The following is a 138,865-nucleotide window of genomic DNA, read 5'->3' as shown; positions in this document are numbered from 1 at the left end:
GAATGCTGGTCTCAGGGAGAGGAGGAAAAGAAGCAGTCCAAGGAATGCTGGCAAAAGCTGCCAAGCATGCAGCAGGGAAGGCCTGTGGCCAGGAGTGCCTGTCTCTCCTAGCCAAAGATCTGGAGTAGCTGCACTGAGGGGACTTTCCACTTAGCGCTTTGTGAGCTTTGTAGAGCTAAGGGGAAGCATGAATGTTGCAAGGCTCATTATACTGCTGCTTTGTGCTTCGGAGTTGACACGGCTATTAAGGCAATGCTTAGTGCTTTGAATTCTGGAAGCCACAGCACTTGTTTCAGATCTCAAAAAGAGGTTAGCATTTAAAACATGCCATGTCCTTATTTAATCAAAGTTTTACAGAGAGGCTCTAGAAGAGTAGAATGGTTCAACATAACACGTGCATCAAAATTTAACATGGGAAGTGAGACAGGTGTTCTTAACCCAGCAGAGACCAACCTCTGCTGGCATGTAAAAGCCTTGTATTACAAAGCTTACAGCTTCATTGTACAGACATTCTGTCCACATCTTTTATAGGAAGTTGTAATGAACAAGGTTTTCTGAGACTCTGCTAGTCTGGAATCAGTCAGGGTCACACTGCACCGCAAACCAATGGGCAGAGCCTCACCTGAAGCCAGTGAAACCTCCCCACCTTATGTTAGCAGGGCATGGAGACTTTAGCAGTATTTTTTCTTCTTCAGATACTGTTGGATGGTAGAAGCCTGTAGTAGCTGTAATAAACACAAAGCGTTGTGCAAACCCTTAATGTTCTAATGTAAGCCCTGTGCAGGGTTGCAACTGTGATAATCATGACTAATAACTGGCTTTTGGATGCTGTTACTCAGCTGTCTGAAAGTGCTAACTGCTACTGAAATATAGATGAAAAAGTGACTCTGAAAGATTCAGTATATTTATTTCAATCTTATTAAAAAAAAAAGCTGGACACTTCAGGAGAAAAATCTTCAAGTCTCTCATGTATAAAACCTTCAGATATGAGTGCTTTGTGGTTTTAGCTGGATTGACACACTGTCAGCATTTTCTGACATTGTAATGAATAAAAATAAATATATATTTAAGCTTAGTGTATTGTTTCCTGTTCTGAATCAACATTCAGTTCGGTACAAAAATGGAAATACTAATTAGAAAAAGCTGTGTAACGAACAAACTTCTCTGGAGATTAAACGCTGCTGATTGAATAATGCATCAAACTGTCACAGCAACAGTTTTTTTGGTGACTCAAGATTTATGAATATTTACCAGAGTTGTCCTGGATGAAAGAAATTCAAAACATTATTTTCCAGGGAACTGCTGGAGTGTTGGGTCTCCTTTATTAGGAACAAATGTTTGCTTTGTTAGCAAAGCACTTGTTGAGCAAGGGGAAACCGATGGGACTATTTTGCTTTACATGTGCAGAAGAGCATCAGCGCTGGTGGTATGGATATGCAACAGACACCACTTGAATAATCTTCTATTGAGGAGCAATGCAAGGCCATCAAGCCACGCTTCTGTATGTTTAAACCTCATCTAGGGGAGAAGGATATACACCTGATAAATGCCATTTACGCCTTCCCCTAGAGAAGCTGTTAACCAGCCATCCTTTCTATCATTGCCATTGTAAAAGGGTGCTGCAATCCTGGGCAGCAATGCTGAGGCTCAGGATATGGAGCTTGGGCTTGCTGTCTTCTCCTTCCTTTGGAAAACAGCTCCTCCATCTGCAGGCTCTTTCTTGACCACCCTCTGAACTGAATTGCTACAGGGCTGCCCCATTTGGCATTAATACAGGCACCAGTATTTATCTCGGGAAGGGCGTGCATCCAGCTAGCAGAGTGTAACAGCCCTCCTGTGCCAGCACAGGCTAGATGTATCCATTGTAACATCTCCTAAATGCTGAAGAGCTCAGATGTTGTGGGCCAAGGATTTCATAGAAGCTGAAGTCAAAGTGAAGGCCTACCTTAGATGTTTTGTTTTTACTAGGGCAGAAGTTTCTCTGTTATGTATCATACATATTTCTTGCTGATGTGCTTTCAGTTCACGTGTACAAACAAAATACACCAAAGTATGCCAATTGTTGAAGAATAAAATCACTTTCTAGTAGTGCAGACATAGAATCGATTGACAGCTGGAAGTTTGCTATCATTGAAACCTGTTATCTGGAAACTTCTGCTAAAGTGCCGGCAATAACACTTCTGTCTGAAGTACAGACTTCATTCAAATTTGCTCAGTTCATTTTTTTCATTTTGAAGAATTCTTTCTGTAGTCTAGGAAAAGTCTTAAGAAAGAAGATTATTTCTAGAATTTCACTGCAGTTAAATCTGCCTGTGTAACATTGCCTCAGAGCAGGGATGCAGCTGGCTAGCTCACTGTTTCAGTGCTACTGCCAGGCTCTTTTGTCTGTAGAAATCTGCAAACAGTCAAGCTTTTTGATTACTAAGTCAATGGATGAAAATATTTCTTTGATGTCTCACTTCTGTCCTAAATCTCTACGTTCCACACTATGTTAATGCAACAAAATGCAGCTGAGTTCTGTTGAAAAGCTCTATTGAGTGTTATTAAATTAACTGTCTGCATTCTAGTGTATTGGATCTCTATTTCCTAGAAACAGTAGCTTTGGGTAAAGAACATAAGGTAATTTGGACTGGATTCTCAGAAAGCACCGACTACATAACCTCTGCTGTCTGACTTTCTAAAACCGCTTCCTTTTTCATACAGTATTTTCAAGTCATTTAGGTGGTCAGACTAGAGAAGAAATTGTTTAAGTCCTTTATTACAAAGATCAAAAGTCATTGTTACCATTTACATACACAATTTACAAATTATACACAAAGGAAATACCAGATACGCAAGAACTGACAGCTTGCTTCAGCCCAAGTTGGGGGTGGGACAGTGTAGTTGTTTCCCTGCTTTATTTACTGGAAGAAAATATATGTTTGTTTTTTGTCATCCGTACGTGTTAAACACTATCTAGTGTTTATGTAGCACCTTTATCTTAACCATGCAAATGCTTACATGCTTATCTTTATTTGAAAGAGTGCAATGCACATATAAACATGTGCTGGGATCTGCACTCTTCACGCTTCTGAGTGTTTGTTGGTCAGAAATCCTGTTGGTTTTGGTATAATACAGCGGTCAGGCTTGAGAAAGTTGATTTGTAGGATTTAGCAGATTTGAGCAATGTGTCATTAAAACAAATGTGTAGATTACTACCAGAACGCTAAGAACTAAATTAAGTATGGCTGCTGTATCTTTCAAGAATACTATGTGATCTTAAGATAGATATTAGCCGTGTTGTTAGATGTCTTCGATACCACAACTGATTTATTGCTTTTCCTTCATTCAGGTTAGCACGTTTTATACAGTTTCCTAAAGCTATTTCAGAGACTGGGAAACTTAACAACAAAGAATCCTATTTTGAGAGATTTGGTAAATTAGTAAACTTCACAGAATGTCTTACAGCACTTAACAAAAGGGAGAATGATTTTCCAAACCCCCGGTATGAGAGCACAATATCAACAGTGCAGTAGCTGCCATTTAGCTAAACCTACACATACCCATAATCTGCACTTTTTGCTGTCCACTGGGATGACATGTAACACAAAATGCTTAAAGTGCACACCGATTTAGGAGCAAACACAACTGTAAGTACAGAAATCACTGATGTGATGTGGCATCCAAATTCTAAGCAATAAAGCAAAACACTTCACAAAAGTTGTTACATCTAGTGGGAATAATCCAAATACTTACAACAGTATTATGACAGTATGACTTTCTACCCAGCTATCAAATATTCTTTACCATGAACTTTTCAGTATTCTCAGGGTGATAGATAAAGAGCGTTGCAGATGTCATGGTAAATTAAAATACAGTAATAGGCAAAGATTTCAATGGCACCAGCTGTATATACAGCGTAGTCATCAGAACCTTATGGAACACAGCAATGTTACGGTATGCCTTTGTTAAGGCTTCTTGCTGGTTTAAAAAGGTAGATTTTTTCCTTAGGGAGATTGTCCAGCAGTATTGGTTTCACTCTCTTCAGTGGAAGGTCTCTTTATTGATCCACATAAGACTGCGCGTTTCGTTTGGTTTGCATTCGTACTCAATACTGCCAAAACTGTTTCCCCACTGGCAGTGATCCCGTTTGTGGTAGTTGTAGAATTTGACTTGCCAGACTGTTTCAAAAACGCCAATGTCGTTAAACTGCAAGGAAGAGGGAATAGCAGGGTTAGTGAGCTGATTATTTTGTTGATTTCTCTCCTTTAATGAGAAACAACACTCTTATGAAACCGTGGAACGTAAAGCAGCTGACAGGAGGATTATTGTTCCTCAAGTCAATAAATCAAAGACCCATAAAGCCTGCTTTAGCAGTCACAAAGTCTTTTATGTTTAGGCATACGTAAAACATAAAGGATCAGATTCTCCACGTATTGTCCTCTTTCACTGATATCTGGGAAAGGCAAGGGAGTAAAAATGTTCAAGTTCTCATCTGGATAAATGTTACTGACAGCAAGAATCAAAGCTGCAATCCTTCTTAAGATGACACAGCAGTAGCTGGCCTGATGATCTTGGCTTGCATATGCTGTAGGTCAATCAGCACTGATCTGTAATGACACGGGTCATCACCTCACCTTCATACCCTACCTAGAGGCTGCAGTTAGCATTGGTAAGTTTCCTTCTTTTGCTTAATTGTATTTTTTTTTCTCTGCTGTATTTTATTTGCTCTGTTATATTTTGTAGGCTTGCGTTGGCAGAGTCTTGATTGAGACACGCTGCTATGAGACCACTCACTTCTTCCCTGGAATTCTCTTCTGCAAGTTACATGAAACTTACGCAAAAGAAGTTCTTTGTGCATTTCTTTAATTGCTAGTTGTACTACGATACTGCAGCTTTTCAAACTTAGATAGGAGTAACAGAAGCCAGGAAGGAGATAATCAGTGTGTTTAGCCGGTAACTGTCTAATACAGTGAAGGAGTAGACATTAACGGTAAGTTATCTGATTGTGCTTGCAACTTTGAAGTGAATGAGACTATGGTTACATTAAGTTCTGTAGAATAAAATCTCCTTTCTGTTTTTTTAAGCACTGCTGGACACCCTTAGAATATCAGAAAAACCCTACGAGTGAGGCTTTCAAGGATAGATTTCAGTTATAATGGTGATGTAAAATGTGGGTTTCTGTGCCTTGAGACCTTGCAGAGATTCTGAAGTGTGGGTGTGAAGCCTGTACATATTGCTGTTGGTCCCAGTAGTATGGCTTGTTGATTGTGTTATGTTGTTAGAAGATACTACACAGTGGATTCAGCGCTACTGAAGAGCACTGTTCTTCAACATTTTTTCCTTTTGAATATTTCCATCACTCACTTTAATGACAGCTTCTTCACTTGACTGTTTTCCATTCCCATCACGTGTCTGGGAGCTGACCTTTGATCATCTGCCCATTTTAATCACACTTGCAATGTCAGTATGAAAGCCCTTTTACAAAGTGACTCTTCCCGAGTTGCAAGCAGAGCCTTCTGTATCCAGTTTTCTCAGAAGGACATCTTTTTAATTATTTTTTTTAAGTCAAGATGTGGTTTGTAAGCTGCTGCTGCATAATGGACCTTGCTTTAAACCTTCCCCCAGACCACTGTGGTAAGTTAAATTTAGCCATGACAACAGCAGGAGTTGCTGTGTGCTGTTAGTGGAAGGTTTTTATTCATCTCCAGTTCCAAGTGTTACCTTAAAGGAGCAGCTGAAATATTTCTACCGCTTCCTTTGACTAAAAGAGGATGAGATGTACAGGCTATTTTATCTCTCCCTAAATCTAAAAGCTTAATTAAGGATATATTTTTTAATTAAACATCTCTGTTAGTAACCCTGATACACTCATAATGCAAGATAGTAAAGCTTAAGCACATCGGGTATTACGGTGCGCAATCCACAAAGAGCAATTGTCAGAGGAGCATCAGCCACCCTCAGTGTGCAAACTGAGGAAGAAAAAGCTTTTCTAACAGCATTTGTAGAAGGTGATATGGTACAAGAGCAGCATTTCATCAATGTATGGAGGATCTGAATTTCAACAGGATAGAGGAAGAAAACAAATTCTGTCTACCCGCAATGACCCAGTCTGCTGAGCTACCCTGAGCAGTTTGACTGCTGTGGATTTCCAGGAGAAGGAAAGAATTAATTGCAGAGCTTTTCTGGTACCCTGTGCCCCCCCCCCCCCACCCCACCCCAGCCCAGTACTTAGCAGATACAGCAGCTCTGTGGCATAATGAGCATCCTGCATGCTTAGAGCTCCCCTGAATTCCTATGGCTCTGCCACTGAATCCTGGCTTCTCCACTAGGACTGTGTACGGGGTTCCCCAGGGAGGGGGCATGGCCCTTGGAAGCCTATTTCCCTGTCTGCTGTCCTCTGTCATCCAGTGCTATAGGTGTGAATAGTTATTTAATCACTCCCTCTGAATTTGCATGCTAGGATGATTTGGTGTCTGGTTATTACTGGGAGTAGAAGTCTTTATTCAATCTTACTTTAGACTGACCAAGAATAACATGAGACCCAAAGAGAGGTTTCTAACTTAGTATTTGTTAGACAATTCAGCAGTTTCTGGAGAACACGCATAATTGAGCATTCAGGTAACAGAAATGCATCCTCTGATTCTGAATTCACAAACAGGATTGTTGTTTTATGTGTATAAACTATGCTGTAATAGGTCAGATATCTACTAGTCAGTTAAAGTAGGACCACAAATAATTATTTGTCTAAAGTTTTGAAGTGGATGGGAAATAAATTATTATGGACTTCTATGGACCTTCTGTCTTTCAAGCATTAGACAGGCTGTATCAGTTTGGTTTTTAACTGCAAGACTGGCCTCACAATCTATTTCTAATGTGAGTTCAGATCTTAGGCCTTCAATAGTGTCCTTATTTCCCTGGGATGCATCGGGATCCTGCCTCTTCCAGAAAAGGAACTGGAGGCAGAAGTTCCTCATAGCTGAAGGAAATAGGAAAATTTAAAGCTGTATGCGATAAGCCCAGTTTTGAAGATTCAGGACGTAGGTATTAGAAGCAGTTTTTAGACTGGGGTATCTGAGGCTGGTCCCCTAAATCTGTTACGGCTCTGTCTGGCTAAGCAGCTAAATGATGAGTTAAACATGTTAAATCCCTATCGAGTTTCCTATACTTAATACTTAGAAGTATCAATTGTGGATGTACAAGTCTGTACTGAAGAACCTCTCTATCAAGACGAGATCCTAAAAGGGGTTGAGGACCTGCTTAATGCTTGAAAATCCTATTAGCTTCATGGTTAGTACCGCAGGATTCCATTTGTAACAACATCTCTTTGGGCAAATATTGTGGCTACCCCTCCTGATGCCACAACAAACCACGGCAGAGCTTGTAGCTGAAAATCAGACCCTCCAGGCGTTTCTTGGAATTACTGTATTTCTGACTGACTTGGTTTCTCCATAAGAAAAGTCAAACTTCCAGATTTTCAGAGTTCACATCAGTGCTACACTTACGGGTAAAGGTGGCTATCAAAACAGGGATGCCTTTAGTCAAAGCAGCTGGTTTTTTTTGGAAGCACGGCCCTTTCACCTCCTGGTGTAAGGACATAGTGAAATATAACTGTAATACTAAACAACGGCACCCAGCAGCCCTGTTCTGCTGGTTGAGAAGTCATACTGGGGGTTTGGGTTTCCTGGGTGTTAAGAGGAGATGACCATATAGAAAAGTGATTAACGTGAACAAATACTTCAGGGCAGTCTTATTAACGTAAGATTATAAAGCGGTAAGTGTTAATGAGATGTAGGTCTCCAAAACAAAGTTAGGCATGCTGTAATTACTAGAAACACCAAATGGAGATATTACAGTTCTTATTCAGAAGGGTATTGCCATGCTAAATGATGATTCCAGAAAAAAATAGTGAAGATAAAGATCAAGATAAAGTCTTGTGTGCAGTGGAGCAAAAGTGAGAAAGCTGAAATCTGGTGGGCTTGGCAAGGTTCTAAACTTGTGTAAGTTGGAACAGACCCTTAAGAGAGCTTCAGGTGAAGATGGCTTACTGCCCTCTTTCCCCTTTTGGCACAGGAGGCGTAGAACATACAGCAGGAATCCCTCACAACAGTAATAGGAGAGGGGGAAAAAACCCGCAAACAACCAAACCAAAGCCAAAGCAAAACAAATCTCCCTCTGCACCCCGAGCCTACCACCCAAAGAGTGCTGTGGAAATCTTACTGCTGGTTCTCCCTGTCTTCCATCTCAGCTCTGTTGCCTTTCAGGTTGAAGCTTTTGCCATCTCACTGTGGGGCCATGGCACATACTGATTCTGGCCCTTGGAACTTCTCTTTAAGCTTGGGGTGAGGAACCACTTGAATAAGAACTTAGGTTTGTGGATGCAGAGATCATGTGGTAATGGAAGCATATGGGGAAAGGGAGAAGACAGCCTTTGGGGTGGGGTGGTGCGTGTTCTCATGGCTGCTTTCGGCCTCTGGCATCCTGCAGATGACAGGTGGAAGGGGAGAGTAATCAGCCCTTGTGCTTGGGGCATGCTCTGCTCCAAAAATCCTGGTGGTGCTGTACACCAAGGGCTTGGGTTTGGGCTTGCCTGGTTCCTAGCCAGGGACCTTGGTGGGGGTGGCCTGAAGTCTGTAAGAAGCCCTGCAGAAGAGGTGAGAGGTTCAGCTCACATTTCTTTCTGCTGCAGCACCCCAAAGGTGCTTTGCACGTCTCTAGAAATCCCCCTACTGCATCCTGGCCCTTGCTGCTCTCTTGGCTTCCCCTTGGGAAGCAGAGCTTGTGTTTTCCAGCTAGGTTATAACCAGTGGTGTTACTGACAGAAAGCAAAGAGGAGGGCAGCAGCTCCGCCCTGGAATATTTCACCTCCACACCTCTCTCTGTCAGACAAGCCCCTAATGCCCTCCCTCATCTTCCCATGCCAGGCTGGGAGAACCACATACCTGCATGTTGACCTGGATGGGCTGTCTCTCCCCGCTTTTGGTGTGGGGCACTCCTTCTGTGTCGTAGATCCCGATGTAAGAGGCCACCTGTGCATCCCTCGATTTCTCTTCCAGCGGGACATTGACACCCCCGATGCCCATTGTCCTGCAAAGAGACGGATGGGATCCAGCCTTCAGCAGCCCAGCACGGCACCTCCCCTGGCAGCTTGGAACCGGCGTGGGCTTGCAGCCTGGCAGCCTCTGTGCGGGGGGATGCCTCAGGGATTTTAGCAGACCTGCAGGTGCTGCTGACTCACTGGGGCTCCTGAAAAATGTCAGGGCTCTGCAGTCACCCGGGGGAGGTGTAGAAAGAAAAGGCAGGAGGGATCTGATCTCCAGCAGCTGGGGAGAGGCGAGTTGAATCTCCTCTCCAGGGCTGCCTCTCCACCCAGCACCGGTTCTCCATCTGCATCCTCACTGGTCCCAGGCCCTGCTTTGCCGTGGTGCAGTGAGGCTTGGGCTCGGTGCATCCCTGGCACGCAGGGCCAGAGGCGCCCCTTCCCCTGTCTGCAGGGCAAACCGCAGGGAAGGAGGGAGAAAAGGAGCTGGGCTTGGAAGAGCTTCGGGAGAAGGTGGGGAGGGAGAGGGAAGGAAGCGGTTCCCAAAGCGCAGCCTCTCCCCCGAGCCAGCCGGGCAGAGAGCACCGGGAACAGCTGGCCAGGGACCCAGAAACGGGGCCACCAAAGCACAACACGGGGCGGGGAGGGAGAAATGACAGAAACGCCGCGTTGTCAGCCTGCCAGGAAAAAATATTAAACCTCTAAAAATAAAGCGCCGGGGAAGGGAGGGCCGGGGGGGCTGCACTTACGTGGCCTGGACGGTGCCGGGCCGCAGGGCCACCTCGATCTTGTACTTGGCCCCGGTCAGCAGCTTGATGGTGCGGTTCTGCCCGAAGCGTTGCCCGTCCACCTTGAAATAGACCGCCCCGTCGTTGGGCTGGATCTTGAGGGAGACGCTGATTTTCACGAGGCCGGGGATGTCGTCCATGGCTTGTCAGCGGGGGAGGGGGAGGGGAGGCTGCGCTCCTGCGTCCCCCTCCGCGGGAGGCGGCTGGCCGGGACGGAGCGAGGCTGCGAGGGAGAGGAAGAGGAGGAGGGAGGAGGAAGAGGAGGGGCTGCGGGTCCTCGCCAGCCCAGCCCTTCCCAAAGGCCGCGGATGATGGATATTTGGGTTTCTCCCTCCCCCTAATCGCGGCGCAGCATCTGGGCGGCGGCTGCCCACCCCCCTCCCGCCCCCCGCGCCGCCCCGCAGCCCGGCCTGGGGGGCGCTCACAGCTGCTCAGGCTGCGCCCGGTTTCCAGGGAGTTAATCCGGCCCCGATTACGGCAGCCTTAATCTCGCCATCGGGCCCGGAGGGAGCACGGGGGGCCCGAGCCGAGCCGTGCCGAGCGGTGCTGTGCCGTGCCGTGCCGAGCCGTGCCGTGCCTTGCGGTGCTGTGCCGTGCCGAGCCGTGCCGTGCCGAGCGGTGCCGTGCCGTGCCGAGCGGTGCCGTGCCGTGCCGAGCCGTGCCGTGCCGTGCCAAGCGGTGCTGCGCCGAGCCGAGCCGCGCCGAGCCGAGCGGTGCTGTGCCGAGCCGTGCCGTGCCGAGCGGTGCTGTGCCGAGCCGTGCCGAGCCGTGCCGTGCCGAGCGGTGCTGTGCCGAGCCGTGCCGAGCGGTGCTGTGCCGAGCCGTGCCGAGCCGAGCCGTGCCGTACCACCGTGCGCCGCCGCCGTTCAGCACCACGGGCGCGGACAGCGGCCCGGGCCGGCAGCGCCCCGCGGGGGCAGCCCCCCCCCGCTGGCCCCTCTCCTGGCCGGGCCCTGCGCCGGGCCGGGGCAGCGGCGCCGCTGCACGCAGGGGCCAGAGCTCCCCGAGGCGGGTGGGAGGCAAAGGTGCGGGTTTGTGGCTCTTCGCTCCCCCCCTGTACGGCAGCAGGTTTTTGTGGGACACCGCGAGGGTCGGCTCCCTGAGGTCCACGTCAATATTTGGTTCGGGGTTTCTGTTGCGATTGTTTAGAAGCACTTTATTGCAATCTTCTTATTTTCATAGGCAAAAATCCTTTTGTCATTGCAGTATCAGATCAGAATCTCATTTCTTTAAGTCTAATACTACTTTTTACCTGTAGCTGGTACCGTTTCTTCAAGGAGAAAGATCTTTGACGTGAGATCATCTCATAATTCAACTCTCCTGTCCAACAGATTGCTTTTAACCCAGGAGCAGGTTGGTGTGTCCTTTCCATTCTTTTCTATTTATTATTCTTTGCTGTTAAAGCTGCAATGTTCTTATGGCTGACACGGGACTTGGGCCACAAACATTATCTTTTTTTAATGGACATCATGGCAGGGTTAATGATTTTGTAAGGAGAATTTCACAGCTACATGTTGTGCTGGACCTGATCTTTTCTTTGTTTTTCTAAAGCTTGGATGCACATGTGGGTGAATGTATATAAGCCAAATACAGGATCATTCAGCTGCATTTCTTTGTGCGTGCAAGTTAGCGAATTTTGTTGTGGACATTAAGCAAAAGAATACATTCTGCTGAAAAATTAACCTCTGGAAAAAAATAATAGTAATCCTACTGTATTTGCCTTGATTAGGTATCCAGCTAAGAACAGCCTTCATAATGTGTCCAGCCGGCCAGGTTTGCACAAAGGTAAGAGCAGGCCATGATCCCTGTCTCTTCAAACTGCGTGTGTGATGAGGTTTGTAAGGAACATCCTACCTTCAACAGCAGTCACCGGCAGCAGGGACTCCCCTGTAGGGAAGTTTTACACAGTGCAGTCATCACTTCTCCCACAGAACAGCAAGAATGAAACAAATGCTATTTAACCCCCCCACATTTCCCTGTGTATGATGAGGTACCAGCATTATCAATGTTAATGTATGAGACGAATCCTTTGGGTTTGGTGACTCACCTAAGACTCTTGTTTTGTCAAAAGACACCTAATCAAAGAATAGTTGCATGTAATCAAGTATGAAGTTGCAGGAGCAACTCATCCCACAGTGGGGAACAACATTTGATCCCGAATCATACACTGAACTCCATTGATTTGTTGCCAAGATCTTTGCTAACTTCAAAGGTCCTCAAAAGCAGTCACAGAAAGTTCGGTAAAATGAATCCCTCCACCCACTGTCAAGGTCAGCAATGAATGGTCTTGAAAATATCTTGGAAATTATCAGATAATCGAGTGGTATGCACAGGTTTTCGCATGAGGAAGCAGCTGCTATGTATAGTCAGGTATCTAATAACAGTACAGCTCCACGTGTGCATTTCTCCCAGTCTTTTTTACTCATTGCAAGAGACTTCTCATTTTTCATTATATTTTGCTGAAACTGCTGCATGTTGTAGCTTGCCATTTCGCTTGCAGCGATTCCTAGTTCTGTAAGTTTAAATGTAATTCAGTATGAAATCACAGAGGCCTTACACATGGGGAATCTGATAATATCGCTTAAAGTGGTGCGTGAAAAATAATGGCCATTGCCAGGGATCACTTTTACTCGCCTCATGGGCGAGGCATATTATGCTGTAGTAAATTGTGTGTAGCTGAAAACATTGACTGCAATTAGTTTCCCAAGTACATGAGAGGTCAGATCTATAACGAGTCTTTTTTTCTCTTATTATTTCTGCCTGAATGATCATCTTTCTCTGGACACAGCCCAGGCTGTGACTTTATTCCAGACCAGTATGGCAGAAAGTGGCAAACATGAAGCAGGACTAAAAAGCATCATGTTATGGATTATGTATGCATAGGCTGAGTAACTGTTTTACCATGTGAAAGTGAAATGTGGTGAGAACAGAACATTTACGAAGAAGGAATTTTAACTGTAGGCATTGCCTTTTGTTTTATCAATCTGATAACTTTGCATGTGTTAATGCATTTACTCATCTGATCCTGCCATATGCTCTTCATCAGTGTAGATCAAGAGGAAGGGTTGTCTTTGCTAAGTCTTTCTGGGAGGTTAGCTTTGCTGCTGCCCACCTTAATGGCCCTGAGCAGTCTCACCTGAGGCCTCTACCCACACCTCTGCCCATGGGCCCTGTTCCACCTCAGCCCTGGCCCTTCAGTCTCTGCTGCAGACGTATTAGCCATGCGTGCTATTGATCTCGTCGTGCAGGCTGACTGCATGGCTTGACCCCAGCCCATCCCCATGGAGGTGCCCGATGCTGAGGGAGGTGGGGTGGGCCCTGGCTAGGGAAACCCATGCCCTTTCAGTCCCCACAGGGATTTTCTATGGGTCCCAGCCCCCAGGCTGTGGCATGGTTACCTGATATTAATTGCTTGCTGTTCTGTAGGGAGCAAAATGCCTGGAGGAAGAAGGAACCAGCGTGTTTTTTGCTGGGAGCACAGAGCAAATGTGCTGATGTTTACAAGATCCAAAGCTAAAGAGAACATCATAGACTTGGGACAAGGTCCCATTTCTCCTAAGCCACAGCAGTATTTTACTCCCAGGAACAAAGAGATAAATTTGTGTCTATTCCTTCATTCTCTACACCTAGGTTTGAGGGGTGGGGTTTGGAACCTTTTTGCACTTTGTAAAGTGCAAAACTGCTTTTGGGTTTTTTGGGGGGGTTGCTTTGTTGTTTTTTTGTTGGCTTTTTTTTTTTTTAAGTTCTTCAAATTTACCTTTTGTTCCCCTGGTACCTGAGACTTTCCAACCTGTTGCCTGGAGTCAGCAAAGTACATTGACCTAATTCTGTTCCCTTGGGGCAGGAGCACTGCAGCCCTCCCCTGTGCCCTGGCCAACCCCCTAGTGCTTTTGAGGGGAGTTGTGAGCTCCCTCAAGTGAGCTGCAGCCAGCGTGCTCGCCTGTTCTCGTCCCTTTTTTTCTTCCCAGAACTAGGAAAGTCTTCTCAGACTGCAGCTTCATCCTCCGAGACCTCTCTCTCATGCCTAGGCCTTTCCTGCTGTGGCTGCATTGCCTGCGTATATCACCGATGGGAACTACTGTGGGGGAGGTGAGTACGTTACAAGCGATCCATCCAATGAGAAGTCAGAGCTAATACGCACATAAGCCATGGCCTGTGCTTTGTGCTGGTCCAATTTACGTAGAAAACATTCTGGAGAAATGGATTTGCATCCACTAAATGTGATCTCTCCCAGCATGATAATATGTCGACCGCGGCAGCTTTTCAGCATTACCATTTATGCCGGCCTTCCCACTTACAAGTTAATGCGCTAATCCTGCTGCACAGCTCCACAATAGCTACAAGTATAAAATGTGCCTTGAGGTCAGAACGAGAGGGTTCGTTTACGACAGCCAACCCAGAGCATTTCAATTCCAAGGTGACGTGGACAATACCTGCAATAGCCTTTGCACGCTTGCCCCTCTTTGATTCCTTCTTAACGCAGTGCTAAATGTGGAAATGTTCTGGGTTTTCGGTTTCTTTTTGAGAAGTGGATGCAAAGCTACAATCTCTCATTTGCTAAAAATAGCCACATGCGTGATTCCATATGGAGTGAATTGTGCTGAGACTTGCGCCTGCCAGCTCTATTTAATACTGTAATTCTTTTGAGACCTCTGCCTCTGTGCAGAAGTGAGAAAGGGTTTGGCTGAACTATGAGATGGACTGAGTCTTTATCACCTTTGCAAATCACTTGTGTATATAATTTTTCCCCTGTGGACAATAATTTTGAATATATAGCATTTGGTTTACTTTCCCCTGGAAATGCAGCTTGATTTGCTGGAAAGATGCATGTTTACAGAGAGCTCATGTGTTCTGTTGCAGATGGAGTGGGCTTATGGCATTTACAGTGCAGAAAACACATTTGAGGAACAGCTACGCAAGGGCTAGTAGAGCGCGCAGTGAAGCTGATGTAACAAGCTGAGAAACTGTCTTCCTCGCAGCTGACATGTTTATTTGCAAAGATATGGTTCCAATTTTTGGTATAAACGCCCATCGGTCTCTCAGCTAGATCCCTTGCTGAGACAGATGCGGTTGATTTTTATTTATTTTTTTTTAATGCTTGCAGGAGTGGACCCTGAAGTAGCAGAAAAACCCCAGAATTTTCTGAGGAATTAGAGCAGCAAGATCTCCCGTACAAGAATACATGTCACCAGTAAAATGAGCTAAGACGCTCAGCTGTGTGGCAGCTTGTGCTGTTGTGACAGATGCTACTCCAGCATCACACCCCTTTACCTCCTTCAGGCAGAAATGGGGTGAACAGGGTAAGTGGTAGCAGGTTTCCACTTTCTGCCAAACAAAGCTTTATCCTCCCCTCTGTGGAGAGCTGGAAGAAACACAGCTCTTCCTTTCTCTTATGCCCAGTGCTGCTCCTTCGGAATGGCTGCACACAGATGATGTGCATCAGCAGTCCAGGCTGTCCCTCACGCCTGCCATGGCCACCGCGTGGTTAAGGACCATTTGGGAATGATTTAGCTGATCAGCACATTTCTGCCTGGGGGAAGATGAAGTGCTGATTCTCCTGTGGTGATGTGTGATAAACGAAACCAACCTTCAGTGTTAAAAGAATTGTTCCAGACACGTAAGGTAGAAGGGCAAAAGGAATAGCAGAGCTCTGAGGATGAAATAGAAACAATATGGAGAAAAGAAGTGTGATAAAAGTAGTTGCTGCCAGGTAATATTAGAACCTAGAATTAGAACCTAAACAATTCTATGATCATAGATATTAGGAAGAAATTCTTTACTGTGGGGTTGCTGAGGCGCTGGCACAGGCTGCCCAGAGCAGCTGTGGATGCCCCATCCCTGGCAGTGTCCAAGGCCAGGCTGGACGGGGCTGGGAGCAGCCTGGGCTGGTGGGAGGTGGCCCTGCCCAGGGCAGGGGGTTGGAACTGGGTGACCTTTAAGACCCTTTCCAACCCAAACCATTCAATGAATCTATGATTGGATGGAGGCGATTTTATGCTTTGACACTGAGTTGCTAAAGTTAAGCTTAAGGTAAATTCTGGAGTCGTTGGCTTGGTGCCACTGTGTCTAGAATTGCATTTCACACCTCCAGGGGCTTTTCACGCAGGTAAATGAGAAACTAAGCTTTTGTAAAATTGTTGAGTCAGCATCCTTTTCTGTTCCCATTAAACGACTTCTTAGTATAAGGTCATCTAGATGTTCTGTTGAAGAGGATCTGTCCCTGGACATTTCATATCATCAACTTCTCGTACAGGGCCCTGTCATCCTGACTCAGCACAAACACGGAACTAGCAGGAGCAGGCGAGTGGAAAGGCTGCCTGCAGGGAGGAAGATGCTGGCAGATTCTTTTGTCTTTGTTCCCCATAAGCCCTTCCAGCTGGGAAAAGAGTTTCATTTTCTCAGGTCAGAGGGGCAGCAAGGTAGAGAGGAACAGGAGCTAACTGTAAGCCCGTTCTTGGTCTCTAATGCCCACCCCAGGCTCTGTAGCGTTATGGCCTCAAGGCACTTAATAAAGGGATAGTTTGGCTTCCAGCCATACATTGAAAGATATTTAATTGGAGTTGTTATCCTCTATGACCTGAACTTTTGGGTTATCCATTCAGAGAGGAAAAAAAAATCTGTACCTTTTCCCAAAGATGGAAGCACTGGAATGAAAGGGAAGAGAAGGAAATAATTCACTTTCTTAAATCAAAAGCAATTACTGACCAAAAAAGACAGTATACAGCAGGAGTCTACGAGATGCTGAGTCCACCAAGCATCATTTTAAAGCTTATGGGAAGCGAAGGGAGACTTCACAGAAATGTAACTCAGAAATTCAGTTAGGTTTTCTCAGCTCTGCACTGCATCTTTAACTCATTCCGGTCCTTGTGACTGGTAGGCAGATTTTAACTATTAATGTGGCACAAAGCTTTTTGATCACTTTTCAGTGATCAATTTTTACTTTTAGCTCAGTTTCCAAAGAGTGTGAAGCTTTTATTAGCCATGTGTGAGTTCCTGTCTCGATTAATTTTAGAATCCGTTGGCTGATGTCAAGCACACTTGGCAGCCAGAGAACTGGAAAGCCTATATTGACTCTTGGATTTGCAAACTGCCAGTGGATGCTTGGCTTGGTCAGCAGCTGGAGCCTTTAACAGCAACCAGATCCTCGCAACAGCATGATTTACATGAGCAAAGGAACAATGTACTGAGACTGTAAGTTCTAGAAACAAAACCTAAAGAACCTTATGATACATAAAGTCATCACAGAAAGGTATGCTCTGGGCAGAATGCGCTGCAAAGTGTGCACCCTGAGACTGCTGGTACAGGCCAGTGCTCTGCTTGAAGGTGAGACTGGAGGGGTCATTTAAGCAGCAGCTAGTTTAGAAAGTTCTGGAAAGGAAAATCTCAATTCAGACAGTGAGGAGAAACATTCAGCAGTTGGGATGGTTGGAAAGACTAATACAGATAACCAAGGAAGGAGTGAGGTCTCATCTGTGGGAGAGCCGCTAAATAGGCATCAGTGAGGAGTGACTCTCTGAGGGCTCTTCTAACCCTCTGATCCTCTACCACGGACCTCATCGGGCTCCTGGATCCTCCTGAGTAAAGGCTGGGAGAGAGTCAAACGGAGAGCAGGAATTTCTGTCTGTGGAAAAGGTCCCTGTTTGGGGATCTTTATCAGTGGCAGAGGTGACAGGTGGAGTAATTCTGGGCTCAGCCCTTATCTGAGTGGGCTTAGCTGTAGAAGTGATTTGGGGTCTTGTGCATGGGAGAATACTCTGCTCTTGGTGATGCAGCAGCGTCCTTATTGCCTCCCATACACCGCCACCCTTCCTTCTGTATGGCGAAGAGGGATTGTGACTCTGGTATATATCAACTTTTGGAAAATTGTGGGTTTGCCTTATCTTTTACCAAATATAGCCAAATGAGCTCTGCACCAAGTAAAAGATACTCGTAGGAAGTGACGTTCTGCGGTGCTTTATGTGATGCGCTGGTTTAATCCTTTTGTGCTTATTTGACAACTAACCTCTTTGGGGTGCCTCAGCCTCAAACTCTGAAATCTGATGAAGTCTAATAAACAAACCTCTTCTATCAGGAGAGGGTGCATTGCCATTACCCAAGTGAGAGCTCTCCAGCTCGCTGCCAGACCTCATGTGCTCACCCACCGGGAGACAGGCTTCAAAGGTGGGACGAAGTGACTGGACCAGTGAGTTGGAAACCTGCTGCTAAGATCCTTTTGGCATGCACCAAGCAGCAACACAGCACGCCACCTCTTTGTGGTTTTGCTAGAGTTTGTGTATTTGCAGTGGGCCTGATTTCTTTGGATCGGGCACTAAAATGCTTATTTAATTTCCCAGGGCTCTGTCATCAAGGCTGGCTGCGTTTGATACAGTTGAGTGTTTTGTCAGGCTGTTGGCTGTTCTGTCAAAGGCAAACTATAAATACACACGTGTTTCCGCGTTTCCCTATCTCTCGCTCTGTAAGAGGAAACGGGCTTGTTTTCATGTGATTAGCAGGCAGGGGAACTTCTGAGAGTGACACAGCTGTGCTGTAAAGAACGCCAGCCCACGGACTGCGCTGCAGAAGAACTTTCCTGCCAGTGCTGATAGACCCGAGAGCTGGATTGCCTGAGCCATGGAGCGAGAACCCATGCGCATCAGGGAGGGCTACTTGGTTAAGAAGGTAAGTGAGCAGGTTTGGACTGAGCCGGGGAGGAACTAACTCTGAACAGGCTGAGGAGGTGTAGGAAAACACACTTGGGTTTCAGTTATTAACAAAATGATTTTTTTTCAAAGAAGAAAATGCAAATGAACAGAATTCCTTGAGCAGTAAAACGAGGTGGTGTTAGTGATTATAGAGGTACTTGCTAGCAGTTATAAAGCATTTTGCATGTATCTCAGATGTACCCTTGGATCAAAAGATTTGTGTTTTTATGAAGTAACCTAATGCCTTTAGTGGAAGCTTGGCAAAACAGGTAACAGCTTGAAATGGCCGCAGCCTACTTGATTGAGCTTAATCGCTGAGTTAAACGTCAGGGAAGCCTAGTGAGATTAAAGAGGTCAGATCACCTTGGCCTAGAGACAGCATGTGGGGCCACAGACACTTCCCTCTTTTGCGAAGGTAGTTGCTTTTAATTTTATTTTTTTTTTGCCCCACAGTAACTTCTGCTCTGGAGTCTTTTGCGGTGGAGCCCATAGGGTAAAGCCTTGACTTTCATTTAAGTCCTTAGTGAGATCAGTCTGGCTGAAAGCAGCCACACTAAACAGCGTCAGTCCTGGAGCAAGAGACGAGCTCTCTCCTGTGATGTCTCTGCTCATCCAAATGAGAATTTCACTCATTAGAACAGCTGGCTGGAGGGATCTCTTAATACGGGACTGAGGCCACTCCTCAGTCTTATTTCCACTGATACTGAAAGGAAGTATGTTCATAAAGTAATCACAAAGCTCCAGTGGTGCTGTCATGAGGAAGGAGACAAATTTGTGCTGTGCAGGTTGCACATCTCTAGTTCCTGATAGATAGAGCAAGCGGCTCACGAGATGTATATTCCTCCACGATAGGGCAGTGGCTGGAAACCTGGACACTGGGACAATCCCAGACTGTGTGCCTGCTGGGTGTGCTGGGGAAAAGATGCATACAGATGTGCCAGCATCAGTCCCTCATATTCCTTGGGGTGCTGGGTCCCCAAAAAGTGTTTCTGTGCGGTACTAATGCAGTTGCTGCTGGGTGCCATTGCAGTGGTGACAGGGAAGTGGGAATTGTGGCCATTTCCCGGAACAGCCTCACAGGTGGCTCTGTCCTTCACGGGTGAGCTGATGCTGGTGGTGCTGAGCAGCAGCATGCTGGAGGGAGGGCTAGAGGGCAAAAGGAGCAGAAGGTACAGATCAGACGGGTACCAGCTGTTTGATACATCAGTGAGGCTGCTGTGCATCCCACAACCAGAGCTTCCAGCAAGGATGAGCATGCTCCTGATTAACCTTACCTGTTAATTATGTACTCTCCTCACCTTTATGCCTGTAAAGTGAAGCCAAGGATTGGACCTCTCAAAGGAGTTATCCATGCGGCCTCAGCTCTCTTTGCAGGGAGTGAAAACCATTTGTCACTGACTTTGTCCTGGTATTTACATTAGACTGGGGACCAGTGCTGTCCCTGGGGGTCAGTGCTTTAGCTGGGACAATGTGACCTCCAGTAAATGTGGGTTCAGACTTCAGTGTTGATTTAGGTCAGCTTAAACCTCCATCTGTATCTTTTGTGGACCATGTGTCATCTTCTGAGCACAAGAAACAGTTAATTTTCAAATCTTGTAGTGCCACAGATGCTATAAAAAGAAGTCGTTCTATCAAAGGGAAGTTGCATGTGTTTTTAGGGTGGCTGGTGATTTCGGAGGGTAATTCCAGCAACACCCATCTGTATGTGCCATCTTTGGAGGGGATGTGACAATTTGTTTTTCAGTCCAGGAAAATCAAATCCAGCACCCTGCTTGCTAGGGTTTCGTGAGATGTTTTAGATGGGAACAGTGTGACCCTGTTTGGGTTTGTTTGCCGGTGGTGTGGATCTGAGACTGCCCGTCTGACGCTGCTCTGTGGTGGCTTCCATTGGCAAAGCGTGTCGGAGTCTGGTCTTCAGGAAGTGTTGGACTTGCCTCTTTATGAGCAGAAGTTTTCTAACCTGTGGTAACCCCACACGAGGAAATTGCAACAGTTCTTGTCTTGGCTCATCATTTTAATTGAGTTCTTAGCAGAAAATCAACCAGTGGGTAGTCTGAGCTCTGAGAAAATGGTAAATTTTTACGGCTTATTAAGAAAAAAAAAAGTGAGAGAGAAAAGAAAACAGCAGTAAACCCATATGTGGTACTGAGAGGAGGCGTTTTTTTAGTAGTTCCCTGTTTAACTGGGTGTCCAGAGAACCCCCCGGGGCAGTGACTTTCCTTTGGAAGATAACATTCTTTTATGGGGCACCTCTGAGGGCCGCAGAGGCTGGAAGCGGGTCCTGCTCTTAATGAGAACTTGGCTGGAGGTTTTCCCTCCCCACCCTGTAGTTGAACATAAGGTCTGAGTCAGAGTGCAAAAAGCCTTTCTTGGAAGGTAGGGCAGCCAAAAAGGCTGTGACAAAGGGTTCATTTGGAGAATAATAACAATAATAAAAAAAGACTCAGCAGGTTTGTGCCCTGGTCACTTCTGCAGGAAAAAACATAATGCAAATGTCGCCTACCCCTGCTCAGCTCTCAGGTTTAACCAGCCGAAGGCAGGCAGTGGCACAGCACCGCGGGCTGCCTTGCTGCTGCTGCCTGCAGCTTCAGTGGTGCTCAGCTGCCACACTGGGAGAGGACAGGGATGCTGTGCACGGAGCTGTAGGGGGCGGGGGAATAAATTTAGGTCTCTCTTTGTAACAGAAGGAGCAAGGCAAGCCAGTATTTGTGATGAATAGCCTCTGATTTGGGGCCCACAAGTGTTGGTTGTGTTTTGGTAACTCTTCAGAGGAACTGTTGGTATTGAGCATGTCTAAATGTTCATTTTCCCCCTGCGCTGGGCACCGGTGAGGCCGCCCCTGGACCCCTGTGTTCAGCTTTGGGCCCCTCACTGCAGGGGGACGTGGAGGGGCTGGAGCGTGTCCAGAGCCGGGCAGGGGGCTGGGGCAGGGGCTGGGGCACCAGCCTTGTGAGGGGCGGCTGAGGGACCTGGGGGGGTTGGCCTGGAGAGGAGGGGGCTCAGGGGGGGCCTGATCGCTCTCCGCAGCCGCCTGACAGGGGCCGTAGGCAGGGGGGGTCGGTCTCTTCTCCTGGATAACGAGCGACAGGACAAGAGGAAACGGCCTCAAATTGTGCCAGGGGAGGTTTAGGTTGGATATTAGGAAAAATTTCTTCACTGAAAGGGTGGTGAAGCATTGGAGCAGGCTGCCCATGGAGGTGGTGGAGTCACCATCCCCGGGGGTGTTTAAAAAAACCCACATAGATGCAGCGCTTAGGGACAGGGTTTAGTGGTGGGCTTGGCAGTGCTGGGCTAACAGTTGGACTTGATGATCTCAAATGTCTTTTTCAACCTAAATAATTCTGTGATTCTATGATTGGGCTGAGCAGTAAGTCACCTGGGTGTCGGGAACTGTGACTACTTTTGAAGCTGGTTGCAGGCAGGTCCGGAGAGGTCACCTAGCTGGAGTGCAACGGTCTCAGTAATTCTAGCGGTTAATTGTGCCTGACACAGAGAAACAGGTCGTTCCTCTCGGAGTCCCTGAAAGTTTTGCTGTGTGTTGTACTATATGTAGGATCCATCCCTGTCTTTATCTCCGTATTTCTCACATCTAACAGCTGTGTTTCAGGAATAGGAAGTAAAAGCTTTAAAATAGGAAATGAAGCATTTCTATTCCTCACCACAGCAGCTGGAGATCTGTGGCCTCAGGCCCTTAAACTATTCATTACTCTTACAGTTTGTTCTTATATGTCTAGAAATCCTCCAAGATGTGTGCTTTCTTACCAGCCAGCCAAGCCTCAACAACGCACTGTACTGTAGCATCAAGCCTCAAATATAGCACAGGATGCCCAAGTTAATGAGACAGTCCTAATGTGCTAATTCACACCCTGAAATGTTGAGGATCATTCATGATATTGCCACTATGTCATCTTGAAGACAGCGGTTGGGACTACCTGACACTGGAGAACCACCTGCTCAGGCAGGCAATGCTATTTTGGGAAAACTCATGGCTGGGGTGACCGCAAGGGGAAATTAATGGTGGTCAAAAGAATAGCGACAATATTTTTTTTCCCCCTCCATCGTAAGGTGGGTGGGGTTGTGGTATGTTCCCCTTGAAACACTAACTATAGAGTTCCAGGCACTCCCTGGAAGGTTGTATCTTAAGTGCATATCATGTGAGGAGTGATTTATTGACCATAATATACACGGTGATTTATTGATGCAGGGCAGCATGTTTAATACCTGGAAGCCAATGTGGGTCGTGCTCTTAGAAGATGGAATTGAATTCTACAAGCGGAAGGCTGACAACAGCCCCAAAGGGATGATACCACTAAAAGGAAGCTCTATTAACAGCCCATGCCAAGATTTTGGCAAAAGAATGGTAAGTACTTCTTTTGTAACAAAAATTGATGGTATACTTAGGCTCCTGGAAGCACTGAAGGGGCAAAAGGCTTGGGGTTACAAATTCCTTACACTCATCATAGTGGCAATTCTCACTTGTCTTAGAAGATCACAAGCAGGCTTGGACCTGTGTAGTATTTGAAAAGTGTGACTGCTCAGGAAAAATTCAGGATACTTCCAGAGGAGCAAATCAGAAAATGATTTTTAATTTTTTTTTTTTTTTTTAATCTCTGAGTCTGTCAAAGAGCAAAGCTAAATTATGTTGCTGTGAGGACGCTTAGCAGCTGAATGGTGCAACTCTTGCATTAAATATAAATCTAGCTGCCACAGAATAAAGGTGTGAGAAACTATTTCATACTCGGTGGAAGCATTTATTTATTGTCCAAGAGCAAGGACTGACTTGCTCACACAGGAAGGAAATAAATGCTGTGACAAAAATGGCCAAGTAAAGCTGTATTCTAAACCTTTTTGTTACCATTTCGTAACTACCCGATGCCACACGCTTCAGATTCATGTGGTCTGTGTTAATGACCCACTGCGTTGTTACTTGTAGGGCTTTTGCAAGTGACTAAGAGTCTAAGTCACTAAGTGACTTGCAAGCAAAAAGCAAAACTGATTTAGAGAAAGTACTTCAAATGCTGCCTAGACATTTGGGATCTCTAATGTCAAGGGTAGCAAACAGACAGGCTGAGGTCCTGGTGCCCAGTGAAACACACAGGTCACTGTGTGCACAAATTCTGAGTCTTATTTGACAGAAAATAAGATGCAGGAAGATAACTGTACAAGCCAAGGTATTTTGTTACAGGGTTCCTGAAAAACATTTGCTGGTAAAACAGGGTTTCTGGTATGAGCAAAGAATCATATCTTTAGTCAGTCATTTATGTCAGCAACTCAGTTTCATCAAATAGGCATTAAAGCCCCAGGAATTCCTGCGACAAAGGGGTCCCCCACAATCGGGAAGATTATCCAGTTACGGTTTAAAGCAATTTACTGCAAGGATGCCTGACTAAAGATAGTCTTTGAGAGCATTAGAAAAATACAAAGAAAGTAGGAGAGAGCAAGCTGCAATTTCTCATATGAGTAAACTGAGGAGAATTATCCTTGCCCTTAGGTTTTGTGGTAAGCAGAGTCAGGGTCCCTGGTGTCAAGTTTGAGCCTGCTGGCTTTCCTTTTCCATTCCTTTCTGCTTTTCTTTCTTCTGCTCCTTTCTTTCTTTTTTTTTTTTTTTTTTTTTTGTTGGTTGTTTTTCTGCAGACCCCACATTTATATGGAAAAAAAATAAGTTGATTCTTAGGGAGTCTTTTTAGACTTACATCTGTTAAGAAAAAGAGTCTCTTAGAGTAAAAGCTGTCTTTAAGGCAGTACAATAAAAGGATGGGGTAGAGAATAAAGTTTGTTGTTAATCCTGTGCTGAGTCAAAGAAGTTGTAGATGGCTGCTTCTCCTGGGAACAAAATGCTTTAGAGGGCCATTACCTTGGAAATCCCACCTGGAGCAGGATCAAGAGCTACCTGCTCTTCCTGGCTCTCTCTAGGTACTGGGAGTTGTCCACAGGAGGAGACTGTTACCATGCCTGGAAGGAGAACTGCACGATCATGCATTCCCACCCCATGCCCATCATAGGTTTTTGCTCTCTGAGCTGGCAAGGGAGATTGTCCAACTGATCCTGAAGGGTTTGACTGACTGCTGGTCAAGCCCATTTACTCTTCCTTATTGCTGGCAGCTCCTGCCTGAGCCGCTGGTAGGCATGCCTGGGAAAACCTTACTGTTTAACCCCTGCAGCTTTGGATCGGACCTCCTGCTTCAGCCAGCGTGGCTGTGTGGCACTGCACTGCCTGGGCACCAGCTGGGAGCTCTTTGTTACAGCACTTGGCTTCACATCTATTGCAAACCATTAATAATAAAGGTGAATGAATAATTGCATCTAGGGACTAGAGCACAGGGCAGGAGCATTAAACAGCCAAAAAAAGGAACAGAAATTAAGTGTATCTGCAGACATTTACTTCTAATTCTGCCGATTATAAGCCATGTTCCTACCTTATCTAATTAATATGCCTCAGCACAACTCTCCTTACTCTATACATGAGGTATAATGCATGGGGAGAAGGGTACTATGTTCAAGAGTATCACAGATCTGACATTATAATGGTAGAAATGAAATTTTTCTCACAAAGCCTTCCCTTCCAAACAATTTGGGGCAAGGCGAGGGCATTTGGTTTTGTTGTCATTTGTTTTTTAACTCCCACAGAGGCACTGACATCAGTATTGGTCTATGGTAGCTGCCTGGAAACGTCGGTAACAGTAATGCATTTAACAATCGTGAAAAGGTAATTCACCAGCGTATGTGCATTCATATTCTACAAAATAGGCAGAGAGGTCTGAAGGATCTGGTGCCTCCTGAAGAGAGATTCTCACCTGTTGAGGATGTGGCAGTTTGCAGAAGCGGCATTGTCTCTGCATCGAAGGGTGATGAAGTCTTTGAGGATCGTTCCTTCGACTGCATTGAGTTTTATGTCATGCTTTGTTTTACATTATGAGTTTACATCTGGAGTTTTGCATTATGTTTCATTGTAGTTGGTGGGGCCTTTTCTGAGGGAGAGTAGAGTAAAAAGGAAGGAGCTCAGACCTGGGGGCTGAGGCACCCAAAACACCTTTTCATAAATGAGACCTGACGCAGTTTGCTGAAGTCAGTGGAAGCAATCCAAACTATTCGGCAGGTGCTGGAGCAGATTCTCCTTACTGAGTCGGTGAGGTCATTCTGCAGGTCCATGGACTTATAGCCCTGGCTATGTATTTTCGCTAAAAATTTGAACTGTTCCATAGTCAAAACTGCAACACACCATCACTGGGGTTGTTCTTACACATAGTTACTGCCCGATATGATTAAACCTAAATTTCTACATGTATTCCTTGGAAATGTAGTATATAAAGTATATAAAAAATGACTTTTGTATCTTAGGTTTTACAGCTTTGCTATACTGCTGAATCCAATGCCTCTGCATTCCGTCCTGCTTTCTCGTTGGTCACATGTCAAAACATACAGTTGTTCTGTTCCCGTTCTTATGGGAATTACTGTGGTTCTTAGTGGTTTGAATTCATTTACTTCATATGGCTAGAAATGCGAGTATAATTTTTAGGACAGAATTTCTGTAGGGTGAGAAGTGGGATAATTCTCATTAGGTCAGTTTTAAGTGCAGTCTCACTCACCTGACCAGTGTGGAGCAGGGACTATTGAGGACTGCTCGGAATTATTTAGCACTGTTTGGAGCAGGGACTGTGGAGCCATGAGCAGGTTTTTATATTCATCTGGTTAGATTTCAGCTTTTTGAATCGGCTTGTGTATCTGCATCAGGACCTAGCTGAAAACCTCAGGGCACATCACCAGCACCCTTTGCTTACTAAATCATTTCCAAAAAGTAGGTGCTGAGGGGAAAGGGAGCAATCCTGGATTTGTTAAACAAAAATAGCCTGTTCAGAAGAGGCTGCGACTGCGTATTTTGAGATTTTACTTCAAAATGCATTCACTGCTCTTTGCTGTTCTTGATCTGAAGTTTGATCATGGCTTAATGTGATGTTAATTCTGCTATACTTGTGCTTTCTCTGTTTCCCCACGGCTTTTCTGTGGATAGCATTATCATGTGTGCTTGCTTATAGTCAGATTAATTTGTCCTAACTTAAGCTATTTAAAATCGTGGTGTTTAGTTTGGTCTAATGGTCTAACTTTCTCAAAAGCACAAACAGATACACATCATCAGAGGGAGACTTGGTCACTTCTAGCATTGGAAACTCAACCTCTTCCCCAGTTTCAGAGGAAGCCTGGATGTCCAGCTTAGTGACCTAGCTTTCTAAAAGCTACATTTAAGAGAATTTTCCCAGTCTCCTCTGTACTGGGAACAAAAACACTTCTTTAGTATTTATCTATATGTTGCTTCTCAGCTCTTCAGCTTGAAGAATGCTGATCTTCCCTTTGCTAAAAACTTGCTTTAATGCTTTGATATTTTGTTCTGTTAATCTGGTGTGTTAGCGTCACCCTTGGATATTGGGATTTGGAGAGATCTGTCTGTTTTCTTTGCACATGCACCATACATTGATTTTCAGGATGTAGCTCTTTACTGCATAATAGAAAAGGTGGATATTGCTGGAAATGCAAACAGTGTCGGATAAGAAATGGTCACATTCTGTCTGAAATGGAGTTTTGAGGACTCGCTGCTTTGTACATTTGAAATCTGTCTTCCATGAAAGCCAGCGGGACTTTGCACCATTTGAAGGTGTCAGATTTTTTTTCCATTGGCAACAATCTGGAAGATGCGTATTAGGGATGTTCAGAAATGTGCCATTTACAAACAGAAGCTTCAGGAGACTCATTCAGTGTTCTGATCTAATTGCTATAGGTTCACTGTGCGCTGCTCTCTGACGATAGTCTCTGCTTTACTTGCCCTCATATTGCTGTGCTGTTTGCTTACTGATTAGCCCCTCGTTTTTAGATGCCTGCTGAGTCAGAACCTGTTTTATTTATTCTAATAAAACTACTTATGTGGAACTATATTTTAGAAGAAGTGGAAACCGTCTTGACTGAGCAATTACATCCAGATTTTCCATCAAAAAGATCACTGAATGAAAACGAGATCAAACTGTGAACTTTGTGGTTTGGTTTGTTGTTGGTTGGGTTTTTTTTCCAGGCTGGTGTTATTTTTTTCTGCTTAGAACTACCTTTAAAAGATCTTTTCTCATTTTTGGGAAATACAGACTTTCCATTGTTTCTAGTGCGTTTAGGTAGGTAGTGATCACAAGGTTGTGACAGCCAAGCATTGGATACATCATCTCCCTACCAAGCCCCTGAGGCTTTGCTAGGGTGCAGATGTGTTCAGCTACTCTCCAGTGTGACTGTGACCTTTTTTTCCCTTATGAATCAGCAGCTAAGCAACACGATGTGGGTTTTTTCCCTCCTTCAGACTGACCACATTGCTATAAACATCAAGATGAATTTACACCCACCCTAAACCTGCAGGGGCTGGGCACTTCAGCCTTTCAGCTGCGTTGAACTTCCCAGTCAAAGTTAAAATCAGCAGCTATATCAGTGCTACTCACCTTGGCTGTACTGACATCACCAGGATTGCTCATAGGGAAATAACAAAAGGAGCACTGACCTGCACTGCCGCCTTTAGGTTTTTCTTCAGAGTGTTTTTTTTTTTAATTTAACTGTGCTTCTAAGGCACTTTCCATAGTCCCTTAGGCACGGGTAGGCTGTATGTTGTGGTGGTGCTAGGTTAATTGTGCCCAACTGGCTACACCAAAGTAACTTTTAAAAACCCATCATTTATCATTCCAGTTTGTCTTCAAGCTCACTGCAGCCAAGCAGCAGGACCACTTTTTTCAAGCTGCCTACCTGGAGGAGAGAGATGCCTGGGTACGGGATATCAAGAAAGCAATTCATTGCATAGATGGAGGCCAAAGGTTTGCCAGAAAATCCACGAGAAGGTCTATCAGACTGCCTGAAACAATCAACCTGAGGTTTGTTCTCCTAGCTCTGCTCCTCCGTTTCCTTCCATCCACAAACAGTGTGCCAGGTCTGTAACCTTGGTCTGGGAGAGCTGTGAGCATGCCTGCCCATGCTGCCTCTCTGGTTTCACTGGGTCCTTTCTGCATGACTAACAGTTCCAGAGCGTACAATGTGGCAGAAATGAGCTAGTGATCAGAACTGGGAAAAGCATTTTTAATACATCATCTTTTACCAAAACATGCTGATTTATCTAAGGATTTTGCTGATGAGATTTCTGAGTATGCTGCAGTGCCAAAGGAGACTCCAGCCAAAGTGTGATTGTTCCGGGAGAGGCATTTTTATACAATATATAATTTATTGTAAAAGTATTTTAAACCTTTTGTTTGCTCTCCAGAGAAACGCTGATGTTAGCCTGGTGGTGCCTGCCAGAGGATTTGGAGCTGGCAAAGGAAGGAGAGGAGATACAGGGCACACACAGGAAGCCATCTGTTGGTCAATGCTTTAAAAAATTAGGGACAACTTATTTTTTGCCTCTGAGCGAGCCTGCAATGCTCCTTATAGGACAGTAAAACAGCCCAGGGCCAAGATGCAACTAAATCTGACTTCACAGGCTTCGGCAGAGGGTCACCCTGACTGACAAGCCAAAGGACTTAACCTCTGACATTTAATATTTGTCCTTCTTGTTATTCCAGAGCTCCAAGGAATTAGAATTCTGAGCAAGTGAGAAGTGGGTGGGAGGAACAAAGTCACACCAGGGTTCGCTGAGGTTACTTAGGGCCTCTGAGAGCGTGTGGGCTTTGGGGATGTTAGTGACAGGTTTTCTGCTCGGCCAAGGACCTTTAGGGGAACACAGGGGCCCTGTGAAGGTGCCCCAGCGGTGGGCGCTCCTCCGTTCGTACGGCAGGCCCCACACGTTGTTCCAGTCTCAGAATACGGGGGTGTGCAGGGCCGTTTGCACACTCTCCCCTCTGCTCCTGCAGCCGTGACAGCCACGTAGTGAGGCCTCCAGGCCCGGCAACGTCAATTTTTCAGCAGATTAAAGTTAAGCTATAGTACTGCAGAGAGCAATGTGCCAGCAAAATGTGAAGATCCCCTGAATGACAATGATATTATTGTACGAACTGGCTAAAGCTTTTTATTTGCTAACAGCTTTTGTGGTTCTTTTTATGCATAGCGCTTTATACCTCTCAATGAAAGATCCTGAAAAGGGAATAAAGGAGTTGAAGCTGGAAAAAGATAAAAAGGTGTTCAATCACTGCTTTACAGGTAAGGAGCTCTTGTCTCTCTTTTCCATACAATGAAGGGAGCAAAGGGCCAAGAGGCTAAAGATAGATAAAACAGCGCTAAGCTCTGTAAAGCACAGAGAAGTTTGAAAGGAAAACCTGGGAGATGTTTTCTTGATCAACACAGGAGGTGCTCAAAGGATGAGGCTTGGAAAAGTGTTCAGTTATGGCCATGGAAAGCAAGAGGGGAGGAGGAAATCTAACCAGTGCCAGAAAGTTTGAAGTAGATCTTTGTAGAAAGTCGCATGAAACACTTAACTACAAAAGAGTTATTCCTTTCTGAACTTTTCATCAACAAACTGTGTCACATTGTAATTCCTGTCCTGCTCCAAGTCAAGTCTGTGAGGGCACGAGTCGAAAGTCACCCTGTGATGACAGCACTGTGTCAGTAACACAGCAGCCTGGAAGACTGGCTTCTCCAGGCTTGGCTGTCCTTCATACCTCCCCTGTCCCCGAGGCTTCCCAGCTCAGCCCTGCCTGCCCTCCCAGCTCTCCGCTCCTCTACAGTGTCCAGGAGTTGTGCTGGCCCCTGCCATCAGCTGGATCAGCTGTACCTCACTGGATGACCCCAGCATCCTTCCCGATCAGCTCTGCGTTGTCACTAAGAACATCTTTCAGGAGGTTGATGAATGGATGGAATAGGCTTGTTGCCTGTGTGTTTTCAGGCTTCGTCGTGTCTGTCTTGGGTTGTGGCTGATACTGTTTGTTCCTTTGTAACCAGGCACCTCTGTGATTGACTGGCTGGTGTCCAGCAAATCCATCCGAAATCGCAAAGAAGGTCTCATGCTTGCCTCGTCCCTCTTGAGTGAAGGCTACCTACAGCCTGCAGGGGACACGTCCAAGGCTGCTGCCGAGGGACTCTCAGACACCCCCTTCTTAGATCTCAGCGATGCCTACTATTACTTCGTGAGTGTTATATTCTGGGGTTTTTATTGTCTCACACTTACTGATGCTCTGCTTTTCTCATGCTTCTTATTGGGTTTCTTAAGTGTACCGGAGGAAAGATTGTACAGAAACGGAGAGATCCACGTTAATTGTCTTTCCCTGTGTGATTCTCAGAACAAAATGGCTCACTTGAATATTTGTAAGCAAGATTTTTTTTTTTTTTTCTGGCAGACTTCTAAGTGTGAACTGAGTTCTGAGCTCAAGCTGGGTTTTTTAACTTAGACTTTGTTCCTGGTAATTTTACCAGTAACCAGAATTTAGTAATCAGTTCCCCTGATGATTCAGTGGAAGGGAAGAGAGTAATTCATTATCATGGGGCTTCTCAGGGTGGCACAAGCTATAAAACCCATTTTGGTGCTGAGCCATCAAACCTGACTTAGTGTGTATGTACACGCACGCACTCACACACACACACACACAGAGCTGTACAGAGGGAAGAAGCAACAATTTGTAATACCCCCCAATAATGCCTGTCCTGGGTAGCTTACCCAGCCTTTTCAATTTATTGCTTCGCATTCTGTGGATTGACTTGAAGAACTTGCAATATCACAATGATAGTCAAATTTTTTTTTTTTGAAAGATATTTGGCTTATGAACTCAAGTTAACAAAAAAGTGCGCCTTCTGTCAAGTAAAACGCTTGAATATTAGAATTCTGTTTATATTTACCACATAGATCACTTGACTTCAGTAAAATGACTTTACCATTACTTCATTTGTTTTCCTAGAATGTGTCTGTGCTAGGGAGACTTGCCCTGTGCAGCAATGGAAGCAGAGACATTGCTGGTGAAGGTAGCCCTGTGGCCACCGCAGTTCCTGGCTACCTGGGACACTTCTCGCAGCCCACGTGCACTCTGCTTGCTTCCAGCTTCTTTCTAGTTTGATTCCACACCAATGTGGCATGAGGAGGCCACAGCAGGCCAATGTCTGACTTGCTGTCATGCAAGTAGGCAGCACAGATGTTTGCTCTAAACCGTACAAAGGGTCCCCTGCATTTACATCATTTGAACAGTGTAAAGTTTCAGTAAGTAACGTCACAGTTTATCTGGTGTGGAATGGACACGACGCGTAGGTCCTGAGACAGCCAGTGCTCAGTGCACACAGCGCAACATCACAGCTATAGGAAACTGCAGATTTCCAAAATTAGGGGTAGTTCTTGTTGGAGAAGACAGCCTAGCTGAAGAGCATTTCTTCTTCCCAAATTCTAGATGGTCGTAATGGGCGGAGGAAGAGAAAGGGTGTGTTGGGTGCAGGGATGGCCAGCCTGGAGGGTATTGGCTGTGCTGGCATTGCTTCATGTGAACTGCTGTCTGTGCATTTGAAAACCTGCAACATCATGGGATTGAGGCAGTCTGTCACGGAGGGAATGTGACACCAAGAATCACGGAGAACGGAGACACTGGCATAAACACAGATGCGCCAGCTCACTTCAGATGCCCTGAGACCCATTGGTGTAGTCCTACCTCACTCTGAAATGCTTCCGTGGTGACTTGGAGAGCTCCTCAACCTCACCGGGAGATTTTTCCAGTAAAAGGATTGGTTTTCTGGGGGGCAGAAAACAGGGTGGAGGGAGGCCAAAGGGAAGGCAGATTTGTACATGTACATTAACACGCAGCACCTGTGTAACTTCTGAATTTTCTCTTGTGGTCCTGCAGCCTGACAGTGGGTTTTTCTGCGAGGGAAATTCTAGTGATGATGATGTAGTCCTGAAAGAAGAATTCAGAGGCATAGTAGTCAAACAAGGATGTTTGCTGAAACAGGTTAGTATTGAACGTGTTCTATCCTTACACTGAGATGATGTTGCATGGGTACAAGATTAGTCTTTTATACCTCAAAGCTTTAGAGAAGAGAGAAACTAGCCTATGCCACCTCCCCATGTGACAGGTTTCATCTCTGTCCCTCTTGCTTTTGCACAAAGAACACTTGCTGTAGCATGGCATCAGGGCTTTTGTCCAATGTTACAAGATTTATGGCTCTTATTAGAAAATAAGATGGTTTATAGTTTTAACCAAGAAAGAGTGCTAGAGCAAGAGATGTGACAAGTCAGTGATACGATGCAGAACTGAACTTAGGTAAAAAAGGCTGCCAATCCGCTGTCCCTCTGACACACAACCGGATTCAGCTGCCAGTTTTCACAGGCTTTTTCAGCGCACCTGAGCAAAGGAGTCCCTTCAGTCACCAAAGTTTCATCCTGTCCCCTTTGTAAGATGGAAGATAACTGTGTACCTTCATTTCCAGCAAAAGTGTAAGCAATACAGCGAATGCCATGGTAAAATCCTTACTTTCTGAGGCCATTGCAAGCAGATATTAGTAAACTGAAGGCAAGACCAGAGTTCTTCAATGAATAGAATAGGTCAGTAGGAAGGGACCTGCAGTGACCATCCAGTCCAACTGCTTGCCCACTTCAGGGCAGACCAAAGGCTAAAGCATGTTATTAAGGGCGTTGTCCAAGTGCCTTTCAAACAGTGACAGACACGGGGCACCGACCACCTCTCTTGAAGCCTGTTCTGGTGTTTGACCACCCTGTCTGTAAAGAAACGTTTCCTAACAGCAAGTCTAAACCGCCACTGTTAAAATATTCCTTGGGAGCCTAAGGACGTTTTGGTGGTGCTCACTTGTGTTACTCTTGCTCAGGCGGATTACTCAGAAGCGATGGAACAAATCAGATGCACGTCTTTCTGCCAACTTTTACCCTGTCACATTCATGCCTGCCTAGTTAGTACAAGCTTCCTTGCTAACAGTGTAGCTAATTGAGAAACCGGTATTTTGAAACACTGAGAGGAAGTGTTTGGTCACCCTCAGTGACTTGTGGATCATTACTTGGAAGTGTCGCTGCTTCTGCTGAGAATGCTTTCAGCAGATCTAGATTTCCCCCACCCATCACTTCAGCCTCAAAAACAGGCAATAAGGCATCTGCGTCCACATCGGAAGGTGGGGGTATTTCTGCTTGAGCTTCTTGGCCATGAACCCTCTCCTGGGTGCCTAGGCCAGATAACCCTTTGGTGGTGGTGGTGGTTGTTGTTGTCTTTGCAGGGAGAGAAGGACCTTTGGCTCGTTCTTGCCAATAGTCCAAGGTACTTTCCTTGCAAGGTGTTTTGCAGCCATTTTCTGGCAAGCATTTAAACCCAGTTCTCCCTGACCTCATGTGAATGTCATAACTACCAGACTATGAGATGTGTTTAGAGGAATCTCCCATGTTGAGGCTGTTCTGCTTTGTACAGAAAACAAAACAAAAAAAAACAAAAACAAAAAAAAAGAGAGAGTGAAACCAGTATGATAGCCCAGTTCTTGCGCAAATCAGTGGGATGCAGAAAGGCCAGGTTCAAGTCCTAATCTGGTGAATATTTCCTGTCCAAAATATTCAGCTTTTTCCCTTTTGTATTTGCCTGTTCTCCCATGTGTGGGTAAGGTGACTGCAAGTGCTTGCAGGCAAGGCAGTCCATGACATTCCTGGTTTTGAATTTTCCTAGGGACATCGCAGGAAGAACTGGAAAGTGAGAAAGTTTGTTTTAAGAGAAGACCCTGCATACCTTCACTACTATGATCCTGCTGGAGTAAGAGACATTTGGTTTATTTCCCTGTTTGTTTTAAAGCCAATGCCTTGTGGAAGTATCTGAGTGGAGGATTTTCACGGGCATGCGTGATAGGGGAGCCCCAGCAGGACGGTAGGGCTGTTTGTGCTCACACGGCGTAGCCATCCTCAGGAAAAGCAAAGTGAAGGATGGTTGCTGGGGCTGCCAAGTCAGGGTGGCAATTGCCACCCAGACCTGGGAACAGGTAACACTGAACTGTGCTCTTATCTCTTACCTGTGATTAATTAGAATTAATGTATGCTCTCACCTGATTGAAATGAACTCGGTCATAAGTGCAGATGGACACAACAGGGACGTTTTGCAGTTTATAACCGAGGTATTTTCTGTGTCAGGCTGAGACACGGCATTTCATTTCTTGTCTAAGTCCAACAGGTCAGACCCCACCCTAAGAAAGGAAGGAGCATTGCCATGGGCAAAACCTGCCCCCCAAAAGCTGGCAGTCGGGTAGATTCAGCCCACAGGTTTTATCTCATCCTGCGTTGCTGCGGGAGCGGTGCCGTTGCAGGTTACAGGTGTTTCATGCCACACTGTCCCCCTCGGCAGCCTAGACACGTGGAGAATCAACACCGTGGAGTTTCTGACCCCCCTGCTCCCAGCCTGCTGTTCCCTCTCCTGGCAGCCCCTCTCGAAGGGCTGAGCTGTCAGTTTATAGGGGTTGCTTCTTTGAAACTTCCGCTGACAAAAATGCATCTTTGCCTGTTCTTTAACTATCACTGTCCTGAAGTGCCCACGAGGCCAGATTGTAAATAAGGGTGTAGCTGCTCTTGCTGCTTGGTTACAATACTTCTAAGATCTACTCTTTTTCTAACTAACGTCCTTTTTCTATTCACTGTGACAGCAAAAGAAACATTACAGTTGGCACAAGGCTTATCTTCCTCTTGTACCTTTGTTCAAGACATGCTTAACACTCTGCAGATCCTGAATTCCAAATCCCCAAACAGATTTCCTAATTATTTGTACATCTTCCCCTTATTGCACCCCCCGCTCCGTGTCACGTACAGACCGAGGGTCCCCTGGTTTCCCAGGTGACATACCCAGTCGGCAAACGTTTTTGTATCCATCTGGGAGCCGTAGCCAGATATTCACAACTGAGCAGTTCCAGAAGTGTTGCATTTCATTTTGATTTCGTGTCCTCACTAGGGAGAAGAACCACTAGGAGCAATTCACTTGAGAGGCTGCGTGGTGACAGCAGTGGAAGACATGCCAGACAGTAAGGAACCATGTTGAATGAGCTGTGTAATACGTTTTTTGTACATTCTTTCAATCTGCCTGAAATCACAAGTGGCTTTTTACTCAGAAGCAATCCACGTGCAATGATTCCGTAATTTCTCTAGTAACTAGTCTCTCTGTTGCTGTCTTAATTACTGGAGAAGGACACTGTAAGGACAACAGGGTTTTGTCAGTTGTTTAGACAAGACTTGTCAAAAGGATGACACCATCCCTGTGTTAGGATAACTGGCCTTAGACAGAGTAAGCAGAGTTTTCTTTTTTTAGTTGATGAATTCGTGATGAAAGCTTTACATTAGAAGTGGTTATGCCAACAAATTATTACTGCCCACGCTCTGTTCCCTCCCCAAATGAGAAGTTGTGGGAACAGCAATGGTTAAGCATTGCTGCAGGGAACAAGAAACACGTTCCACGTGTTCTTCTCTCCAGGGGAGAGGCCATCACACCCAGCAGAAAAGTCTGCTGGCATCTCAACACCTGCGTAGGCTTTGCCAGCAGGTATGAAAAGAACCAGGGATTCTGGATGTGGCATGACCTTGAACATCTTGGGTTTGGAGCTGACAAGGCATGGGAGGGTTTGGGGAATATGACCTGTCTGCAGGATTCCAGATCCTTCCGTGCTTGGAGATTGGTTAACCAGAGACTCCTGAAGGTGAAATGTGCAGAATTCACGGGTTGTTTCTCCAAGAGGGAGACCTGTCTCATGGGCTCCATCATGCAACCTGTCTGTGAAGGCCCAACCAGGCGCTGCTGTAGAAAGGAAAGGAATCCCCTTACAGCCTGTAAAGGGAGAAACGTTGTAAATGCAAGACTTTATTCTGTCATAGCTGACTTCCTTATTTCTTCCCCATAGCCAAGAAGTATGATGTTGACAACATCCTCTTTGAAATCATCACAGCAAATGAAATCCACTATTACTTGCAAGCAGCCTCATCTGCAGAGCGTACAGAGTGGATCAAAGCGATTCAGGCAGTTTCTAGGACTGGGAAATGAAGATGACCTGCCAGCGAGAAGACAGACAACTGAAATTAGTTGCTTAAAACAGGGACTTTAACATTTCACTGAGAGAAATCACTATCATCCAGAAAGGCATCCTAAGGCTCGTAGGATGCGGGTGAGGGCGGGTAGTAAGTTTTAATTCTATAGTGGGCACAAACAAACTAACATTTTTCCACTGGTGTGATGGTAATATTTTACTCAATGATAGCATAATCATATCTTTCCATGCTGCCACAGCTGATAGAATTTCACCATTAACAGGGGACAGAGTCATTGTCACTGACTATAAGCGAGAAACTCCAGTAGTCACCTACCATTCAGCCTGTCTCAGTATCTTCAGATATTTCAAAGTCTTCCCAAGACAAACTTGACACTTTCTTCTTTACCCAATCTTTTTACTGCTTGTTCACCTATACAAGTAATGCCATAGATGTAAGGAAAGAAATCCATTCACTTGGAAACTTGGTTCACTCCTTTATAATCCTTCAGTGTTAAGGAAGGGAAGACGGCAGGCTGCTATGGAAGGACCATGTGGAAAGCAAGTACAACTCAATGACAGTGGTATGAGGAAAAGTCCCTTCCCCCAGCATTTCAAACTCAAAGTGATCTCAGTTCAACATTTTTTCACCTGATTTTGACCTTTGCTAAATTTATCCACAAGAATCTGCCCTAGTGCCATTGTTTCCCTTCATTAAGGGCTCCAACGCAGTTGTTAGGGTGTCACGTACTGCTGATTTGACTTGTATGTGAGTTAAGAACCTTACAGGAGGAGGGAAAGAATCCATGGGTTGGTTACTTGATCTACTGGTTGAAGTGGTTTTGTTTAGCTTTTTCTTTTTTTTTTTTTTTTTTTTTTTTTTTTAACCTCTAGCAACATATTCAGTCCTTGGTTCTGTGCCTTAGTAATATGAGAGAAACCTTATGCTTGCTGTAACTGAAATAAACATTATTATTTGACAGGGTCAGTTTATCTGATCAATCCTTATATTTTTGTCTGACTGTATCAAAGTCTTAACCTTTAAGCAGGACTTGAAAGTCCAGTTAATGTCAGATTCCGCACATAGGCTGTTCCTGATGCAGACTGAGTGCAAGTAAACTTCAAAACTTGTAAAACTATTTGTAGATCTAATAAGGTACCTTATTATCCTTATCCTTAAAAATTCTTATTTAGATTTCTTCCGTCTAAAAACAAATCTAAACGCAGCTAAAGCATCTCTTTGATTCTGCTTAATTATACCTGTATCTGAGCTAGTGAGCCTGCAGGTCTTTTGCCTTAGTATTGCTTATCACAAAGCAAACACAGCCTTGCAGGGGCAGTGGGCTGGCAGGCACCGCGTCATCGTCATCGTGTCCATTTAAGACACCGGAGGCAATCAGCTCCTGGCAGGCATTTTCTGTATCTCATGCAAGCTGACAGAATCACGGAAGCCTGGTCTGTCCTTCTAAGGAAGGAAGACTCATGGCAAAAAGATACCCAGTTTGCTTAGCCTGCTTTCTTGATAATTGCTTTGTGGTTGCTGCTTTCAGAGCTCCCCAACTCAAAAATACCCTATGACACAGGAAAATAGAAAAAAAAAAAAACCCACCACACAACCAAACAGAAATTTACCCAGCTTTGCAGAGGGATGCAACTACCAATTTTTAATAAAATGAAAAAGTTTTAGCAGTCTTTGACCTTGTCATTTCTCCCCGTGCCCAGCCAGGGTTACAGCTGCCCGCCTATGAACAGTATGTCCTCTGGCAGATGGTGCTGGTCAGTGTATTTGTGGAAGAGCTCTGATGTTTGTACCAGACTGTGTCAACAGGGTCTCTGACACAGGTAGTTACTTTGAAGCTAGATCACAAGGGTTTGTAGGTGTCTTATTCTTGGTGGAAACAAGAAGATTGGAAATTTACGTCTGATGCCTACCTACATTTCCACCTATCAATGCTTTCATTTGTCTGAGACTGGTACTGGGAGTGACTCCAACTGTTCTTCCTTTCAGTCAGGTTCTCATGTACTCCTTGACGTCAATAACGAGCTCTACATCCCAGGGTGAATGTGCTCTAGCCCATTTCCAGACAAGGCCTGACAAGAAAACGAATACGTTTCATGGACCTCTCTTTCTCTCTGATAAGCTCTTCACAAGGGATGCGCTGGGGACCAGGGTTATTTTGGGGCTAGTTTTCACAGGCATTTAGTTTCCTAACACATGCCAGTGCTTTTGAAAATCAGAGTAGGTACCTGAATTGCCACCAGCAGCCTGACCTTAGAAACTGTGCAAGGGATGATGACAATCATCACAACCCTTGAACTGAGTCAGAAAAGTCGCTCGGGAGGGAGCTACCAGAGCTGAGACAAGGGGGTGTGGGCTACTGTCATAGATGTCTGTGTACAAGGGAAAAAAAATTAGTTTTACATCACTACCATTTCTAGAGGTACTAAATAGATCTTGTCCGAGGCAATTTAGTATTAAAAAGCAACTACGAGTCTGTCACAGATTATGAGGCCAGCCTAGTACTCAGAAGACATGGAAGGGAGGTGGCATGTACCCTGGGTACTAGCCCAAGAGAAGAGAAAGCAGGCCTGGTGCAAGGAACTACCCATCGAAAGAGGAAAAACAGAAGAGCAGACCTTCATATGCCCTGCTTCCTCCATTTGTTTTCACCCTTTAACTATTTAAATCACGCTGCTTCTACGTACTCAGCACTTACTACATCAACATCAGTTCCTTTTTTACTTGTAACATGAATTAGTCTTTCTTCATAGAATAAAGGACAACAAAATAAACCATTGTGGATAAGGACTATATTTATAATATCCAATTACTGTAAGACTTGTATGATCTACTATAAAAATCCTCTTAGGTTCGTGTTTGACTTACCACATCTTACAGTGAGGACTTTTCCCTCCCCTGGAACGTTCACTCCGTGCTTATTACAGTCAGGTTTTCAGGAATGTTTATTAACCATCCACCCATAAAAACACCCATGTAGACATGGAGCTCCTTTTGCCGTGGTTTAAAAGAAAACAGGACAAAGCAAACCACACACAGCAAAAAAATAACGTCCAGGAGAACTGCAACCACCCAACGAGCTTCCAGGTGTTAATTCTTGGTATAATGCTGTAAACACCACATCTGGAGGGAGCTCTGTCTTAGCCTGTCTCTAGCAGTGGTTTCCAAGAGCTGTTTACTTTCCCTGCTAAATGTTTTCAGAATTAAAAAACATTAGTATTATTTTGTTGCTAAATGTAGTTATTTTGGTGTGTTCTTTGCAGTGTGCCGTACTTGCTTTTTATTTGAAGGAATCGTTAACATAAAGTGTTAAAGGTTTACTGAAAATGTGGTTTTGGTAATAGAGCAGTTAATTAAGAAATCTTTAATCAAAGTTTGTTCATGAAGAGGAAAAAATAGTTAAGGTCTCTGAGGTATGATCTAGTGTATACTGTAAAATCTCTCTTTTAGACCAAGTTTTTTTTTGCATTCTTTCTTGCGATATTGCAGCTAATTCTTCAGTGCAGTAATACTGCTGCTGCCTTTGTCTTAGAGCTCACTTTGTTACAAACATTAAACACCAATTCTTTTTTTTTTTTTTCTTTCCTAATTTGTTCTCAAATACTTCAGAAGTTATTCTAGGTTTAAACTTTCTTCACAGAGTCCTGGATAAGAGCTTTTTATCTTTTTGTGATGCATCCCCATTTGTTCTGAGTTCAGGCTTGGGCAGCAGCAAAACTAAGAACCCCGAGAACTTCCCTGAACTAACCTGTCTGGTGAGGCCAGAAGTGCTGTGCCAGGGTGGGGGAGGTTGAATTGGCTTTTTTTGTGGGGAGCTTTTTTTGAGTGTGTACCATTTAAAACCGTAGGAGACTATAGGAGGAACTTTAAAAAGCAAAACAAGTAGGTAACAGTCCCCTGCTGGTTGTTGGTAGTCGGTATTTCTGGGGGTGCCTTCAGTTGGGGTTTTGGAAGTTGCATGTATTTTCCTTTGTGGACTGCGGTCTTCCCGTTGATGTGTAGATATTTTACTGTGCTCAGCGTGAACTTTTGTGTGCAGCAGAAGACTTGGGGTTGGGCTTCAAATTCCTGTCTCTTGTTTGGGGTTTCCTGCTGGGTAACTTGTGTGCTCGAAGTATTTTCTTCTTACCAGCCACGTTTCTTGGAGGAGTTTTGGGGTTCGACGGCTTTGGCAGCCTGAGAAAACTGCATGTGCCATGCAATAAACAGTGCCAAGTTCTTTAGCCCACCCACCTGAATTATTTTGAAGTAAATATATTACCTTGAGTTTGTCCTAAAGCAAATCGAAGTGGAACATATGTGCTCTCATGGGTTAATAATATGCCACAATATGCAAGAGGTTCTTTTCACAAGCTAGGGTAACGTCAAATGCTGCACTGTTCGCACAGCCGCTGCTTTGAAGGCCTGTTTCAAGATCATACAGTTAATTACACAGCTGTATTATTTATCCCATAAGATGAGCGGTTCTCAGTGTGCAGTGTCAGATGTTAGCCCTGTTAACACCCAGAGGCAGGGTGGAAATCTCGGTCCTGCTCCTTGTGACCCGTGTCCACAGTGAGCCAAGGGGTCTTTCTTACCCTTTCTCCGCCGCTCAGGAGCAAGGTTCCCGAGTCTCTCTCTCCTACCTTTCTGTGTTACTTGGGTGACACCAGGGAACACCAAGAGGACTCAAAAAGCAAACGGCTGAGGCGGTGTCGGCGTTGTGGCCGGTGCTGTGCCAGATGACCTGGCCTGCCCACCGCACGTGGCTCGGCTGCTCGAGGGGGACTCGTTGCAATGCGGAGCCTTTGCAATGCTCACACCTGGCTTCAGCAGTCGCTGGATTGCAGCCTGGAAGAGGAGAGTGTCTTTTGCCAGCTCTGTGGAAGCAGCTTCAGTATTCGAATGAGACTTCATTCTGGCCGATCTGAAAAATGACCGTGGCAGGGAGCCGCCGCCTGTACCTATGCATTGTGTTTGTGGTGTGAGATGATGATATAATTGAATCTGGTGCATGAAGAATAATTTGAACGTGTTGACTTCATTACCTTTTGAAGGTATTTTAGGAATTGCTTTACTTCTTAAAATGGGTTGGTGTTCTGCAAGCCAAGCAAACAGAAAAATGCCCTTCAAAAATCTCTGACTGAAAACAAGGTTCTTCTTTTGTTGTTACACAGGAGGCTTGAAACAGAGCTTCTCATTTGGTTTCAAATTAAGTTTGTTTCTTTGTTTCCTGGATTAGAACATAGGACTTCCTGCTTTGCATTTAGAACCAAAACTGTGGCTCTCCATGCCTTGTTTCTGTTTCTTGTAGATTGGTATTTTTTTTTTCCTTTCAGTTTGGTTGAAGGGAAAGTAAATCTGTGTATGAAAGCTGAGGAAAATGCTGCTTTTCATACTTAGTTGGACTCCCATTGTAAGTGTAACAGGGTACAGTAACATCCTCCACCTTCCCTGCATAGACTCTGAAGATAGCAATATATTCTCCATCCCACTAAAAGATGACCGAGAAGGAGGGAGGAAAGGCATCGAAGGCAAATGCTGATGACACTGGTGGATTTTTTTGCTTTCAGCAGTTGAAAGGAAGGGAAATTATGTTAGTCAGTTTTAAAATTTTGCCTTCAGTATGTCTTTCATCAAAATCTTGAATATTAATAAACCAGAGTGATCGAGGGAGAGGAGGAGAAACTGGGGATCAACTAGTTTAATTAAAAAAAAGGCAACAAATCCCAAACTAAGACACCCCAATCTTCCCCCATCCTAATCCCCAGATATTTAAAAAAACACAGAACTTTCTTCCTAGTCTATTGCCATTAGCCCCTTCCTCTTTATCACATACACTAGAACAATCTACTGCATATTGACAATTATATAAATCAATGTATAATCAGTCTTTTCATGCACCTGCTTCCACATCATAAGAAAAAGTCTGAAAATCCTTTTTTAAGCACCATATCAAAAGAAAAACAAGACACAATCTCTTCTGTCCTTCATTGCTTCTGCTGTGTGTGTATGTAGGTGTCCTGCTCTGGAAGGCTTAAGTTGCTGTGTGTCTCCCTATAGCATGTGATGGTCAAAGGACAGTAACAAAAACAACACACATGCGTGAGATATTTTTGAATAATAGGAAGAGTTACTTATATCAGATTTTTAACACCTCTATATAGTGTTCTATTTAATAAAAGGAAATACTGCATCATTCTGGTAGATAAGTGGCAAAATAGATTTGGTTCTTTTTTTTTTTAACTTAATATTTTTACTTAAAGGAAGTAAACTTTTTGCCCCAAAGTTGCATCTTAAATTTCCCCTTTCTCCTCTTCCCCCCACCCCACCTCCTTCTTCCTCAAGCTATTTTGAGGTGAACTTCCAAATCTCAAAAGAGAGCTTCTGACTCTGCTTTATAGGCATCATCAACTGAAACTCTGATACAGAAACTTAAATGCCCAGTGGCAATTCAGATGTTCCACAACACCCCATGTGGTCTTTAGTCACCCCTCCAGAACAGCAAGAACTTCCTCTCCACTCCTCGTACCTATTGCTGTGTATTGATGTTTGGTTACTGTATGGGTATCGGATGCCGTTAACAGTCTCTATTTAAGCATTTGACGAGCCCCAAGTGTTATTATCTCTAAGTACGTGTGTTGATACAAATTGCATGTTAGAATGACTTTAAAGAGCAGTGTAATTTAGTGATAAAATTGTCTACAGACTAGTGATATTCAAAAAGAAAGGAGCATTAGAAAAGCTGATTGCTTTGGTCAGCCACATGAGATGAAACACGAGGCACCTTTCTGTTACCTGCTGTACTGTCAAATGGCTATATACTGCGTCTTGTGGAACCTAGGTGTTAGGATCTCCCAGCTAAATTAGTAGGAGATCTTGTTCTTTAGCATTGTGATAGAAAAATAGTGGAAGCTATTGAAAATGTTCCCTCAGTTGAACAGATGAGTAAAGTTATTCTGGGGCATTGTCATATTTTGTTTATTAGCTGTAAGATACTGCTGCTGCAAAAGATATTTTGTCTTTCTCAACTTTTCTTTTCTCCCCCTTTAGGATTAAAGGCTTAAGGTGGTTTGTTTGCCTGACATTTTCCTTCTGCTCCCAACTTGCTCAACCTATACGTTCAGTTCTGCCTTGGGCTCTGCAACAGGTAGCTGGTAGCATCTTGTGGTCTTTTGTATTTGGTGTTCTGGTATCACTGGGATGTTTAAAAGCAATATTTAGTGCTATGGCTGATCCATTATCAGGCATTACCATGATACATTACCAGTGGTGTCCTGTGGCATCTGGAGAAGTCTTTGTGTTCAGCTTTAAGCGTCTGGCATCTCAGCAACAGAACAGCCGGTGCAGCTGACACCCCTGTATGGGCCAAGGAGCTGCTGCTTGCCTGTTAAGATTTTCAAGGACTGTGCATTAAAACCAGCACGTGCTTTTCTAAAAATATTTTAAAATGTGGATCAAAATAAGGTAATGTGGTGCCTAATTTGCATGCTCTAGCAGGCTGATATTCCCACCCTGGCTTTGTAAATCCGTGGTTGCTGGACATGGGTGGCAGTGTCGGACAGGACAATTCTGAGGAGTTTGTGGGGGCTGCAGGCAGCTGTGCTGGTACACAGAACTGTCCTCTTGGGTTTCATCTTGGTAGGTCCCCCAGGACCTCTGAGTTTCCTGTCCATCACCTCCCTCCTTCTCATCCTTCTAACCACAGTCATAGTTTGGGGTTTTTTTTGATTTACCAGAATAGCAGAAGTGGGTCTAACCCTTAGCACTGAAGCTTGAAAACCAACAAAAACCACCCCCACCCCCCAATTCTTAGTGTTGCTGTGCTGACCAGAAGCTTAAATGTTAAATGCAGCAGGTCATTTCTTCCATGGTTTTGGGGACAGTCTTTTCTGAACAAGCTATATGCTGAAAACCAACCACCAATGCTGCTCAGTCAGGATGCTCTTGGGGGTCTGATGTGCCTCTACCCAAGTTAATTTGGACAGAAAATAAAAAAAAAAATAACACTACTACCTCCCATCTGCACATCTTTATTACCTTTCTGTCAGCTCTGGTGGGCTGAAGCAGCTGATCCCAGTCCTGAGCCTAACTGCTCTGGCTAAAGCTGGGATAGCTTGGTACCTTCCAGAGATGACCTGGACAGAGACCTGAAATGTCAGTGCCAGCCTATCAGAAGAAACACTTCTCTCAACAAAATTAGCTTTGAAATTTGGGTGGTCTAATGAAGAAAAGCCTGTGGTGATTAAACTTCTCGTGCATTCTGTTGCATTTAGTCTGACTGTTAATGGCAATGGCCCAAAGCCACATCCTGCACCATGATGAAATAAAGCCACACTATCAGCTCCTCCCTTCGAGAATGGAGCACTGCAGCGCTGGGTAGTTGCAAGTAAGGTTCTAACACCGCAAGCGGTTTGGGAAATACAGAAATAAAATACCGACCTCAGGGGACCTCAGGTTGAGCCTCAGTGCTGGGTATTTGGATGTCCAGCTGTGTGCAGCACCTCGGGACATTTTGTGCAGCAGGGGAACAGAAGCCTGGCTGGTTTAAACCCATGTTGCGTAGTTGGGGTGTGTGGGTGGGGGACATCCTATTTACTCCGCACCGCACGGGCTCCACAGGCTCTGTCCAAAGACCTCTCTGCCTTAGGAGAGCTGGGCGGGCAGGACAGCCATGGGTCTGTTGGGGTGTCTGGGCGATGGGTGCCTCGGACACCTTTCTGCAGCTGACACCTCCTGAGTGGGAGGGTAAAAGCGGTGTGTGAATGCAGTGGGAAGGTTGTGGGGTTTGCTAAAGTAGAACTTTCCACTTCCTCAGAAACTTACGGGTAAGAGAGCAGAGCACTAGGGCAGAACGAGGGTTTCACCAGCCACCTAGGTGTGAGGATAGCTGGCGCGTGTCCTGGGCTTACACGTGGCCTTAGCTGCCAAAGATCCTCTTGGAAAGGATACCTATGTATTAGTGCTAATATAGGCACCAGTGTGATCTCTCTGTTGCTGGCATTTCAGGAGGTTTTGTTCACAGGTAGGGGGGGAAAGAGATGAGCCCAAACCAGCCAGTGCCACTGTTTGGGGGGATGGATGGTGCTGGGGTACCTTTAAAGGGAAGGGAGCACATCCAGCCTGCAGCAGAGCTGAGACACTGAGTAGGTGGTGCAGGGGCAGAGTGGGGTAGGACAGAAGACTAGAATTGATGTAGTGGAATCTCCAGGGGGAATTAAAACCCTTAAAGGAGGGGGTCAGAGTGGGGAGGGGAAGCAACTTTGTGAGAACTTGGGTTTTTTCTTTCAGTAATAGATTTTTAATGAGAAACTTACACGACGGCTACTTCACATTTAAAGATCCAGGCCTTGGCTAATTGCATAGCTGAGTGTTTAATTCCGTATGTGTTCGGAGAGGCACAGCCACCTGATCTGGACAGAGGCAGAGGCGTGACAGACAGCGATGACTCCTACACTCACACGAGAATGGGGAAAAGCTACAGCTTAAACGCAGAGTGAAACAACTCTGTGTTTAGATTTATACCAGAATAATTCTTCTATTTAAAAATTGTAGCCTGAGTCAAATATATGTGAACTGACAGCTGAGGGGCAGGAAAGGAGCAGGAAGAGGGGATAAATGTCTGGGAGTTACAGGAGGTAACGGAGGAGGCTGGGTGAGAAGGTTGAGAGACTAGATCCATTATTGTGCACTTTTTCTGTCTTATGATTAATAAATTGGGCATTCCCTAGAATGTATTGAATATTCCCTAGAATAAATGAGAATGTATTGCTAGCATTATTTTCTTCTTTATTAATATATATGCACTTTCAGCGCTCTTAAAGTCAGGGTAAAAGATACTGTGAGCAGGGAGTGAGGCAGCAGCACCTGCAGTGTAAAAACTGTTGTGCTTGGGTGTGGTGTTTGTGTATTTATTTTTTTTTTTAATTTGAGCTAGCTAGATATGATCTTAGAGCAGAATGGATAATAATAAAGGAAGCAGTGTTTGCAGTTCATTGAGCTTTGTGCTACACCCACTGTACTTAGCAATGCTCTTTACTCTGAGTTACACTTCAGCCTTGTTTGGCAGCAGGGTGTGACAGCAGGAGCTTCGGGGAATTTTGGATACTGCATCCCTTTTGGCTAACACAGCAGCTGTCCCACAAGAACCACATCCGCTTTTCTGGCAGAAACAGGAGACGTTGCGCATCTTAGTGAAACCCAGTGCAATGGGGTCCTGATGCTGGGACTAACGCTTACCTATAACGAATAAATTACAAAAGATGTAGAAGAAACATTACCCAGTCATCGCATCATGTCATGCTATGTTGATGAGAAACTTGTCTCAATTAGATACACTACTCATGATTTCGAAAAAGTACCGGTGCTTAGGAACTGAAAACCTTTTCTAATAGGAGAAGATGTAGGAGGCTGAGGGGAAGTGGATCAGTTTTGATGAAATCTGTTGAATGCTCCAAACCAGAAAAGGGATCAAGTAACATACTGTTCTTGGAAGCATTTTACAACTACCCGTTTCACCCAGCTGTTCTGTTTCTTCCTTGGCACCTGCAACAACCAGCATGTGAGCCCAGACACTTGCAACAGAGTAAAAAACACTAGGTATTTTCACCAGATATTCTGCAATGGTTAAATAATTGTGAGAAAACAAAAATGCCCAAGTAAGACGCAAGTTTAAATTAACGGTTTGTTTAACCACCAGCATGATCTGCATTTTCAGAAGTAAAATGCTCTGCTGCTCCAAGTGTTATTAGGCCCCGTCAAAGGGGAGGGCTGGACCTTATTTAAGTAAACTCCGTATCTAGTAAGGGCCTGATTCAGTGCAATTGAACCTCATGTTCATGACAGGACACTTCCGTCCTTACGTTGCCAGAAGGTCCTCTGCCAAAGTCTGCAGCAGTTGATTTGAGATCACTTCATGTTGACCACATTTCATAAGCATGGTAGAAGTCTTCCTCTAGAAAACTGATCCCAGATTGGTGTGACTGATTTTTGTCGGAGTGCCTCAAGCAAAAGGGACCTTCCCAGTGTTTTCCCACTTACTTTGCTGTTTAACGCAAAGTAAATAGGCAAAGGTGGTATTAATAAAGGTGGTATTAATTAAAGGTTGTAATAAATTGGTTTTGTGGAAACTTGTTACATTGAGTAACAGGACTGGCATTTCTTTTTCTACTAGCAGCAGCTTTTAAAGGGCTGCTCCATCACGAGGGGAGCCAAATACCAGTGCTGGTAAAGCAGAATCTGAGGGATGGGAGATCATCATGTAGGAAAAAACTAAGTTTCTGAATGTGTTCTAGCCTGACTACAAAAATATCTGAAGTTTACTTTATTCTGTGTATATATATATATCTATCTCTAAGGTGTTATCTCACATGGGTATCTTGAGTTATTTTGTTTGAAGGAGTAAATTTTGCTCTACTTGTCACACAAATGACTAAAGTGCATAGCTAATGGCAGAGAGGGTGTTAGTTACATGGCTGCTTCAGCCCTGCCCGGTGCCTGGATCTGCGAGTCCTCATCCAGAAACCCCACAGCTGCGCAGTGGTAGCGCAGCGCTGCTGAGCTGGGGATGTTCAGCTGACCCTGAGGTCGCTGCCTCATCCTTTTTTTTCCTTTCCAGGGTCTGGATTTGTCCTTTCCCCAGCTTGCCTTTGTGGGCTCTCATGTTGTGCTGCTGATAGGAATCACTTCAAGTCAAAAGTCAAACACAGTTTTTTTTAGAAAAGTAATCTCTTCCAAAATAAAAAGTGCAAACTGAAAGTACAATCAACATCTTTACAGCCAAATATTAAATGTAACAAATATAAAATTACAACTAAATATTTAGTCTCACTTAGAATTTTACAGAAAATTAATCAGATAAAGTGCAAATAATAAAAAAAAGACACAATGTTATTTTTTTTTAGAAGCTTTCATCATATGTTTGCAAACACAACTGATACTGAACGGCAAAATATTTACAGTTTGGCAGTCTCTAAGTTGTTGATAGGAAGTCCTTGAGCTGGAAGAACCAACACTGGTTTCTCATCTCTCAAGTTCTGCTTCCAGGATTTCTCCCCACGTGTCAACATCCATCGGATACATGCTTTTCTCTGGTAAGCTGTTTTGTGAAGGAATGTTGCTGTATTTCCCACTCAGCCATTCTTGCTTCACTTTGCTTTTCCAGTAGTTTCTCAGTAATGTGATCTGATGGAAAAACAAGACAGCTCAGATCTTGGAAATGAACTGATCTAAGCTGCATACATTATAGGTAAGTTTTGCATTGGAAGAGTAATGCTAGAAAAAGGATGTGTAACATGTCTTTGGGTATCTAGACACTAAGCCCAGGAAGGTGCACTGCTGCCAAAAAAGAGACTTGGTCTACTTTCAACTTTTCTGTTCTAAGCTGGGTGGAGAATTCCTTCTTGCCTCAATTCTTTGAGGGTCAAAGATTAAAACCCTAAACCAGGAATTTATCTTACTCCTTAAAAGAGGTGCCTTTCACCTCCTCTCCCTGTTTAGGTTATTTGTGACATTGAACTCTTGTTCGGGCTCTTAATGCAGGTTGGCTGGATTCTTCCCTTCAGCCAGGCTTTTAGTGCAAGAAAACACTGGCCTGGTGTGTTTGTGGCTTCTGCTTCAAATCCCCTCCAGTTAAAATAGAGAATCAGTGCAGGGAGTCCTGAAGATTCCTGCAAGAGTTGTAAGATCTGTGCATTCTAAGGGCAACCACTACCTGCTTGTGACTTCGCTTCACACTGAAACACCTCTACTGAAATGTCCAGAGTCCAGAACTGGGGTGCTTTTGCTGCTGCTTATCTCTTCACTCCTCCACCACCCCTCTGCTCTCAAACACAGCTGCTAAAATGAGGTGAGGATCACTCTCTAGGTGGTCTGGAGTACTAACTGTGAAACCACTTCTTTCCTGATCTACCTCAGCTTGCAGGCTGCACTCGACAGCGATAGATCTTCCAGCATGTTCCGCCCCTAAATTCTGAGAGCAGCTGTAACTGGGGGTGTATGGGGAGAGTTTTGAAATAGCTTCTCAGAGCTCCTGCTTGCTTCCTTTTCTCTACCCCAGTTTTGGTTTGTGGTTTTGTTTTTTTTTTTTCTCCTGGATGCATGTCGCTCAAGGTATACTGCAGCAGAGCTACCCAGGATGAATTTCTGGGAAGTTACTCCTCACCAGCAGAACCACCCCCATGAAATACAACCAGAAGGCACATGCTGTCCCCTCCCAGCCCTGTCTAGTGGGATGTGGCTTCTCCTCCATGTCAGGGCTGTGCAGACTTCGACATGATGGTTATTAGCACCGTGATGGTTATCAGCACCAGCCCGTGAGGGAGGAACGAGGTGCGGTCCTGGGCTGCGGCCAGATGTGGCCCTGGGTTCAAAGCAGGGCAGCTTGCTGTCATCCTTTGGTTGGTTTCCAGCCGTCCAGCCGCCGGGGTGCCCTACCCAGCCACGCCACCACTGCTGTGGCGCTCCCGTCAGGCCGTTAGGCCAGGCGGGTGAGACGGGCTGATGTCCTTTCTTTCTGTATTTTTAGTGGCAACCCCTGAAGCCTGGCTGCTGCCGAGGTGACCTCAGTGAGGTGACATTTACCTTCCAGGAGTACCCGCTGCCACGATCGCCATCGATCTCCCGCTGGCAGACGGCCCTGGCGCTCAGGCAGTGGGGCCTCCACAGCCCGTCGTCGCTCTCGATGGCGCGATGCCAGCCCTTACACGTCACCGCGGCGTGACACAAGCTCTCAACGTCCAGGTCGCTGAAAATCTGAGAGCTCACCTCCGGAGGGAGGACAGCCACGAAGTCACCCCTTCCTCTTCCTCCTCCTCCTCCTCCTCCTCCTCCTCGTCCTTCCCCCCCCGCGGGTCCCGCGGCGGCCAAGCGCTCCCCCTCCATCCCCGCGGCCTCAGGGCGGGGCGGGCCACCTCCTGTCACGGCGGTGGCTGCAGCCAGCAGCACCCGGGCCCGCTTCGCCGCCCGCCGCCATGTCCCTTCGCGCCGCCGCCTCACGCCGCAGCGGCGGACGGGTGGGTGGTGGTGGGCGGGGTTGTCCCTTCCCCGGCCCGCAGGGGGTGCTGGGGCGCCGCGCGACGTCGTTGCGTCATCAGGCGGCGCCCGCGGCTCATGCGGGCTGCGCTCCGTCCCGCCGGCGGCGGCCGCTCCCGGCCCTGAGGTGAGGCCCGGCCCGTCCGTGCAGAGCAGAACCGCGGCCTCCCGCTCCCAGGGTCCCGGCTGCAGCCTCGCCCTCCCCCCTCGGCCTCCCGCTCCCAGGGGCCCGGCTGCCGCCTCGCCTCCCCCCCCCCCCCCCCCCCCCCCGGCCTCCCGTGAGGGGAAGGGTGCAGGTCGGAGCTGTGCTGCAGGCAGATACCTTCTCCCCCCTCTCCCCCCAGGCCAGGGGCCTGTTGTGCCTTGATTCACCGCCTCTAGAGGGGCACAGGCTGGAGCCCCGGGTCCGGGCTGGCACCATCGCGGGGGGAGCCCCGGCAGCACCGGAAGCTCCCGGGAGGCACCTGGGGGGGCCTGGCTGGAGGGGGCAGGGCCTGGGCGCTGGTGGTTCTCGCCGGGAGGCGATGAGCAGCTCGGCTGGGCAGCCAGGGCCTTCCCTGTAACGCGGGACGCTGAGGGGGGCGGCAGTGGCTCCCGAGGGGTGCTGTGCAGTGAGTCCAGCAGCAATTAGGCGTCCCATCCATACACCCCATTCTTCCTGCTAGTGAATTGACTAGTGGAAGGGCAGAGTGTTGAAAGAAAACCAGTTGCAGTTATGGTGCGCTTCGTGACTGAAAGGCATTTCAGACAGGGCCTCTGAAGCTTTTAAACCCAGCAACTGAGTACGTGGTGTCAGCGCTGCATGCTGGCAGCCTTCCATGAGTGAACTTGCCAAGGAGTGCTGGATTTGTTGGGCATCTGACCCTGAAAACCGTATCTTAACATTTCCTAACTTTTAGTATAGAATTACATTTTGGGAAGGTGCATAGCTTCACAAGAAAGCTGTGATTTCAGCTTTCTCAAAGTTTTGTCATGGCAGTGACTAGCATAAATTCTGTGCTTAAACATCAAAATGCTACAGTAGTGGTCAGCAGTGACTGGAAAACATTTTGTTCACAATACTTTCAGTTAAAGGCAGAAAGGCAGGCATGTTTATTTCCTTGATAAGTTGTTGCAAGAGTGTGTTGTTTTCAGTGTACAAGTGCACCAATGGAAAATTAATGGCATTCAGACCAACTTCTGTGTTTGAATAAAAAGTACGTGTTTACATTTGTGATGAGTTTGACTAGCTAAAAATGATTTTGATTTCTTAGAAAAAAATCGGGAGGCTGGTACAGAAGAAGCACCAACTGCTTATCCTGTTGAGATGTCTTGTAGTCCACTGTTAATAGAGGCAGCGTGTTCCAGCTCTGAGATACAGGGAGCCGCAAAAATGAGAAAAAATGATGCTACTTCCAGATGTTTGGTGAGTGCTTAATTTTTTAATTTAATGTTTGTAAGCATGTGTTGAAAATTAAAAAGGTGTTGCATGTTTTTTTTATTTTTCCTGAGAATTACAACGGTCAAATTGGGAACTCAAAATATCTGTTGTTTTATTGATTGGGATGCCATACTATACAAGTATATAAATACATTTCTATTGTGTATTTCTGTTTATGATAATTACGCTGCAGTAGTTCGTTCTCTCAAATATAAAAAAATTGCCATTGCTACAAGAATGTTTTGAACTAACAATATTGTAGCTGATTTCAGTACTACAGAACAAAGTCCAGTTCAGTCGTGTGGTCTGCATCAGTTACTGCCCTGTCAGTACTTGTGAAGGTCCAGGGGAATGAATGGCTGTTCTTCCAACCAGCCTAGAAGCCTCTAAAATGTCTCTCTGGAGAGCCTGTAGTTGCCCTGTAGATACCTTGTGCTGCCTGTAAATAGTGTCTGTTTATTGTGTCCTAGCAGCCTATTTCATTTGAGTCGTACAGCTGTGATGGAGCTGTGTTGTCAAGATCCATTACAAACACACAGCTAAACAACCAACCCTCCAGTTTTTCTCTGGTAGCCAGCATGCTGTCCAGCAAAACAGAGTTTTCAAAAAAACCATCTTTTGCTTTTTGAAAATGTTACCAAGTCAAGTGGCTTTCAGACGGTCTGATAAATAGTGTATGGAGCAAGTGGGATTTTTCTTAGATCTTCTGTTGTGTATCCAGCTAGAAGGGACACGTTGGTCAACATCATTGTATAGTAGATAATAACTACATACAACAAATGAAGTATCAGCCTTTACTGTAGCTGAGATCCCTGGATGGCTACTTACCTTTTAGTAAGTAAAGATTCAAACTGATAGCATTACTTGCAGTAAAGAAATATGTGTCGAACATGACTTTGGTATATTTGCATTGTTTTTGCAGCCAAGGTTTAGAGTGTGGTTCATTTCTAGAGAAGTAAGTTGAAAGAAGGGTAGCAAGACTTTTCTGGGTTTTTAGTTGGTTGGTTGGGAATTTTTTTTTTTTTGACAAATAAGTGTTTGTTTGTTAAACCTGCTGTTTGTCTTTACCTCTACATGTGGAAACTCTATAGCAAGGTGCTGGTAAGGCTCTTCTATGAAACTTAAGTTTGTAGCCTTTCAGATATTTACTCCAAAGGTCTAAGGAGGTTTTTTTACTGCATGAAGGTTTCTATAGATGTTGTTTTTTCTGAGTGAGGGGGAAGTGTGGGGAAAAAAAAGAAATAATTTCAGGCAATGGACACCATCCAAAAAGTAGGTAGTTGTCCAGGCTGCATTTGAAGGGCATAACTGGTACAAACTTGTGATCTATTTTTTCCTCCCCTCTTTTGTAACTGGGAAAAGGTACTAAACAGTAAATGTTTTTTCAGGTTCCTCTTTCTGGCGATAATGAAAGCAAACCATCAAAATCTATTCAAAGAAAGAGAGTGCTTCCATCTTGGATGCTGGAAAGAGACCTCCTGGTTCAGAGGATTTCTGAGCCTCTAACGGAAGGAGGTAGGTTTGCAGTGTAGTACGTTTGCATACTAATATATATTTATGTGCTTTGATATAACTTTAATTGTAATGGTGGTGGTAGAAAGTATTAATTTGTTACTTCTCTTCCCGTGCTCCATGCCTGGCAGCCAACAGAGACTGACTTCTGCCTCCTTTGTCATCAGTCCTGGGTGTGACAGAGCTCTTTCTGATCAGTTGGGTTTCATTCTGGTGGGTTTTTTTGTTTTGGTTTGGTTTGTGTTTGTTTTTTTTTTTAATGCCAGGTAACATACTCTCTTTGGACAGCTGCGTGTTGGGAGCCCTTTCCTATAAACTCGCCTGTTTTGTTTACCGTGCAAATTGTAGGTAGCTTCTGTACCTTTAATTCCAAGCCTTCTCAACGTTTTAAGTCACTCATGTATTGCCCTTCTAAAGTGAGATTCTTCTGATTTCACAAGTTTTGCAGGTGGGGTTTTTTGGGTGGTGTTGTGTGTTAGTTTTTGAGCTGTGACTGAATCAAACTTGATCATTTAGTCCAAAGTTACTTCGTAGGAGGAGTAATTCATCACAGCGTAGTAGTTTCTTACCAGTATGAGGCTAAAATAATATTGCATTCCCTCTTGTTTGTTGTGCAAAAGGAAACTGCTGAATGTACGATAAACTGCTGCTGCTGTGTATCAGCGGTAGCGGCAGCAGAATACTGTGTGAAGTTACTATCAACGGGAGACACAAGGGTGCAGCTTTGGTACAATCCCAAGAAAATTTGCTAGCGTGTCTGGCTTTGGTCCTGGGAGCTTGTGAAGACTTCTAAAACTGCCACTAGACATTCTCTGACAAACTTCCGGCAAGGCACTTACTGCTCTGATGGCTTTTACCACGGGGACCGGAGGACTCAAGAAACAAGAGGATGATGACTACGTACATTAATACTCCTCCAGAATTTCTGTCTTTCTCTGTACTGAAGATGGCGTGCCCCACCCTGCTTGCTGTTCTGTGGGGAGGTGGTTTAGGTGCTAACTGCTGAGTTTCCTTCGGTAGTCAGTGTTCAGTGTATGAACTGTGGCAGGCGGGTGTGTGTCCGCTCCTCTGTGTCCGACAGCTAGTTTAATGCCTCTCTTTCCACCTCCTGTTTCTGCTGAGGTGGTGTAATGCCCAAGCAGGCCCGCAGAAGTGTTTCATGCGGTGCCTGACCGATTGCTTCTTACATCCTATAGTAAATGCAGGTGTCTGTATAGATTGACCTGGGCCATTGTGGCTTAAAGACATTAGTTGTATGCCATTGATTACCCTGCCTATTCCTTTCCTCAGAAGCTAATTTTGAGAAAATTAGAAGAAGCAAAAGAAACTACTTTTTTTATTATGATTTCATTTCCCCCCCTTACTTCCCCTTTCAAACTCTAGACTGTTCCCTGCTGGCTTATTCCCTCAGATATAAAAATTGCACGTACCAGAGGACCTCTGCTGACTGTCTTTAGTCCTGCGCTAGCGTGATTGCTTTCTTGCGTTTGGAGGGGGTGTATGTGTGTAGGGTGAGGGGTTTCGTTTGTTTTGTCTCCGCAAGTACTGTAATTTTTGATATGTGTGTGTATCTAATGTTTGTTTCAAAGGCTGAACGCTTTGGTCAGGTAGCTGTAGAGATTTGAAGCTGTGTGGGCCAGGGACACCTGTGTGCTGTTGAAGGCCTGACCTTGGGGGAGCTAGGGATATGTATGAACACTACTGGAGCTGTTTAAAAAATCCCTATGTGAGGGAATGATTCTAGTTTAGGATGGGCTGCTTTAATAAAACAACCGATCTCTTCTGCAAATCTAAAATATTTCCTTAAAACTGTGAAACAGTTTGCATCTTTCTAAGGTGATATTGGGTGGGAAGGTAGAAAGGTAGAGAGTAAATCTAAAAGGCTGCCCCTTTTTTGTTTTTCTTCTCCCCCTGTCTGTCTTCTTACTGGGAAGGTAACACTGGTTTGTGATTTTGAAGTCAAACATTAAAATTTGAAACATTCCTTGCTTTGTATACATGACTCTGGCACATGGCTATTTTTTGAAGGGGGAGAGTTTTTGAAGTCTTGCAAAATGGCATCAAGTATTTTCCTTCTGCATGCGTTTTGCAGCAGATGGAGCTGTATGGCCCTGGCTGTCTCCCAGCTGTGTATCCAGAAATACCACTTCAGGACAGAGATCTTGCGGTTTTCTGAGCTGTGAAGCTTTCCAATGGGAGGCACAACGTTCGCTGTCTTTCTGTTGGTTACTGGCCGATGAAATAATGGGCTGTGATGTGGGTGACTAGGCAGGTGGGCATACCCTGATTTTGCTGTGTCCTAATTGATGTTTGTGTGCATAAAGTGGTTATCTGAGGTGATAGTAACACAAAAGATCTGTGGTAAAAGTTGTCCTTGGACCGAGTAGTTTACTGATCCGCTCCTATTGTGTAAATGAAATTGTCAGTGGCACTGATACATCAATCCCGAATATCCTTTGCCACATATTTATTGTTTTCCTCCAAATTTGCCCCTCAAGCATCTGTTTCATTCTAAAATATGCTTTTTATTCCTGTAAGCAGGAAATGAAAAATGTGTGGTTGAAACAGCACATGCCCAACACTGCTATTTCTCATGCTTTTTGCCCAATGTTCTGCTTCAGCGCAGATGTAGATTTCTAATGTGGTCAGGATTTCACTGTAAAAAGTTGCATTCCAAAAGAACCCTTTTGTTTTTCTTTTAAGGTAGTAGAATGAAAAAAGGCCAAGGGAGAGGAGGAAAAAGTAATATGGTGTCATTAAAACCAGAAGTAAATGTGCAGCAGAAAAAGAGATTAGCTTCTGAAGAAACTGCAGAGGATTTTGAAGGTGAAGAGCAAGATCAAGGGAAAAGGAGCTGTCTTTCCATGCCTGTCCCTTCATCTCAGGTAATTTTTTGGCTCAGGGAAGAACCGTGGTATTTCAAAAACTGAGACTGTAGTTCACAGTGTGGTGTTGAAGGCTGGGTCTACGTGTGTTCTGCTTGTAATTTGTTGTTCAACAGTTGTTTTGAAATGCCAGTCCATTGGAGAGCTCTATAGCGAGGGTGGTGGAAGCCTTCATGAGACTAGGTTTTTTGCACTTCTTCCTTGGGATCTGGAACTTTGGCTCCCAAAGTTCCACAGAAATACCAGACTTTTCAGCTTTACAGCAAGAGGCTGGTAGACATGGGCCAAAGTACTGGTCCTAGGAGTGGCTTGGTGTGTGGTTTCTTTCTCCGAGAACCTTTTAGGGGTAGGTGATGGTATGACACTGATGTAATGTGGTACTGGACTTTGCCCAAACTCGTGCTGTTCTCGGTAAAGTTTTATGGTCAGGGAACGATGGTACATGGCGTAGCAACTGCTGCGTTTTGAAGAAAGGTAGCATGGAGTGTGCTTATGCCACAATCTCAAAATCTGAGTCAAAAAAGAAGGAAAGACAAGAAAAAGTAATCTGAAATCCAAAATGCTCTGTGGCAATAAGTGAACAGACACTTCAGCTGGTCAATCTCTGTGTGTCCCCAAATTACAGCTGCGTTTATAGGCAGTGAAATGCTGCTAGTAATGAAAAGAGGAGGATCGTTACCAAAGTGAAACAGTATTTTGGTGAGAGCAAACTGAGGCTTTCACTGACTTTTCCTTTAAGTGAACAGCCTGGGGGAGGTGTTTCTAATCTCTAGCATTAGAATTGCCTGGATCTGTTCTAGGATCTATAAAACACTTAAAATACCGTTACTTGATAATGCTTTGTGGATTTTGACACTGAAAACTCTTAGGGTTTTGTTTTTTAATTAAATCTTAAGGTTAGCTGAAATGAATTACTCCTGGCGAGCGTACCCTTCGGGATAGTTGGGATATAAAGTAGTGGCTCTTTTTATCTGAAGAAGTGTTCTGACTTGTGAGCTTGTATGAAGCCTTACTTATTTTCTCCTAATCATTCTAGAAATATTTCTTATCTGAAGCACAGTGTACTTGCCTTCAGAACTTTGCAGAAAAAATAATAGGTTAGTTCAAGCACAAGTAATAATCTTAGAGAGCTCTAAAAGACTGGAATTTTGATATCAAAACCAGAATCACGCCGCTGCTGTCATAATGAAGGCAACTGAGAAAATGTAGTGTAGGGTAGGAACTGAAAAGATTCTTAGTTCTTTTAAGTGCCAGCAGCCACCAGATGGCAGAGAGGTCACACACGTGTCATAATGAGTGCCAGTAGCGCTGTTGTCTTTGGTTTTCTTTGATTCCGACCTGTTTTTTAACTAGTCATCATCATACCTGTGGAAGTGTTTAGTCTCATTACATACAATACAGGCATGTGATACGTAGTATGAAGTATGTAGCAGAGAAGTCACAAGTGGAAGTGGCAAATTAGAGTCATTTAGTTCTGCTTTGCAAATGAAGGCTTATTTCCTAAGCGGCAGTTGTTTACTGAGCCTTAATTTGGGAGTCTTAATAAAAAAAGTCACCTTTGTCTCCAAGCCGACTTACTAAATCTGCTGCTGTCTGGATCATTTGATACTAATTCTGACTTTGCCCTTTCTTAATCACACCGCTGCTCAAATGTAATTGCCTCGGGTTTTGGTTAACAGTTTATGAGGCTTGCATTGAAAGGAACAAAATCAAATAGGTAACTGCCACCTGATTTTCCAGCTCTGCCAAACACATCCATGTAAACTAAGTATACATCTCCTGGAGGAGGAACTTAGATCATAAACTGTAGAGAGCAGAAACTTTTGAATAGTTTGGTAATGTACCAAAGTAGTTCAGCCTTCGATACAGGTCTGCTTCTGGGTGACGTCTCAGTTGTTGGGACAGTACTCTTGTCTTGGTTACGTATCTCGTATCCTTTTTCTAAAGCACACATCTCTTATTTTCAGCGTACGTGTGTTCCAAAATTTAAAATGCAGTATTTGTCAAAAGGGAAATTTTTACTTAATGGTGTCTACTGACAAACTCTTTTATGATTTAGAGTCACAAGCTGAAGCGTTTAAGATTTATTGGGGTGGGATTAAGCTCAAGGTATGTGTCATGAATTCCCTGTATCTCCTGCATATAGATAAATATATATCTTCCATCTAGCTTGCTATTTAAGGGATTGAAATTGATTATTGTATAGGAGGGTACGTTCTTATAGAGGCTACTGTATTGTCACATGTATAATCCGCATTCCTTTTTCAGGAGCAGTACTTCTAATCAAAAGTTAGTTTAAACTGAAGTCCTTGGACTATTCACAAACGAGGTGGTGAGAGAGGAGCCTGACCGTGTCGTGAGGGAACTGAAGCTGAGGACAGGAGCTCTAGAATAAGTTTTCCTTTAAAGTGCGTGTGTGTTCTGAACTTGAGCCTTTCATTCAGCAGGTGTATTTAGCAGCTAACTTGAGTTTGGAAAGTGGAGTAGAAGATTTTAAAGGCTGGACCAGATGATCTTTTGAGGTCCTTTCCAACCTGGGCTCTTCTATGATTCTCTCACTTTGAAAACAGGAATGATGAGGCGGAGTTTACCTTAAAGCTTTTAATTCTGAAGAGTGTACATTTTCAGGTCCTTCAAAATGTAACCTTGTTCCACAGAATGCATCTGGATTTCCTCTTGAGAATACCATGAGAAACATGGAAGGAAATGGCAAGACTGGAACAAAAACCCCTGGAAGTTCTCTGGAAAAAAAAGATAGGCAGCTGCATAGTAAATTGTCTAAAAGAGTAGGTCAGATCTCCAGTAAAGAAAATAGAATTGAGGAAACAGAAAACAAAGAGCAGATTACTGGTTCTACAAGCCAACAAGCTGACTGGGGCAGGACTTCCCAATCTTTTGGTGCCCAGGAAGGGATTCTTGAGCCTGATGCAAATCTGGATTACAAGACTGAGATTTCTGATTCAACCAGAAGTGCAGATACTTCAGAAAGCTCCAAACACAACAAGCGTAAGAGGACACCTTGCATGTATGGAACAGGCTGTTACAGGTAAAGCAAAAATAAAACTAGCTTAAGCTGGCTTGTTATTAAGAAGTACTGTGTTAGCTACAGAAGAGTAAACAGTAAAGTGGTTACAAGCTTTGATTTGAAAAAGATCTTTTGGTAAACAGGGGACTGATGAGAAACCAATGGCATAACAAGAATTCTAAAAGTCTAAGAGGAGGAGCCAGGATGTCTTGCTAACTGCCAATATAACCTCAACAAGGGATGATTTACTTCACCAAATTGAACAATGCAGTGTCGTAGGAAATAAGGAACAAAGGTCCACTTTAAAAAGAAAAGAAAGAAACCCCGCTGTGTGTAGAGTACATGTACCAGCAGGGAGAAGAGATGTAAATGATTGAAATGCCCAACATAGACCCTGTAGGCTTATTTTATTAGCAGCTGAAATTTTTATGAAAGATGAAGTTATTGCATGCTTTGTGATCTGAATATTGAAAATACTTACTATTTGTTATCCCTAAATAATGAAGAACTACTTTTGTTATAACTTGGCCAGTCTGCACTTTTGGGTTTTTTTTAAAGCATTCGGTCCCCCCTTAAAACCCGAACAAGACACACTTATAAACTCCCTGTTAACCCTTATCTGGTCAGTACCTTTACCTGGTCAGTGTCTTTGGTGATACTTCAATTGAGGGACAATATATTATTTTTTTTTTTTCTGCTACTCATATCCCCTCGATTCACGGTGAAGGATCTGTCATACAGATGTTTTGTGCGCTACAAAGGTTGCAGCGAAGTTAAAAAACTCCAGTGCTGCATGCCTGGTCTCCTGCTAGTTCTTTCTGCCCAGGAAAGGTCTGTAGTGTGGTGTGTTAATGTATTGAATGGAAGATAGGAATCTAGAGGTGTTCCTGAGGCTAGGAAGTGACCAGTGACCTGCAAACTGCATTTTGGAGAAGGTTTTGAGCTCCAGGTAAATCCATGTACATTGGAAGCACAAAAGATAAGGCTAATCCAGGAAACAGGGGGGCCTGTGATTATTTTTTAAGAAATTATTATTACTATTATTGCTTTTGTATTTTTTTCCTCTTCCCCCAAGCGGCTTGAGCGATAGTAGAACCTGAGGTTGCTCAGAAAACAAGCCGGGACAAGTAAAGGGGTTCTTGTATGTATTTGGTGTGCCTATTGCTGCAGGTAACGGTATATCAAAAGCGTAAAGCTGTCGCATTAACGAACACTACAGACTTCAAGTTTACATGTAGCATACTTTCACGCATCTCAATTTTTGCCCTTAATGATTATGAGGGAAACATGTTTTATTAGGCAGTCAAGCTGATCCGGTAGTACAAATGCAGCCTTTAGTTTGCTCCAGCTGCTTTTCTTTTTGCTCAGACAAGTTTTCCCCTGTGTGGGGGTTAAGCTGGTGTAATGCTCTGACATGCTGAAGGGTTCCTAATGTTTTGGAAGGCAAGTTTTAGTTACAGGTAATATGGAATAGGAGTCTGCATGTGCACATTTCTTCTTGGGTCTTTATTCTAAAACATTTGGCGGCAGCACTTTTGGGAAGCGTTGCTTTATAAGAAAAAAGAATGCTCTGAAATAGCACATAACAAAATCTTACTTTGTTGGAGAAATTTGTCAATAGGAAGTATCAAACCCATCGGTTCTGATCTTCAGGAAATGTCATGAGACGAAACCTGCTTGTTTGCAGCAAAGAAAGGTGCTTTGTAGTCTGTCTTGGTGGGCTTGCATTAAAAGCAAATACTAAGTAGTCATTCTGCATCGATGAGATGGCTATGGTGGAGTAAAGCAAGCCGTTGCAGTTACCCCTATTTTTGACAGAAATGTACGCATGTGTGATGTGAATGGACGCTTTGAAGGAACACATGGGTAGCGTATTCAGTTTTTCATTGTGTGGTGTTTTCCTTGAGCAAAACCTGGTTTGTAGAGTTGCTAAGGAAGAGAAGCTGCTTTGAGTGCTCTTTTCAGTACAATGAGTGGTTGGTTTTCGTCTCCTTCCATTCACCTTATGAAAGGTGTCATCTGACACAAGGTGCTGTAGGAGTCAACATCTCAAATGAGGACTGCTTTGGTAACCAAGCCATTTCCTTAAAGTGTTCTTTCTAGGTGAGGTTTCATAGTCATCAAATGTCATTTATCCAATAACTAAATGCTCTTCAGTTTTCTAGTCTTTATTTTGTGAACTCCTATTGAGAGATACTTGCCTTCTGGATATGACAGGCACCTTTGGTAGGTGCCTGGTAGAACAGCACAAACTGAAAAGATGAAATGTTAGTTTAGTTGATTTTATTAGACGTCTCTTACACAACACATGGCTGAAACATTTAGGAAATAACTTTGTAACCCATAGCTCAGTTTCTTCGTTTATGAATTTGAAACCACTGCTTTTGAAAGAATCCAGCTTGATTCACAGCTCTCGCTCCAGAGATTCTTCTTGTTGTCCTCCTCAGTGTGAGATTCCCTTTCTGTGGTAGTCTGAAGCTTTTACCAAATCGAAAGAAACTGCTGTTACCACTAGGAGGCAAAGTGCTCTGTGTATGTTATGTCTGACTATATTTGTTGTCAAGGAGCTGACCCTTTGAATACTGTCTTTGGTTCATTTTCTTGTCTGCTGCTTGTTTTTCCCAAGTTAGAAGAATAGGGAATTAAAAATAAAACCAAATCCGAACCCACCCCCTGATTTCAAGGGCTGCATAGTAGTGGTGTGATACAGCTGAACTCTCATCTCTGAAACTGTCATTCACAATTTTGGTCCAGGGTTCTGTCCTTTTGCTAGCCAGTGATACTGTTCTGTGCTGGCTGGGTGTGTGTGAACCTTTCCTGGAACTGTCAAAGCAGGGCACGCTCAACCAACCTTTGGATTTGTGTGTGCATTCTTCGAAATACTTTGATCTTTGTTTGTTTGTTTATGAAAATCAGTATTTTTCATTTCACCTTAAGCTTGTACATCTGGCAGCTAAAGACTTGCATCTGTCTTTTTTTGAGACCTGTTTTCTAATAAGACTTACAATTTAGAACTTACACCGCAGGTGTGTGTAAGGTGTTTGTAACTTCAGACTTGAATTCCATGGCTTTACAGCTAGTGCTGGTAATTCATTATATTTTCACTACCAGTTTCTTTAGTAGGCTGGGAAAATAAGCCCTTGAGATGGCAGGAGTCTCCTGCGTGTGATTATGAAGAGCCAGGGATTCTGACCTTACCACTTAAATTTGCTTTAGAAGAAGCTTTTAAGATGCTTTTGGGAGCTGCATCGATGAAAACTGTCTTGAATATTTCACTGAGCAACACTCAGCTTCTGCTTGAGATGACTGCATTGATTCTGAAGAACTTTCTAAGTTTTACTTGTGTAATTATTTGTGTAATTTTCTGCAACGCAAAGTGCAAGGACACAAATTCAGAGCTTCTGTATATGTTTATGAGAAGGCAGGTCTCCTAAAACTTTATTCTTAAAATAGGCTCTTCATTGGTTAATTTTTGTGCAAGTTAAGCTTAATGATTTTCTTTTGATCATACTAATAACATATTCCTATGCAGCGAGGTTTTGTTGTAAAACTAAATAACTTTGGAGTGCAACTTCCAGCATGAAAGATGGTGTGCTCTTACAACTGACATCTCTTGTATTCAAAAAAACCCAAACAACCCTCAAACCAACCAAAGTCCCAATAAAAGGAAGAAGATTTTTGCAAGAAGGGATAATATTTGCTTAATAGAAGCTATGCACTTCTCTGCTTCTTTTCATTTTGCTGGATATTGTTGCACAACATATAGAAGTGGAGTGAGTATAAATTATCCACATCAAGGTAAGATAAATTATGATATTTTTTTTTTTCTAGTCCTGAGCATCTGAAGTAGGACATGTTTAAGGTGCTTCAAAGGTAAAGTATAATTTGAGGAGCATCATCCACTGGCCCAAAAAATCCTGAAGCCCAGTGATAGGAAGCATACATCAAGACCCTTTCCTTTTTCTTACTGCTTCCTCCTATACTCTTTTCTCTCTTTCCTCTCCTCTCTCTCTCTTTCCTCTCCTCTCTCTCTCTTTCCTCTCCTCTCTCTCTCTTTCCTCTCCTCTCTCTCTCTTTCCTCTCCTCTCTCTCTCTTTCCTCTCCTCTCTCTCTCTTTCCTCTCCTCTCTCTCTCTTTCCTCTCCTCTCTCTCTCTTTCCTCTCCTCTCTCTCTCTTTTCTCTCCTCTCTCTTCTTTTTTTTTTTCTCTCCTGCAATAAGGGCTGTTTGGTATTGGCCAAATAGCTTTTGAAGTAAATTTTTGAAAGGAACTGGCTGTCACCTAAAACAGAATAGGTTAGCTAATTGACAGCTGTTAGGCCTTCTTTCCTTGGTGACTAGGATCTTATTGTAGGAATAAGTATTAAAATGATTTCACAGAGCATTAGCTGCTTCTGTATCCCTTTGAGAAGATGAATTGTGTTTCAAATGACCGAATTAAAATTCTAGCTAGTATTGCTAGTAAGTTAGCTCTGTGCATTTAGAAAACAAAGCAAGCGGTCTCTAAAATTACTTGGTTTCATCCCATTTATTTTTCAATGGCAAAGGAAGTAGGCAGCCAGCCTGAATTTGGTGGTGTTCCCTGAGAACTTGTGGAATAAAAGACTGCTAGATGCAACTTTGCAATGATATCTAGTGAAACAGTATTGACTTACCCTACAGTCTGCAGAAATTAACAGAAAAGACCAGGACGAGGCGTCTGTCACCTGTGTAAACAGATCTGAGGGACACTGGATCTCTGATAAGTAACTCATGGAAGAGTTTATCGGTAGCTTGCTTGCTGAGTTTCCTGAATGAAAGGTGCCAGGCAAATGGAGATGTAAAGTATTAATACTAAATATCTAGTCTTTTTTTTTGGTGCCTGAATGGTTAGTAGAGCTCACAGCACTCAAGTAATCATTTTGCCAAAGCTGTAACAAAAGCTTTTTTCTTATGTTGTTAGTTGAAATGCTGAAATTAATACTGACTGTTCCACAGAAAGTTCCGAAGAGCCGGTTGTGAATTTAAAGGAAGGAATGCCTGTGGTCAGTGAGGGAGCTGTTGTGTATGTGGCTAGCTACATACATGTTTCTGGCTTTGTGTTTCTCAGTGCAGCAGTAACAAGTACAAATTAAAGCAGTACTCGCTCTAGTTTAAAGTTGTTCCTCTTGCTTGAGGCAAGCAGGTAACTTCTATAATTTGCACAAACATGTTGAAGATTATGTGTTCTGGGAATTAATGTGGTAAATCACAGAAGTATTTTGCGGATATCTTTTCGAAAATCATTTCTTAAAACATCTCCCATTTCTTGCTTTTAAATACGCTTGAGAAAAAGTGTCTAAAAGAAATCATTGGGGAAAAGTAGATTTGCTTTTAGTACAGTATGTTCACACTGTGACATAATTTTTATGTAATGTCTTTTGATTTGTCACATGAATTTCTCCGGAAGTCATGATGTGTTTTTCTGTGTTCTTTTTAACATCGCTTTACAGAAAATCTTCACTAAGTGATGTTGTTTATAGTTGCCGTGTCTTGTACGGTGTGCATGCAAGCCTGTTGCCTAGAAGCAGTAGAAAAGGCCTTTGAATGATGCATATATGTGTATTCACTGCTTGCTCACCTTGGATTCGACTAAGTGTTGTAGAGCACGAAGTCATGGATGCTGGTAATGCGCTCTCATCACTGACGTTGGTGTGGCTCCGAGTTGTGTCTTACGGTACAACTTCATGTCATCGTTGTGATTTGGTATTTCAAATAAAATGCCACGGTAGCCAAGGCAAACCTGAGAGCACCATCAGCGTCATGTCCAGTAGACTGCTCCGTGTTTTGCCAATTGACAGGGTCGGTAGATGGCACACAGACACCAATACACAAAATAACCTTGCTTTACTGTTTGTTTCAAATTAATGCCGAAAATAAGGCATATGCATGTACAAAAGGGTTAGCCTATGATACCCTGATTCAAGCGGTAAAAGAGATAAGCAAGGCAATGCACCCGATCATTACTATTCACCGTTAGCTGTCGTGATTAAGACAGATACATCACCAGTTGCCCTAATACATTACCATCACCCAGATCCGCAGTCGCTGGGGATCTTGTTGCAGCAAGGATCTGGAGAGCCTGTCCCGGCAGCTGGGAAGTCCTACGCAGGGCATCTGGTGGGTGAGGTCTCCAATGTCACTGCGAGAGGCTCCAGCTTTTATGCTAGGGAATAAACAAGTTCACATAATTTCGAATGCAGAAACATCTGGTTTCACTCTCCTGTCAGATCCCACCAAAGCCTGGCCAGGGCTCAGGGAGGACCCGAGGGAGATTCCTGTATCTACTGGATTTTAACCACAGAAAATACCTGGTTTCATGGCCTTGACCACCTGCCTCTAAGCAAGGCTGGACACACGGTATCTTCACTAATGATTATATTTTATCTGTCTTTTGCTGATGGTCATACATAGTTAATGATCGTGCATATTTCGCTAATGTTTGGATACTAAATATATTTAATGTTTGGTTGGTGGGTTTGTCTAGAGGTCAGCTTTGGGTCGGGGCCTGTTGCTCAGGCCTCAGTACTTCATCCCTCTGGAATAATACGCTGGCATTTGAAGTATTCAAGTGAGAAGTAACTTTCATACGGAACAGAATGATTGAGACGTATTGCCTAAAGCTCACAGGTGATCACCGGAGAGCGTGGGAAGTCTCCAGTACTGCAGTTGCTCAGCTGCCATGGGTGATCCTTGCAGCTTGAGCTGAGACTTTGCGAGAGGTTTGTACGGCACTTGCATAGCTCCAGAGGGAGTCCTAACGGAGCAAGCTGCTCAGTAAGATTCGTGCTATATGACTACATCAGTAGATTGTGTATGTGTTGGAGGTCTGAAACTTGAAGCTGGTGGCAAATAGGAGAATTCGTGTTTTAACCTCTTGTGGCATGTGCTGAGACAAAATTTTTCTTCTCTTACCCTGAAAGCAGGTCTTACATTCTGCATAAAGTTAAACGTTAAAAGCTGCTCTTTCTGTAACCACAGAAAAATGAGTTGTCACTGATTCAGTAACACCTTTCTCGTCTCCACCTTCTTGCGTAAAAATTGAATAGTCGGTTCTTGATCTATCTTTGTCTTTTGCAGGAAGAATCCCCTTCACTTTCAGCAGTTCAGTCACCCTCATGATGATGACTATCATGAAACAGAGATCGTAACTCAGGATAACAAAGATAACCGGCCTGAATGTCCGTATGGAACGGCTTGTTACAGGTAAGAAGCACTGTGCAAAATGGCTTGGCTTGTTTTACAGGTTAAGAATGTTCTCCCCTGGAGCTGCAAAATGACTATAGGATAGTGATGTTAAACCTCGACTGTGGCCTTCCAAAATTTGCTGTGGACAGACTTCTACCTTTAAAGCACCCAAGTCTGTGCAAAATTTTTTTTTGTGATTTCAGCTGGCGAACCTGAAGACTTGACTTTTGAAACCTATTCAGCGGCCCAAAAATCAAAACTTTTTCACTTTTCAACATGTAGTAAACTGTTGTTCTTGTATAGAAACAATAATTTATTGTTACGCGTTGTTCCTGATATGTAACTTTTAGTTTAGATATTGATAAAATATTTGTTGAGGTTTTGTACAAACACTCTGTTTTAATCTGTATTTGATGTGTAAGCAAGCATAATTTAGGTACCAGCAAGAAAATCCAGTTCATGGCAGACTGCTGCTTCTTTTAACCACTGTTGATTCAAAAGATCCTTTTGTTCCAGTTGTTTCTCAACATCTAGGTTTTACACTTTTATTTAGCAGAGTTTAATGACTGCTTTGTAATTGGTGCAATGGACAAAAGGATATATTTTGAGGCAACAGCCCTTCTGTGGGGGCATACTGAAACGAACAGCTGCTGTTCAAGATTGTGCTTGAGCAAAACCATTTTCTCTCTCTCCTGGGAAGTGTGATGATCCTAAAGAGCGTGTTCTTTCCAAAATGTAAGAAAATGAGGGTAGCTTTTAGGAAAAAGCCATCTTACGTTCAGCTAACACAGAAGTATTTCTCATCTGAAAAACATCTGTGAGATGAATTTCTCATCTCGGGAGGAGAAATCTGGGTTTATACCGGTCATGAAATTGCCGACATGCTTTCCAGGAGTACAACGGAACTAAAACTGTCTCCCCTTGCAGGTAAGACAACTCCTGTGCTGCATTAGTTGATCTTTTCTTAATCTGTGTTTTATTCTTTTGGGGGTAGAAGCAACAGGTGTCATTTGAAGGGTTTTCATGTTATTTTTGTTGTCTTTATCCGCTGGCTACTACTTGAATACATAATTGAATTATCTAAATGCTATGCCTTGAGTTGGGATCAAATGCTCTGATGCTGACAATACTTGCAAAACACTGAATTAGGCAACTGTTTTTGTTACAGTACAGTGTATTTAATAAAAAGGTGTACTTGCATGTTTTTATTCAGATAACTATCCCTTCTAATGCACTTGTAATGTACTTTAGGACAGCAGTAGCCATAAAACTGTAAATCAACTTGAAGTATGTGAATTTGTCACGTTATTTGACATGAAAATAAGGTATTTCTACTGAAGAGTATGCTGGTTTTGAAGAATAAGAAAACAAATAAATAACTAGTTTTACAAGGCGGTCTTCACAGCAAGGGTGTTTTGTAAAATATCCCCAAAATTCTGCAGTTACAGAAATTAATCTTGTGTTTCAAGCAATGTCACGTGGTATGTCATTCTTAAATAGTGGGCTTTAATTCTTTTCAGAAGCAAAAATTATGACAACTGATCCAGTTTTCTTCCAAAGTTGGATATTTTTTTTTAATTTTCTGCAAAACAGTAAATTGAGCTGAAACTATTTTAACGTGCAGCCTTGAGAAAAGCCTCTAATACACTAACACAACTGATTAGCACGATGTAAGTGGGACCGAGTTAAAATATTAGAACAGCATTGGATAACTGCTTGGGGGGTGGGGGTGTGTGGAGGGGGATAAACCAGCGTGTTATGACCTGGATCACAGCCTGAATGAGGGGAGCATTTACTGCAGATCCAAGAGTAAGTTTAATTTAATTTTTTTCATTGCATTGATGCTGTTTTTTAATAGAAGACATACACACTTGTATGTTGAACTTTCTGGATTGCAGCAGCATATTGCAGAAATGAATAATCTCTCTTAACAATCCTTCTGTGTCCTTTCCCTGTGATACTACTTTGAGACAAGCAATAATTTTCCCAAACTATGTGATTTGTAGCTTTATGTTGCAGAATATTGAAGCTTTGCCTGGTATCTCAGACTTGTGATGCACTGGGCGTGCATTGTGCTTTATGCACCAGAGGTTCATGTTCTGGTTTCGTTTCTAGTGAGAGTAAATAATTGGATCAGTTCTTATTATGCTGAACAAATGCATCTCATCTTACAACTTTGGGAACTATCTCATCTCTTGGTTTTGATCAGCTTTTTTTTTTTTTTTTAATTAAAGGCCGAAACAAGAGGAACTCTTACTGAACCCTTTTTTTTTTTTCACCCTACATTCGATATGCTGAGACACTGCACTAAAGCACTGGTCACAGAATTTTATTTTAAAAAGAAATTAAAATTATTCACAAAATACAAAGGGGTTCTGGGAACTTGCTGAGCTCTTGTTAAGCGTGGAACAAGGTGGCAAATCAAACTTGTGCTGTTTTCTTCTTTGCAGGAAGAATCCACAGCATAAGCTAGAATACAAGCACAGTGCACCTCCAGGTAAGCCAAGTTGTTCAGTATAGCTGAACAAACCCCAAACCCAAATTTTCCCAAATTTCCCAAATTTGGGAAAACCCCAAACCCAGTAATTGATGCCAAAACCTTGGAATAAAATGCTTTAAGTGAGTAACACTGCATTTGCGTCTTGCTCTGTATTGCCCTGCGCCCTTGCTCTTAAGCATGAGGTGCTGCCATTGACACTGATAAGGAAGTTCAGGTTGCTTGGCCGCTGCACACTTAACATTCACTTTTTTAAATGTTTTTCAACTGAAGCAAGATGGTCTGGGTCAGACACCATTGATGTAGTTTGTATGCTTTGTATCTTAGGATTTGAGAAACATGCCACGTGGCCGGTGGCTATTTTCATGAGTTTAACAGGTTTTTTTGAAAATTAAGCATGGTGTAGTGTGATCTTAGCAGATCTCTCTATTCTGCTTCCTCCATTTGGAGCTGGAGTATTACAGTGAAAACAGGGAATACACTGAAGTATTTCTCAACATTTCAAATGGATACTGCGGTAAATTTTTTCTATAGCTTTTTTTCCCATCCCCATAGCATGGATGTTCTGTTGAGGCTTGGAGAGGATATAATTAAAACTGAATCTGAGCTTATATTCTAAAAGTCTTTATATGTTCCAGTAACTAGACTTGTTGAAAAACACAGGGGAATGTACTGTTTACATTTTGTCTGTTCTTAGGTAATTCAGAGATATACTTTGCATTTTTTTGTGCTTCTTCTCAATTATTGGACTTGGAGGGTTTTTTTCCAATTTAGTTCCCAATGCAAAGAGCAATACTTTAGAGCAGAACAGTTATGGAAATGTAATGATAATGCATTTTACTTTAAAAAATCAGGATTATGACGGTATTCCTGCCCCTGGCAGGAGGGGTGGAACTACATGACCTTTTAGGTCCCTTCCAACCCAAACCATTCTATGGTTCTATGGTTAATAAGGAGAAATTGCATTTATGGAAACAATGGTGTGAAATACTTAAATGCTTTGAAATACTGCAATTTTCTGCTTTAAAAACCGCAACCAGTACTGATGACATTTGTCTACAGGCAGCATGGTTCCTACTTGTAAGAGTTGTTCATCTGGGTAATCTTTCAAGAATCATTTAATTAAAAAAAAAGGTCTTTTGGGGGCAGCAGAGTAGTTTTTACACTTGTGAAGACAGCACAACCATTGCAGCATTTCTTTTAATAAGTCAGTCTTCTGTTGTAGCAACCCCTAGGAATAACCCTTATTGCTATGTTGTACTCTGACCTGACTAATAACATTTCTTTCTTTAGTAACTGAAAGACGAACACGACAACGAACTTCAAAAAATGGTATGTTCTGATGGTATGAACGGGCACATCATCATGGGATGCAACTGATCTGCTTTGGGTTTTGGGCATTTAGTAGTGCTGGAGATGCTTGATAACACTTACCTGAGGAGAAGGTAGTCGTTATTTTAATAAAACTCTGCTTCCTTTTTCACAAGTAATAGTGCTGAATTGGATTTGTGCCAGGCGTCCTGGCTGAGCACACCTGTACTTCCCTGGAAGCGGGCAGCGAAACAAACAAATGTTTTAAGGAGAGACGAGTGTGACCAAACCAATTCTTCCTTCCTTCCTTAAACAGGGTTCATAATAGGACGAAAGGAGCCAATAGTTCATCCACAGCTAGTTAAGGTTACCCCATGAAGACTGATGGCTCTTGAAACATTGAGATATTCCTTCTGCGTTGCATTGACCTCGAAATAACTTTCAAATGATACCTGTGGATGTGGTGATGAGCTTTTCTTATATTTACTCTGAGGTATTGTTGTTACAGGCTTGTTAGGACTGAAGTGTAGAAGAAGGGTAATGCCTTTCAGCTGGGGGCGGCATTCACTGTAAACTACGCCTGTGTCCTGCAAACTTTAGTTTCTAGGCATCAGTGAGCATTACGTAGTATCACAGGCAAGCTGTAGTCTCTCTTGATAATGTAACCTGTAATACTGTGTATGAGTATCTCCTCCATTCACCAGTAGTACACCTAGCTTGCTTTGCTGCTGCCAATAATATTAGCTTACATGTTGCAGGTGCATGGGCTCCAGTTTTAAATATCCTTTAGGTCTGTTTCCAGGCATCTTTTGTGTCTCAGTTTCAGCTTCCAAATGTGAAGCTTCCTGTTATTTCTAAAAGAATTTAAAAGTGAGCTTTGAAGAGCAGTCTGATAGTCTGATAATATGCCGTCTTTACGTTCACTGGCCTGAACAAGGCATGAGGATGTGGAACTGCTGCCTCTCGAGTGGAAGTGGGAACTAACTTGATGTCTTTGAGATCACCAAGGTGTGGCTGGACATTTCCTAAAGAAATCTTCAAAATAGAGAGATACGCCTTCTAGAGAAAGTAAATTGAAGTGCAAATAGCTGTAGTTTTCTAGACAAAGTGTTTTGGCCTCCATTCTGTTCTGTGACTTGCTTTCCACTCAGAAATTTATTTCCCATCCCATTTCCTTATCATGTATGTGTGTACTTTCGCTGCCACTGAATGCTTGGTGTGGTTGTATCTGTGCACTAGCGTGTTCTGAGGCATACTTGTTAGCTGTATGCTTTGCCACATCCCATGGTGCAAGTACGAGCCCCATCTTGATCGCCGCTGCCTTGCAGAAAAGTGCATTGTAGAGTGGTGAAAATTGTTAGCAGCATTGTAAGTGCAGCGAGTGGTTAAGACTTTATAATGCAGCAAGCTGGACTGTGTGCATATCTGAAGCTAATTAAAGCTAATCTTGAAGGTTTTAAATTGTAGCTGTGCCTTTCATAAGAACACCTTCCTTACTGGAATGGTAGATCCTGCGCGTGCAGCTCATGGCAGGTGGTCAGCCAGGTATGGCTATGGATGGAAAAGTGCTTCTCTTGTAAGCGTGTAAAACTTTGACGTGGGAGTGAAATTCAGTCTGTTAAATTCAACTCCTCTTCCTAAGAACGAACCAGGGAAAAATTGATATTCCATGCACAGTGGGAAGAAGGTAATTCACTCGTTAAAGTTCTGTTTGTATTTGATGATTTTTTTAAATTTATTTTTTCCCCTCAATATCTTGTTGACTGGCTTGCTTAGTTGTCTTGAGGGCAAAGCCTGTAAAAGGTTGCACTCAGCAAGCTCGCATCTGAGGCGGTCGTACCGAGCCATGCAAGATCACACAGGCAGGGTTCCATTAGCCTTTATTTCGTGCTGTTTGGCACAACTGCACTGGTAAGCACAGCAGGATTAATTTCCGTACAAGTGTACTGAAACTCCACCAGCCAAGAGAAGGAGGGTGCCATCTACATGGTACTTGCCACGTTTAGTTTTTAACATCGTTAGTGTAATTGCTACGAGATGGATTCCAAGTTGCCCATAGAGAATGTGTTCTGTGTTCTGAGAAATAGTCTAAGGCTAATTACTGGGGGAATAGCTGTAAGAGACGAAGGAAAAAAAAAAGGAGAAAGGCTAGAGTTACGTTGTCATTACATTGTCACTGCTGAATGACCTTACTACCTTGTTGCTACTGGGATGAACGACCTGCTGTGGCTATGGACTATGCATAATTCTCCTACACACTTCTTTGTATGTTATCTAGCAAGCTGATCAGGTCATTTCCAAATACAACCCTGTGGAAAGGGGTGGTCAGCAAGCTTTTTCTCCCCACGTAAAGGACATACTTTCAGAGAATGTTTCAAGGTCATCTTTATAAATATGGAACAGGGGAAAGGCAGAATTGTGCTTAATGAGCAGCTTCAGGGGCTGTGGAGCTGAATGAGACTATAGCAGAAAGAGATGGCGTGAGAAGACCTGGACGGAAGTGCGTCATTTGCTGCTGAAATCTAAACACATTGGTGGATGGGGATGAAAAACATAGTATGCTCCTCGTACATTTGTAGGAAACATATGGAAGTCATCAGTATTTTTTGCAGAATTCCTATTTCTGTTGTAAAATACCTGCAGTGCTGTAAGAGCAGCTTTTCTTTGCTAAGCAGGTCTTGGGCTTACTATTCTCACAGGCCTCGTTTGAGAAGGGAGGTTTTGTTCTTAATGTATTTAGCATCTTTGTTTCAGCGTCTCCCTCTGAGACGTAATTCCTTCTGCACAACATAGTCCGTGATTCTTAGAAGAAATTCTGCTGTTATGGGTAAACATGGGCATGATTACTTTCCTCTAAAGTCTGGTAAACAGTAAACTAGCAAGCATCATATGGGCTTACAGCTGAAACTGACAGTTGGACATTTTCAGGATTTTCTGCTAGGTGGTGCACAGTATAGATTGCTGCCCACAGGATATCTCTCAGTTGTAGTATCGGCTGCGTCACACATGGCTGACTCTATTCGAGGTAGTCATTGGGTGCCTCTGTAGCACAGTTCACCCATAAAATTGTGTACCTTTGAGGGACTTGACTGCTACTGTAAATGCTTTTGAAAACCTTGGGTGAAAGCTGCTATAGAGTATAAAATGTTAATCAGACCATAAGATAATGCTGGAATAGTAACATTCCCACTAGCAGAAAAATGTAACTGACAGAGGATGTGATCTGACTACATCAGGTGCTGGTGTTCTTGCTTGTTCACCACACGCACAGCTTGAGTGTCTGGAGCTCTGACCCGAGGTTTCAAGAAGCTGCGAAGACACTTGAGGTTGATATAAACATGGCTGATTTGGACTGGGTTGTGTAGCTGAGAAGAAAAGGCACATTTCTAGTTTCATATAAAAGATGATAAGAACTGCCTAACAGATAAATGACTTGTATGAGATCATTGACAGGTTATCTCCAGATGAGAGAAGAATGCAGAAAGCGGAGGCTGGGGGGAAAAGGAACAAATACAGCTTTACTCAGGGGTATGACTTAAGGGCAGCATAACATGAGTGGAACATTAACAGACGGTGGCTAGTTAGGAATTGCGGGCATGTAGGGAAAAGGGAGGTAGCATAGGCTGGTAGAGCAATGGGTGTGCACATCTGGCAAAGTCCAAAAGCAGTGGAAATCAACTTGTTAAAGGTTCACAGCTACTGGTAAGTCAAAGGAGAAGGCAATGCTGCTATGGCGGCAACTTTGCCCAGATGCTACCAAGTCAGGTAGATAAGGCTTCTTCAAAAAGCAGGATTACCCTGTCTCTGGGAATTGGTTTAAATATGCCAACGTATTTGAGCAATTAAAGGATGACTGCAAGACAAGCTGCCTAAAAAAAGTTTAAGAACATGCTGTGAGCAGCATCCATTTCTCATACATAGAGGTTTCCAAGTCTTTGATTCCTGCCAGTACAGAGTATTGTGACATACTGTGAAGACAGAAGGCAATTTAATCACAACGTGTAGGTTGTGCAGAAGATGGATAGGCAGCAGATGAGACAGCAGTGCGATAGAGTAGACTGAACTGGGAAATGGGTAGGCTGCCTCCAGCTCAGGAAAGAAGTGTTCAGCATTTGTTGTTTCCTTAACCTGTGTTCAGAAAGGAAGCACAGACTACCCAGCACAGATCCAAGTTGAGAGCGTAGGAGGCGAGTGATCTATGAGATTGTCTTTGCTCACCTGAAGCTCAGGAAGGAAGTGAATGGGAATTCAAAGCCATGTCAGATTCCAAAGCGCAAGAGTATAAAGTAGCCCTAAGTAAATATGGATGGGTGCAGGCAGAAAATTTAGGGTCAGAATAGCTGTCTAGAAAGAGCTAGGGGCTAAATGCCAAGAAAGATGCCTTGTTTAGGTACAGAAGTAACAGGAAGAAGACCAGGGAAATTGTGTATGCCACTGCTTCAGGAAAGGAGAGTTGTCAGAAGACGTTGTCTGATACTGGTTTCTTCTGATATCAGAAGATGTTGTCAGAAGAGGCCTGATTACTGTTTTCCAAGTGCTGGAAGAAAAGCCACTAGGGAGAACTTTCTTAATTGATCAGACTGGTAAGCCCTGCAGAAGTGGTCAGAGAGGGATGATACAGCTTTTCATAACAGTCTTGAAAATCAAACACAAAACTGTCAGCATTGGATAGAGTGCTTTAGTTGAGCCTTTCTCCTGTTGAGGAGAGGGGCTAACTAGATGGCCCCTGCAAGGTCTCTTTAGTTCTGTATTTATTATTCATGAATATATGGCATTGTTGTCCCTACAGGAGAAAGGGCTGTGGAGAAAGACGGTGCCAATGATGATGAACCAAATGAGTATGACCTTGGTGACAGCTTTAGAGATGATGAGGAAGAGGAGTGCGAACCTACCGACGAAGACTCTGACTGGGAACCAAGTTCAGAAGACAAGGATAACGAAGATGTTGAAATGCTTTTGCAAGAAGCGTCTAGCTTTGTTAGAACCAAAAAGTAGCTGCATGGAACGATGTTACAAATGTCCAAACTGGTTATGGTGAAACATGGGTGTGTAAGGAGGGGGCCTGCTTTGAAAACTGTTTTTTCCTCAGTGATGTAGTCACTGCAGGAGGATTTTAATGAGGGTGAGGGGATTCAGCAATGCCTTTCTTTTCCATATGGGTTTTTTTGTTTTATTAAGTGGTGGAGCCAGAGGACTGAGCTCTGAAACTTTTTTGTGGTTCCCCCCCCCCCCCCTCATTTATCTCTTATGCAACACCATTGGTATTTCATAGTTTGAAATACAGTTTTAAAGGTTGTTAATGCTTCTTCTTGCAGTGCTTGAAAGAAATACTGGCCTTAGGAAAGCCTTTTCTTTTGCTGAAAGACAGTATATACAGTGCTGGATGAAGGGGAGTTACACTGCCCACCTGCAGTATCGCAGACTACTTCTTGGCCATCACTGGGGGGTTTGTCTAAATTTTTTTAACGCTCTTTTGAGTTAGTGCAGTGCTACTGGCTTTCCTCTTGGGTGTCATTTCTTTGATTCTCTTGATGTGCAGGAGTTGAATACAGAATGTGTATATCACTTGAGAACAGTATATCAGCCTATCGAACCGCTTGGTTGTCTAAACAATGATTATGGTGTATTTGCTGTAATTACAGTAGGACCTCTTCCCATGCCTGTACCTCACTGGAATTATGTTCAGTTCACAACAAAGCTGAAGTCTTGGTGACTGGTTTTTTGCACAATTAAACTTGTAACATACTGTGGAAAAAACATTTGCTTGTGTCTCTGTGATTTCTAAAGACTCTTGGAAGATCTTCCCTTCCGTGTGTTCACAGCATGCCTGAGCTTTCAAGAAAGTAAGTTAAAAATTTTAGTGTGTTTCAGGACAGGTGACCGGAGCCGTGTGAATTTGGCACCTTTTTGGGCAGAGTATGGAGATTCTGCAGGGCGAAGTGTTCTTGTGTGGCTCTGGCTGCCCTGGGAATGCCTGCCCAATGGCAGCTGGAGACAGACGTCCAGGTACACTCAAGCTTTTCAGCTGGGTGGCTTGTTGTGCTCTGCTTAAAATGCAGCAGCCGTTGCTGCAAGCTGGCATTGGGCGCTTTTGGACGTGGGGACCATCTTCTGCCAATTGTGTGTCAGAAGCTTCTCTCAAAAATTGTAAAAGTCAAAAATACAAACATTTAGGATGGGCAGCTGTTGCAAATTTGGAGAACATCACCTTCTGTTGGCCAATGGCTTACTGTTTGCTAAAGTTATTCCATGCAGAAAGAATCCGTTTGGTGTTTTGTACAGTGTCTGGTGATTTCTGTGACCATAACCTTCCTCGAGCCAAAGCACTCTATATCACAGCATTATTTTGTGAATGGCTATTTAAGCTGCTCACGGGAGCTACTAGCCTTTACTTTGAAAGCAGAAATAGCTTTTTATCGCTGGACGCTCCCAGTCAGATCTGTAATCACAAAAGCACGTTTGGAAGTAAACTTTGATGTTGCATGATCAGGACTGAAAAACTTGCGTGTGACCAAAGCAGCACACTGGGACAGTCAAAGCCGTCGTTGAGCTGCTCTGTGCTGGTAGGTTGAAGTTCTCTCTGTTGAAGTGCATTTCCCTGTTCTTGTATCCTTTTCTTAACAGCAGGATGCGTTTTTATTCTTCTGGCAGAATGAACTGGTACCTCCAGGTTACCGGAATCCTGATTGAAACTACTCTTGCAGATACAGATGAGAGTACCCAGGTGCTCAGCAGACCCTCAAATGTCAAGTTACCCAGTATTTGCTCAGTGAGTCAGGAATGCAGCGCAGCTCAGTGAGCTGAGTCTAGAGGTAGTCCTGTGGTGACACTGGCTCTGGGTACAGTTTATTCTGTAAATACATTGTTGAACTAATCAAAGGCACATTCTGACTGTCTGTGCCAATTGCCTCCAAAAGGCAGAGGGTGACATTTCACCATGCAGAGCCTGCATCACATTACCCTGTAATACACGCTTTTTTGCTCTGAAAAAAACCAGACTGGTGAAATGCTTACCCCCCTGCCCCTCCCCAGCAAACGCATTTTTAAATACTGTACTTCAAACGAAGTGAATAAGAAGTGCTTCTCTTCAGCTGTCACCTGAGAGGAGGGTACCCATCCGCTTTACTAATCTGGCTATAAGATGTGTAAGCCTCTGTTCCCTGTGTGTTGGGCTGCAGACTGTAACTCCTCCCTCCTTTTATCTCGTGGTGCTACAGGCAGCTCTCAACCTGCCCCCAAACTCTTTCTGTAAGAGCTCAAATGCCTTTGCTTGCCTTCATTTAAAGCCTGGTCAACACGGAGTGTCCGTCCTCAACACAGAGCATGGGGAGAAGTTAATTACCTTTTGATTTGTAGCATCCTTTGAAGTATTTAAAGGCCTTTAGACAGCTCTTCTGTTAAGAAGATGCTGATGTTAAACAAGTCCATTCACCCGATGATTAATCCTGTGAGACCCTGTTTCCTGAAGCCCTGACCCTTCTTAGCCATAGCCTCTGGCTGCTTTCTCCTTGGCTTATGTCTTTCTGGAGGAGTGATCCTCAGAAACAGACACTGTTTCAGGTGAGAATGAGAGGAGACCCCAGCCCAGGCATGACCCTGGGAGGGGTTTTCCACCGACCATCACTAATTGGGTTGAGACAAACCTCTGCTGGCCTGTTCATGGGCACGGCAGGTGAGGGCGTGCGGAGGCCATCTGGGGTCCGTGCCCAGGTACCTGCCCTTGACAGGGGCTTAAGGGGAGGGAGCTGCTCTGTTGCTCCTGTCGCGCAGTCCCCTCTTTATTGCCATTTTTTGTTGTGGTTGCCTGAATACACATGAACTCTTGGATAATGACAATCTTGGAGTGGTACCTGCAATGCAGCTCTTTAGTTAAACTAATGTGACTTCATTTTTAACCTAAATGAATTAATTTTCAAATGAATTTAATTCTTGTCTGCTTTGCTTGCCTCTTAATTCTTCAGTATCCTGCCGTGACATCTGGGCAGACGGCAAGGGAGTAAGAGATTTCCATACGCTCAGCTGTGGAATCTCACAAAGTTTATTGCAAGTGTCTTGCAAGTTTATCGCCCAATGTATTTTGCTGAAGGGAGTCAACATGAGCGGTGTTGATGCTGACAGGGAAGCACGTTACAGGGCTTGGCCGAGTCCCCTCTCCCTGCAGCGGGGTGAAGGCCCGCTGTCCTCCCTGTGGGCGCCTGAGGAGGCCTTGGTGGACGCGGTGCCCTGTGCAACACCCCCGCCGTGTTTTTGGAGCAGCTCACGTGGTCGTCCCCCTGTGACCAGGCTCCTCTCGGGAAGGAGTCGAGGGGGGCTCAAGGGGGCCCCTCGGCTCCCGCCGTGCGTGGCCTCCGCAGCGCCGAGCCCGCCGCCCCCCGCGCTGGGCCTGTGCTGGGCCTGGCCGGGCCCGGGGCTGCCGGCGGCCTGGGGCCCCGCCGGGGCTGCGGGCGCTGTCGCCTAGCAACAGGCGCCAGGGCGCTCGCCATTGGCTGGGCCCAGAGGCGTCGAGGCCGCCGGCCAATGGGGTGGCGCCTTGTCATAAGAGAGGGAATCGGCGGGGTTCCCCGGAGCGCGTCTGGCTGCGGCGAGGGCAGTGCGCCTCGGCGCCTCCCCGCGGGCGGCTGTGCCCGGCAGCCGCTGCTGCCGCCGCTGTGGCCGAGCCCCCTCGGCGGGGAGCTGCCCTCGGGGGTGGGAGCGGCCACCGCCGCAACCCGTCCGCTCTGGGGAGAGCCGGCCTGGAGACCCTGCCCAGGGCCCGGCTGGAGCCGGGCTGCGTCAGGACGGAGCCGCCCCAGGCATGGCTTCAGGTGGGGTTCAGCCGGGGCCGGGGCTGAGGTGCGCGGTGAGGGGGGCCGGGTGGGAGCGGGCGGGGGAGCCCTGCCCTGCCAGGCGGGCTCTGCCTCGGGCGCCGCTGCCTCTCCCCTCCCTCGGGCCGCCAGAGCGGCGGGCGGGCTGCTCTGGGCTCCGGCCGGGGCTGCGGGCAGCCGCTGCGCTGCGCTCCGCTTGGCCCCGCCCCTCCCCTCCCATTGGCTGGTGCCTGCGCGGCTTCGGGAAGCTTCGGGCGGTAACTGCCGGCGCGAGGCGCGCGCGGAGCTGCCGTTAGGAGGCGGCGGCGGCGGCGGCAGTTTCGGGGAGGACGGCCGGGTGAGCCAAGGCCTCGTCCGGCGGGACTGGTGAGGGGAGAAAGGCGCTTTTATCGCAGAGGCAGGCGGCGGGCAGCCTGCCTGCGGGTCTGGGGCCTGTGCGCGGCCCTGCCGTGAGGAGCCGGCCCGGTGACAGGCCCCGAGTGTGGCGCTCACGCTGGGTGGTTTAGCATCAGGCCCCACATCTGAGAGGCTGAGCCTGGCGTCAGGGACCAGGGACCTCTGGTGCTGCCTGTTTCCACCTCAAAAGAGAAGGCTGAACGCACGCATGCGCCCCTCGGCATTTGAAAACTAACGGAGTTGGTTAAGGGTGTGCCGTTGAAGTGAGGGGCAGTTAAGATGGTTCATAGGTGCCAGCACATTCAGAACGTGTTCTTAAGGCAGTTTTTCATGTGGAATATTATGCAGAAACTATCCAGGAGTTTCGTGCTCAAGGAGCTCCAGTCTGATGTGTTGTTTCTGTGGTATTTTAAATGTGTTGTTTTCTGTACTGTATTTCAAGCGCGATACTGATTGTGCTGTCCTGTCATAGAGCAGCCCGGTATCACAGCGCTGCAGGGGTGCGATTGTTGGCGAAGCGCCTCAGGAGGCCGTCGTCATGTCGCAGTGGAGCAGCCCTTTGTTACGCTGCCGAGGAGGAGCCAATGATGGCAGTGCTCTGGAGGCGCCAGTTGTTGCTTTGTGCTTGGCAAAGCCCTTGGTGTTGCCGTCCCAGAGGCGTCCTTGGTGTCACCATGCTGGAGGAGCGTGTCCTGGCACCTCTCCAGAGGGTGGCTTTGTGCCGCCCCAGCAGAGCAGTGGGTAGCAGGGAGCGCCGGAGGAGCAGTTTGTTTGATGCCCAGCTCTTCTTGGAGCCCCTTTGCTTCATCGGAGGGGCCGTTGGTGGTGCCACGCTGGTGAGCCGTTGATGGTGCAGCATTTGAGGAGCCCCTGACGGCTTGGTGGCGGAGCAGCCCTTTGTGGTGCTGCTCTGGGGGAGCCATTGGCTGCGCCGTCCCGCAGGAGCTGTTAATTGTGGTGCCCGGAGGCACCTTGCGTCGTGCTGTGTGGGAGGAGCCGTTGTTTGCCCCGTGCCAAAGGAGTAGTTTCTTGTGGCAGCCTGGAGGAGCCCTTCATAGGAGTCCCGTGGAGCAGTGCCACGTCGCTGAGCAGCAGTGGAGCCCGTCAGGGCAGCGGCGTGGAGGAGCCCTTGGTGGCAGCGCCCTTGAGGCGGAGGCGTTGACGCCTTTGTGCTGGAGGAGCCCTTGGTTGCGCAGCCCTGGAGGAGCCTTTCTTTGCGCCGCCCCGCAGGAGCCGCTCCTTGCGCTGCCTGCTAGGGCACCTGTGTCACCTTACGTTGGAGGGGCCGTGGCTGGCGCAGCCCCAGAGGAGCCGTGCATCGCCGCGCCCACGGGAGATCTTCCTGACGCTGCTGGTGTGGTAGGTATTGCACGGTAGGTACTGCAGGGCTGGTCCCTGCCTATGGCATCTCCAGTCCGGTCTGGGATGGTCTGGCATTGTAGTTGGCCTGTATTTGTGTGCTGTCTGGTACTTGCATTTCGTATTGTACCGTATGTCTTGTGTGTATTCTATCGTCGTTCTTGTACAGTGTGCGCTGTCTGGTATACATTGCAGGGAATGGATTTAGTTTTCTGTAGAGTATTTGTTATTGTCTGTTAAGTATTGTGTGTATTCTTTGTGCTGTCTTTGATGTTGCAGGATGATTTTGATGGTATGTATTCATTTTTTGTTCTCTCTTGTATGTTACATGTATTGCATAGTTCCTTCTGTTGCGTGTGTTTTACTGGGTTTTGCCTGTATTTTCTGGTACGTATTGTCTTTTGAGGTATTTTCCCCGCAGATTGCGTTTCCTGCCTTGTCTTTTGCGTCTGTTTTTGCACGCTGTTTCTGCAAGTGTCCTGTGGCATGCGCTATGGTTTGTCATGTCCTGGCTCTTGCCACTTCTTTGGTGGTGTGTGTCTTGAGCGAGGCTGCAGGGGCTGGGCTTGTTTAGCCGGGGGAGCCCTGCATCGTGCCAGCCCTGGAGGACACGTTCGACACGCAGCCCAGGCCGTCTCTGTGGAGCCTTTCATCGCCCCGCGCTGAAGGAGCCCTGAATGGCGGCGGCGCCCCGGCAGAGCCCTTCGGCACGCGTCACCAGGGGAGCCGGTCACGGCTGCGTCATTGCGTTTGCTGTTCTGTACGGCGTTGGGTTTGGTGTATTCGACTGTCTGGCGCCTTGTGTGTGTCTTACGTGGGGTGTATGGTATTGTTTGGTGTTTATTGGATGGTATATATTGCGGTTCTGCTATGGGTATCTGCTATCTATTCTATGGTGTGTTGTATTTTGTATTGTACGTGTTGCAGTGTCTTGTATTTTCTGCTGTATGTTTCAGCATTTATATTCTGTGTTGGCTTGTATGTATCGTACCGTGTGTACTTTGACTGAACTGTATATATTGTGTGTGTTGCGTTATATATTGTATTTTATGTATTGTGTATGTTGTCTTTTATTGTGTGGTATGGTATTTATTGTATGTCCTTCTAATTATCTTGTAGCTTGCATTTTGTATTGTATTGCAGTTTTTATTGTATGTAAGGTATGCGTTCTAACGTACCGCTTGATTGTATGTAATGTATTGTCCAGTCTTTTTGTTCTTGTGTGGGTTATATTTTGTTACGTATTCTGTTGTTCATTGTATTTTATTGAATACTGCATTTTCCGTTCCGGATTGCATTTTCTGTTGTGTATGCCTTGTATTGTGTGTTGCGTGTATTGTACGGTATGGTGTGCATTGCACGATGTGTACTGTATTGCACTGTAGTTTGTTCTGTACCGTGTAGTTTATGGGGTGTATGCATTTGTGTAGTACTGTTTTGTGTGGTATTGCCGGTGTTTTTAGCTGTGCATAGTATTGTGTTTTATGTCCTCTGCTATGCCTTGTGTATGCTATTGCGCTGTTTGTAATGCATTCTGTGTATTTTATTTCATGGAGTGTATTTCACGTATTGTGTGTTATATATTTCAGGTATGGTATTTTATGCATGGTCTGTATTTTGGAGTGTGTATAGTATTCTATTTGGTGTATTGTTTATCTTTAAAGGATACTGCGTATTGTGTTGTTTGTATCGCCATGTATTTTGTGGTTTTAGGCTGTGTTACTGTATTTTATGGTTTCATATACATTGTGTGGTATGTATTGTGTTACAAGTTTTGTTGTTTTGTATGTGTTGAATAGTATGAATTGTATGATATGTATTCTGTTGTATTGTATTTTGTTTTGCATTGTCTTGCTCTGTATTTTGTTTAATTGTATGTATTCGATGTATGGTAGCGTGCAACAGTTTGTGTCGTATTGTGTGTTGTTATTTCTGTTTTAGCGTGCATTGTATGGTAGTGCCCACAGTTTGTATCCTATTGTGCGCTATGGTATTTATCACAGTCTGTAGTATGCAATAGCTAGTGTTTTGTATTGCATTTTGTATTTCATATTTTACCTGGTATTTCGTATGTTGTGTGGTATATAGTGTACATATTGCATTTTGTCTTGTACTGTCGTCTGCTTTGTATGGAGTATGCCGTATGGTATGATGTTTCTGCCATGTGTTGTGTTGTATGTGTTGGTGTATCATTTGTATTGTACTGTAGGTATTGTCTTGTTTGCCTTGTACTTTATCTCCTGTTGTATGTATTGCGTTGTATTTTGTATTGTAGTGTACGTATTTTATTTTGTGTTCTATTTGTACGTTTGATTTATTGTATTTATAATCTCTTGAATTTTGTCCCGTATGTAATGCATCGTGTGTATGGTCTGTTCAGTATTTTGTAGCCTGTGGTATGTGTTTTCTGTTGGAATGCTTTTAATGTGTTGCATGTATTGCATTTGAAATACGGTGTAGTAGGAGTTGTATTTGAAGTACGGAATGGGATATGTGGCATTTTATTTTGTTGTATATATGGCTTTGTATTCTAGTCCATGTTTTCTGATGAATTTTTGATGATAACTTTTGTTGTATTGCCCCCTTTTTTTTTCATGATGTATTTTTTCCTGTGCTGTAGTTTGTATTGTATGGTGTGGTACACGTTGTGTGGTGGGTATCGTGTTCTGGTTTTTATTGCTGCGTCTTGCATATTTTGTATGTTTTGTCATCTGTTGTATTTTTTTCTTGCATCGTTTTGTAAATGTTTTCTGTATTGTGTTACATGATATTGTATGTCTTGTTTCTAGTTTGTGTCATATTCTGTGGTGGTGTTAGCAGCGTGGTGAGTATTGCATGGTGGTACTTGATTTTTTTGTATCCTATTACCTGGTATGGCATTTATTGCAAAGTATTGCTTGTACTCTCTATGATTTAGTCTTTCGTATTGTATTTTGTGTTCTGTTTATTGTATTTTGCACACATTGTGGTATTTGGAGTTGAACGTTTTGTACGGTCCCGCAGTTTGTTTTGTACAGTCTCCTGTGTGCGTGGTATGGTATGACGTCGGTCCCATGTATTGTATGTATGGTGTCACATTATTCATACTGTATTACCTATATTGTCTTGTTTGTATTGTCATGTATTTGGTATTGTAGTTTGCGTTGTATGTGTTGTCTTACATTTTGTATTCTTTTTGTATTGTGTTTTCTGTATATTGTGGTCTGCGCTGCCTTCTATGTATGGAGCTGTATTGCACGGCTTGTAACGTACGAGGGTTTGTAATGTGTTTTGTATTCTACGTAGTGTGTTTTGGTTTAGATGTGGTAATGTATTTTGTATGTACTGCAATGTACCTTTTTATTTCAGTGCTTTTTTGTGTTGGACTGTATTTTCCCTTGTAATGCATTTTCTCTTGTAATGCAGTATGCCTTGTAATGCGTGTTGTATTTTATGTAGGGTGTGTATTGTGTGGTAAGCTATGTGACATACGGAGTTGTATGTATTGTATTCTGTATTTTGTCTTTAACGTTGTAAGTGTTGTACGTGTTGTATTGTATCGCGCATGTTGTGTCCTATCTGTTGCATGGTATGTCACGATACTGATTGTCTTGTGCTCATTGCATTGTATGTATTCTGTGTATTGCAGTCCATGTATTGTATAGTATTTGTTTTGTACCGTAGGGTTTTTCTGTATTTTGTACCAGACTTTGTGGTGTTTTGCGTATTGCATGGTATGGCGTTTATCAGGTTGCGTGTGTCAGATTGCATTTCTCCTGTTGCGTGTCTGAGACTGCATTTTGTGTTGTAGGTATTGTAGCAAATATTGTATTGTATGTCTTTTGTACTGAATTTTTTGCAATTTTTGTGTGTATTCCACTATGTGTTGCGTTTTCTGTATTTTGTCTGTGATATGGTATGTATGGTATTGCCCATATTGCATGGAACATAAGGTATGGTATTTATCGTATCGGTTTTCCATATTGTGTTGTCGTTTGTAACGTGTTTTGTAATGCATTGTGTATTACGCTGTGATTTGTACCGTATTGTAAGTCGCATGGTGCTTGTTATTGCATTCTGTGTGTTGAATGGCAGGAATTGTATGGTTGATAGCCTGCACTGCACTTTGTTTTGTACTGTGCTGTAGTGTTGTCCAGTAATTTCTGTAGTACTGCAGCCGTCCTTGCGCCACCCAGGAGGGACCCGGTCATGGCACCGCGCTGGGGGATCCCTTGACGGAGCAGCCCCAGAGGAGCTCTTCATCGCAGCACCCAGGTGGTCTTGAAGTCCTTCGCCGCACCGTGCCAGAGGCACTGGGAGTGTCCGTTTTCTGTTTCGCAGGTGTGGGTTGTGCTTTATTGTGTTGCAGGCATTACATTGCACGGTGGTTTGTGTCATCTTGTTTGTTGCTGTTTGCATTTCAGTGTGTCTTGTGTGTATTTTGTGGTATTGAGTGTATTGTAATATTTGTATTGCAGAATCTTTTCTGTTTTGTAGTGCGTTTACCATTTTCTATTGCCTTTCTTATTAAGTACTGTGGGTGTTGTACTTTGCATTGTAGTGTTGTGTTGTACCGTAGTTTGTTTTCTGTTCTGTCCTGTACGTATTGTATGGTATGATGTTTATCCGACGTATTGGAGCATATCAAGGTGTATGATTTGTATGGTACTATATGTAGTGTCTTGTCTTCTATGTATTGCCTATATTTTTATGTGCGTTATATGCATTTACTTTTGTATTCTATTTTCTCTAAATTATGGCATGCAAAGTATTGTATGTATTGGGTTGTATTGGCGGTTCGTAATGGTACGTGGTATTGTAATGTCTTGTCTTGTACGTAGTGTGTTTTCTTCTATTGCAAGTATTGTAATTTATATTGTATTACATGTATTTTAATGTTGTACTGTTGTATTCTGTAGTGTGGTGTGTTCTGTATCATATATATTGTGTCATGGTATTCTTGGTATCCTACTGTACGGTGTTTTCTTATAGGTGGCATATGTTGTTTACATTATTTTGTATTTTTTTTACTTTGGGTTTTGTTTTCTGTAGAGTATTTGTTATTGTCTGTTAAGTATACTGCGTATTCTTTGTGCTGTCTTATTGTGCAGGATGATTTTGATGGTATGTATTCTTGTTTGTTTGGTATTGTATGTCATCTGTATTGCATAGTACCTTCTCTTGCGTGTGTTTTACTGGGTTTTGCCTGTATTTTCTGGTACGTATTGTCTTTTGAGGTATTTTCCCCGCAGATTGCGTTTCCTGCCTTGTCTTTTGCGTCTGTTTTTGCACGCTGTTTCTGCAAGTGTCCTGTGGCATGCGCTATGGTTTGTCATGTCCTGGCTCTTGCCACTTCTTTGGTGGTGTGTGTCTTGAGCGAGGCTGCAGGGGCTGGTCTTGTTTAGCCGGGGGAGCCCTGCATCGTGCCAGCCCTGGAGGACACGTTCGACACGCAGCCCAGGCCGTCTCTGTGGAGCCTTTCGTCGCCCCGCGCTGAAGGAGCCCTGAATGGCGGCGGCGCCCCGGCAGAGCCCTTGGCACACGTCACCAGGGGAGCCGGTCACGGCTGCGTCATAGCGTTTGCTGTTCTGTATGGCGTTGGGTTTGGTGTATTCGACTGTCTGGCGCCTTGTGTGTGTCTTACGTGGCCTGCACAGTGTGCTTTGTCGGGGATGGGTTGTGGGGGGAGGTGTACCTGGTGGAGCATATGGTAGTTGGTTTTGTGTTCCATATTCCATATTGTATGCGCTGCATAGTCGTGTATGTAGTGTGTATTGCATGCTCTCGCCTGGGTTATATTTGGTGCTGTATGTATTGTTTTGGTTTTGCATGGTTTAAGTGTTTCTTGTACTGAGGGTCTCTTGAGTTGCATCTTGTATTTCCTGCCTCGTGTGTATGGTGTGCGTCGGGTTGTATTTTGTATCCGACGGTACATCTTGTGTTTTCTGTTGGGCTGTTTGTAATGCGTTGTATGACGTATTGTATTTCAAGTCTGTTCTTTCCAGCTTGGTATGAGTTGTGCTGTACTGCGCTCACGCCACCCCGGAGGAGGTGCTGATGCTGTTGCCCCTGGAGACCCCCAGTGGCGCTGCCCCAAAGCAGCCCTATAGCGCAGCGCCCCAGGGGAGCGGCTGGTGGCGAAGTGCCCGGGGAGCCCCTCGTCATACCGCAGTGGAGCACTTTGTTACGCTGCCGAGGAGGAGCGGATGGTGGCAGTGCCCTGGAGGCGCCATTTCTTGCTTTGCGCGGGAGGAGCCCTTGGTGTCGCCGTCCCGGTGGTGTCCTTGGAGTCACCATGCCAGAGGAGCCTGTCCTGGCACCTCTCCAGAGGATGGCTTTGTGCCGCCCCAGCAGAGCAGTGGGTAGCAGGGAGCGCCGGAGGAGCAGTTTGTTTGATGCCCAGCTCTTCTTGGAGCCCCTTTGCTGCATCAGAGGAGCTGTTGGTGGTGCCACGCTGGTGAGCCGTTGATGGTGCAGCATTTGAGGAGCCCCTGACGGCTCGGCCACAGAGGAGTCCTTTGTGGAGGAGCTATTTCTTGCGTTGTGCTTGGCAAAGCTCTTGGCGTTTGCCATCCTGGAGGCGTCCTGGTGTCACCACGCTGGAGGAGCGTGTCCTGGCACCTCTCCAGAGGATGGCTTTGTGCTGCCCCAGCAGAGCAGTGGGTAGCTGGGGGCGCCGGAGGAGCAGTTTGTTTGATGCCCAGCTCTTCTTGGAGCCCCTTTGCTGCATCGGAGGAGCCGTTGGTGGTGCCACGCTGGTGAGCCGTTGATGGTGCAGCATTTGAGGAGCCCCTGAGCGCTCGGCCGCAGAGGATCCCTTTGTGGTGCCGCTCTGGAGGAGCCATTTCTTGCTTTGTGCTTGGCAAAGCTCTTGGCGTTTGCCATCGTGGAGGCGTCCTTGGTGTCATCACGCCGCAGGATCGTGTCTTGGCGCCGGCTTAGAGGTGGCTTTGTGCCGCCCCAGCAGAGCAGTGGGTAGCTGGGAGCGCCGGAGGAGCAGTTTGTTTGATGCCCAGCTCTTCTTGGAGCCCCTTTGCTGCATCAGAGGAGCCGTTGGTGGTGCCACGCTGGTGAGCCGTTGATGGTGCAGCATTTGAGGAGCCCCTGAGCGCTCGGCCGCAGAGGAGCCCTTTGTGGAGGAGCCATTTCTTGCGTTGTGCTTGGCAAAGCTCTTGGCGTTTGCCATCCTGGAGGCGTCCTGGTGTCACCACGCTGGAGGAGCGTGTCCTGGCACCTCTCCAGAGGATGGCTTTGTGCTGCCCCAGCAGAGCAGTGGGTAGCTGGGAGCGCCGGAGGAGCAGTTTGTTTGATGCCCAGCTCTTCTTGGAGCCCCTTTGCTGCATCGGAGGAGCCGTTGGTGGTGCCACGCTGGTGAGCCGTTGATGGTGCAGCATTTGAGGAGCCCCTGAGTGCTCGGCCACAGAGGAGCCGTTTGTGGAGGAGCCATTTCTTGCTTTGTGCTTGGCAAAGGTCGTGGCGTTTGCCATCCTGGAGGCATCCTTGGTGTCATCACGCCGGTGGATCGTGTCTTGCGCCGGCTTAGAGGTGGCTTTGTGCCGCCTCAGCAGAGCAGTGGGTAGCAGGGAGCGCCGGAGGAGCAGTTTGTTTGATGCCCAGCTCTTCTTGGAGCCCCTTTGCTGCATCGGAGGAGCCGTTGGTGGTGCCACGCTGGTGAGCCGTTGATCGTGCAGCATTTGAGGAGCCCCTGAGCGCTCGTCCGCAGAGGAGGCGTTTGTGGAGGAGCCATTTCTTGCTTTGTGCTTGGCAAAGCTCTTGGCGTTTGCCGTCCTGGAGGCGTCCTGGTGTCATCACGCTGGCGGAGCGTGTCCTGGCACCTCTCCAGAGGATGGCTTTGTTCCGCCATGGCAGAGCAGTGGGTAGCAGGGAGCGCCGGAGGAGCAGTTTGTTTGATGCCCAGCTCTTCTTGGAGCCCCTTTGCTGCATCGGAGGAGCCGTTGGTGGCGCCACGCTGGTGAGCCGTTGATGGTGCAGCATTTGAGGAGCCCCTGACGGCTCGGCCACAGATGGGCCGTTTGTGGAGGAGCCATTTCTTGCTTTGTGCTTGGCAAAGCTCTTGGCGTTTGCCATCCTGGAGGCGTCCTTGGTGTCATCACGCCGCAGGATCGTGTCTTGGCGCCGGCTTAGAGGTGGCTTTGTGCCGCCCCAGCAGAGCAGTGGGTAGCAGGGAGCGCCGGAGGAGCAGTTTGTTTGATGCCCAGCTCTTCTTGGAGCCCCTTTGCTGCATCGGAGGAGCCGTTGGTGGTGCCACGCTGGTGAGCCGTTGATGGTGCAGCATTTGAGGAGCCCCTGAGCGCTCCGCCGCAGAGGACGCGTTTGTGGAGGAGCCATTACTTGCTTTGTGCTTGGCAAAGCTCTTGGCGTTTGCCGTCCTGGAGGCGTCCTGGTGTCATCACGCTGGAGGAGCGTGTCCTGGCACCTCTCCAGAGGATGGCTTTGTGCCGCCCCAAGCAGAGCAGTGGTTAGCAGGGAGCGCCGGAGGAGCAGTTTGTTTGATGCCCACTTCTTCTTGGAGCCCCTTTGCTGCATCGGAGGAGCCGTTGGTGGTGCCACGCTGGTGAGCCGTTGATCGTGCAGCATTTGAGGAGCCCCTGAGCACTCGTCCGCAGAGGAGGCGTTTGTGGAGGAGCCATTTCTTGCTTTGTGCTTGGCAAAGCTCTTGGCGTTTGCCGTCCTGGAGGCGTCCTGGTGTCATCACGCTGGCGGAGCGTGTCCTGGCACCTCTCCAGAGGATGGCTTTGTGCCGCCATGGCAGAGCAGTGGGTAGCAGGGAGCGCCGGAGGAGCAGTTTGTTTGATGCCCAGCTCTTCTTGGAGCCCCTTTGCTGCATCGGAGGAGCCGTTGGTGGCGCCACGCTGGTGAGCCGTTGATGGTGCAGCATTTGAGGAGCCCCTGACGGCTCGGCCACAGATGGGCCGTTTGTGGAGGAGCCATTTCTTGCTTTGTGCTTGGCAAAGCTCTTGGCGTTTGCCATCCTGGAGGCGTCCTTGGTGTCATCACGCCGCAGGATCGTGTCTTGGCGCCGGCTTAGAGGTGGCTTTGTGCCGCCCCAGCAGAGCAGTGGGTAGCAGGGAGCGCCGGAGGAGCAGTTTGTTTGATGCCCAGCTCTTCTTGGAGCCCCTTTGCTGCATCGGAGGAGCCGTTGGTGGTGCCACGCTGGTGAGCCGTTGATGGTGCAGCATTTGAGGAGCCCCTGAGCGCTCGTCCGCAGAGGAGGCGTTTGTGGAGGAGCCATTTCTTGCTTTGTGCTTGGCAAAGCTCTTGGCGTTTGCCGTCCTGGAGGCGTCCTGGTGTCATCACGCTGGCGGAGCGTGTCCTGGCACCTCTCCAGAGGATGGCTTTGTGCCGCCCCAAGCAGAGCAGTGGTTAGCAGGGAGCGCCGGAGGAGCAGTTTGTTTGATGCCCAGCTCTTCTTGGAGCCCCTTTGCTGCATCGGAGGAGCCGTTGGTGGTGCCACGCTGGTGAGCCGTTGATGGTGCAGCATTTGAGGAGCCCCTGACGGCTTGGTGGCGGAGGAGGCCTTTGTGGTGCTGCTCTGGAGGAGCCATTGGCTGCACCTTCCCGCAGGAGCTGTTAATTGTGGTGCCCGGAGGCACCTTGCGTCGTGCTGTGTGGGAGGAGCCGTTGTTTGCCCCGTGCCAAAGGAGTAGTTTCTTGTGGCAGCCTGGAGGAGCCCTTCATAGGAGTCCCGTGGAGCAGTGCCACGTCGCTGAGCAGCAGTGGAGCCCGTCAGGGCAGCGGCGTGGAGGAGCCCTTGGTGGCAGCGCCCTTGAGGCGGAGGCGTTGACGCCTTTGTGCTGGAGGAGCCCTTGGTTGCGCAGCCCTGGAGGAGCCTTTCTTTGCGCCGCCCCGCAGGAGCCGCTCCTTGCGCTGCCTGCTAGGGCACCTGTGTCACCTTACGTTGGAGGGGCCGTGGCTGGCGCAGCCCCAGAGGAGCCGTGCATCGCAGCGCCCACGGGAGATCTTCCTGACGCTGCTGGTGTGGTAGGTATTGCACGGTAGGTACTGCAGGGCTGGTCCCTGCCTATGGCATCTCCAGTCCGGTCTGGGATGGTCTGGCATTGTAGTTGGCCTGTATTTGTGTGCTGTCTGGTACTTGCATTTCGTATTGTACCGTATGTCTTGTGTGTATTCTATCGTCGTTCTTGTACAGTGTGCGCTGTCTGGTATACATTGCAGGGAATGGATTTAGTTTTCTGTAGAGTATTTGTTATTGTCTGTTAAGTATTGTGTGTATTCTTTGTGCTGTCTTTGATGTTGCAGGATGATTTTGATGGTATGTATTCATTTTTTGTTCTCTCTTGTATGTTACATGTATTGCATAGTTCCTTCTGTTGCGTGTGTTTTACTGGGTTTTGCCTGTATTTTCTGGTACGTATTGTCTTTTGAGGTATTTTCCCCGCAGATTGCGTTTCCTGCCTTGTCTTTTGCGTCTGTTTTTGCACGCTGTTTCTGCAAGTGTCCTGTGGCATGCGCTATGGTTTGTCATGTCCTGGCTCTTGCCACTTCTTTGGTGGTGTGTGTCTTGAGCGAGGCTGCAGGGGCTGGGCTTGTTTAGCCGGGGGAGCCCTGCATCGTGCCAGCCCTGGAGGACACGTTCGACACGCAGCCCAGGCCGTCTCTGTGGAGCCTTTCATCGCCCCGCGCTGAAGGAGCCCTGAATGGCGGCGGCGCCCCGGCAGAGCCCTTCGGCACGCGTCACCAGGGGAGCCGGTCACGGCTGCGTCATTGCGTTTGCTGTTCTGTACGGCGTTGGGTTTGGTGTATTCGACTGTCTGGCGCCTTGTGTGTGTCTTACGTGGGGTGTATGGTATTGTTTGGTGTTTATTGGATGGTATATATTGCGGTTCTGCTATGGGTATCTGCTATCTATTCTATGGTGTGTTGTATTTTGTATTGTACGTGTTGCAGTGTCTTGTATTTTCTGCTGTATGTTTCAGCATTTATATTCTGTGTTGGCTTGTATGTATCGTACCGTGTGTACTTTGACTGAACTGTATATATTGTGTGTGTTGCGTTATATATTGTATTTTATGTATTGTGTATGTTGTCTTTTATTGTGTGGTATGGTATTTATTGTATGTCCTTCTAATTATCTTGTAGCTTGCATTTTGTATTGTATTGCAGTTTTTATTGTATGTAAGGTATGCGTTCTAACGTACCGCTTGATTGTATGTAATGTATTGTCCAGTCTTTTTGTTCTTGTGTGGGTTATATTTTGTTACGTATTCTGTTGTTCATTGTATTTTATTGAATACTGCATTTTCCGTTCCGGATTGCATTTTCTGTTGTGTATGCCTTGTATTGTGTGTTGCGTGTATTGTACGGTATGGTGTGCATTGCACGATGTGTACTGTATTGCACTGTAGTTTGTTCTGTACCGTGTAGTTTATGGGGTGTATGCATTTGTGTAGTACTGTTTTGTGTGGTATTGCCGGTGTTTTTAGCTGTGCATAGTATTGTGTTTTATGTCCTCTGCTATGCCTTGTGTATGCTATTGCGCTGTTTGTAATGCATTCTGTGTATTTTATTTCATGGAGTGTATTTCACGTATTGTGTGTTATATATTTCAGGTATGGTATTTTATGCATGGTCTGTATTTTGGAGTGTGTATAGTATTCTATTTGGTGTATTGTTTATCTTTAAAGGATACTGCGTATTGTGTTGTTTGTATCGCCATGTATTTTGTGGTTTTAGGCTGTGTTACTGTATTTTATGGTTTCATATACATTGTGTGGTATGTATTGTGTTACAAGTTTTGTTGTTTTGTATGTGTTGAATAGTATGAATTGTATGATATGTATTCTGTTGTATTGTATTTTGTTTTGCATTGTCTTGCTCTGTATTTTGTTTAATTGTATGTATTCGATGTATGGTAGCGTGCAACAGTTTGTGTCGTATTGTGTGTTGTTATTTCTGTTTTAGCGTGCATTGTATGGTAGTGCCCACTGTTTGTATCCTGTTGTGCGCTATGGTGTTTATCACAGTCTGTAGTATGCAATAGCTAGTGTTTTGTATTGCATTTTGTATTTCATATTTTACCTGGTATTTCGTATGTTGTGTGGTATATAGTGTACATATTGCATTTTGTCTTGTACTGTCGTCTGCTTTGTATGGAGTATGCCGTATGGTATGATGTTTCTGCCATGTGTTGTGTTGTATGTGTTGGTGTATCATTTGTATTGTACTGTAGGTATTGTCTTGTTTGCCTTGTACTTTATCTCCTGTTGTATGTATTGCGTTGTATTTTGTATTGTAGTGTACGTATTTTATTTTGTGTTCTATTTGTACGTTTGATTTATTGTATTTATAATCTCTTGAATTTTGTCCCGTATGTAATGCATCGTGTGTATGGTCTGTTCAGTATTTTGTAGCCTGTGGTATGTGTTTTCTGTTGGAATGCTTTTAATGTGTTGCATGTATTGCATTTGAAATACGGTGTAGTAGGAGTTGTATTTGAAGTACGGAATGGGATATGTGGCATTTTATTTTGTTGTATATATGGCTTTGTATTCTAGTCCATGTTTTCTGATGAATTTTTGATGATAACTTTTGTTGTATTGCCCCCTTTTTTTTTCATGATGTATTTTTTCCTGTGCTGTAGTTTGTGTTGTATGGTGTGGTACACGTTGTGTGGTGGGTATCGTGTTCTGGTTTTTATTGCTGCGTCTTGCATATTTTGTATGTTTTGTCATCTGTTGTATTTTTTTCTTGCATCGTTTTGTAAATGTTTTCTGTATTGTGTTACATGATATTGTATGTCTTGTTTCTAGTTTGTGTCATATTCTGTGGTGGTGTTAGCAGCGTGGTGAGTATTGCATGGTGGTACTTGATTTTTTTGTATCCTATTACCTGGTATGGCATTTATTGCAAAGTATTGCTTGTACTCTCTATGATTTAGTCTTTCGTATTGTATTTTGTGTTCTGTTTATTGTATTTTGCACACATTGTGGTATTTGGAGTTGAACGTTTTGTACGGTCCCGCAGTTTGTTTTGTACAGTCTCCTGTGTGCGTGGTATGGTATGACGTCGGTCCCATGTATTGTATGTATGGTGTCACATTATTCATACTGTATTACCTATATTGTCTTGTTTGTATTGTCATGTATTTGGTATTGTAGTTTGCGTTGTATGTGTTGTCTTACATTTTGTATTCTTTTTGTATTGTGTTTTCTGTATATTGTGGTCTGCGCTGCCTTCTATGTATGGAGCTGTATTGCACGGCTTGTAACGTACGAGGGTTTGTAATGTGTTTTGTATTCTACGTAGTGTGTTTTGGTTTAGATGTGGTAATGTATTTTGTATGTACTGCAATGTACCTTTTTATTTCAGTGCTTTTTTGTGTTGGACTGTATTTTCCCTTGTAATGCATTTTCTCTTGTAATGCAGTATGCCTTGTAATGCGTGTTGTATTTTATGTAGGGTGTGTATTGTGTGGTAAGCTATGTGACATACGGAGTTGTATGTATTGTATTCTGTATTTTGTCTTTAACGTTGTAAGTGTTGTACGTGTGGTATTGTATCGCGCATGTTGTGTCCTATCTGTTGCATGGTATGTCACGATACTGATTGTCTTGTGCTCATTGCATTGTATGTATTCTGTGTATTGCAGTCCATGTATTGTATAGTATTTGTTTTGTACCGTAGGGTTTTTCTGTATTTTGTACCAGACTTTGTGGTGTTTTGCGTATTGCATGGTATGGCGTTTATCAGGTTGCGTGTGTCAGATTGCATTTCTCCTGTTGCGTGTCTGAGACTGCATTTTGTGTTGTAGGTATTGTAGCAAATATTGTATTGTATGTCTTTTGTACTGAATTTTTTGCAATTTTTGTGTGTATTCCACTATGTGTTGCGTTTTCTGTATTTTGTCTGTGATATGGTATGTATGGTATTGCCCATATTGCATGGAACATAAGGTATGGTATTTATCGTATCGGTTTTCCATATTGTGTTGTCGTTTGTAACGTGTTTTGTAATGCATTGTGTATTACGCTGTGATTTGTACCGTATTGTAAGTCGCATGGTGCTTGTTATTGCATTCTGTGTGTTGAATGGCAGGAATTGTATGGTTGATAGCCTGCACTGCACTTTGTTTTGTACTGTGCTGTAGTGTTGTCCAGTAATTTCTGTAGTACTGCAGCCGTCCTTGCGCCACCCAGGAGGGACCCGGTCATGGCACCGCGCTGGGGGATCCCTTGACGGAGCAGCCCCAGAGGAGCTCTTCATCGCAGCACCCAGGTGGTCTTGAAGTCCTTCGCCGCACCGTGCCAGAGGCACTGGGAGTGTCCGTTTTCTGTTTCGCAGGTGTGGGTTGTGCTTTATTGTGTTGCAGGCATTACATTGCACGGTGGTTTGTGTCATCTTGTTTGTTGCTGTTTGCATTTCAGTGTGTCTTGTGTGTATTTTGTGGTATTGAGTGTATTGTAATATTTGTATTGCAGAATCTTTTCTGTTTTGTAGTGCGTTTACCATTTTCTATTGCCTTTCTTATTAAGTACTGTGGGTGTTGTACTTTGCATTGTAGTGTTGTGTTGTACCGTAGTTTGTTTTCTGTTCTGTCCTGTACGTATTGTATGGTATGATGTTTATCCGACGTATTGGAGCATATCAAGGTGTATGATTTGTATGGTACTATATGTAGTGTCTTGTCTTCTATGTATTGCCTATATTTTTATGTGCGTTATATGCATTTACTTTTGTATTCTATTTTCTCTAAATTATGGCATGCAAAGTATTGTATGTATTGGGTTGTATTGGCGGTTCGTAATGGTACGTGGTATTGTAATGTCTTGTCTTGTACGTAGTGTGTTTTCTTCTATTGCAAGTATTGTAATTTATATTGTATTACATGTATTTTGATGTTGTACTGTTGTATTCTGTAGTGTGGTGTGTTCTGTATCATATATATTGTGTCATGGTATTCTTGGTATCCTACTGTACGGTGTTTTCTTATAGGTGGCATATGTTGTTTACATTATTTTGTATTTTTTTTACTTTGGGTTTTGTTTTCTGTAGAGTATTTGTTATTGTCTGTTAAGTATACTGCGTATTCTTTGTGCTGTCTTATTGTGCAGGATGATTTTGATGGTATGTATTCTTGTTTGTTTGGTATTGTATGTCATCTGTATTGCATAGTACCTTCTCTTGCGTGTGTTTTACTGGGTTTTGCCTGTATTTTCTGGTACGTATTGTCTTTTGAGGTATTTTCCCCGCAGATTGCGTTTCCTGCCTTGTCTTTTGCGTCTGTTTTTGCACGCTGTTTCTGCAAGTGTCCTGTGGCATGCGCTATGGTTTGTCATGTCCTGGCTCTTGCCACTTCTTTGGTGGTGTGTGTCTTGAGCGAGGCTGCAGGGGCTGGTCTTGTTTAGCCGGGGGAGCCCTGCATCGTGCCAGCCCTGGAGGACATGTTCGACACGCAGCCCAGGCCGTCTCTGTGGAGCCTTTCGTCGCCCCGCGCTGAAGGAGCCCTGAATGGCGGCGGCGCCCCGGCAGAGCCCTTGGCACACGTCACCAGGGGAGCCGGTCACGGCTGCGTCATTGCGTTTGCTGTTCTGTATGGCGTTGGGTTTGGTGTATTCGACTGTCTGGCGCCTTGTGTGTGTCTTACGTGGCCTGCACAGTGTGCTTTGTCGGGGATGGGTTGTGGGGGGAGGTGTACCTGGTGGAGCATATGGTAGTTGGTTTTGTGTTCCATATTCCATATTGTATGCGCTGCATAGTCGTGTATTACTGTGTATTGCGCGCTCTCGCCTGGGTTATATTTGGTGCTGTATGTATTGTTTTGGTTTTGCATGGTTTAAGTGTTTCTTGTACTGAGGGTCTCTTGAGTTGCATCTTGTATTTCCTGCCTCGTGTGTATGGTGTGCGTCAGGTTGTATTTTGTATCCGACGGTACATCTTGTGTTTTCTGTTGGGCTGTTTGTAATGCGTTGTATGACGTATTGTATTTCAAGTCTGTTCTTTCCAGCTTGGTATGAGTTGTGCTGTACTGCGCTCACGCCACCCCGGAGGAGGTGCTGATGCTGTTGCCCCTGGAGACCCCCAGTGGCGCTGCCCCAAAGCAGCCCTATAGCGCAGCACCCCAGGGGAGCGGCTGGTGGCGAAGTGCCCGGGGAGCCCCTCGTCATACCGCAGTGGAGCACTTTGTTACGCTGCCGAGGAGGAGCGGATGGTGGCAGTGCCCTGGAGGCGCCATTTCTTGCTTTGCGCGGGAGGAGCCCTTGGTGTCGCCGTCCCGGTGGTGTCCTTGGAGTCACCACGCCAGAGGAGCCTGTCCTGGCACCTCTCCAGAGGATGGCTTTGTGCCGCCCCAGCAGAGCAGTGGGTAGCAGGGAGCGCCGGAGGAGCAGTTTGTTTGATGCCCAGCTCTTCTTGGAGCCCCTTTGCTGCATCAGAGGAGCTGTTGGTGGTGCCACGCTGGTGAGCCGTTGATGGTGCAGCATTTGAGGAGCCCCTGACGGCTCGGCCACAGAGGAGTCCTTTGTGGAGGAGCTATTTCTTGCGTTGTGCTTGGCAAAGCTCTTGGCGTTTGCCATCCTGGAGGCGTCCTGGTGTCACCACGCTGGAGGAGCGTGTCCTGGCACCTCTCCAGAGGATGGCTTTGTGCTGCCCCAGCAGAGCAGTGGGTAGCTGGGGGCGCCGGAGGAGCAGTTTGTTTGATGCCCAGCTCTTCTTGGAGCCCCTTTGCTGCATCGGAGGAGCCGTTGGTGGTGCCACGCTGGTGAGCCGTTGATGGTGCAGCATTTGAGGAGCCCCTGAGCGCTCGGCCGCAGAGGATCCCTTTGTGGTGCCGCTCTGGAGGAGCCATTTCTTGCTTTGTGCTTGGCAAAGCTCTTGGCGTTTGCCATCGTGGAGGCGTCCTTGGTGTCATCACGCCGGTGGATCGTGTCTTGGCGCCGGCCTAGAGGTGGCTTTGTGCCGCCCCAGCAGAGCAGTGGGTAGCTGGGAGTGCCGGAGGAGCAGTTTGTTTGATGCCCAGCTCTTCTTGGAGCCCCTTTGCTGCATCAGAGGAGCCGTTGGTGGTGCCACGCTGGTGAGCCGTTGATGGTGCAGCATTTGAGGAGCCCCTGAGCGCTCGGCCGCAGAGGAGCCCTTTGTGGAGGAGCCATTTCTTGCGTTGTGCTTGGCAAAGCTCTTGGCGTTTGCCATCCTGGAGGCGTCCTGGTGTCACCACGCTGGAGGAGCGTGTCCTGGCACCTCTCCAGAGGATGGCTTTGTGCTGCCCCAGCAGAGCAGTGGGTAGCTGGGAGCGCCGGAGGAGCAGTTTGTTTGATGCCCAGCTCTTCTTGGAGCCCCTTTGCTGCATCGGAGGAGCCGTTGGTGGTGCCACGCTGGTGAGCCGTTGATGGTGCAGCATTTGAGGAGGCCCTGAGCGCTCGGCCACAGAGGAGCCCTTTGTGGAGGAGCCATTTCTTGCTTTGTGCTTGGCAAAGCTCTTGGCGTTAGCCATCCTGGAGGCGTCCTGGTGTCACCACGCTGGAGGAGCGTGTCCTGGCACCTCTCCAGAGGATGGCTTTGTGCTGCCCCAGCAGAGCAGTGGGTAGCTGGGAGCGCCGGAGGAGCAGTTTGTTTGATGCCTAGCTCTTCTTGGAGCCCCTTTGCTGCATCGGAGGAGCCGTTGGTGGTGCCACGCTGGTGAGCCGTTGATGGTGCAGCATTTGAGGAGCCCCTGAGCGCTCGGCCGCAGAGGATCCCTTTGTGGTGCCGCTCTGGAGGAGCCATTTCTTGCTTTGTGCTTGGCAAAGCTCTTGGTGTTTGCCATCCTGCAGGCATCCTTGGTGTCATCATGCTGGTGGATCGTGTCTTGGCGCCGGCTTAGAGGTGGCTTTGTGCCGCCCCAGCAGAGCAGTGGGTAGCAGGGAGCGCCGGAGGAGCAGTTTGTTTGATGCCCAGCTCTTCTTGGAGCCCCTTTGCTGCATCGGAGGAGCCGTTGGTGGTGCCACGCTGGTGAGCCGTTGATGGTGCAGCATTTGAGGAGCCCCTGAGCGCTCGGCCACAGAGGAGCCGTTTGTGGAGGAGCCATTTCTTGCTTTGTGCTTGGCAAAGCTCTTGGCGTTTGCCATCCTGGAGGCATCCTTGGTGTCATCACGCCGGTGGATCGTGTCTTGGCGCCGGCTTAGAGGTGGCTTTGTGCCGCCCCAGCAGAGCAGTGGGTAGCTGGGAGCGCCGGAGGAGCAGTTTGTTTGATGCCCAGCTCTTCTTGGAGCCCCTTTGCTGCATCGGAGGAGCCGTTGGTGGTGCCACGCTGGTGAGCCGTTGATGGTGCAGCATTTGAGGAGCCCCTGAGCGCTCGGCCGCAGAGGAGCCCTTTGTGGTGCCGCTCTGGAGGAGCCATTTCTTGCTTTGTGCTTGGCAAAGCTCTTGGCGTTTGTTGTCCTTGAGGCGTCCTGGTGTCAGCACGCCGCAGGATCGTGTCTTGGCGCCGGCTTAGAGGTGGCTTTGTGCCGCCCCAGCAGAGCAGTGGGTAGCTGGGAGCGCCGGAGGAGCAGTTTGTTTGATGCCCAGCTCTTCTTGGAGCCCCTTTGCTGCATCGGAGGAGCCGTTGGTGGTGCCACGCTGGTGAGCCGTTGATGGTGCAGCATTTGAGGAGCCCCTGAGCGCTCCGCCGCAGAGGACGCGTTTGTGGAGGAGCCATTACTTGCTTTGTGCTTGGCAAAGCTCTTGGCGTTTGCCGTCCTGGAGGCGTCCTGGTGTCATCACGCTGGAGGAGCGTGTCCTGGCACCTCTCCAGAGGATGGCTTTGTGCCGCCCCAAGCAGAGCAGTGGTTAGCAGGGAGCGCCGGAGGAGCAGTTTGTTTGATGCCCAGCTCTTCTTGGAGCCCCTTTGCTGCATCGGAGGAGCCGTTGGTGGTGCCACGCTGGTGAGCCGTTGATGGTGCAGCATTTGAGGAGCCCCTGAGCGCTCGTCCGCAGAGGAGGCGTTTGTGGAGGAGCCATTTCTTGCTTTGTGCTTGGCAAAGCTCTTGGCGTTTGCCGTCCTGGAGGCGTCCTGGTGTCATCACGCTGGCGGAGCGTGTCCTGGCACCTCTCCAGAGGATGGCTTTGTGCCGCCATGGCAGAGCAGTGGGTAGCAGGGAGCGCCGGAGGAGCAGTTTGTTTGATGCCCAGCTCTTCTTGGAGCCCCTTTGCTGCATCGGAGGAGCCGTTGGTGGCGCCACGCTGGTGAGCCGTTGATGGTGCAGCATTTGAGGAGCCCCTGACGGCTCGGCCACAGATGGGCCGTTTGTGGAGGAGCCATTTCTTGCTTTGTGCTTGGCAAAGCTCTTGGCGTTTGCCATCCTGGAGGCGTCCTTGGTGTCATCACGCCGCAGGATCGTGTCTTGGCGCCGGCTTAGAGGTGGCTTTGTGCCGCCCCAGCAGAGCAGTGGGTAGCAGGGAGCGCCGGAGGAGCAGTTTGTTTGATGCCCAGCTCTTCTTGGAGCCCCTTTGCTGCATCGGAGGAGCCGTTGGTGGTGCCACGCTGGTGAGCCGTTGATGGTGCAGCATTTGAGGAGCCCCTGAGCGCTCCGCCGCAGAGGACGCGTTTGTGGAGGAGCCATTACTTGCTTTGTGCTTGGCAAAGCTCTTGGCGTTTGCCGTCCTGGAGGCGTCCTGGTGTCATCACGCTGGAGGAGCGTGTCCTGGCACCTCTCCAGAGGATGGCTTTGTGCCGCCCCAAGCAGAGCAGTGGTTAGCAGGGAGCGCCGGAGGAGCAGTTTGTTTGATGCCCAGCTCTTCTTGGAGCCCCTTTGCTGCATCGGAGGAGCCGTTGGTGGTGCCACGCTGGTGAGCCGTTGATGGTGCAGCATTTGAGGAGCCCCTGAGCGCTCGGCCGCAGAGGATCCCTTTGTGGTGCCGCCCTGGAGGAGCCGTTTCTTGCTTTGTGCTTGGCAAAGCTCTTGGCGTTCGTCATCCTGGAGGCGTCCTGGTGTCAGCACGCTGGAGGAGCGTGTCCTGGCACCTCTCCAGAGGATGCGTTTGTGCCGCCCCAGCAGAGCAGTGGGTAGCAGGGAGCGCCGGAGGAGCAGTTTGTTTGATGCCCACTTCTTCTTGGAGCCCCTTTGCTGCATCGGAGGAGCCGTTGGTGGTGCCACGCTGGTGAGCCGTTGATGGTGCAGCATTTGAGGAGCCCCTGAGCGCTCGGCCGCAGAGGAGCCCTTTGTGGAGGAGCTATTTCTTGCTTTGTGCTTGGCAAAGCTCTTGGCGTTTGCCATCGTGGAGGCGTCCTGGTGTCAGCACGCTGGAGGAGCGTGTCCTGGCACTTCTCCAGAGGATGGCTTTGTGCCGCCCCAGCAGAGCAGTGGGTAGCAGGGAGCGCCGGAGGAGCAGTTTGTTTGATGCCCAGCTCTTCTTGGAGCCCCTTTGCTGCATCGGAGGAGCCGTTGGTGGTGCCACGCTGGTGAGCCGTTGATGGTGCAGCATTTGAGGAGCCCCTGAGCGCTCGGCCACAGAGGAGCCCTTTGTGGAGGAGCCGTTTCTTACTTTGTGCTTGGCAAAGCTCTTGGTGTTTGCCATCGTGGAGGTGTCCTTGGTGTCATCATGCCGGTGGATCGTGTCTTGGCCCCGGCTTAGAGGTGGCTTTGTGCGGCCCCAGCAGCGCAGTGGTTAGCTGGGAGTGCCGGAGGAGCAGTTTGTTTGATGCCCAGCTCTTCTTGGAGCCCCTTTGCTGCATCGGAGGAGCCGTTGGTGGTGCCACGCTGGTGAGCCGTTGATGGTGCAGCATTTGAGGAGCCCCTGACGGCTTGGTGGCGGAGGAGGCCTTTGTGGTGCTGCTCTGGGGGAGCCATTGGCTGCGCCATCCCGCAGGAGCTGTTAATTGTGGTGCCCGGAGGCACCTTGCGTCGTGCTGTGTGGGAGGAGCCGTTGTTTGCCCCGTGCCAAAGGAGTAGTTTCTTGTGGCAGCCTGGAGGAGCCCTTCATAGGAGTCCCGTGGAGCAGTGCCACGTCGCTGAGCAGCAGTGGAGCCCGTCAGGGCAGCGGCGTGGAGGAGCCCTTGGTGGCAGCGCCCTTGAGGCGGAGGCGTTGACGCCTTTGTGCTGGAGGAGCCCTTGGTTGCGCAGCCCTGGAGGAGCCTTTCTTTGCGCCGCCCCGCAGGAGCCGCTCCTTGCGCTGCCTGCTAGGGCACCTGTGTCACCTTACGTTGGAGGGGCCGTGGCTGGCGCAGCCCCAGAGGAGCCGTGCATCGCAGCGCCCACGGGAGATCTTCCTGACGCTGCTGGTGTGGTAGGTATTGCACGGTAGGTACTGCAGGGCTGGTCCCTGCCTATGGCATCTCCAGTCCGGTCTGGGATGGTCTGGCATTGTAGTTGGCCTGTATTTGTGTGCTGTCTGGTACTTGCATTTCGTATTGTACCGTATGTCTTGTGTGTATTCTATCGTCGTTCTTGTACAGTGTGCGCTGTCTGGTATACATTGCAGGGAATGGATTTAGTTTTCTGTAGAGTATTTGTTATTGTCTGTTAAGTATTGTGTGTATTCTTTGTGCTGTCTTTGATGTTGCAGGATGATTTTGATGGTATGTATTCATTTTTTGTTCTCTCTTGTATGTTACATGTATTGCATAGTTCCTTCTGTTGCGTGTGTTTTACTGGGTTTTGCCTGTATTTTCTGGTACGTATTGTCTTTTGAGGTATTTTCCCCGCAGATTGCGTTTCCTGCCTTGTCTTTTGCGTCTGTTTTTGCACGCTGTTTCTGCAAGTGTCCTGTGGCATGCGCTATGGTTTGTCATGTCCTGGCTCTTGCCACTTCTTTGGTGGTGTGTGTCTTGAGCGAGGCTGCAGGGGCTGGGCTTGTTTAGCCGGGGGAGCCCTGCATCGTGCCAGCCCTGGAGGACACGTTCGACACGCAGCCCAGGCCGTCTCTGTGGAGCCTTTCATCGCCCCGCGCTGAAGGAGCCCTGAATGGCGGCGGCGCCCCGGCAGAGCCCTTCGGCACGCGTCACCAGGGGAGCCGGTCACGGCTGCGTCATTGCGTTTGCTGTTCTGTACGGCGTTGGGTTTGGTGTATTCGACTGTCTGGCGCCTTGTGTGTGTCTTACGTGGGGTGTATGGTATTGTTTGGTGTTTATTGGATGGTATATATTGCGGTTCTGCTATGGGTATCTGCTATCTATTCTATGGTGTGTTGTATTTTGTATTGTACGTGTTGCAGTGTCTTGTATTTTCTGCTGTATGTTTCAGCATTTATATTCTGTGTTGGCTTGTATGTATCGTACCGTGTGTACTTTGACTGAACTGTATATATTGTGTGTGTTGCGTTATATATTGTATTTTATGTATTGTGTATGTTGTCTTTTATTGTGTGGTATGGTATTTATTGTATGTCCTTCTAATTATCTTGTAGCTTGCATTTTGTATTGTATTGCAGTTTTTATTGTATGTAAGGTATGCGTTCTAACGTACCGCTTGATTGTATGTAATGTATTGTCCAGTCTTTTTGTTCTTGTGTGGGTTATATTTTGTTACGTATTCTGTTGTTCATTGTATTTTATTGAATACTGCATTTTCCGTTCCGGATTGCATTTTCTGTTGTGTATGCCTTGTATTGTGTGTTGCGTGTATTGTACGGTATGGTGTGCATTGCACGATGTGTACTGTATTGCACTGTAGTTTGTTCTGTACCGTGTAGTTTATGGGGTGTATGCATTTGTGTAGTACTGTTTTGTGTGGTATTGCCGGTGTTTTTAGCTGTGCATAGTATTGTGTTTTATGTCCTCTGCTATGCCTTGTGTATGCTATTGCGCTGTTTGTAATGCATTCTGTGTATTTTATTTCATGGAGTGTATTTCACGTATTGTGTGTTATATATTTCAGGTATGGTATTTTATGCATGGTCTGTATTTTGGAGTGTGTATAGTATTCTATTTGGTGTATTGTTTATCTTTAAAGGATACTGCGTATTGTGTTGTTTGTATCGCCATGTATTTTGTGGTTTTAGGCTGTGTTACTGTATTTTATGGTTTCATATACATTGTGTGGTATGTATTGTGTTACAAGTTTTGTTGTTTTGTATGTGTTGAATAGTATGAATTGTATGATATGTATTCTGTTGTATTGTATTTTGTTTTGCATTGTCTTGCTCTGTATTTTGTTTAATTGTATGTATTCGATGTATGGTAGCGTGCAACAGTTTGTGTCGTATTGTGTGTTGTTATTTCTGTTTTAGCGTGCATTGTATGGTAGTGCCCACAGTTTGTATCCTATTGTGCGCTATGGTATTTATCACAGTCTGTAGTATGCAATAGCTAGTGTTTTGTATTGCATTTTGTATTTCATATTTTACCTGGTATTTCGTATGTTGTGTGGTATATAGTGTACATATTGCATTTTGTCTTGTACTGTCGTCTGCTTTGTATGGAGTATGCCGTATGGTATGATGTTTCTGCCATGTGTTGTGTTGTATGTGTTGGTGTATCATTTGTATTGTACTGTAGGTATTGTCTTGTTTGCCTTGTACTTTATCTCCTGTTGTATGTATTGCGTTGTATTTTGTATTGTAGTGTACGTATTTTATTTTGTGTTCTATTTGTACGTTTGATTTATTGTATTTATAATCTCTTGAATTTTGTCCCGTATGTAATGCATCGTGTGTATGGTCTGTTCAGTATTTTGTAGCCTGTGGTATGTGTTTTCTGTTGGAATGCTTTTAATGTGTTGCATGTATTGCATTTGAAATACGGTGTAGTAGGAGTTGTATTTGAAGTACGGAATGGGATATGTGGCATTTTATTTTGTTGTATATATGGCTTTGTATTCTAGTCCATGTTTTCTGATGAATTTTTGATGATAACTTTTGTTGTATTGCCCCTTTTTTTTTTTTTTCATGATGTATTTTTTCCTGTGCTGTAGTTTGTGTTGTATGGTGTGGTACACGTTGTGTGGTGGGTACCGTGTTCTGGTTTTTATTGCTGCGTCTTGCATATTTTGTATGTTTTGTCATCTGTTGTATCGTTTTGTAAATGTTTTCTGTATTGTGTTACATGATATTGTATGTCTTGTTTCTAGTTTGTGTCATATTCTGTGGTGGTGTTAGCAGCGTGGTGAGTATTGCATGGTGGTACTTGATTTTTTTGTATCCTATTACCTGGTATGGCATTTATTGCAAAGTATTGCTTGTACTCTCTATGATTTAGTCTTTCGTATTGTATTTTGTGTTCTGTTTATTGTATTTTGCACACATTGTGGTATTTGGAGTTGAACGTTTTGTACGGTCCCGCAGTTTGTTTTGTACAGTCTCCTGTGTGCGTGGTATGGTATGACGTCGGTCCCATGTATTGTATGTATGGTGTCACATTATTCATACTGTATTACCTATATTGTCTTGTTTGTATTGTCATGTATTTGGTATTGTAGTTTGCGTTGTATGTGTTGTCTTACATTTTGTATTCTTTTTGTATTGTGTTTTCTGTATATTGTGGTCTGCGCTGCCTTCTATGTATGGAGCTGTATTGCACGGCTTGTAACGTACGAGGGTTTGTAATGTGTTTTGTATTCTACGTAGTGTGTTTTGGTTTAGATGTGGTAATGTATTTTGTATGTACTGCAATGTACCTTTTTATTTCAGTGCTTTTTTGTGTTGGACTGTATTTTCCCTTGTAATGCATTTTCTCTTGTAATGCAGTATGCCTTGTAATGCGTGTTGTATTTTATGTAGGGTGTGTATTGTGTGGTAAGCTATGTGACATACGGAGTTGTATGTATTGTATTCTGTATTTTGTCTTTAACGTTGTAAGTGTTGTACGTGTGGTATTGTATCGCGCATGTTGTGTCCTATCTGTTGCATGGTATGTCACGATACTGATTGTCTTGTGCTCATTGCATTGTATGTATTCTGTGTATTGCAGTCCATGTATTGTATAGTATTTGTTTTGTACCGTAGGGTTTTTCTGTATTTTGTACCAGACTTTGTGGTGTTTTGCGTATTGCATGGTATGGCGTTTATCAGGTTGCGTGTGTCAGATTGCATTTCTCCTGTTGCGTGTCTGAGACTGCATTTTGTGTTGTAGGTATTGTAGCAAATATTGTATTGTATGTCTTTTGTACTGAATTTTTTGCAATTTTTGTGTGTATTCCACTATGTGTTGCGTTTTCTGTATTTTGTCTGTGATATGGTACGTATGGTATTGCCCATATTGCATGGAACATAAGGTATGGTATTTATCGTATCGGTTTTCCATATTGTGTTGTCTTTTGTAACGTGTTTTGTAATGCATTGTGTATTACGCTGTGATTTGTACCGTATTGTAAGTCGCATGGTGCTTGTTATTGCATTCTGTGTGTTGAATGGCAGGAATTGTATGGTTGATAGCCTGTACTGCACTTTGTTTTGTACTGTGCTGTAGTGTTGTCCAATAATTTCTGTAGTACTGCAGCCGTCCTTGCGCCACCCAGGAGGGACCCGGTCATGGCACCGCGCTGGGGGATCCCTTGACGGAGCAGCCCCAGAGGAGCTCTTCATCGCAGCACCCAGGTGGTCTTGAAGTCCTTCGCCGCACCGTGCCAGAGGCACTGGGAGTGTCCGTTTTCTGTTTCGCAGGTGTGGGTTGTGCTTTATTGTGTTGCAGGCATTACATTGCACGGTGGTTTGTGTCATCTTGTTTGTTGCTGTTTGCATTTCAGTGTGTCTTGTGTGTATTTTGTGGTATTGAGTGTATTGTAATATTTGTATTGCAGAATCTTTTCTGTTTTGTAGTGCGTTTACCATTTTCTATTGCCTTTCTTATTAAGTACTGTGGGTGTTGTACTTTGCATTGTAGTGTTGTGTTGTACCGTAGTTTGTTTTCTGTTCTGTCCTGTACGTATTGTATGGTATGACGTTTATCCGACGTATTGGAGCATATCAAGGTGTATGATTTGTATGGTACTATATGTAGTGTCTTGTCTTCTATGTATTGCCTTATATTTTTATGTGCGTTACATGCATTTACTTTTGTATTCTATTTTCTCTAAATTATGGCATGCAAAGTATTGTATGTATTGGGTTGTATTGGCGGTTCGTAATGGTACGTGGTATTGTAATGTCTTGTCTTGTACGTAGTGTGTTTTCTTCTATTGCAAGTATTGTAATTAATTTATATTGTATTACATGTATTTTAATGTTGTACTGTTGTATTCTGTAGTGTGGTGTGTTCTGTATCGTATATATTGTGTCATGGTATTTTTGGTATCCTACTGTACGGTGTTTTCTTATAGGTGGCATATGTTGTTTACATTATTTTGTATTTTTTTACTTTGGGTTTTGTTTTCTGTAGAGTATTTGTTATTGTCTGTTAAGTATACTGCGTATTCTTTGTGCTGTCTTATTGTGCAGGATGATTTTGATGGTATGTATTCTTGTTTGTTTGGTATTGTATGTCATCTGTATTGCATAGTACCTTCTCTTGCGTGTGTTTTACTGGGTTTTGCCTGTATTTTCTGGTACGTATTGTCTTTTGAGGTATTTTCCCCACAGATTGCGTTTCCTGCCTTGTCTTTTGCGTCTGTTTTTGCACGCTGTTTCTGCAAGTGTCCTGTGGCATGTGCTATGGTTTGTCATGTCCTGGCTCTTGCCACTTCTTTGGTGGTGTGTGTCTTGAGCGAGGCTGCAGGGGCTGGGCTTGTTTAGCCGGGGGAGCCCTGCATCGTGCCAGCCCTGGAGGACACGTTCGACACGCAGCCCAGGCCGTCTCTGTGGAGCCTTTCGTCGCCCCGCGCTGAAGGAGCCCTGAATGGCGGCGGCGCCCCGGCAGAGCCCTTGGCACACGTCACCAGGGGAGCCGGTCACGGCTGCGTCATTGCGTTTGCTGTTCTGTACGGCGTTGCGTTTGGTGTATTCGACTGTCTGGCGCCTTGTGTGTGTCTTACGTGGCCTGCACAGTGTGCTTTGTCGGGGATGGGTTGTGGGGGGAGGTGTACCTGGTGGAGCATATGGTAGTTGGTTTTGTGTTCCATATTCCATATTGTATGCGCTGCATAGTCGTATATTACTGTGTATTGCGTGCTCTCGCCTGGGTTATATTTGGTGCTGTATGTATTGTTTTGGTTTTGCATGGTTTAGTGTTTCTTGTACTGAGGGTCTCTTGAGTTGCATCTTGTATTTCCTGCCTCGTGTGTATGGTGTGCGTCGGGTTGTATTTTGTATCCGACGGTACATCTTGTGTTTTCTGTTGGGCTGTTTGTAATGCGTCGTATGACGGATTGTATTTCAAGTCTGTTCTTTCCAGCTTGGTATGAGTTGTGCTGTACTGCGCTCACGCCACCCCGGAGGAGGTGCTGATGCTGTTGCCCCTGGAGACCCCCAGTGGCGCTGCCCCAAAGCAGCCCTATAGCGCAGCGCCCCAGGGGAGCGGCTGGTGGCGAAGTGCCCGGGGAGCCCCTCGTCATACCGCAGTGGAGCACTTTGTTACGCTGCCGAGGAGGAGCGGATGGTGGTAGTGCCCTGGAGGCGCCATTTCTTGCTTTGCGCGGGAGGAGCCCTTGGTGTCGCCGTCCCGGTGGTGTCCTTGGTGTCACCACGCCTGAGGAGCCTGTCCTGGCACCTCTCCAGAGGATGGCTTTGTGCCGCCTCAGCAGAGCAGTGGGTAGCAGGGAGCGCGGGAGGAGCAGTTCTGTGTTTGATGCCCAGCTCTTCTTGGAGCCCCTTTACTGCATCGGAGGAGCCGTTGGTGGTGCCACGCTGGTGAGCCGTTGATGGTGCAGCATTTGAGGAGCCCCTGAGCGCTCGGCCGCAGAGGAGCCGTTTGTGGAGGAGCCATTTCTTGCTTTGTGCTTGGCAAAGCTCTTGGCGTTTGCCATCCTATAGGCATCCTTGGTGTCATCACGCCGGTGGATCGTGTCTTGGCGCCGGCTTAGAGGTGGCTTTGTGCCGCCCCATCAGAGCAGTGGGTAGCAGGGAGCGCCGGAGGGGCAGTTTGTTTGATGCCCAGCTCTTCTTGGAGCCCCTTTGCTGCATCGGAGGAGCCGTTGGTGGTGCCACGCTGGTGAGCCGTTGATGGTGCAGCATTTGAGGAGCCCCTGAGCGCTCGGCCACAGAGGAGCCGTTTGTGGAGGAGCTGTTTCTTGCTTTGTGCTTGGCAAAGCTCTTGGCGTTTGCCATCCTGGAGGCGTCCTGGTGTCACCACGCTGGAGGAGCGTGTCCTGGCACCTCTCCAGAGGATGGCTTTGTGCCGCCCCAGCAGAGCAGTGGGTAGCAGGGAACGCCGGAGGAGCAGTTTGTTTGATGCCCAGCTCTTCTTGGAGCCCCTTTGCTTCATCGGAGGAGCCGTTGGTGGTGCCACGCTGGTGAGCCGTTGATGGTGCAGCATTTGAAGAGCCCCTGAGCGCTCGGCCGCAGAGGATCCCTTTGTGGTGCCGCTCTGGAGGAGCCATTTCTTGCTTTGTGCTTGGCAAAGCTCTTGGCGTTTGCCATCCTGGAGGCGTCCTGGTGTCACCACGCTGGAGGAGCCTGTCCTGGCACCTCTCCAGAGGATGGCTTTGTGCTGCCCCAGCAGAGCAGTGGGTAGCAGGGAGCGGCGGAGGAGCAGTTTGTTTGATGCCCAGCTCTTCTTGGAGCCCCTTTGCTTCATCGGAGGAGCCGTTGGTGGTGCCACGCTGGTGAGCCGTTGATGGTGCAGCATTTGAGGAGCCCCTGAGCGCTCGGCCGCAGAGGATCCCTTTGTGGTGCCGCTCTGGAGGAGCCATTTCTTGCTTTGTGCTTGGCAAAGCTCTTGGCGTTTGCCATCCTGGAGGCATCCTTGGTGTCATCACGCCGGTGGATCGTGTCTTGGCGCCGGCTTAGAGGTGGCTTTGTGCCGCCCCAGCAGAGCAGTGGGTAGCAGGGAGCGCCGGAGGAGCAGTTTGTTTGATGCCCAGCTCTTCTTGGAGCCCCTTTGCTGCATCGGAGGAGCCGTTGGTGGTGCCACGCTGGTGAGCCGTTGATGGTGCAGCATTTGAGGAGCCCCTGAGCGCTCGGCCGCAGAGGAGCCGTTTGTGGAGGAGCCATTTCTTGCTTTGTGCTTGGCAAAGCTCTTGGCGTTTGCCGTCCTGGAGGCGTCCTGGTGTCATCACGCTGGAGGAGCGTGTCCTGGCACCTCTCCAGAGGATGGCTTTGTGCCGCCCCATCAGAGCAGTGGGTAGCAGGGAGCGCCGGAGGGGCAGTTTGTTTGATGCCCAGCTCTTCTTGGAGCCCCTTTGCTGCATCGGAGGAGCCGTTGGTGGTGCCACGCTGGTGAGCCGTTGATGGTGCAGCATTTGAGGAGCCCCTGAGCGCTCGGCCGTAGAGGATCCCTTTGTGGTGCCGCTCTGGAGGAGCCATTTCTTGCTTTGTGCTTGGCAAAGCTCTTGGCGTTTGCCATCGTGGAGGCGTCCTTGGTGTCATCACGCCGCAGGATCGTGTCTTGGCGCCGGCTTAGAGGTTGCTTTGTGCCGCCCCAGCAGAGCAATGGTTAGCAGGGAGCGCCGGAGGAGCAGTTTGTTTGATGCCCAGCTCTTCTTGGAGCCCCTTTGCTGCATCGGAGGAGCCGTTGGTGGTGCCACGCTGGTGAGCCGTTGATGGTGCAGCATTTGAAGAGCCCCTGAGCGCTCGGCCGCAGAGGATCCCTTTGTGGTGCCGCTCTGGAGGAGCCATTTCTTGCTTTGTGCTTGGCAAAGCTCTTGGCGTTTGCTGTCCTGGAGGCGTCCTGGTGTCACCACGCTGGAGGAGCATGTCCTGGCACCTCTCCAGAGGATGGCTTTGTGCTGCCCCAGCAGAGCAGTGGGTAGCAGGGAGCGCCGGAGGGGCAGTTTGTTTGATGCCCAGCTCTTCTTGGAGCCCCTTTGCTGCATCGGAGGAGCCGTTGGTGGTGCCACGCTGGTGAGCCGTTGATGGTGCAGCGTTTGAGGAGCCCCTGAGCGCTCGGCCACAGAGGATCCCTTTGTGGAGGAGCCATTTCTTGCTTTGTGCTTGGCAAAGCTCTTGGCGTTTGCCATCCTGGAGGCGTCCTGGTGTCACCACGGTGTAGGAGCGTGTCCTGGCACCTCTCCAGAGGATGGCTTTGTGCCGCCCCAGCAGAGCAGTGGGTAGCAGGGAGCGCCGGAGGAGCAGTTTGTTCGATGCCCAGCTCTTCTTGGAGCCCCTTTGCTGCATCGGAGGAGCCGTTGGTGGTGCCACGCTGGTGAGCCATTGATGGTGCAGCATTTGAGGAGCCCCTGACGGCTCGGCCACAGAGGAGCCATTTGTGGAGGAGCCATTTCTTGCTTTGTGCTTGGCAAAGCTCTTGGCGTTTGCCATCCTGGAGGCGTCCTGGTGTCACCACGCTGGAGGAGCGTGTCCTGGCACCTCTCCAGAGGATGGCTTTGTGCTGCCCCATCAGAGCAGTGGGTAGCAGGGCGCGCCGGAGGAGCAGTTTGTTTGATGCCCAGCTCTTCTTGGAGCCCCTTTGCTGCATCGGAGGAGCCGTTGGTGGTGCCACGCTGGTGAGCCGTTGATGGTGCAGCATTTGAGGAGCCCCTGATGGCTCGGCCACAGAGGAGCCGTTTGTGGAGGAGCTGTTTCTTTCTTTGTGCTTGGCAAAGCTCTTGGCGTTTGCCATCCTGGAGGCGTCCTGGTGTCACCACGCTGGAGGAGCGTGTCCTGGCACCTCTCCAGAGGATGGCTTTGTGCCGCCCCAGCAGAGCAGTGGGTAGCAGGGAGCGGCGGAGGGGCAGTTTGTTTGATGCCCAGCTCTTCTTGGAGCCCCTTTGCTGCATCGGAGGAGCCGTTGGTGGTGCCACGCTGGTGAGCCATTGATGGTGCAGCATTTGGGGAGCCCCTGAGCGCTCGGCTGCAGAGGATCCCTTTGTGGAGGAGCCATTTCTTGCTTTGTGCTTGGCAAAGCTCTTGGCGTTTGCCATCGTGGAGGCGTCCTGGTGTCACCACGCTGGAGGAGCGTGTCCTGGCACCTCTCCAGAGGATGGGTTTTTGCTGCCTCAGCAGAGCAGTGGGTAGCAGGGAGCGCCGGAGGAGCAGTTTGTTTGATGCCCAGCTCTTCTTGGAGCCCCTTTGCTGCATCGGAGGAGCCGTTGGTGGTGCCATGCTGGTGAGCCGTTGATGGTGCAGCATTTGAGGAGCCCCTGAGCGCTCGGCCACAGAGGAGCCGTTTGTGGAGGAGCCATTTCTTGCTTTGTGCTTGGCAAAGCTCTTGGCGTTTGCCATCGTGGAGGCGTCCTTGGTGTCATTACGCCGGTGGATCGTGTCTTGGCGCCGGCTTAGAGGTGGCTTTGTGCCGCCCCAGCAGAGCAGTGGGTAGCAGGGAGCGCCGGAGGAGCAGTTTGTTTGATGCCCAGCTCTTCTTGGAGCCCCTTTGCTGCATCGGAGGAGCCGTTGGTGGTGCCACGCCGGTGAGCCGTTGATGGTGCAGCATTTGAGGAGCCCCTGAGCGCTCGGCCGCAGATGAGCCCTTTGTGGAGGAGCCATTTCTTGCTTTGTGCTTGGCAAAGCTCTTGGCGTTTGTTGTCCTGGAGGCGTCCTGGTGTCACCACGCTGGAGGAGCGTGTCCTGGCACCTCTCCAGAGGATGGCTTTGTGCTGCCCCAGCAGAGCAGTGGGTAGCAGGGAGCGCCGGAGGAGCAGTTTGTTTGATGCCCAGCTCTTCTTGGAGCCCCTTTGCTGCATCGGAGGAGCCGTTGGTGGTGCCACGCTGGTGAGCCGTTGATGGTGCAGCATTTGAGGAGCCCCTGAGCGCTCGGCCGCAGAGGATCCCTTTGTGGAGGAGCCATTTCTTGCTTTGTGCTTGGCAAAGCTCTTGGCGTTTGCCATCCTGGAGGCGTCCTGGTGTCACCACGCTGGAGGAGCGTGTCCTGGCACCTCTCCAGCGGATGGCTTTGTGCCGCCCCAGCAGAGCAGTGGGTAGCAGGGAGCGCGGGAGGAGCAGTTTGTTTGACGCCCAGCTCTTCTTGGAGCCCCTTTGCTGCATCGGAGGAGCCGTTGGTGGTGCCACGCCGGTGAGCCGTTGATGGTGCAGCATTTGAGGAGCCCCTGAGCACTCGGCCGCAGAGGAGCCGTTTGTGGAGGAGCCATTTCTTGCGTTGTGCTTGGCAAAGCTCTTGGCGTTTGCCATCCTGGAGGCGTCCTGGTGTCACCACGCTGGAGGAGCGTGTCCTGGCACCTCTCCAGAGGATGGCTTTGTGCTGCCCCAGCAGAGCAGTGGGTAGCTGGGAGCGCCGGAGGAGCAGTTTGTTTGATGCCCAGCTCTTCTTGGAGCCCCTTTGCTGCATCGGAGGAGCCGTTGGTGGTGCCACGCTGGTGAGCCGTTGATGGTGCAGCATTTGAGGAGGCCCTGAGCGTTCGGCCACAGAGGAGCCGTTTGTGGAGGAGCCATTTCTTGCTTTGTGCTTGGCAAAGCTCTTGGCGTTTGCCATCCTGGAGGCATCCTTGGTGTCATCACGCCGCAGGATCGTGTCTTGGCGCCGGCTTAGAGGTGGCTTTGTGCCGCCCCAGCAGAGCAGTGGGTAGCAGGGAGCGCCGGAGGAGCAGTTTGTTTGATGCCCAGCTCTTCTTGGAGCCCCTTTGCTGCATCGGAGGAGCCGTTGGTGGTGCCACGCTGGTGAGCCGTTGATGGTGCAGCATTTGAGGAGCCCCTGAGCGCTCGGCCGCAGAGGATCCCTTTGTGGTGCCGCTCTGGAGGAGCCATTTCTTGCTTTGTGCTTGGCAAAGCTCTTGGCGTTTGCCATCCTGGAGGCGTCCTTGGTGTCATCACGCCGGTGGATCGTGTCTTGGCGCCGGCTTAGAGGTGGCTTTGTGCCGCCCCAGCAGAGCAGTGGGTAGCAGGGAGCGCCGGAGGAGCAGTTTGTTTGATGCCCAGCTCTTCTTGGAGCCCCTTTGCTGCATCGGAGGAGCCGTTGGTGGTGCCACGCTGGTGAGCCGTTGATGGTGCAGCATTTGAGGAGCCCCTGAGCACTCGGCCGCAGAGGAGCCGTTTGTGGAGGAGCCATTTCTTGCTTTGTGCTTGGCAAAGCTCTTGGCGTTTGCCATCCTGGAGGCGTCCTGGTGTCACCACGCTGGAGGAGCGTGTCCTGGCACCTCTCCAGAGGATGGCTTTGTGCCGCCCCAGCAGAGCAGTGGGTAGCAGGGAGCGCGGGAGGAGCAGTTTGTTTGACGCCCAGCTCTTCTTGGAGCCCCTTTGCTGCATCGGAGGAGCCGTTGGTGGTGCCACGCCGGTGAGCCGTTGATGGTGCAGCATTTGAGGAGCCCCTGAGCACTCGGCCGCAGAGGAGGCGTTTGTGGAGGAGCCATTTCTTGCTTTGTGCTTGTCAAAGCTCTTCGCATTTGCTGTCCTGGAGGCGTCCTGGTGTTCACCACGCTGGAGGAGCGTGTCCTGGCACCTCTCCAGAGGATGGCTTTGTGCTGCCCCAGCCGAGCAGTGGGTAGCAGGGAGCGCCGGAGGAGCAGTTTGTTTGATGCCCAGCTCTTCTTGGAGCCCCTTTGCTGCATCGGAGGAGCCGTTGGTGGTGCCACGCTGGTGAGCCGTTGATGGTGCAGCATTTGAGGAGCCCCTGAGCACTCGGCCGCAGAGGAGCCGTTTGTGGAGGAGCCATTTCTTGCTTTGTGCTTGGCAAAGCTCTTGGCGTTTGCCATCCTGGAGGCGTCCTGGTGTCACCACGCTGGAGGAGCGTGTCCTGGCACCTCTCCAGAGGATGGCTTTGTGCCGCCCCAGCAGAGCAGTGGGTAGCAGGGAGCGCGGGAGGAGCAGTTTGTTTGACGCCCAGCTCTTCTTGGAGCCCCTTTGCTGCATCGGAGGAGCCGTTGGTGGTGCCACGCCGGTGAGCCGTTGATGGTGCAGCATTTGAGGAGCCCCTGAGCACTCGGCCGCAGAGGAGGCGTTTGTGGAGGAGCCATTTCTTGCTTTGTGCTTGTCAAAGCTCTTCGCATTTGCTGTCCTGGAGGCGTCCTGGTGTTCACCACGCTGGAGGAGCGTGTCCTGGCACCTCTCCAGAGGATGGCTTTGTGCTGCCCCAGCCGAGCAGTGGGTAGCAGGGAGCGCGGGAGGAGCAGTTTGTTTGATGCCCAGCTCTTCTTGGAGCCCCTTTGCTGCATCGGAGGAGCCGTTGGTGGTGCCACGCTGGTGAGCCGTTGATGGTGCAGCATTTGAGGAGCCCCTGAGCGCCCGGCCACAGAGGAGCCGTTTGTGGAGGAGCCATTTCTTGCGTTGTGCTTGGCAAAGCTCTTGGCGTTTGCCATCCTGGAGGCGTCCTGGTGTCACCACGCTGGAGTAGCGTGTCCTGGCACCTCTCCAGAGGATGGCTTTGTGCTGCCCCAGCAGAGCAGTGGGTAGCTGGGAGCGCCGGAGGAGCAGTTTGTTTGATGCCCAGCTCTTCTTGGAGCCCCTTTGCTGCATCGGAGGAGCCGTTGGTGGTGCCACGCTGGTGAGCCGTTGATGGTGCAGCATTTGAGGAGCCCCTGAGCACTCGGCCGCAGAGGAGCCGTTTGTGGAGGAGCCATTTCTTGCTTTGTGCTTGGCAAAGCTCTTGGCGTTTGCCATCCTGGAGGCGTCCTGGTGTCACCACGCTGGAGGAGCGTGTCCTGGCACCTCTCCAGAGGATGGCTTTGTGCCGCCCCAGCAGAGCAGTGGGTAGCAGGGAGCGCCGGAGGAGCAGTTTGTTTGATGCCCAGCTCTTCTTGGAGCCCCTTTGCTGCATCGGAGGAGCCGTTGGTGGTGCCACGCTGGTGAGCCGTTGATGGTGCAGCATTTGAGGAGCCCCTGAGTGCTCGGCCGCAGAGGATCCCTTTGTGGTGCCGCTCTGGAGGAGCCATTTCTTGCTTTGTGCTTGGCAAAGCTCTTGGCGTTTGCCATCGTGGAGGCGTCCTTGGTGTCATCACGCCGGTGGATCGTGTCTTGGCGCCGGCTTAGAGGTGGCTTTGTGCCGCCCCAGCAGAGCAGTGGGTAGCTGGGAGCGCCGGAGGAGCAGTTTGTTTGATGCCCAGCTCTTCTTGGAGCCCCTTTGCTGCATCGGAGGAGCCGTTGGTGGTGCCACGCTGGTGAGCCGTTGATGGTGCATCATTTGAGGAGCCCCTGAGCGCCCGGCCACAGAGCAGCCGTTTGTGGAGGAGCCATTTCTTGCGTTGTGCTTGGCAAAGCTCTTGGCGTTTGCCATCCTGGAGGCGTCTTGGTGTCACCACGCTGGAGGAGCGTGTCCTGGCACCTCTCCAGAGGATGGCTTTGTGCTGCCCCAGCAGAGCAGTGGGTAGCAGGGAGCGCCGGAGGAGCAGTTTGTTTGATGCCCAGCTCTTCTTGGAGCCCCTTTGCTGCATCGGAGGAGCCGTTGGTGGTGCCACGCTGGTGAGCCGTTGATGGTGCAGCATTTGAGGAGCCCCTGAGCGCTCGGCCGCAGAGGATCCCTTTGTGGTGCCGCTCTGGAGGAGCCATTTCTTGCTTTGTGCTTGGCAAAGCTCTTGGCGTTTGCCATCCTGGAGGCGTCCTGGTGTCACCACGCTGGAGGAGCGTGTCCTGGCACCTCTGCAGAGGATGGCTTTGTGCTGCCCCAGCAGAGCAGTGGGTAGCAGGGAGCGCCAGAGGAGCAGTTTGTTTGATGCCCAGCTCTTCTTGGAGCCCCTTTGCTGCATCGGAGGAGCCGTTGGTGGTGCCACGCTGGTGAGCCGTTGATGGTGCAGCATTTGAGGAGCCCCTGAGCGCTCGGCCGCAGAGGATCCCTTTGTGGTGCCGCTCTGGAGGAGCCATTTCTTGCTTTGTGCTTGGCAAAGCTCTTGGCGTTTGCCATCGTGGAGGCGTCCTTGGTGTCATCACGCCGGTGGATCGTGTCTTGGCCCCGGCTTAGAGGTGGCTTTGTGCCGCCCCAGCAGAGCAGTGGGTAGCTAGGAGCGCCGGAGGAGCAGTTTGTTTGATGCCCAGCTCTTCTTGGAGCCCCTTTGCTGCATCGGAGGAGCCGTTGGTGATGCCACGCTGGTGAGCCGTTGATGGTGCAGCATTTGAGGAGCCCCTGAGCGCTCGGCCGCAGAGGAGCCCTTTGTGGAGGAGCCATTTCTTGCTTTGTGCTTGGCAAAGCTCTTGGCGTTTGCCATCGTGGAGGCGTCCTTGGTGTCATCACGCCGGTGGATCGTGTCTTGGCGCCGGCTTAGAGGTGGCTTTGTGCAGCCCCAGCAGAGCAGTGGGTAGCAGGGAGCGCCGGAGGAGCAGTTTGTTTGATGCCCAGCTCTTCTTGGAGCCCCTTTGCTGCATCGGAGGAGCCGTTGGTGGTGCCACGCTGGTGAGCCGTTGATGGTGCAGCATTTGAGGAGCCCCTGAGCGCTCGGCCACAGAGGAGCCGTTTGTGGAGGAGCCATTTCTTGCTTTGTGCTTGGCAAAGCTCTTGGCGTTTGCCATCCTGGAGGCAACCTTGGTGTCATCACGCCGGTGGATCGTGTCTTGGCGCCGGCTTAGAGGTGGCTTTCTGCCACCCCAGCAGAGCAGTGGGTAGCAGGGAGCGCCGGAGGAGCAGTTTGTTTGATGCCCAGCTCTTCTTGGAGCCCCTTTGCTGCATCGGAGGAGCCGTTGGTGGTGCCACGCTGGTGAGCCGTTGATGGTGCAGCATTTGAGGAGCCCCTGAGTGCTCAGCCGCAGAGGAGCCCTTTGTGGTGCCGCTCTGGAGGAGCCATTTCTTGCTTTGTGCTTGGCAAAGCTCTTGGCATTTGCTGTCCTGGAGGCGTCCTGGTGTCACCACGCTGGAGGAGCGTGTCCTGGCACCTCTCCAGAAGATGGCTTTGTGCCGCCCCAGCAGAGCAGTGGGTAGCAGGGAGCGCCGGAGGAGCAGTTTGTTTGATGCCCAGCTCTTCTTGGAGCCCCTTTGCTGCATCGGAGGAGCCGTTGGTGGTGCCACACTGGTGAGCCGTTGATGGTGCAGCATTTGAGGAGCCCCTGAGCACTCGGCCGCAGAGGAGCCGTTTGTGGAGGAGCCATTTCTTGCTTTGTGCTTGGCAAAGCTTTTCGCATTTGGTGTCCTGGAGGCGTCCTGGTGTTCACCACGCTGGAGGAGCGTGTCCTGGCACCTCTCCAGAGGATGGCTTTGTGCTGCCCCAGCCGAGCAGTGGGTAGCAGGGAGCGCCGGGGGAGCAGTTTGTTTGATGCCCAGCTCTTCTTGGAGCCCCTTTGCTGCATCGGAGGAGCCGTTGGTGGTGCCACGCTGGTGAGCCGTTGATGGTGCATCATTTGAGGAGCCCCTGAGCGCCCGGCCACAGAGGAGCCGTTTGTGGAGGAGCCATTTCTTGCGTTGTGCTTGGCAATTTCTTGGCGTTTGCCATCCTGGAGGCGTCCTTGGTGTCATCACGCCGCAGGATCGTGTCTTGGCGCCGGCTTAGAGGTGGCTTTGTGCCGCCCCAGCAGAGCAGTGGGTAGCAGGGAGCGCCGGAGGAGCAGTTTGTTTGATGCCCAGCTCTTCTTGGAGCCCCTTTGCTTCATCGGAGGAGCCATTCGTGGTGCCACGCTGGTGAGCCGTTGATGGTGCAGCATTTGAAGAGCCCCTGAGCGCTCGGCCGCAGAGGAGCCCTTTGTGGTGCCGCTCTGGAGGAGCCATTTCTTGCTTTGTGCTTGGCAAAGCTCTTGGCGTTTGCTGTCCTGGAGGCGTCCTGGTGTCACCACGCTGGAGGAGCATGTCCTGGCACCTCTCCAGAGGATGGCTTTGTGCTGCCCCAGCAGAGCAGTGGGTAGCAGGGAGCGCGGGAGGAGCAGTTTGTTTGATGCCCAGCTCTTCTTGGAGCCCCTTTGCTGCATCGGAGGAGCCGTTGGTGGTGCCACGCTGGGGAGCCGTTGATGGTGCAGCATTTGAGGAGCCCCTGAGCGCTCGGCCGTAGAGGATCCCTTTGTGGTGCCGCTCTGGAGGAGCCATTTCTTGCTTTGTGCTTGGCAAAGCTCTTGGCGTTTGCCATCCTGGAGGCATCCTTGGTGTCATCACGCCGGTGGATCGTGTCTTGGCGCCGGCTTAGAGGTGGCTTTGTGCCGCCCCAGCAGAGCAGTGGGTAGCAGGGAGCGCCGGAGGAGCAGTTTGTTTGATGCCCAGCTCTTCTTGGAGCCCCTTTGCTGCATCGGAGGAGCCGTTGGTGGTGCCACGCTGGTGAGCCGTTGATGGTGCAGCATTTGAGGAGCCCCTGAGCGCTCGGCCGCAGAGGAGCCATTTGTGGAGGAGCCATTTCTTGCTTTGTGCTTGGCAAAGCTCTTGGCGTTTGCCATCGTGGAGGCGTCCTGGTGTCAGCACGCTGGAGGAGCGTGTCCTGGCACCTCTCCAGAGGATGGCTTTGTGCTGCCCCAGCAGAGCAGTGGGTAGCAGGGAGCGGCGGAGGGGCAGTTTGTTTGATGCCCAGCTCTTCTTGGAGCCCCTTTGCTTCATCGGAGGAGCCGTTGGTGGTGCCACGCTGGTGAGCCGTTGATGGTGCAGCATTTGAGGAGCCCCTGAGCGCTCGGCCACAGAGGATCCCTTTGTGGTGCCGCTCTGGAGGAGCCATTTCTTGCTTTGTGCTTGGCAAAGCTCTTGGCGTTTGCTGTCCTGGAGGCGTCCTGGTGTCACCACGCTGGAGGAGCATGTCCTGGCACCTCTCCAGAGGATGGCTTTGTGCTGCCCCAGCAGAGCAGTGGGTAGCAGGGAGCGCCGGAGGAGCAGTTTGTTTGATGCCCAGCTCTTCTTGGAGCCCCTTTGCTGCATCGGAGGAGCCGTTGGTGGTGCCACGCTGGTGAGCCGTTGATGGTGCAGCATTTGAGGAGCCCCTGAGCACTCGGCCGCAGAGGATCCCTTTGTGGAGGAGCCATTTCTTGCTTTGTGCTTGCTAAACCTCTTGGCGTTTGCCATCCTGGAGGCGTTCTTGGTGTCATCACGCCGCAGGATCGTGTCTTGGCGCCGGCTTAGAAGTGGCTTTGTGCCGCCCCAGCAGAGCAGTGGTTAGCAGGGAGCGCCGGAGGAGCAGTTTGTTTGATGCCCAGCTCTTCTTGGAGCCCCTTTGCTGCATCGGTGGAGCCGTTGGTGGTGCCACGCTGGTGAGCCATTGATGGTGCAGCATTTGGGGAGCCCCTGAGCGCTCGGCTGCAGAGGATCCCTTTGTGGAGGAGCCATTTCTTGCTTTGTGCTTGGCAAAGCTCTTGGCGTTTGCCATCCTGGAGGCGTCCTGGTGTCACCACGCTGGAGGAGCGTGTCCTGGCACCTCTCCAGAGGATGGGTTTTTGCTGCCTCAGCAGAGCAGTGGGTAGCAGGGAGCGCCGGAGGAGCAGTTTGTTTGATGCCCAGCTCTTCTTGGAGCCCCTTTGCTGCATCGGAGGAGCCGTTGGTGGTGCCATGCTGGTGAGCCGTTGATGGTGCAGCATTTGAGGAGCCCCTGAGCGCTCGGCCACAGAGGAGCCGTTTGTGGAGGAGCCATTTCTTGCTTTGTGCTTGGCAAAGCTCTTGGCGTTTGCCATCGTGGAGGCGTCCTTGGTGTCATCACGCCGGTGGATCGTGTCTTGGCGCCGGCTTAGAGGTGGCTCTGTGCCGCCCCATCAGAGCAGCGGGTAGCAGGGAGCGCCGGAGGAGCAGTTTGTTTGATGCCCAGCTCTTCTTGGAGTCCCTTTGCTGCATCGGAGGAGCCGTTGGTGGTGCCACGCTGGTGAGCCGTTGATGGTGCAGCATTTGAGGAGCCCCTGAGCGCTCGGCCACAGAGGAGCCGTTTGTGGAGGAGCCATTTCTTGCTTTGTGCTTGGCAAAGCTCTTGGCGTTTGCCATCGTGGAGGCGTCCTGGTGTCACCACGCTGGAGGAGCGTGTCCTGGCACCTCTCCAGAGGATGGCTTTGTGCCGCCCCAGCAGAGCAGTGGGTAGCAGGGAGCGGCGGAGGGGCAGTTTGTTTGATGCCCAGCTCTTCTTGGAGCCCCTTTGCTTCATCGGAGGAGCCATTGGTGGTGCCACGCTGGTGAGCCGTTGATGGTGCAGCATTTGAGGAGCCCCTGACGGCTCGGCCACAGAAGAGCCGTTTGTGGAGGAGCCATTTCTTGCTTTGTGCTTGGCTAAGCTCTTGGCGTTTGCCATCCTGGAGGCGTCCTTGGTGTCATCACGCCGCAGGATCGTGTCTTGGCGCCGGCTTAGAGGTGGCTTTGTGCCGCCCCAGCAGAGCAGTGGGTAGCAGGGAGCGGCGGAGGGGCAGTTTGTTTGATGCCCAGCTCTTCTTGGAGCCCCTTTGCTTCATCGGAGGAGCCGTTGGTGGTGCCACGCTGGTGAGCCGTTGATGGTGCAGCATTTGAGGAGCCCCTGAGCGCTCGGCCACAGAGGATCCCTTTGTGGTGCCGCTCTGGAGGAGCCATTTCTTGCTTTGTGCTTGGCAAAGCTCTTGGCGTTTGCTGTCCTGGAGGCGTCCTGGTGTCACCACGCTGGAGGAGCATGTCCTGGCACCTCTCCAGAGGATGGCTTTGTGCTGCCCCAGCAGAGCAGTGGGTAGCAGGGAGCGCCGGAGGAGCAGTTTGTTTGATGCCCAGCTCTTCTTGGAGCCCCTTTGCTGCATCGGAGGAGCCGTTGGTGGTGCCACGCTGGTGAGCCGTTGATGGTGCAGCATTTGAGGAGCCCCTGAGCACTCGGCCGCAGAGGAGCCGTTTGTGGAGGAGCCATTTCTTGCTTTGTGCTTGGCAAAGCTTTTCGCATTTGCTGTCCTGGAGGCGTCCTGGTGTTCACCACGCTGGAGGAGCGTGTCCTGGCACCTCTCCAGAGGATGGCTTTGTGCTGCCCCAGCCGAGCAGTGGGTAGCAGGGAGCGCCGGGGGAGCAGTTTGTTTGATGCCCAGCTCTTCTTGGAGCCCCTTTGCTGCATCGGAGGAGCCGTTGGTGGTGCCACGCTGGTGAGCCGTTGATGGTGCATCATTTGAGGAGCCCCTGAGCGCCCGGCCACAGAGGAGCCGTTTGTGGAGGAGCCATTTCTTGCGTTGTGCTTGGCAATTTCTTGGCGTTTGCCATCCTGGAGGCGTCCTTGGTGTCATCACGCCGCAGGATCGTGTCTTGGCGCCGGCTTAGAGGTGGCTTTGTGCCGCCCCAGCAGAGCAGTGGGTAGCAGGGAGCGCCGGAGGAGCAGTTTGTTTGATGCCCAGCTCTTCTTGGAGCCCCTTTGCTTCATCGGAGGAGCCATTCGTGGTGCCACGCTGGTGAGCCGTTGATGGTGCAGCATTTGAAGAGCCCCTGAGCGCTCGGCCGCAGAGGATCCCTTTGTGGTGCCGCTCTGGAGGAGCCATTTCTTGCTTTGTGCTTGGCAAAGCTCTTGGCGTTTGCTGTCCTGGAGGCGTCCTGGTGTCACCACGCTGGAGGAGCATGTCCTGGCACCTCTCCAGAGGATGGCTTTGTGCTGCCCCAGCAGAGCAGTGGGTAGCAGGGAGCGCGGGAGGAGCAGTTTGTTTGATGCCCAGCTCTTCTTGGAGCCCCTTTGCTGCATCGGAGGAGCCGTTGGTGGTGCCACGCTGGTGAGCCGTTGATGGTGCAGCATTTGAGGAGCCCCTGAGCGCTCGGCCGCAGAGGATCCCTTTGTGGTGCCGCTCTGGAGGAGCCATTTCTTGCTTTGTGCTTGGCAAAGCTCTTGGCGTTTGCCATCCTGGAGGCATCCTTGGTGTCATCACGCCGGTGGATCGTGTCTTGGCGCCGGCTTAGAGGTGGCTTTGTGCCGCCCCAGCAGAGCAGTGGGTAGCAGGGAGCGCCGGAGGAGCAGTTTGTTTGATGCCCAGCTCTTCTTGGAGCCCCTTTGCTGCATCGGAGGAGCCGTTGGTGGTGCCACGCTGGTGAGCCGTTGATGGTGCAGCATTTGAGGAGCCCCTGAGCGCTCGGCCGCAGAGGAGCCATTTGTGGAGGAGCCATTTCTTGCTTTGTGCTTGGCAAAGCTCTTGGCGTTTGCCATCGTGGAGGCGTCCTGGTGTCAGCACGCTGGAGGAGCGTGTCCTGGCACCTCTCCAGAGGATGGCTTTGTGCTGCCCCAGCAGAGCAGTGGGTAGCAGGGAGCGGCGGAGGGGCAGTTTGTTTGATGCCCAGCTCTTCTTGGAGCCCCTTTGCTTCATCGGAGGAGCCGTTGGTGGTGCCACGCTGGTGAGCCGTTGATGGTGCAGCATTTGAGGAGCCCCTGAGCGCTCGGCCACAGAGGATCCCTTTGTGGTGCCGCTCTGGAGGAGCCATTTCTTGCTTTGTGCTTGGCAAAGCTCTTGGCGTTTGCTGTCCTGGAGGCGTCCTGGTGTCACCACGCTGGAGGAGCATGTCCTGGCACCTCTCCAGAGGATGGCTTTGTGCTGCCCCAGCAGAGCAGTGGGTAGCAGGGAGCGCCGGAGGAGCAGTTTGTTTGATGCCCAGCTCTTCTTGGAGCCCCTTTGCTGCATCGGAGGAGCCGTTGGTGGTGCCACGCTGGTGAGCCGTTGATGGTGCAGCATTTGAGGAGCCCCTGAGCACTCGGCCGCAGAGGATCCCTTTGTGGAGGAGCCATTTCTTGCTTTGTGCTTGCTAAACCTCTTGGCGTTTGCCATCCTGGAGGCGTCCTTGGTGTCATCACGCCGCAGGATCGTGTCTTGGCGCCGGCTTAGAGGTGGCTTTGTGCCGCCCCAGCAGAGCAGTGGTTAGCAGGGAGCGCCGGAGGAGCAGTTTGTTTGATGCCCAGCTCTTCTTGGAGCCCGTTTGCTGCATCGGTGGAGCCGTTGGTGGTGCCACGCTGGTGAGCCATTGATGGTGCAGCATTTGGGGAGCCCCTGAGCGCTCGGCTGCAGAAGATCCCTTTGTGGAGGAGCCATTTCTTGCTTTGTGCTTGGCAAAGCTCTTGGCGTTTGCCATCCTGGAGGCGTCCTGGTGTCACCACGCTGGAGGAGCGTGTCCTGGCACCTCTCCAGAGGATGGGTTTTTGCTGCCTCAGCAGAGCAGTGGGTAGCAGGGAGCGCCGGAGGAGCAGTTTGTTTGATGCCCAGCTCTTCTTGGAGCCCCTTTGCTGCATCGGAGGAGCCGTTGGTGGTGCCATGCTGGTGAGCCGTTGATGGTGCAGCATTTGAGGAGCCCCTGAGCGCTCGGCCACAGAGGAGCCGTTTGTGGAGGAGCCATTTCTTGCTTTGTGCTTGGCAAAGCTCTTGGCGTTTGCCATCGTGGAGGCGTCCTTGGTGTCATCACGCCGGTGGATCGTGTCTTGGCGCCGGCTTAGAGGTGGCTCTGTGCCGCCCCATCAGAGCAGCGGGTAGCAGGGAGCGCCGGAGGAGCAGTTTGTTTGATGCCCAGCTCTTCTTGGAGTCCCTTTGCTGCATCGGAGGAGCCGTTGGTGGTGCCACGCTGGTGAGCCGTTGATGGTGCATCATTTGAGGAGCCCCTGAGCGCTCGGCCACAGAGGAGCCGTTTGTGGAGGAGCCATTTCTTGCTTTGTGCTTGGCAAAGCTCTTGGCGTTTGCCATCGTGGAGGCGTCCTGGTGTCACCACGCTGGAGGAGCGTGTCCTGGCACCTCTCCAGAGGATGGCTTTGTGCCGCCCCAGCAGAGCAGTGGGTAGCAGGGAGCGGCGGAGGGGCAGTTTGTTTGATGCCCAGCTCTTCTTGGAGCCCCTTTGCTTCATCGGAGGAGCCATTGGTGGTGCCACGCTGGTGAGCCGTTGATGGTGCAGCATTTGAGGAGCCCCTGACGGCTCGGCCACAGAAGAGCCGTTTGTGGAGGAGCCATTTCTTGCTTTGTGCTTGGCTAAGCTCTTGGCGTTTGCCATCCTGGAGGCGTCCTTGGTGTCATCACGCCGCAGGATCGTGTCTTGGCGCCGGCTTAGAGGTGGCTTTGTGCCGCCCCAGCAGAGCAGTGGGTAGCAGGGAGCGGCGGAGGGGCAGTTTGTTTGATGCCCAGCTCTTCTTGGAGCCCCTTTGCTTCATCGGAGGAGCCGTTGGTGGTGCCACGCTGGTGAGCCGTTGATGGTGCAGCATTTGAGGAGCCCCTGAGCGCTCGGCCACAGAGGATCCCTTTGTGGTGCCGCTCTGGAGGAGCCATTTCTTGCTTTGTGCTTGGCAAAGCTCTTGGCGTTTGCTGTCCTGGAGGTGTCCTGGTGTCACCACGCTGGAGGAGCATGTCCTGGCACCTCTCCAGAGGATGGCTTTGTGCTGCCCCAGCAGAGCAGTGGGTAGCAGGGAGCGCCGGATTAGCAGTTTGTTTGATGCCCAGCTCTTCTTGGAGCCCCTTTGCTGCATCGGTGGAGCCGTTGGTGGTGCCACGCTGGTGAGCCATTGATGGTGCAGCATTTGGGGAGCCCCTGAGCGCTCGGCTGCAGAGGATCCCTTTGTGGAGGAGCCATTTCTTGCTTTGTGCTTGGCAAAGCTCTTGGCGTTTGCCATCCTGGAGGCGTCCTGGTGTCACCACGCTGGAGGAGCGTGTCCTGGCACCTCTCCAGAGGATGGGTTTTTGCTGCCTCAGCAGAGCAGTGGGTAGCAGGGAGCGCCGGAGGAGCAGTTTGTTTGATGCCCAGCTCTTCTTGGAGCCCCTTTGCTGCATCGGAGGAGCCGTTGGTGGTGCCATGCTGGTGAGCCGTTGATGGTGCAGCATTTGAGGAGCCCCTGAGCGCTCGGCCACAGAGGAGCCGTTTGTGGAGGAGCCATTTCTTGCTTTGTGCTTGGCAAAGCTCTTGGCGTTTGCCATCGTGGAGGCGTCCTTGGTGTCATCACGCCGGTGGATCGTGTCTTGGCGCCGGCTTAGAGGTGGCTTTGTGCCGCCCCAGCAGAGCAGTGGGTAGCAGGGAGCGCCGGAGGAGCAGTTTGTTTGATGCCCAGCTCTTCTTGGAGCCCCTTTGCTGCATCGGAGGAGCCGCTGGTGATGCCACGCTGGTGAGCCGTTGATGGTGCAGCTTTTGAGGAGCCCCTGAGCGCTCGGCCGCAGAGGAGCCCTTTGTGGAGGAGCCATTTCTTGCTTTGTGCTTGGCAAAGCTCTTGGCGTTTGCCATCCTGGAGGCGTCCTGGTGTCAGCACGCTGGAGGAGCGTGTCCTGGCACCTCTCCAGCGGATGGCTTTGTGCTGCCCCAGCAGAGCAGTGGGTAGCAGGGAGCGCGGGAGGAGCAGTTTGTTTGATGCCCAGCTCTTCTTGGAGCCCCTTTGCTGCATCGGAGGAGCCGTTGGTGGTGCCACGCTGGTGAGCCGTTGATGGTGCAGCATTTGAGGAGCCCCTGAGCGCTCGGCCGCAGAGGATCCCTTTGTGGTGCCGCTCTGGAGGAGCCATTTCTTGCTTTGTGCTTGGCAAAGCTCTTGGCGTTTGCCATCGTGGAGGCGTCCTTGGTGTCATCACGCCGGTGGATCGTGTCTTGGCGCCGGCTTAGAGGTGGCTCTGTGCCGCCCCAGCAGAGCAGTGGGTAGCAGGGAGCGCCGGAGGAGCAGTTTGTTTGATGCCCAGCTCTTCTTGGAGCCCCTTTGCTGCATCGGAGGAGCCGTTGGTGGTGCCACGCTGGTGAGCCGTTGATGGTGCAGCATTTGAGGAGCCCCTGAGCGCTCGGCCACAGAGGAGCCGTTTGTGGAGGAGCCATTTCTTGCTTTGTGCTTGGCAAAGCTCTTGGCGTTTGCCATCCTGGAGGCATCCTTGGTGTCATCACGCCGGTGGATCGTGTCTTGGCGCCGGCTTAGAGGTGGCTTTGTGCTGCCCCAGCAGAGCAGTGGGTAGCAGGGAGCGCCGGAGGAGCAGTTTGTTTGATGCCCAGCTCTTCTTGGAGCCCCTTTGCTGCATCGGAGGAGCCGTTGGTGGTGCCACGCTGGTGAGCCGTTGATGGTGCAGCATTTGAGGAGCCCCTGAGCGCTTGGCCGCAGAGGATCCCTTTGTGGAGGAGCCATTTCTTGCTTTGTGCTTGGCAAAGCTCTTGGCGTTTGCCATCCTGGAGGCGTCCTGGTGTCACCACGCTGGAGGAGCGTGTCCTGGCATCTCTCCAGCGGATGGCTTTGTGCCGCCCCAGCAGAGCAGTGGGTAGCAGGGAGCGCGGGAGGAGCAGTTTGTTTGACGCCCAGCTCTTCTTGGAGCCCCTTTGCTGCATCGGAGGAGCCGTTGGTGGTGCCACGCTGGTGAGCCGTTGATGGTGCAGCATTTGAGGAGCCCCTGAGCGCTCGGCCACAGAGGAGCCGTTTGTGGAGGAGCCATTTCTTGCTTTGTGCTTGGCAAAGCTCTTGGCGTTTGCCATCCTGGAGGCATCCTTGGTGTCCTCACGCCGCAGGATCGTGTCTTGGCGCCGGCTTAGAGGTGGCTTTGTGCCGCCCCAGCAGAGCAGTGGGTAGCAGGGAGCGCCGGAGGAGCAGTTTGTTTGATGCCCAGCTCTTCTTGGAGCCCCTTTGCTGCATCGGAGGAGCCGTTGGTGGTGCCACGCTGGTGAGCCGTTGATGGTGCAGCATTTGAGGAGCCCCTGAGCGCTCGGCCGCAGAGGATCCCTTTGTGGTGCCGCTCTGGAGGAGCCATTTCTTGCTTTGTGCTTGGCAAAGCTCTTGGCGTTTGCCATCCTGGAGGCATCCTTGGTGTCATCACGCCGGTGGATCGTGTCTTGGCACCGGCTTAGAGGTGGCTTTGTGCCGCCTCAGCAGAGCAGTGGGTAGCAGGGAGCGCCGGAGGAGCAGTTTGTTTGATGCCCAGCTCTTCTTGGAGCCCCTTTGCTGCATCGGAGGAGCCGTTGGTGGTGCCACGCTGGTGAGCCGTTGATGGTGCATCATTTGAGGAGCCCCTGAGCGCCCGGCCACAGAGGAGCCGTTTGTGGAGGAGCCATTTCTTGCGTTGTGCTTGGCAAAGCTCTTGGCGTTTGCCATCCTGGAGGCGTCCTGGTGTCAGCACGCTGGAGGAGCGTGTCCTGGCACCTCTCCAGAGGATGGCTTTGTGCTGCCCCAGCAGAGCAGTGGTTAGCAGGGAGCGCCGGAGGAGCAGTTTGTTTGATGCCCAGCTCTTCTTGGAGCCCCTTTGCTGCATCGGAGGAGCCGTTGGTGGTGCCACGCTGGTGAGCCGTTGATGGTGCAGCATTTGAGGAGCCCCTGAGCGCTCGGCCGCAGAGGATCCCTTTGTGGTGCCGCTCTGGAGGAGCCATTTCTTGCTTTGTGCTTGGCAAAGCTCTTGGCGTTTGCCATCCTGGAGGCGTCCTGGTGTCACCACGCTGGAGGAGCGTGTCCTGGCACCTCTGCAGAGGATGGCTTTGTGCTGCCCCAGCCGAGCAGTGGTTAGCTGGGAGCGCCGGAGGAGCAGTTTGTTTGATGCCCAGCTCTTCTTGGAGCCCCTTTGCTGCATCGGAGGAGCCGTTGGTGGTGCCACGCTGGTGAGCCGTTGATGGTGCAGCATTTGAGGAGCCCCTGAGCGCTCGGCCACAGAGGAGCCGTTTGTGGAGGAGCCATTTCTTGCTTTGTGCTTGGCAAAGCTCTTGGCGTTTGCCATCGTGGAGGCGTCCTGGTGTCACCACGCTGGAGGAGCGTGTCCTGGCACCTCTCCAGAGGATGGCTTTGTGCTGCCCCAGCCGAGCAGTGGGTAGCAGGGAGCGCCGGAGGAGCAGTTTGTTTGATGCCCAGCTCTTCTTGGAGCCCCTTTGCTGCATCGGAGGAGCCGTTGGTGGTGCCACGCTGGTGAGCCGTTGATGGTGCAGCATTTGAGGAGCCCCTGAGCGCTCGGCCGCAGAGGATCCCTTTGTGGTGCCGCTCTGGAGGAGCCATTTCTTGCTTTGTGCTTGGCAAAGCTCTTGGCGTTTGCCATCGTGGAGGCGTCCTTGGTGTCATCACGCCGGTGGATCGTGTCTTGGCGCCGGCTTAGAGGTGGCTTTGTGCCGCCCCAGCAGAGCAGTGGGTAGCTAGGAGCGCCGGAGGAGCAGTTTGTTTGATGCCCAGCTCTTCTTGGAGCCCCTTTGCTGCATCGGAGGAGCCGTTGGTGATGCCACGCTGGTGAGCCGTTGATGGTGCAGCATTTGAGGAGCCCCTGAGCGCTCGGCCGCAGAGGAGCCCTTTGTGGAGGAGCCATTTCTTGCTTTGTGCTTGGCAAAGCTCTTGGCATTTGCTGTCCTGGAGGCGTCCTGGTGTCACCACGCTGGAGGAGCGTGTCCTGGCACCTCTCCAGAGGATGGCTTTGTGCCGCCCCAGCAGAGCAGTGGGTAGCAGGGAGCGCCGGAGGAGCAGTTTGTTTGATGCCCAGCTCTTCTTGGAGCCCCTTTGCTGCATCGGAGGAGCCGTTGGTGGTGCCACGCTGGTGAGCCGTTGATGGTGCATCATTTGAGGAGCCCCTGAGCGCCCGGCCACAGAGGAGCCGTTTGTGGAGGAGCCATTTCTTGCGTTGTGCTTGGCAAAGCTCTTGGCGTTTGCCATCCTGGAGGCGTCCTGGTGTCACCACGCTGGAGGAGCGTGTCCTGGCACCTCTCCAGAGGATGGCTTTGTGCTGCCCCAGCAGAGCAGTGGGTAGCAGGGAGCGCCGGAGGAGCAGTTTGTTTGATGCCCAGCTCTTCTTGGAGCCCCTTTGCTGCATCGGAGGAGCCGTTGGTGGTGCCACGCTGGTGAGCCGTTGATGGTGCAGCATTTGAGGAGCCCCTGAGCGCTCGGCCACAGAGGAGCCCTTTGTGGAGGAGCCATTTCTTGCTTTGTGCTTGGCAAAGCTTTTCGCATTTGCTTTCCTGGAGGCGTCCTGGTGTTCACCACGCTGGAGGAGCGTGTCCTGGCACCTCTCCAGAGGATGGCTTTGTGCTGCCCCAGCCGAGCAGTGGGTAGCAGGGAGTGCCGGAGGAGCAGTTTGTTTGATGCCCAGCTCTTCTTGGAGCCCCTTTGCTGCATCGGAGGAGCCGTTGGTGGTGCCACGCTGGTGAGCCGTTGATGGTGCAGCATTTGAGGAGCCCCTGAGCGCTCGGCCGCAGAGGATCCCTTTGTGGTGCCGCTCTGGAGGAGCCATTTCTTGCTTTGTGCTTGGCAAAGCTCTTGGCGTTCGCCATCGTGGAGGCGTCCTTGGTGTCATCACGCCGGTGGATCGTGTCTTGGCGCTGGCTTAGAGGTGGCTTTGTGCCGCCCCAGCAGAGCAGTGGGTAGCAGGGAGCGCCGGAGGAGCAGTTTGTTTGATGCCCAGCTCTTCTTGGAGCCCCTTTGCTGCATCGGAGGAGCCGTTGGTGGTGCCACGCTGGTGAGCCGTTGATGGTGCAGCATTTGAGGAGCCCCTGAGCGCTCGGCCACAGAGTAGCCGTTTGTGGAGGAGCCATTTCTTGCTTTGTGCTTGGCAAAGCTCTTGGCGTTTGCCATCCTGGAGGCATCCTTGGTGTCATCACGCCGCAGGATCGTGTCTTGGCGCCGGCTTAGAGGTGGCTGTGTGCCGCCCCAGCAGAGCAGTGGGTAGCAGGGAGCGCCGGAGGAGCAGTTTGTTTGATGCCCAGCTCTTCTTGGAGCCCCTTTGCTGCATCGGAGGAGCCGTTGGTGGTGCCACGCTGGTGAGCCGTTGATGGTGCAGCATTTGAGGAGCCCCTGAGCGCTCGGCCGCAGAGGAGCCCTTTGTGGAGGAGCCATTTCTTGCTTTGTGCTTGGCAAAGCTCTTGGCGTTTGCCATCCTGGAGGCATCCTTGGTGTCATCACGCCGCAGGATCGTGTCTTGGCGCCGGCTTAGAGGTGGCTTTGTGCTGCCCCAGCCGAGCAGTGGGTAGCAGGGAGCGCCGGAGGAGCAGTTTGTTTGATGCCCAGCTCTTCTTGGAGCCCCTTTGCTGCATCGGAGGAGCCGTTGGTGGTGCCACGCTGGTGAGCCGTTGATGGTGCAGCATTTGAGGAGCCCCTGAGCGCTCGGCCACAGAGGAGCCGTTTGTGGAGGAGCCATTTCTTGCTTTGTGCTTGGCAAAGCTCTTGGCGTTTGCCATCCTGGAGGCATCCTTGGTGTCATCACGCCGGTGGATCGTGTCTTGGCGCCGGCTTAGAGGTGGCTTTGTGCCGCCCCAGCAGAGCAGTGGGTAGCAGGGAGCGCCGGAGGAGCAGTTTGTTTGATGCCCAGCTCTTCTTGGAGCCCCTTTGCTGCATCGGAGGAGCCGTTGGTGGTGCCACGCTGGTGAGCCGTTGATGGTGCAGCATTTGAGGAGCCCCTGAGCGCTCGGCCGCAGAGGAGCCGTTTGTGGAGGAGCCATTTCTTGCTTTGTGCTTGGCAAAGCTCTTGGCGTTTGCCATCGTGGAGGCGTCCTTGGTGTCATCACGCCGGTGGATCGTGTCTTGGCGCCGGCTTAGAGGTGGCTTTGTGCCGCCCCAGCATAGCAGTGGGTAGCAGGGAGCGCCGGAGGAGCAGTTTGTTTGAATGCCCAGCTCTTCTTGGAGCCCCTTTGCTGCATCGGAGGAGCCGTTGGTGGTGCCACGCTGGTGAGCCGTTGATGGTGCAGCATTTGAGGAGCCCCTGAGCACTCGGCCACAGAGGAGCCGTTTGTGGAGGAGCCATTTCTTGCTTTGTGCTTGGCAAAGCTCTTGGCGTTTGCCATCCTGGAGGCATCCTTGGTGTCATCACGCCGGTGGATCGTGTCTTGGCGCCGGCTTAGAGGTGGCTTTCTGCCACCCCAGCAGAGCAGTGGGTAGCAGGGAGCGCCGGAGGAGCAGTTTGTTTGATGCCCAGCTCTTCTTGGAGCCCCTTTGCTGCATCGGAGGAGCCGTTGGTGGTGCCACGCTGGTGAGCCGTTGATGGTGCAGCATTTGAGGAGCCCCTGAGTGTTCGGCCGCAGAGGAGCCCTTTGTGGTGCCGCTCTGGAGGAGCCATTTCTTGCTTTGTGCTTGGCAAAGCTCTTGGCATTTGCTGTCCTGGAGGCGTCCTGGTGTCACCACGCTGGAGGAGCGTGTCCTGGCACCTCTCCAGAAGATGGCTTTGTGCCGCCCCAGCAGAGCAGTGGGTAGCAGGGAGCGCCGGAGGAGCAGTTTGTTTGATGCCCAGCTCTTCTTGGAGCCCCTTTGCTGCATCGGAGGAGCCGTTGGTGGTGCCACACTGGTGAGCCGTTGATGGTGCAGCATTTGAGGAGCCCCTGAGCACTCGGCCGCAGAGGAGCCGTTTGTGGAGGAGCCATTTCTTGCTTTGTGCTTGGCAAAGCTTTTCGCATTTGCTGTCCTGGAGGCGTCCTGGTGTTCACCACGCTGGAGGAGCGTGTCCTGGCACCTCTCCAGAGGATGGCTTTGTGCTGCCCCAGCCGAGCAGTGGGTAGCAGGGAGCGCCGGAGGAGCAGTTTGTTTGATGCCCAGCTCTTCTTGGAGCCCCTTTGCTGCATCGGAGGAGCCGTTGGTGGTGCCACGCTGGTGAGCCGTTGATGGTGCATCATTTGAGGAGCCCCTGAGCGCCCGGCCACAGAGGAGCCGTTTGTGGAGGAGCCATTTCTTGCGTTGTGCTTGGCAAAGCTCTTGGCGTTTGCCATCGTGGAGGCGTCCTTGGTGTCATCACGCCGGTGGATCGTGTCTTGGCGCCGGCTTAGAGGTGGCTTTGTGCCGCCCCAGCAGAGCAGTGGGTAGCAGGGAGCGCCGGAGGAGCAGTTTGTTTGATGCCCAGCTCTTCTTGGAGCCCCTTTGCTTCATCGGAGGAGCCATTCGTGGTGCCACGCTGGTGAGCCGTTGATGGTGCAGCATTTGAGGAGCCCCTGAGCGCTCGGCCGTAGAGGATCCCTTTGTGGTGCCGCTCTGGAGGAGCCATTTCTTGCTTTGTGCTTGGCAAAGCTCTTGGCGTTTGCCATCCTGGAGGCATCCTTGGTGTCATCACGCCGGTGGATCGTGTCTTGGCGCCGGCTTAGAGGTGGCTTTGTGCCGCCCCAGCAGAGCAGTGGGTAGCAGGGCGCGCCGGAGGAGCAGTTTGTTTGATGCCCAGCTCTTCTTGGAGCCCCTTTGCTGCATCGGAGGACCCGTTGGTGGTGCCACGCTGGTGAGCCGTTGATGGTGCAGCATTTGAGGAGCCCCTGAGCGCTCGGCCACAGAGGAGCCGTTAGTGGAGGAGCTGTTTCTTGCTTTGTGCTTGGCAAAGCTCTTGGCGTTTGCCATCGTGGAGGCGTCCTGGTGTCACCACGCTGGAGGAGCGTGTCCTGGCACCTCTCCAGAGGATGGCTTTGTGCCGCCCCAGCAGAGCAGTGGGTAGCAGGGAGCGGCGGAGGGGCAGTTTGTTTGATGCCCAGCTCTTCTTGGAGCCCCTTTGCTTCATCGGAGGAGCCGTTGGTGGTGCCACGCTGGTGAGCCGTTGATGGTGCAGCATTTGAGGAGCCCCTGACGGCTCGGCCACAGAAGAGCCGTTTGTGGAGGAGCCATTTCTTGCTTTGTGCTTGGCTAAGCTCTTGGCGTTTGCCATCGTGGAGGCGTCCTTGGTGTCATCACGCCGCAGGATCGTGTCTTGGCGCCGGCTTAGAGGTGGCTTTGTGCCGCCCCAGCAGAGCAGTGGGTAGCAGGGAGCGCCGCAGGAGCAGTTTGTTCGATGCCCAGCTCTTCTTGGAGCCCCTTTGCTGCATCGGAGGAGCCGTTGGTGGTGCCACGCTGGTGAGCCATTGATGGTGCAGCATTTGAGGAGCCCCTGACGGCTCGGCCACAGAGGAGCCATTTGTGGAGGAGCCATTTCTTGCTTTGTGCTTGGCAAAGCTCTTGGCGTTTGCCATCGTGGAGGCGTCCTGGTGTCACCACACTGGAGGAGCGTGTCCTGGCACCTCTCCAGAGGATGGCTTTGTGCTGCCCCAGCCGAGCAGTGGGTAGCAGGGAGCGCCGGAGGAGCAGTTTGTTTGATGCCCAGCTCTTCTTGGAGCCCCTTTGCTGCATCGGAGGAGCCGTTGGTGGTGCCACGCTGGTGAGCCGTTGATGGTGCATCATTTGAGGAGCCCCTGAGCGCCCGGCCACAGAGGAGCCGTTTGTGGAGGAGCCATTTCTTGCGTTGTGCTTGGCAAAGCTCTTGGCGTTTGCCATCGTGGAGGCGTCCTTGGTGTCATCACGCCGGTGGATCGTGTCTTGGCGCCGGCTTAGAGGTGGCTTTGTGCCGCCCCAGCAGAGCAGTGGGTAGCAGGGAGCGCCGGAGGAGCAGTTTGTTTGATGCCCAGCTCTTCTTGGAGCCCCTTTGCTTCATCGGAGGAGCCATTCGTGGTGCCACGCTGGTGAGCCGTTGATGGTGCAGCATTTGAGGAGCCCCTGAGCGCTCGGCCGTAGAGGATCCCTTTGTGGTGCCGCTCTGGAGGAGCCATTTCTTGCTTTGTGCTTGGCAAAGCTCTTGGCGTTTGCCATCCTGGAGGCATCCTTGGTGTCATCACGCCGGTGGATCGTGTCTTGGCGCCGGCTTAGAGGTGGCTTTGTGCCGCCCCAGCAGAGCAGTGGGTAGCAGGGCGCGCCGGAGGAGCAGTTTGTTTGATGCCCAGCTCTTCTTGGAGCCCCTTTGCTGCATCGGAGGACCCGTTGGTGGTGCCACGCTGGTGAGCCGTTGATGGTGCAGCATTTGAGGAGCCCCTGAGCGCTCGGCCACAGAGGAGCCGTTAGTGGAGGAGCTGTTTCTTGCTTTGTGCTTGGCAAAGCTCTTGGCGTTTGCCATCGTGGAGGCGTCCTGGTGTCACCACGCTGGAGGAGCGTGTCCTGGCACCTCTCCAGAGGATGGCTTTGTGCCGCCCCAGCAGAGCAGTGGGTAGCAGGGAGCGGCGGAGGGGCAGTTTGTTTGATGCCCAGCTCTTCTTGGAGCCCCTTTGCTTCATCGGAGGAGCCGTTGGTGGTGCCACGCTGGTGAGCCGTTGATGGTGCAGCATTTGAGGAGCCCCTGACGGCTCGGCCACAGAAGAGCCGTTTGTGGAGGAGCCATTTCTTGCTTTGTGCTTGGCTAAGCTCTTGGCGTTTGCCATCATGGAGGCGTCCTTGGTGTCATCACGCCGCAGGATCGTGTCTTGGCGCCGGCTTAGAGGTGGCTTTGTGCCGCCCCAGCAGAGCAGTGGGTAGCAGGGAGCGCCGCAGGAGCAGTTTGTTCGATGCCCAGCTCTTCTTGGAGCCCCTTTGCTGCATCGGAGGAGCCGTTGGTGGTGCCACGCTGGTGAGCCATTGATGGTGCAGCATTTGAGGAGCCCCTGACGGCTCGGCCACAGAGGAGCCATTTGTGGAGGAGCCATTTCTTGCTTTGTGCTTGGCAAAGCTCTTGGCGTTTGCCATCGTGGAGGCGTCCTGGTGTCACCACACTGGAGGAGCGTGTCCTGGCACCTCTCCAGAGGATGGCTTTGTGCTGCCCCATCAGAGCAGTGGGTAGCAGGGAGCGCCGGAGGAGCAGTTTGTTTGATGCCCAGCTCTTCTTGGAGCCCCTTTGCTGCATCGGAGGAGCCGTTGGTGGTGCCATGCTGGTGAGCCGTTGATGGTGCAGCATTTGAGGAGCCCCTGATGGCTCGGCCACAGAGGAGCCGTTTGTGGAGGAGCTGTTTCTTTCTTTGTGCTTGGCAAAGCTCTTGGCGTTTGCCATCCTGGAGGCGTCCTGGTGTCACCACGCTGGAGGAGCGTGTCCTGGCACCTCTCCAGCGGATGGCTTTGTGCCGCCCCAGCAGAGCAGTGGGTAGCAGGGAGCGGCGGAGGGGCAGTTTGTTTGATGCCCAGCTCTTCTTGGAGCCCCTTTGCTTCATCGGAGGAGCCGTTGGTGGTGCCACGCTGGTGAGCCGTTGATGGTGCAGCATTTGAGGAGCCCCTGAGCGCTCGGCCACAGAGGATCCCTTTGTGGTGCCGCTCTGGAGGAGCCATTTCTTGCTTTGTGCTTGGCAAAGCTCTTGGCGTTTGCTGTCCTGGAGGCGTCCTGGTGTCACCACGCTGGAGGAGCATGTCCTGGCACCTCTCCAGAGGATGGCTTTGTGCTGCCCCAGCAGAGCAGTGGGTAGCAGGGAGCGCCGGAGGAGCAGTTTGTTTGATGCCCAGCTCTTCTTGGAGCCCCTTTGCTGCATCGGAGGAGCCGTTGGTGGTGCCACGCTGGTGAGCCGTTGATGGTGCAGCATTTGAGGAGCCCCTGAGCGCTCGGCCGCAGAGGATCCCTTTGTGGTGCCGCTCTGGAGGAGCCATTTCTTGCTTTGTGCTTGGCAAAGCTCTTGGCGTTTGCCATCGTGGAGGCGTCCTTGGTGTCATCACGCCGGTGGATCGTGTCTTGGCACCGGCTTAGAGGTGGCTTTGTGCCGCCTCAGCAGAGCAGTGGGTAGCAGGGAGCGCCGTAGGAGCAGTTTGTTTGATGCCCAGCTCTTCTTGGAGCCCCTTTGCTGCATCGGAGGAGCCGTTGGTGGTGCCATGCTGGTGAGCCGTTGATGGTGCATCATTTGAGGAGCCCCTGAGCGCCCGGCCACAGAGGAGCCGTTTGTGGAGGAGCCATTTCTTGCGTTGTGCTTGGCAAAGCTCTTGGCGTTTGCCATCCTGGAGGCGTCCTGGTGTCACCACGCTGGAGGAGCGTGTCCTGGCACCTCTCCAGAGGATGGCTTTGTGCTGCCCCAGCAGAGCAGTGGGTAGCAGGGAGCGCCGGAGGAGCAGTTTGTTTGATGCCCAGCTCTTCTTGGAGCCCCTTTGCTGCATCGGAGGAGCCGTTGGTGGTGCCACGCTGGTGAGCCGTTGATGGTGCAGCATTTGAGGAGCCCCTGAGCGCTCGGCCGCAGAGGATCCCTTTGTGGTGCCGCTCTGGAGGAGCCATTTCTTGCTTTGTGCTTGGCAAAGCTCTTGGCGTTTGCCATCGTGGAGGCGTCCTTGGTGTCATCACGCTGGTGGATCGTGTCTTGGCCCCGGCTTAGAGGTGGCTTTGTGCCGCCCCAGCAGAGCAGTGGGTAGCTAGGAGCGCCGGAGGAGCAGTTTGTTTGATGCCCAGCTCTTCTTGGAGCCCCTTTGCTGCATCGGAGGAGCCGTTGGTGATGCCACGCTGGTGAGCCGTTGATGGTGCAGCATTTGAGGAGCCCCTGAGCGCTCGGCCGCAGAGGAGCCGTTTGTGGAGGAGCCATTTCTTGCTTTGTGCTTGGCAAAGCTCTTGGCGTTTGCCATCGTGGAGGCGTCCTTGGTGTCATCACGCCGGTGGATCGTGTCTTGGTGCCGGCTTAGAGGTGGCTTTGTGCCGCCCCAGCAGAGCAGTGGGTAGCAGGGAGCGCCGGAGGAGCAGTTTGTTTGATGCCCAGCTCTTCTTGGAGCCCCTTTGCTGCATCGGAGGAGCCGTTGGTGGTGCCACGCTGGTGAGCCGTTGATGGTGCAGCATTTGAGGAGCCCCTGAGTGCTCGGCCGCAGAGGAGCCCTTTGTGGTGCCGCTCTGGAGGAGCCATTTCTTGCTTTGTGCTTGGCAAAGCTCTTGGCGTTTGCCATCGTGGAGGCGTCCTGGTGTCACCACGCTGGAGGAGCGTGTCCTGGCACCTCTCCAGAGGATGGCTTTGTGCCGCCCCAGCAGAGCAGTGGGTAGCAGGGAGCGCCGGAGGAGCAGTTTGTTTGATGCCCAGCTCTTCTTGGAGCCCCTTTGCTGCATCGGAGGAGCCGTTGGTGGTGCCACGCTGGTGAGCCGTTGATGGTGCATCATTTGAGGAGCCCCTGAGCGCCCGGCCACAGAGGAGCCGTTTGTGGAGGAGCCATTTCTTGCGTTGTGCTTGGCAAAGCTCTTGGCGTTTGCCATCGTGGAGGCGTCCTGGTGTCACCACGCTGGAGGAGCGTGTCCTGGCACCTCTCCAGAGGATGGCTTTGTGCCGCCCCAGCAGAGCAGTGGGTAGCAGGGAGCGCCGGAGGAGCAGTTTGTTTGATGCCCAGCTCTTCTTGGAGCCCCTTTGCTGCATCGGAGGAGCCGTTGGTGGTGCCACGCTGGTGAGCCGTTGATGGTGCAGCATTTGAGGAGCCCCTGAGCGCTCGGCCGCAGAGGAGCCCTTTGTGGTGCCGCTCTGGAGGAGCCATTTCTTGCTTTGTGCTTGGCAAAGCTCTTGGCATTCGCTGTCCTGGAGGCGTCCTTGCTGTCATCACGCCGGTGGATCGTGTCTTGGCGCCGGCTTAGAGGTGGCTTTGTGCCGCCCCAGCAGAGCAGTGGGTAGCAGGGAGCGCCGGAGGAGCAGTTTGTTTGATGCCCAGCTCTTCTTGGAGCCCCTTTGCTGCATCGGAGGAGCCGTTGGTGGTGCCACGCTGGTGAGCCGTTGATGGTGCAGCATTTGAGGAGCCCCTGAGCGCTCGGCCACAGAGGAGCCCTTTGTGGAGGAGCCATTTCTTGCTTTGTGCTTGGCAAAGCTTTTCGCATTTGCTTTCCTGGAGGCGTCCTGGTGTTCACCACGCTGGAGGAGCGTGTCCTGGCACCTCTCCAGAGGATGGCTTTGTGCTGCCCCAGCCGAGCAGTGGTTAGCAGGGAGCGCCGGAGGAGCAGTTTGTTTGATGCCCAGCTCTTCTTGGAGCCCCTTTGCTGCATCGGAGGAGCCGTTGGTGGTGCCACGCTGGTGAGCCGTTGATGGTGCAGCATTTGAGGAGCCCCTGAGCGCTCGGCCGCAGAGGATCCCTTTGTGGTGCCGCTCTGGAGGAGCCATTTCTTGCTTTGTGCTTGGCAAAGCTCTTGGCGTTTGCCATCGTGGAGGCGTCCTTGGTGTCATCACGCCGCAGGATCGTGTCTTGGCCCCGGCTTAGAGGTGGCTGTGTGCCGCCCAAGCAGAGCAGTGGGTAGCAGGGAGCGCCGGAGGAGCAGTTTGTTTGATGCCCAGCTCTTCTTGGAGCCCCTTTGCTGCATCGGAGGAGCCGTTGGTGGTGCCACGCTGGTGAGCCGTTGATGGTGCAGCATTTGAGGAGCCCCTGAGCGCTCGGCCACAGAGGAGCCCTTTGTGGAGGAGCCATTTCTTGCTTTGTGCTTGGCAAAGCTCTTGGCGTTTGCCATCCTGGAGGCGTCCTGGTGTCACGACGCTGGAGGAGCGTGTCCTGGCACCTCTCCAGAGGATGGCTTTGTGCTGCCCCAGCAGAGCAGTGGGTAGCAGGGAGCGCGGGAGGAGCAGTTTGTTTGATGCCCAGCTCTTCTTGGAGCCCCTTTGCTGCATCGGAGGAGCCGTTGGTGGTGCCACGCTGGTGAGCCGTTGATGGTGCATCATTTGAGGAGCCCCTGAGCGCCCGGCCACAGAGGAGCCGTTTGTGGAGGAGCCATTTCTTGCTTTGTGCTTGGCAAAGCTCTTGGCGTTTGCCATCCTGGAGGCATCCTTGGTGTCATCACGCCGCAGGATCGTGTCTTGGCGCCGGCTTAGAGGTGGCTTTGTGCCGCCCCAGCAGAGCAGTGGGTAGCAGGGAGTGCCGGAGGAGCAGTTTGTTTGATGCCCAGCTCTTCTTGGA

The 138,865-nt window shown here is 48.9% G+C and overlaps 4 protein-coding genes across 6 annotated transcripts; 2 read left to right on the top strand and 2 right to left on the bottom strand.

Moving 5' to 3' along the window:
- Positions 1 to 2,739: 2,739 nt before the first annotated feature.
- Positions 2,740 to 10,321, bottom strand: CNRIP1 (cannabinoid receptor interacting protein 1). The gene is made up of 3 exons (XM_005439169.4): positions 9,769 to 10,321; positions 8,922 to 9,066; positions 2,740 to 4,188 (listed from the first exon to the last, which is right to left on the bottom strand). The coding sequence occupies exons 1-3, from the start codon at positions 9,945 to 9,947 to the stop codon at positions 4,024 to 4,026; spliced, it is 489 nt and encodes a 162-aa protein (XP_005439226.1). The 5' UTR covers positions 9,948 to 10,321; the 3' UTR covers positions 2,740 to 4,023.
- Positions 10,322 to 18,280: 7,959 nt separating this feature from the next.
- Positions 18,281 to 38,081, top strand: PLEK (pleckstrin). Its single transcript, XM_005439168.4, has 9 exons — positions 18,281 to 18,465; positions 22,693 to 22,848; positions 28,197 to 28,378; positions 29,542 to 29,633; positions 30,372 to 30,556; positions 32,249 to 32,353; positions 34,064 to 34,147; positions 35,327 to 35,396; positions 36,267 to 38,081. The coding sequence occupies exons 1-9, from the start codon at positions 18,418 to 18,420 to the stop codon at positions 36,404 to 36,406; spliced, it is 1,062 nt and encodes a 353-aa protein (XP_005439225.1). The 5' UTR covers positions 18,281 to 18,417; the 3' UTR covers positions 36,407 to 38,081.
- A 10,058-nt stretch (positions 38,082 to 48,139) lies between these two features.
- On the bottom strand, positions 48,140 to 50,290 carry FBXO48 (F-box protein 48). Its single transcript, XM_005439171.4, has 2 exons — positions 49,969 to 50,290; positions 48,140 to 48,570 (listed from the first exon to the last, which is right to left on the bottom strand). Exons 1-2 carry the CDS (start codon positions 50,266 to 50,268, stop codon positions 48,409 to 48,411), a joined length of 462 nt encoding a protein of 153 aa, XP_005439228.3. The 5' UTR covers positions 50,269 to 50,290; the 3' UTR covers positions 48,140 to 48,408.
- Positions 50,291 to 50,455: 165 nt separating this feature from the next.
- Positions 50,456 to 76,031, top strand: APLF (aprataxin and PNKP like factor). Of its 3 annotated transcripts, XM_055713498.1 has the most exons (9): positions 50,456 to 50,545; positions 51,672 to 51,823; positions 53,227 to 53,357; positions 56,058 to 56,235; positions 58,893 to 59,281; positions 66,357 to 66,482; positions 68,915 to 68,961; positions 70,255 to 70,293; positions 75,062 to 76,031. In XM_055713498.1, exons 2-9 carry the CDS (start codon positions 51,725 to 51,727, stop codon positions 75,265 to 75,267), a joined length of 1,215 nt encoding a protein of 404 aa, XP_055569473.1. In that variant the 5' UTR covers positions 50,456 to 50,545; positions 51,672 to 51,724; the 3' UTR covers positions 75,268 to 76,031. The 3 variants fall into 3 exon arrangements, with proteins under 3 accessions (XP_055569473.1, XP_014135419.1, XP_055569474.1); XM_014279944.3 differs by lacking the exons at positions 50,456 to 50,545; positions 51,672 to 51,823 and adding an exon at positions 55,443 to 55,622 and having other exon boundaries at positions 53,226 to 53,353; positions 56,054 to 56,235; XM_055713499.1 differs by lacking the exons at positions 50,456 to 50,545; positions 51,672 to 51,823; positions 53,227 to 53,357 and adding an exon at positions 54,281 to 54,402 and having other exon boundaries at positions 56,054 to 56,235.
- Positions 76,032 to 138,865: the final 62,834 nt, after the last annotated feature.

This window comes from Falco cherrug, chromosome 6 (genome assembly GCF_023634085.1).
Source record: "Falco cherrug isolate bFalChe1 chromosome 6, bFalChe1.pri, whole genome shotgun sequence".
NCBI lineage: Eukaryota > Metazoa > Chordata > Aves > Falconiformes > Falconidae > Falco > Falco cherrug.
Note: the sequence above shows the minus strand (reverse complement) of the source record. Positions and strands in the feature narration are given on the sequence as shown.

Bases quoted from the DNA above. Each gene is read 5' to 3' on its own strand.
- CNRIP1 (XM_005439169.4), bottom strand. From the start codon at position 9,947: ATGGACGACATCCCCGGCCTCGTGAAAATCAGCGTCTCCCTCAAGATC. The intron at 9,067-9,768 runs GTAAGTGCAGCC...GTCTCTTTGCAG, and splicing joins CCCGGCACCGTCCAGGCCAC to GACAATGGGCATCGGGGGTG. The intron at 4,189-8,921 runs GTATGTGGTTCT...TCTTCCTTGCAG, and splicing joins CCATCCAGGTCAACATGCAG to TTTAACGACATTGGCGTTTT.
- PLEK (XM_005439168.4), top strand. From the start codon at position 18,418: ATGGAGCGAGAACCCATGCGCATCAGGGAGGGCTACTTGGTTAAGAAG. The intron at 32,354-34,063 runs GTTAGTATTGAA...GAATTTTCCTAG, and splicing joins AAGGATGTTTGCTGAAACAG to GGACATCGCAGGAAGAACTG. The intron at 35,397-36,266 runs GTAAGGAACCAT...TCTTCCCCATAG, and splicing joins AGTGGAAGACATGCCAGACA to CCAAGAAGTATGATGTTGAC.
- FBXO48 (XM_005439171.4), bottom strand. From the start codon at position 50,268: ATGGAGGGGGAGCGCTTGGCCGCCGCGGGACCCGCGGGGGGGGAAGGA. The intron at 48,571-49,968 runs GTAAATGTCACC...TTTTTCCATCAG, and splicing joins GCAGCGGGTACTCCTGGAAG to ATCACATTACTGAGAAACTA.
- APLF (XM_055713498.1), top strand. From the start codon at position 51,725: ATGTCTTGTAGTCCACTGTTAATAGAGGCAGCGTGTTCCAGCTCTGAG. The intron at 51,824-53,226 runs GTGAGTGCTTAA...ATGTTTTTTCAG, and splicing joins ATGCTACTTCCAGATGTTTG to GTTCCTCTTTCTGGCGATAA. The intron at 68,962-70,254 runs GTAAGCCAAGTT...TTCTTTCTTTAG, and splicing joins CAAGCACAGTGCACCTCCAG to TAACTGAAAGACGAACACGA.